The 144,179-nt window shown below is 44.7% G+C and overlaps 1 long non-coding RNA gene across 1 annotated transcript; it reads right to left on the bottom strand.

The window, feature by feature from the left end:
* Positions 1–74,302: 74,302 nt before the first annotated feature.
* Positions 74,303–135,799, bottom strand: LOC137341325 (uncharacterized). The gene is made up of 3 exons (XR_010967012.1): positions 135,752–135,799; positions 76,190–76,229; positions 74,303–74,591 (listed from the first exon to the last, which is right to left on the bottom strand). It is a non-coding gene; the product is annotated as an uncharacterized lncRNA (long non-coding RNA).
* Between the last annotated feature and the right edge of the window lie 8,380 nt (positions 135,800–144,179).

Raw genomic sequence — 144,179 nt, 5'->3', positions numbered from 1 at the left:
CGCTGTTTAGCATGCATGTAGTCCTGAGTTGTAGCTTCATCACGCTGGCACCTCATTTTTAGGTACGCCTGGTGCTAGCTCCTGGCATGCTCTTCTGCACTCCTCATTGAACCAGGGTTGATCCGCTGGCTTGTTGGTAATGGTAGAGTGAGGACTATGCCGGGCCATGAGGCTACAGATTGAGCTGGAATACAATTCTACTGCAGCTGATGGCCCACAGCCCCTCATGGATGCCCAGTTTTGAGCTGCCAGATCTGTTCTGAATCTATCCCATTTAGCACGGTGGATGGTATCCTCAGTGCAAAGACGGGATTGCGCGGTGGTCACTCCTACCAATACTGTCATGGACAAATGGATTGGTGAGGACGAGGTCAAGTAAGTTTTTCCCTCGTGTTGGTTCGCTCACCACCTGCCGCAGGCCCAGTCTGGCAGCTATGTCCTTCAGGACTCAGCCAGCTCGGTCAGTAGTGGTGCTACCGAGCCACTCTTGGTGATGGACATTGAAGTCCCCCACCCAGAGTACATTCTGTGCCCTTGCGACCCTCGGTGCTTCCTCCAAGTGATGTTCAACGTGGAGGAGGACTGATTCATCAGCTGAGGGAGGATGGTAGGTGGTAATCAGCAGGAGGTTTCCTTGACCATGTTTGAGCTGATGCCATGAGATTTCATGGGGTCTGGAGTCAATGTTGAGGACTCCCAGGGCCACTCCCTCCTGACTGTATATCACTGTACCGACACCTCTGGTAGGTCTGTCCTGCCGTTGGGACAGGACATACCCAGAGGATGGTGATGGAAGAGTCTGGGAAAAATGCTGAAAGATATGATCTTGTGAGTATGGCTATGTCAGGCTGTTGCTTGACTAGTCTGTGGGACAGCTCTCCCAATTTTGGCACAAGTCCCCAGATGTTAGTGAGGAGGACTTTGCAGGGTCGACTGGGCTTGGTTTGCCTTAGAGGTGTCCGGTGCCTCGTGGTCCGTCCAGTTATATTCTTATTATGACTTTTTTTTAGCAATTGCTGGGCCATTTTAGAATCAACCACATTGCTGTGGGTCTGAAGTCACATATCGGCCAGACCGCGTAAGGACGGCCGGTTTCCTTCCCTAAAGGACATTAGTGAACCGGATGAGTTTTTACGACAATCTGGTAGATTCATGGCCACCATTACTGATACTAGCATTTTAATTCTAGATTTTATTTAATTAATTGAATTTAATCCCCCAGCTGCTGTGGCAGGATTTGAACTCATCACTCCGGATAATTAGTCCAGGCCTCTGGATTATTAGTCCAGTAACATAACCACTATGCTGCCGTACCTCAATGTGCTGCTTACATCTCAACGACCTGGCGTGGGTTAATCGCACACCGCGACCCCCGCGCCCGGTTTTGGGGGTTGTCCAATATATCCCTCTCTATGTTTAGGGGTTGCTGCTCCAAAAACAGAGCAAAAAAAATCATGTGCTAAAGATGGAGACGAAGACTGATATTTACTTGTTGCCGGGAGGCGGCCTTCCAGGCACCCACAGGGAACTTCACAGGAGTCATGCACCCTGGCTGTTTTAGTATTATTTTCTGCACAGTGAAAGAATGACAGTCTGCAAGATATATTGGACTACTAATGAGCTTTACAGGATGCAGATGGTCCTTACCTGTATCTGTAACTATACTTCTGATGGACCTGCATTAATGCTCGGGGTTTCTTTGCTGTCAGAGCTTGCACATGGTGTTACTTCTGCAGCAACATGTGATGACACAGAAGAAAATACTGGCAATTAAATTAAGGAAAACCCAAAAATGTTTTATAAATACATAAAGAGCTGGATGATAGCTAAGGCAAGAGTAGGGCCTATTAGAGACCAAAAAGGTAACCTATGTGTGGAGGCAGAAGATGTGGGTATGGTTCTTAATGAATATTTTGCGTCTCTCCTCACAAAAGAGGGGGACTATGCAGAGATTGTAGTTAAGAATGAGTGTGAAATATTGGATGGGATAAACATTGTGAGAGAGGAAGTGTTAAGGGGTTTAGCATCTTTGAAAGTAGATAAATTGCCAGGCCCGGATGAAATGTATCCCAGGCTGCTAAGAGAAGCAAGGGAGGAAATAGTGGAGGCTCTGACCATCATTTTCCAATCCTTCCTGGCTACAGGCGTGGTGCCGGAGGATTGGAGGACTGCTAATGTTGTACCGTTGTTTAAAAAGGGAGAAAGGGATAGACTGAGTAATTACAGGCCAGTCAGTCTAACCTTGGTGGTGGGCAAATTATTGGAATCGATTCTGAGGGACAGCATAAATCGTTCTTTAGAAAGGCACGGGTTAATCAACGACAGTCAGCGTGGATTTGTAAAGGGAAGGCCGTGTCTGACTAACTTGATTAAATTTTTTGAGCAGGTAGCAAGGAGGGTCGATGAGGGTAACACGTTTGATATCGTATATATAGATTTTAGAAAAGCTTTTGACAAGGTCCTACACGGCAGACTGGTCTAAAAAGTAAAAGCTCATGGAATCCAAGGGACAGTGGCTAGTTGGAATCAAAATTGGCTCAGTGGCAGGAAGCGATGGGTGTTTTTGCGACTGGGAGGCTGTTTTCAGTGGGGTCCCGCAAGGCTCAGTACTAGGTCCCTTGCTTTTTGTGATATATATTCATGATTTGGACTTGAATGTGGGGAGCTTGATCAAGAAGATTTCAGATGATACAAAAATTGGCCGTGTGGTTGATAGTGAGGAGGAAAACGGTAGACTGCAGGAAGATATCAATGGATTGGTCAGGTGAGCAGAAAAGTGGCAAATGGAATTCAATCCAGAGAACTGTGAGGTAATATATTTGGGGAGGGCAAACTAGCCAATGGAGTACACAATAAATGGGAGGATATTGAGAGGTGTAGAGGAACAAAAGGACCTTGGAGTGCATGTCCACAGATCCCTGAAGATAGCAGGACAGGTAGACAAGGTTAAAAAGGCATACAGGATACTTTCCTTTATTAGCCGAGGCATAGAATATAAGAGCAGGGAGGTTATGCTCGAACTGTATAAAACATTGGTTAGGCTACAGCTTGAGTACTGCGTACAGTTCTGGTCACCACATTACATGAAAGATGTGATTGCACTAGAGAGGGTACAGAGGAGATTTACAAGGATGTTGACAGGTTTGGAGAGTTTTAGCTATGAGAAAAGATTGGATAGGCTGGAGTTGTTTTCTTTGGAACAAAGGAGGCTGAGGGGAGATTTAATTGAGGTATATAAAATTATGACAGGACTAGATAGAGTGGGTAGGGAGGACCTATTTCCCTTAGCAGAGGAGTCGGTGACCAGGGAGCACGAATTTAAAGTAATTGGTAGAAAGATTAGAGGAGAGCTGAGGAGAAATTTTTTCACCCAGATGGTGGTGGGGGTCTGGAACTCACTGCCTGAAAGGGTGGTAGAGGCAGAAACCCTCAACTCACTTAAAAAGTACTTGGATGTGCACTTGAAATGCCGCAACCTACAGGGCTACGGATCAAGTGCTGGAAAGTGGGTTTAAGCTGGATAGCTCTTTTTCGGTCAGCACAGACAAGGTGGGCCGAATGGCCTCCATCTGTGCCGTAACTTTCTATGATTCTATGATTCTAAGTGCCGCTGAAATGGATGGCAATTGGCTGCTCTTGTGTTACTCTAGAATTGCCACTACTGGAGGCATTATCTCACAATTCCCACTAATCTGTTATCTACAAGTTTTCGGAACCTTTTATTTCCAGTGAAGTAAACGGAAATAAAAATCGGGAGAGTTGTAAAACAGGCTGCCGATTCACTATTGCCCTTTTTACACTATCACACAAAGTCAAAATCTACCCCGTTGTGTGCTATGTAGTGTAATGTTCCTGTCCTTACAACACCAATTTGCATTTATATAGCACCTTTAATGTAGCAAAATGTCCCAAGGTGCTTCATAGGAGCGTTAACAAACAAAATTTGACACTAAGCCACATAAGGAGTTATTAGGACAGGTATTTGGTCACAGAGGTAGGTTTTAAGGAGCATCTTAAAGGAGGAGAGCAAGGTAGAGAGGTTTAGGAAAGGAATTCCAGGGCTTAGGGCTTAGGAGTTGAGGCATCACTGCCAATGGTGGAGCGATGAAAATCGGGGATGATCAAGAGGCCAGAATTGGAGGAGTGCAGAGATCTTGGGGGGGTTGTAGGGCTGGAGGAGGTTACAGTGATAGGGAGGGGCGAGGCAATGGAGGGATTTGAAAACAAAGCTGTGTGTCCTCAGACCTACCATGAGCAGTGCCATGGGAGATCCAATCGAATGGATGAATATTGAAAGGACAGTAGATTTTTAACATAAGAATGCTTTTTATATATATTTAGATCTAATATATACTACATTTGAAACTAAAGACACATGACAACTCCAATCAAGTTGTTTTAAAATGTTAGTATACATCCATTTTAGTTGGCAGACAAGCCTCATTCAACATAACATTTTATAGAGTGTAGTTATGGTTGTGGTTTACACACACACACATTTACTCTGTCAACGCCAATCATGCCTGTACTGTATGCATAAATCAAGAAATTACAAAGCACGCTGAAGCAATAACAGATGGCATTGTTCCAGAAAATTCTGCTGGGAAAGTAGAGTGGGTGAATTGGTATTCTATTGAATTCTTGTATGGTTGAGTGAGTAACCAATGCCCGGGTTTTAATGTCTCTGTAGCCACTATTTATTTATGGAACTAATTCTTCTTATAGGAAAAAGCAAAATAAATAATTGACATGCTTGGATTCCAGGAATCATGCCAAGAAATGAATGCTAAACATGAGTACCCTGTTAGGTAATTAAACAATATTTGAATATGTGCAAAAACATTAAAATCTTGACAGCTGTCACAAAGGTTCTAGTTGTGTTTATGCTAGTTACTTTCACTGGCTGTTACATATATCCAAATTTGTTTAGGTTAGTGGCCACAATCCTAAGCTATACTGCAAAAGCAAAGCACAAATTACAGCACAATATTATCTTGGTTGGAAGTTTGCTGCAGAGCCGTTATTCTGTCAGAACAATGCTTGATAATTTTATGAATGTCGTCTGAACCTCAACATTATATTAGAGCCCTTAGCTTCCTCAAACACAGTTGTTAGCTGTTAAATAATGGCCCAGAATTTGCTGGAGCGTGTCCCATTTGTTAGACTTTTTCCCTCACCCTTCAGCTCAAAATTTATTTGCGCCGCAAATTGCTGGAAGTGCGAGCTGATAACGGCACAGCGAGGGCAACGGGCATCTGGGACCTTGGTGAATGAAGGGAGCAACTGTATATCTCTTTAACCAATGCGATTTAAGGATTAAGAAAGAAGCAGGAATGATAGAGAAGGGAATAGGGTGAATTCGAGTCGTCAGGTACGGAAAGAGAAAAAAAGACAGCGAAAGAAAGATTTGATTAAGAGAGAGATAAAAAAGATACAGAAAGGAAAAGTAAAAAAAAAGTTAAAGTTTAAAATTTAAAAAATTAAAATCCTAGGAAAAATTTACTACCTGCAGGAGTGAGAATCCACGTTTTCAATTGTTCCTTTTCTGGGCCATTGTGGTTGAGTAGCAGTGTAGGAATATAAATCTCATCATTAAAAAGGTACTTACACTGTTAAGTACCAGCCCTAACTTTCTGCAGCGAGTTTAATTCATTTTAACAGTGCAAATGCAGGAATTTCTAGAAACTCATGGGGAGGTTGACAGCGAGCTCCTGTTTTCACAAGGCTAATGGCGGAGTGCCACAAATCGTCCAGCAATTTGTGACAATTTACAATTCACGGGGCATCTCTTCCTTGCTACAAGTTGCTGGACGATTTACACATTAATAACAGTGTGTGCATTAAAATCACCATTATTTTGCCAGCAAACTCTAGCCCAATATATCCTGCTTATGTTATTTTTGCAGTTCTAAGTACTAAGTATTCCAAAGGCTGTCAGAGCTGTGGGAGCTGCCATTGTCTTCCGTGGCAGGCTTCTACAGGATGCATGTGATACAGGAAGCATAAAGAGGTACAGCAGGACCTCTGATGCAGAACTTAAGGTATGTCATATCTGATGACAGGCAGAATCAGTGATATGAAACGTGTGATACTAGAAAACAATACAAATTAAAATGCACTTCTTATTCATCTATTGTAAGCGTATTCAATCTATCAGCTGCATGAAAGAATCATGCTCAGCCACTGCAAAAAATAACCCAATGCATTTTAATTTACTCAGATCGCAGGTAAATATTCAACAATAAATTGGCAGAGTGCGGAGAAATCAAATAAGTTAAAGTTTAATCTGAGCTGATTGTGAACTAGCTTCCAACCTGCAACTTTGGCTTAATATCACAAATTCATCATAATCAAAGAAGGTATTTCTGGGTGGTGATCTGTGAAATTGTGCATATATTACATTTTACTGGGAACAGTCCAAATGCAAGGGTTGGTTTCTTAATCGGGTGCTCCCAGAAAGGAGCAGCGCTTGAAGGGAGCGCTGGTCAGGAGAATGGTCCATAATGGATGGAAAATCAGGTCCCGTGGATCTACGATTTCTCAATCAAAGCTGCCTTGCCAGGAGTGCCCAATCAGAGAATCAGCCCTAAAGAGTGCCTAAATCCGAGAAAGTGAGAGAGAGCCAGAATCAAGAAGTAACAGCACCAGTGTCAGCTGATAAGATGGACTTAAACCACTAAAATAGGCACTGCGGGAACTCCCACACATATAAAAATATTGGGTGTACAGCACGACACATCAAGATGAAAGTAGCCAAAGAAATGTTTTTGGATAATTTGAGACAATTTAATGTAATCCACAGTGAAGTGAAAAAAAACCATTTATTTGTTTTTCTTATCTCGGAATCTCTTGTGATTTTTAAAATATATTTTAAAATATGATAATTAAAATTAAAATTTTGGTCATGTTTTCAATGATGGACACTTCATGCAATTGATCCACAAGAAAAGGAGGCTTAAAAATTAAGTATCATTTTGCCTCAGGGTTTTGCTCCAATAATTCCTGCTTAGGAATTGGTAAAAGAAAATAAAATGACATCCATAAAGCATCTTATCACATCCTCAGGATTTCCCCGAAGCACATTACATCCAATTAATTATTTTTGAAGTATAGTCATTGTTGTTATATAGGCAATTTCAGCCATCAATTTTCACACAGCAAATGTGATAAATGACCAGTGAGTCTGATTATTTGGTGATGTTGATTGCGGGAGAAATGGCCAGGACACCAGGAGAGCAGCCTGTCCCTCCTCAAATATTGCCATAGGATTTTTTTTTAATCCACCTAAACGGCCAGAAATAGTCTCAGTTTAACATCTCATCCCAAAGCCGACAGCTTCAGCAGTGAAGCACTCCCTTAGTACTACACTGAAGTGTCAACCTAGATTATGTGCTCAAGTCTCAGAGTGGTACTTAAACTGACAACCTGCTGTCTCAGAAACAAGAATGCTGCCACTAGGCCAAACTGATCCTGTATGAAAGTGAAAATCAATTTTCCCAGCAATATTTTGTACATTAGTTTTCACTTTTTCTGTACGAGATCATAAATACACAAATCTTTGAAGGTGGCAGGACAAGCTGAGAGGGCTGTTAAAAAATCGTATGGGATTCTTGGCTTTATAAATAGGGGCATAGAGTACAAAAGCAAGGAAGTTATGGTAAACCTTTATAAATCACAGTTTGGGCCTCAGCTTGAGTATTGTGTCTAATTCTAGATACCACACTTTAGGAAGGATGTCAAGGCCTTGGAGAGGGTGCAGAGAAGATTTACCAGAATGGTACCAGGGATGAGTGACTTCAGTTACGTGGAGAGACTGGAGAAACTGGAAATGTTCTCCTTGGAGCAGAGAAGGAGATTTACGCAGCGAGTCGTAATGATCTGGAATGCACTGCCTGAAAGGGTGGTGGAAGCAGATTCAAAAATAACTTTCAAAAGGAAATTGAATATATACTTGAAAAAGGAGAACTTTGCAGGGCTATGGAGAAACAGCAGGGCAGTGGGACTAATTGGATAGCTCTTCAAAGTGCCAGCACAGACACGATGGGCCGAATGGCCTCCTTCTATGCTGTATTATTCTATGAACGTGTGATATGATGAGCCCAATCCATTAGCATGTCGGTGTTCCAGGCACCACGTGAAGGAAGGCCAGGGTGCTGGTCTGGTGGCTATCTCACCTCAGGGCACCTGTGTGCAATGCTTAATAGACACAGTAACATAGTGAGGATTAGGAGCAGGTCAAATGTCTGCCGTTCTGGCTGAGGGACGTGCATTAGGAAACTAAAAGAGAGAAAATTAAAAAGGGGATTAAAATTGTGACAAACATGGATTGCATGAATTTAACCTACAAACAAATAAATACATAAATAGTGTTCCATATATTCCAAAGAAGAGCTAGTCATAGTCCCGGAAGTGATGCCGTGGGATACAAGTGCATGAGCATTTACCAAGTTTATCTGAAATTCCTCTCCGTACCGTTTTAACATGGATAATAATCCATTTAAATTAGATGAGTTAATGTCCCTGTTAAAATATTGGAGAGGGAAATGTCAGATGAATGTATTAAATGTTCTTACATTAGCATCTCACAGTGTAATTTCAGAACCATGATGTTTTATTGCAGAGTTAAAAGCATTTTTCAGTCTGTTATATTCAACAATGTTTTGACAAATAAACTATAGCTTGCTTCAGAGACCATGGAGGTAAATCTATCATTGTCCATTTAAACCAGTGATTTAATGACATGACAAAACCTGTGCTCTTGTCATCAGTGTACACTCATTGAAGCTATAGTGACAGATATCCTTCAAACACCTTTGTGTCACCATGAGATCATCACACATGATTGTGCTGGGACAATCTGCTGACAATGTTTCTGTTGACATCTGTCCTCAGACTGTTACAAGCTGTTAGCATAAAATATTAAAGGATTAAAAAAGGAAATTTGTTATATTTTTAACTACTATATTATCTTTAACTCTTTCCAGCCAAAGCAACATCAACACTTTTGCTGTAACTCTTTATTACCTGTCACTTCATATCTCCAAGTATTAAGAAACTCTGATAGTAGGTATTAATATCATTTCCACAGCTCTTCACATTAATACTTTGCAAAGATGAATACAAGAGTTATATAACGCATTTGTACCCATATACAATACTCATAGCTCCAGTGAGAGCACTGAGCGAGGGGTAACTCAGGGGAGTCTGCACCATCAGGCTCAGCATAGCTTCCTATCTCCATGATAAAAAAACTCAGCAGTGTTTTTAATCAGTTTTTATTAAAAAATACCTAGAATGAAAAAAACACTTGCATTTACATTGCACCTCATAATGTCTTTCGGAAACAATCCAAAGGTATTTCAGAAATATTTGCTTTGAAGGGCAGTCACTGTTGGTTTGTAGGCAAAACAGAATAAATAGAATTTTGTACTACTTTATGTTGCTTAAAGAAAGTAAGAACTCGCATTTACATAGCAGCTTATCACCTCCTCAGGACATCCCAACCAAAGAATTTATTTTGAAGCGTAGTCACTGTTATTATGTAGACAATTGCAATAGCCAGTTGCACACAGCAAGGTCACACAAACAGCAAATAAAATGAATGACCAGATAACCTGGTTTTGGTTGAGGGATGAATATTGCCAGAACACCAGAGAAGTCCCTGCTGTTCTTTGAATAGCGCCATGAGATCTTTTACATCCACCAGGGTAGGCCACCTTAGATTAACTTCTCATCTGAAAGACAGTGCTTCTGACAACACAGCACTCCCTCAGTACTGCACTGAAGTGTCAGTCTAGATTAGGTGCTCAATTTCTGAAGTGCGATTTGGACTCAAGGCCTTATGACTCAGAGGTAAGAGTCTCAGTTTGGCTTATGAGAAATTCAGGCCCCAATCTTAATGGGGTGGCGGGGAGGATGCAGGTGAGGCAGAAAACGACGGAAGAATCCGGGGATGTAGATGCTCTGCTGATCGTAACGGCAGAGCCTCATTAGCATATTTGCAGCACCCCCTCCCGCCCGGCAGCTGGCCAAATGGACAGCCTGGCCGGCGGGAGGGAGCACTCGTGACAGGATGCCGCAGCCTTGGGGACACCCCCCAGCACTGGGAAGGAGACTCCGGTCAGGAGGGGGTGAGATCGACAATTGGAAAGTGGGGAATGAAGCACTGGTCGGTAATCGAGAGGGGTGGGGAGGTCGACAATCAGGGAGGGGTGTATGCTGGGGGGGTGGAGGCTGGAGATCAGTGCTGGGGGAGGCGGAAGGCTTCCTTGAGAGATCTGGGGGGGGGGGGGCACTCATGCTGCTCCTGACCCACAAGGAATCCTGATAGAGCTACTTACCTTTTTTTTTTATTCGTTCATGGGATGTGGGCATCGCTGGCGAGGCCAGCATTTATTGCCCATCCCTAATTGCCCTTGAGAAGGTGGTAGTGAGCCGCCTTCTTGAACCGCTGCAGTCCGTGTGGTGAAGGGTCTCCCACAGTGCTGTCAGGAAGGGAGTTCCAGGATTTTGACCCAGTGACGATGAAGGAACGGCGATATATTTTCAGGTCGGGATGGTGTGTGACTTGGAGGGAACGTGCAGGTGGTGTTGTTCCCATGTACCTGCTGCTCTTGTCCTTCTAGGTGGTAGAGGTCGTGGGTTTGGGAGGTGCTGTCGAAGAAGCCTTGGCGAGTTGCTGCAGTGCATCCTGTGGATGGTACACACTGCAGCCACAGTGCGCCGGTGGTGAAGGGAGTGAATGTTTAGGGTGGTGGATGGGGTGCCAAACAAGCGGGCAGCTATGTCCTGGATGGTGTCGAGCTTCTTGAGTGTTGTTGGAGCTGCACTCATCCAGGCAAGTGGAGAGTATTCCATCACACTCCTGACTTGTGCCTTGTAGATGGTGGAAAGGCTTTGGGGAGTCAGGAGGTGAGTTACTCGCCGCAGAATACCCAGCCTCTGACCTGCTCTTGTAGCCACAGTATTTATACGGCTGGTCCAGTTAAGTTTCTGGTCAATGGTGACCCCCAGGATGTTGATGGTGGGGGATTCAGTGATGGTAATGCTGTTGAATGTCAAGGGGAGGTGGTTAGACTCTCTCTTGTTGGAGATGGTCATTGCCTGGCACTTGTCTGGCGCGAATGTTACTTGCCACTTATGAGCCCAGGTCTTGCTGTATGCGATCTCGGACTGCTTCATTATCTGAGGGGTTGCGAATGGAACTGAACACTGTGCAATCATCAGCGAACATCCCCATTTCTGACCTTATGATGGAGGGAAGGTCATTGATGAAGCAGCTGAAGATGGTTGGGCCTAGGACACTGCCCTGAGGAACTCCTGCAGCAATGTCCTGGGGCTGAGATGATTGGCCACCAACAACCACTACCATCTTCCTTTGTACTAACTTTTTATGATTCATGTACTAGGACACCCAGATCCCTCTGTACCTCAGAGTTCTGCAATCTCTCTCCATTTAAACAATATACTGCTTTTCTATTCCTCCTCCCAAAGTGGACAAATTTGCATTTTCCCACATTATACTCCATCTGCCAAATTTTTGCCCACTCACTTAACCTATCTCTATCCCTTTGCAGACTCCTTATTTCCTCTTCACCAATTTACTTTCCTACCTTTGTGTCATCAGCAAATTTAGCAACCATACATTCGATCCCTTCATCCAAGTCATTGATATAGATTGTAAATATTTGAGGCCCAAGCACTGATCCCTGGCACTCCACTCGTTACTTCTTGCCAACCTGAAAATGACCCATTTATGCCTACTCTCTGTTTCCTGTTCGCTAACCAATCCTTTATCCATGCTAATATGTTATCCCTACACCATGAGCTCTTATTTTGTGTAGTAGCCTTTGATGTGACACCTTGTCAATAGCCTTCTGGAAATCCAACTACACCACATCCACAGGATCCCCTTTATCCACGTTGATTGTTACTTCCTCAAAGAACTCTAATAAATTAGTCAAATCCGATTTCCCTTTCACAAAGCCGTGTTGACTCTGCCTGATTGCATTGAGATTTTCTAAGTGCTCTGCTATAACCTCCTTAATAATAGATTCTAGCATTTTCCCTATGATAGATGTTAAGCTAATTGGCCTGTAGTTTCCTGCTTTCTGTCTCCCTCCTTTCTTGAATAGAGGAGTTACATTCGCTATTTTCCAATCTGATAGGACCCTTCCAGAATCTAGGGAATTTTGGAAAATTAATACCAATGCATCTACTGTCTCTGCAGCCACTTCTTTTAAGACCCTAGGATGAAGTCCTTCAGGATCTGGGGACTCATCAGCTTTTAGTTCTAATATTTTTTTCAGAACCCTTTCCCTGGTGATTGTAATTGTTTTAAGTTCCTCCCTCCCTTTCACCTCTTGATTCACAATTATTTCTGGCATGTTATTTGTATCCTCTACTGTGAAGATGGATGTAAAATTTCTGTTCAATTCATCCACCATTTCATTATTCTCCATTATTAATTCCCCAGACTCACTCTCTAGAGGGCCAACGCTCACTTTACTTACTTTTTCCTTTTTAAATACCTGTAGAAACTCTTACTACCTGTTCTTATATTTCTAGCTAGCTTTTTCTCGTACTCTAATTTCTCCCTCCTTATTATTCTTTTAGTCGTTCTTTGTTGTTTTTTATATTCTGTCCAATCTTCTGACCTGCCACTAATCTTTGTGGAATTTTTTGGTTTTTCTTTCAATTTGATACTATCTTTAACTTCCTTAGTTAGCCACAGATGGTATGTCCTTCCCCTAGAATCTTTCTTTCTCACTGGAATGTACCTTTGCTGAGTGTTATGAAATATCTCATTAAATGTCTGCCACTGCATCTCTACTGATCGATCCCTTAACCTAATTTCCCAGTTCACTTTAGCCAGCTCTATCTTCATGCCCTCATAATTGCCCTTATTTAAATTTAAAACACTAGTCTTAGACTTACTCTTTTCTCCCTCAAACTGAATGTGAAATTCAATCATATTGTGATCACTGCTACCTAGATGCTCCTTTACAATGAGTTCATTAATTAATCCTGTCTCATTACACATTACCAGATCTAGAATAGCCTGCTCTCTGGTTGGCTCTAGAACGTGCTGCTCTAAGAAACTGTCCCGAAAGCACTCTATGAACTCATCTTCCAGGCTATCTTTGCCAATCAGATTCTTCCAATCTATATGTAGATTAAAATCACCCATGATTATCGCTGTTCCTTTCTCACAAGCCCCCATTATTTCTTCCTCCATACCCTGTTCTACAGTGTGGTTACTGTTAGGGGGTCTATAAACTACTCCCACAATTGACTTCTTGCCTTTAGTATTTCTTATCTCTACCCAAACTGATTCTACATCTTGGTCTTTAGAACTAAGGTCATTTCTCTCTATTATACTCATGTCATCTTTAATTGACAGAGCTACCCCCCCCCCCAACCTTTTCCTAGCTTCCTGACCTTCCAAAATATCAAATACCCTTGAATATTCAGGTTCCAGCCTTTGTCAACTTGCAGCCATGTCTCTGTAATGGCTATCAGATCATACATATTTATTTCTATTTGAGCTGTCAATTCATCCATTTTGTTATGAATGCTACATGCAGTGCTGTCTTTTTACTATTTTTGCAACCTCTAGCTTTATCTGCTGGCGCACTCTTACGTTTGCATGCTCTGTCCCTTCCTGTCACTCTCTGATTATCATTTCCCTTATTGCTACCTTGCTGTCTTGCTTGTCTTCTTTCTTTAATTTATCATATCTTCCCTTACTTGATCCCTCGCCCCACTATTTAGTTCAAATCCGTCTCTATCACCCTAGTTATACGATTCGCCAGAACACTGGCCCCAGCACAGTTCAGATGAAGCTCGTCCCAACGGTACAGCTCCCACTTTCCCCAATACTGGTGCTAGTGCCCCATGAATCGAAACCCAATTCTCCCACACCAATCTTTGAGCCACGAATTTAACTCTATTATAAATTTACCCTATGTCAATTTGCTCGTGGCTCAGGTGGATTATTATCTTTGAGGTTCTGCTTTTTAATTTAGTCCCTAGCTGCTCATACTCCCTAAGCAGACCCTCTTCCCTCGTCCTACCTTTGCCTTTGGAACCTACGCGGGCCACAACTGGATACCCCCCCTCCCACTGCAAGTTCCTCTCCAGCCCAGAGCAGATGTCCCGAATCCTGGCACCGGGCAGGCAACATAGCCTTCTGGACTCTCGTTCTCGGCTGCAGAGAACTGTGTCTACCCCCCTGACTATACTGTCCCCATACTACCACTACATTCCTACTAACTCTTCCCGCTTGAATGGTTTCCTGTACCATGGTGCCATGGTCAGTTTGCTCATCCACCCTGCAGCCCCTGCTTTCATCTATACAGGCTGCAAGCATCTCAAACCTGTTGGACAATTGCAAAGGCTGAGGCTCCTCCACTTCTACCTTCTCGATCCCCTTACCTGCCTCGCTCGCAGTCACACCCTCCTGTCCCTGACCACTGAACAATTTAGACAACCTTATCTTAACAGGTGTGACCACCTCCTGGAACCGAATGTCCAGGTATTTTTCCCCCTCCCTGATGCATCGCAATATCTGCAGCTCAGCCTCCAGCTCAATGACTCTGAGCCGAAACTCCTCAAGCCGCAGACACTTACTGCAGACGTGTTTGCCCTGGATCACACTGGCGTCCAGGATCTCCCATATTCTGCAGTCGCTACACATCACCTGCCCTGCCATCTTTATTATATGTTAATTAATTTATTATTCTTAATTAAATTTATAATTTATAAACCCTACTACTCCCAATAAGCTTTACAACTGCTAGTAAACCTTCTACTACTAAAACCTTACAATTACTAAGTTGCACTAGTTTTGAAAGTTAAATGAGTCAAGTACTCACCAATCAATCACTTACGTGTTTCCCTGTGACGTCTCACTTGGATTTTGCTCAGAACGTGGTGGGTGGGTTCAGACTGGCACCGACTGAACTCCCGCTTTCTCCGCGTGATCATATCCCCGCTCTGGTCTCATTCTTTTCCGCCGCTCACCGACTGAACTCCCGCTTTCTCTGCGCTGTTTATATCCCCGCTCTGGTCTCGCTCTTCCCCACCGCTCACTGACTGAATGATACATATCAGTTATATATTTAATACATCTATCTATATAAAAGTTTTGAGTGTGTCCATTGCACTTCAGATGCCACACATTAGAGCCTCAGGGGAGGGATTTTAACTCTCCCCGCTCAGCGGGATTGGAGTGGGTGAGCAGTTAAAATGGGTGGTTCCACTGCCCTCTCGGTTCCTATCAGGCCCTCTTCTTTGCCATCAGAATGACAAGGTACCACTCATAACATTCTGACCAGTGATTCAGGTTGGGCACCACTAAAGTGACCATGCAAATGCGGTGCACCCACCCGGCCGTGCAAATGACCTCATTGCTACAGTTTGGGAGGGGGTCTGAGCCTTTGGGCATGGGTGGATAAGGGTTCTGCTCTGCCGCACTTGTACCAGTGGAGTGGGACCCCAGGAATTTCAGGCCCTATGAGTTTGCCCACATACGACTTTAGACTAACTGGTATATGGTTACCTGGTTTAGCCTTCTCTCCATTCTTGAATGATGGTGTTACATTGGCTATTGTCTCGCTTCATGGCATAACGTGCATGTGTAAAGAGGGCTGAATGCTGAAACCTGGGTTTTTATGCATGTTACGGTAACTGAAGCATGTTTTCGCTTTTCAAGGACAAGACAGTCAGTCTATAGCACGAGAGAGAGAGTGCTGAGAGGTAGGAATCCTCCAAACCTCCAACCTGTCAAGCACCACCTTAGAGACATCCACCCCAGGGGAGTTAGAGAATGAGCCAGATGTGAGTGTATGGGGCGACACACAAATTGCAACTGAACAGGTGACACATGAAAAAGAAGATGTTGCTGGCTGGAGGATTAAGATATGTAGCCTCTTGGCTGAAGAGCCCGAGGATGTGGATTTTGTCGGTCCTGGTTTTAAAAGGTTGATGCTGACAGAGCAAGTCTTAATGCAGGCATTGGGAGCCATGCCAGATAATATGCAGCAGATGGCATTTTGGATGAAGGAGCCCACTAGTAGCATAATTCTTCATTCCACTCTGGAATATCTAGCAGCTTCAGAGAGATCTGCAGTGGGGGTCCTCATGACAGAACTTGTAAAGGCAGCCTGTACTTCTTCCATTGATGATCAAACTGTTGCTACAGAGGCCTGAAGTGCCAGACTGGAGAAGCCTGTCTCTTCCAGACCTCCAAAGGATTAAGGCTGAGATGCAGACAAATATCTCAAAGGACTTCACTGAATTTAATGAGACCATTAGTTATGTTTACTAAAGATTAATGCCCATGGCAGGAATGGACAAGGATGATGGTGTTGTCTGTCAGGAAATCAATAAGTGGGCCCTTCTACAGATGGGCATTCGGTGTAAAGGAACATAAAAACACTCAAATATCCACCCTGGACTTCCGCTGGGGACGTCAGACCTTACATTTTGTTGTTCTATTTTTCCAGTTTTCTCTCCTTTCCTGGGGATAGTGACTTACATTGGGGCACAGTTGCACAAGTGGTACCTCCCCCAAGTGACCATTCTTCATGTGCGAGCCTAGGTGAGCATGTCAGCCGGTTGGTTGATCACACTGCATCATCAAATCTACGAGGCTTTTTTTTAATAGAAGCAATCACATATGAAAAATATTTAGCTTTATAAAAAAGTGTGTGTATTAAATGTCACATCACACAATACCTAGCTTTTTTAAGATGTGGAGATGCTGGTGATGGACTGGGGTTGACAATTGTAAACAATTTTACAACACCAAGTTATAGTCCAGCAATTGCTGGACTATAACTTGATGTTGTAAAATTGTTTACAATTAGCTTTTTTAAATCATTGGACACTGTCACCTTAAGACTTTGTTATCACTAAAACATTAAAGATATCCTTAGTACTGTCTGACCGCAGAGTACTGTGCTGAAGCCTATCAATATTCCAGACTTCTTTATGAGAAGGATAATTCATTCTAGAAATGCTGTAAGTAATTGTCCAGCTCATAACTGCTGGCCCAGGATTAGAAAATTCATTAAAGTTTTCAATGATTGAACTTTATATAATTACCATAAGTCGAACTAAGAGGTGAAATCATTTCTGCAATATGGAATGCTATAATACTTTGATGTGACATTGAGCCTTCATTTTAAAACTGGTAAGAATCCTTCCTTCATTCCTATCTGAAAGGTTTCTTTTATATAAAGTTAAACATGCAGCTGCTACAGGGCTGGTGTTCACTCTTAAAGGGGAGTTGAAGAGTGCATTAGGTGGCTGGAGCAGTATATTGTCTGTAATGATGTCAATGGGGAAGTCATCAACATTTAGGTTAATGCCTTGAAGCACCTCAATAGAGCAGGTGCAGTGGAAAAGAGTGACCCTTTGCGGTATGGTAGGCCATCCACTTGCGGAAGGAGAGGTGTAAGCTGCCGGGGCTGAGGTGCAGACTGAGTAAATGTAGTCTCCGAGGTCTACTGAACCTAGGAGTAAATGCAGAAATTGCAAGATAAGTCAATGCTTACCCTTTCCTCCATAGAAGGCACCTATGTGAATGTTTCTGTTCTACACCCTCAGGGAGATAGTATGCAGAGATCCTTACACCTTCTTGCCACATTCTTTCAGGTGAAGAACACAATGGCAGAAGGGCATGGTAATACCTTGCACGACACAGTTCAAAGTTCAGCTTGTAAAGAGTACTGCCAAGTAGAAACACCATGCTATCTCAATTGCAAAGTACTGCCCTTGGGAGAGAGGGCGTCAGGCATCGGATGCTGTTGGAGTGCCCAGATGTTGCTATCATGTTCCTACATGTATTCTGCTTACAGGGCTAGGCTGTGCATGGCTAAAGTGAGAGAACCAGGACAGGTGGGGGACCAGCCACAATAAAGGAGCTCACCCAATTTGAGAAGATGGGCCTTGCGATCTGTGGAAGGACTGATAAGCTGGGGAAGGGATAATTGAGTGTCAGTTTGGATGCTGGTACCACCAAAGCCAGTATCCTCTATTTATTACCCACACTTACTGTTATCTTCCCCACTGGGGCTACACTTGCTAAGTGACTGCACAATGTTTAAAATGTCCGATGGTCTTACCTCTCTTTGAAGACATTATTTTGGAGATACTTTGTATTTCTTCTTCTTTCTTTCCCTATAGGTACTTCCCTAGATGATGTGGAAGTAGATGACACTGGAGAGCCTGGCCCTTCAGAGCATGCCGTGTCGAGCACTTTGCGTACTCCAAGCACCAACACAGGTACTAGTGCCGCAGAGGCTACTATTTTTAAGATCAAAGAATGGGCACTGGGTGAAGCACAACTTGTAGGTGAGGAGGAATTAGTGGAGGTGGCAGGAGAGGAAGCATAAAGATCTGGTGAGGCTGCAACTCCACACCATTTGTCAACAACACGAGTAAAGGATTGGTTCCTATGGAGCCCATCTCCAGATAGGAGTTAATTCAGAATCAAAATCAATTTACTATATCCTGTGAGTTCACCACGAGCCACCTGCAGCATCTGTCTGAAAATGCTCAGTAGTGCACCTCTGACATCACTGCAGTCCTACAGGAGGGATTTATTGATGTGCAGAGAACCATGGAGTAAGTGGCATCTTTACAGCCCTCTGCAAGGGAGCCGGAAAACAAAGTTCTCTCACAAATGCTGTGACTGGCATCGTTGAGACCTTGGGCACTCAGTTGAGGGGGGGTGGGGGGCGGTCACAGCCAGCTTTGATAGACTGGACGATCGTTTGAAAAGAATAGTGATAACAGCTTTCACCCACATCAGAGGCACCCTATGGACTGCTCTCGTGCAGACTGCAGAGCATCCAGCTTGGAAGCCCTGGGGGCTTGGCAGCTGAAGGGCCTGAGGAGGTGGTCTCCTCTCAAGGAGTCGGCACAACTTTCCATTCCAGCCAGGTGCTTGAAAGGAAAGAAGAACTTCAAGAAAGCGGCCAGGTGCTGGTAGCAATTGTGTCTTTGGATATTGCTCCAGCTGTGGTGGAGACATTGCAGGACCCTATACCTCCACATTCAAGGTCACGACTGTCCAACAGGGCCACAACACCCAACAGCAGTCTCCCACCATTGTTGCTCCTCCCAGTCGGGAAGCACTTCACCACAGTCGTAGGTTGAGGAGTAGGCCAGGCAAGAGGAAGCATGAGCATGGGGATTAGAGCACTTAACATAATGTAAATAGCACCAACTAAATAGAGATCTTTTTACTCATCTTTTGCCTGGGTACTGTTTGTTGGATAGGATGGAGAGAGGATTGTAAGTGCGGTTGCAAGCAGAAAGGGGGCAATGCAAGATGAATGGAGGAGTCACATCATGTTCATGGGGGTTACAACATGTTTGATTTCGTAGTACAGCCGGACAGTAGCAGGAGGTGTCTTTTACTGAAAGTTAATTGTTGAGCGATGCGTTTTGCTTTACTCCGCCTCCGTGGACATTCATTCCCAATGTGTAAGCCTCCTCCTCCTCCTCTTCCTAGAGGGCTGCAGGCCATTGATCCTCCTCAGCTCACTCACTTTTCTTCTGATCACAAAATTGTAAACCATGCAGCACACAGTGATAATCTTGCTCACCTTGGCTGGACTGTACAGCAGCACCACCTCTTGAGCAGGCCAAATGATGGAAGTGTTGCTTCAGCATGCCTACAGTGTGCTCTATAGTAACTGTAGTAGTGGCACAGGCCTCATTGTATTTGTGCTCTGGTTCTGTATGGAGATTCCTGAATAATGTTGTCAGTCAGGCAGTAAAGGGTAGCCCAGGTCTTCCAAAAAGCCATCCTTTCATTCCGTGGCATCTCTATTAGTTGCTGCAGGGTGGATGAGAACATGCATTGACATATAGGTTGATGTTGGGTGGTCACTAATCACCTGCACATTTGTGAAGTGAAGCCCCTTCCTGTTAATGTAAGTGTTGGAGTTCTGGTGTGGAGTGCTTTTGCCAACATGATTTCCATCTACGATGCCCAGCACTTTTGGAAACCCAACCTCACTGCCCTCTTCAGCTGCTGAGTCCTTTCCACTGGGAAAGCTATGAAGAGATTTCCCTTGGCAAACGTGGGGGTCGATTTTAGGATGGCCGAGCGGGTGCGTTCGTGGCGGGAGGGCTCCGAAAATTGGGAATTCCTGGGGCGGGTCCGGAGCCCGGCTCCAATCCGCCCACTTCTGGGTTCCCCAATAACGCGCTTAGATGCACACGCAGCCCCCGCATGCAGGACTCCCACCGGCAATTAAAGCTGGTGGGATCCCAATTAAACCAATTATTTTGATACTTCAGGTCGTTAGGAGACCTGGTTGACCTGATTTTTTAGGAGGGGTGGGATTTTAATCCAAACTGAGCGTGTTTCCCGTACTGGGGGAAACACTCCGAGTTGAAATGGACGTGTTGCAGCCACCAGCCTGTGGCAGCTGCAAAGGTCCATTTGACAGGTGGGGGGGGGGAGACCCTCACTCATTGCAGGAGGCCACTCTGTCACTTTGGACAAAGTTTGGCCTCCACCACCCTCCTCCTAACACAAAAAATCACCAACTTGCAACCTCAACCCCGGTGTGCAGACACATGTAACTACCTTGCGGACCCCCTCAAACGTATATCTTCCGGATGGGGGCCGCCATAGCTGCAGTCATGACCTCCTCGGAGGATGAACAGCATCACCAGCCTCGCCGGCCACACCGTCCACCTCTGACACGTGGAGCTCCACAACACAGTGCACATCCACCTGCACAGCAGGAGGGAGGGCAACTGCAGAGAGAGATGCGTGGCAGGGGGCACTACCCTCTCCACAGGGTCCACAGACCGAGGCTCAGCGGCCTGGACCTCTCTGAGGAGCAGTGCACACGGAGGCTCAGAGTCACTCGACATGTAGTCGTGGACATCTGCAGCCTCCTTCATGCCGAGCTGCTCCCGGCTGGCCCGAGCACCATCTTCTTACCTGTCGCTGTCAAAGTCACCACTGCCCTCAACAACATCTCCTCCGGATCCTTCCAGGGTGCCACCGGGGACATCGCCGGCGTCTCTCAATCATCTGCACAAAAGAGCCCTGTAAATACACCTGCATCCACTCTGCAGTGACGCAATGGGTGGCATCAGTTGTGGGTCTTCATGGTGATCCTCAGGAAAGGGAATTATTGCACAAACCAGACAAGATTTGCAAAGACGTGGCAGTAGTGGTGATAACAAATTTTTATGTATTTTTGCAAAACAAACGAAAGTAAATCAAAAACATGACATTTTGTGCATCCCCTTTGTGCTCACAAAATCTTCGCCTTACGTTTACGGGAACCCCTACGTGGTGCTTCCCTTGTGGCTTCAGCAGAGGTAGTGGCAGGTTGCTCTTGTCCATGCCCTGACCGATGAGATGCTTTGCGCGGACGCCCTCTGGGTTTCGGTGCCCGTGACGGCCCCTCCAAAGACTGCTCCACCTGCACCTGTGCAGGGACAGACTCAGCCACCTGGAGGGGGGGCAGCATTGCGGGTGAGACGTGGAAGCGCTTTGAATGGCGTCCCCACTTCCATGTCCCCTTTCACCATCATCCCTCTCCTGGCCCAGGCCCACATCACTCCTTCCACCCTGCTGGACGACAGTTTGGAGGACTTGCGTGAAGCCTTGGAAGGCCAGTTATAAGGTATCTGTCAGCCTGTTTAAGGCAGCAGAATGTTGCTCACCCTGAATCCGAACAGCCGTTGTCAGGGCCTGAATGGACTCATTGTTGAGCCGTGCTTGAAGCTTGATGGAGGCTAGCCTTTCCTCCAACGCAGACATTCCCAACCTACCCACGACACTATCTCAGAGATGCCTTCATGTCCCTGTGACAGTATTCCACTCATGCAGGAGTTGGACTCCTCCATCCTCTGTGCGATTGTGGAGAGTGCGTGTGGCAACTGTTCCAGTACCTCGGCAATGTGCTGCTGGCCCTCAATGACTCTCCTTTTCATGGCTGGCCCCCAGGGTTCAGCATCTGGGTCTAGTTGAGCAGAGCCTGGAGAAGAGTACTCCCATCGACATGGACTCTCCAAGGCAGCCCCTGCCACCAGGGTCTGCTCGTGCTCACATGTGCATGGTGACTCACCATGTGCAAGCCCAACTAAGTGAGGACGGGGACCCACCGAGGTATGTGTATCTGCGTTGGTGGATGGCTGGCTCAGATGTGATGATGCATCCTCAGAGGCTGGCAGGTCCTCTGAGGAATCACCCTCCACAGTCTCGGCGGTCGCAGATGGCCCTGCAAGACAACAGGAAGCAATATTAAGCATGTGGACAGATGTTGAGGTGCTGCAGATGCCAAGTGATGCTAAGATCATTCGCTATCATGAGTGCTGAGTGTTAGATTTCTGTCACCAGCCGCTTGTGCACTCTCAGTCTCGGCGTCCGCCACGGACAGGCACTCCAACGTCCAGCTTACTTCCATTGCCTGCTGCTCTGCGTCTGTTAAGACCACCTGGTGTGGTGGGCCCTCTCCTGGGCTTTCTGGCATCTCTTCTCCTAACAAGTCAAAACACAGCGGCATGATTGAGTGATGGTTGCATGGTGACCCACTGCATGCATTGGTGTGGGTGGGGGTGACCGTGATGGTGATGCATGGGAGGGTGGGTGTGAGACATAGCCATGAGATTGTATGAGGATTGGGTTGCGTGGTAGTGTTCGAATGGGAACTGGGGCGGTGAGTAAGTGCAGGCAAGGTGAGGATGATAGTTGAGTGGATGTGAGGAGTGATGCGAGAGCGTTATGGTGGCAGTGCAGAAGGAGTTGTGTGGTGGTGGAGGTGATGTGGAAGACGGAGTGTGGGAGAATGTGTAAGTATACTCACTTTGGCTGACCTGGTTAGGTCATTAAAGTGCTTCCTGCACTGGACCCAGGTTCTGCACACATTGCCGCTGCTGCTGACCTCCTCGGCCACCTCCAGCCAGGCCATCTTGGTGGCAGAGGGAGGCCACCTCTTCCCATCAGATGGGAACAGAATTTCCCCCCTCCTCCTCACCCTATCGAGCAGCACCTGGAGTGAGGAGTCAGAGAACCTTGGAGCAGCCTTGCCTCTGGCCTGCTCCATGCTCCAAAATTGGTTCTTTGCTGCAGGAGGAGCATTGGAGGACTGCCCCTTTAAATAGGGCTCCTCCTGCTGACAGCCTGTGATGCGGGTGTGCAGTGCGCCTGCAGCGCAGCTCTGGAATGGGAAACCCGGAAGCACACGTAAGTACCTTCAATTAGGCTGCGATCACGTGCGGAGCACCCCGAATTCACTGGGCACGTTACCCACGCGCCCAGTCGACCCCCCCACTGCCAACCCGCCTCCCTCCTAATATCGGGCCAGTGGTGTCTGTCACTTCCTTTACACATCTGCGGCCAGCAAACTGGCTGATGTCTGCCGCAGTGACCTGGAAGGAGTCGGTAGCATAAAAAGTTAAAACAGCCAAGATTGCAGGCAAATATCTGCTGGTAAAATACAGGCTACAGCAAAAACGATCAAAAATAGAGGTTACCAGAAACATGCAGAATGTACAATGCAACCAAACAGAAATGTTCTGAAACCAAAAGCTGCAATGAAATCATCAATCACAGCCCTACAACAACCGAGCCTTGAGGAAATCTATTAAGTAGGGCAGGCCCATTCCCCACAGATGCACCCATTTTATGTGAACAGGGAACCCGCTGTGGGAAGAATCTCGTCCGACCACAGGAAATTCTGCATGGGACCAAATTAAAATAATGTCTGTATGCGGACAGAGGTTTCACTGTGAGACCTGCTTATGTACGACAGAAGTGGCCAGCTGGTTAATAGGTGTGGGGTGAATGGGGTGACGTGTGAGTCAGAGGCCTGATTTTGTGATCTGTGAGCCTTGGAAAGTCAGCCAAACTGGACCTGTTGGAGAAGGCTTCTGACCGTCAGAAAAATGCAGCAGTATCATAAAATGTTTAGAAAATAGTTTGCGTTATGTATATTTTAACTGCAGCCATCAGAATTTTGACAAGAAATCATCTAGCTGTATTTCAATACAAATTATTATTAAGGAAAATATCACCAGGGCCAAGTGGAAGGTTTGCTGCACTTAATTATTAGGAGTAAAAAGGTCAGAGAGAGTAGGAGAGATGATTATGGTAACAGTCAAGCAATTGCGAGAAATGATCATGTTATTACTGTCTCGTTTAAGTTGACACTATCTTTATGCAAACCTCTTTTCTGTGCTGGCCAAATGCTGTAATATGATGTAAAATTACATCTAAATGTGATAAACACAACTGATATCATTATGCTGAAAACGTTTCACTGTTATCCCTTCCTAATGACCAATCCAATATTAAAATGTAAATACACAAAGAAAACACTAATGGTCTCATTAGAGTAAAAGTTTTATATAGCATATTAGCACAGTCCTGACATACAAATAAACTCAAATAAAAACTGCAAATATTGAAAATAAACAAAAGATTCTTCAGTATCTGCAAGCAGAAAAGACAGGTTAGCATTTCGTAATTCAATGGGGTAATTTTAACTTTTGGCGATAGTGGAAAACAGGTAATATCGGCTCGGCCGACTATTATACATCGAGTTACATCGAGTCTATAGAACAGAAATAAGCCATTCGGCCCAACTGGTCTATGCCGGCATTTATGCTCCACATAAGCCTCCTCCCTCCCTACTTCATCTAACCCTATCAGGATACCCTTCTATTCCTTTCTCCCTCATGTGTTTATCTAGCTTCCCCTTAAATGCATCTATGCTAGTCGCCTCAATTATTCCTTGTGGTAGCTAGTTCCTCATTCTTACCACTCTTTGGATAAAGAATTTTCTTCTGAATTCCCTATTGGATTTATTAGTGACTATTTTATATTTATGACCTCTAGTTTTGGTCTCCCCCACAAGTGGAAACATTTTCTCTACGCCTACCCTATCAAACCCTTTCATAATCTTAAAGACCTCTATCAGGTCACCCCTCAGTCTTCTCTTTTTCTCTAGAGAAAAGAGCTTCAGCCTGTTCAGCCTTTCTGATAGGTATACCCTCTCAATTCTGGTATCATCATTGTGAATCTTTTTTGCATCTTCTCCAATGCCTCTTTTTATAATATGGAGACCAGAACTGTTCACAGTACTACAAGTGTGGTTTCACAAAGGTTCTATACAAGTTTAACATAACTTCTCTGCTTTTCAATTCTATCCATCTAGAAATGAACTCCAGTGCATGGTTTGCCTTTTCTTATGGCTTTATTAACCTGCGTCGCTACATATAGTGATTTCTGTATCTGTACCGATAGTTTTGGTCTCCTTATCTGAGGAAGGATGTCCTTGCAGGGAGAGAGTGCATCGAAGGTTTACCAGACTGATTCCTGGGATGGCAGGACTGACACATGAGGAGAGATTGGGTCGACTAGGCCTATATTCACTAGAGTTTAGAAGAATGAGAGGTGATCTCATCGAAACATATAAAATTCTAACAGGACTAGACAGACGAGATGCAGGGAGGATGTTCCCGATGGATGGGGAATTCATAACCAGGGGTCACAGTCTTAGGATATTTAGAACCGAGATGAGGAGAAATTTCTTCACTCAGAGGGTGGTGAACCTGTGGAATTCTCTACCACAGAAGGCAGTGGAGGCTAAGCCATTAAATATATTCAAGAAGTAGATTTATTTCTTAATGCTAAAGGGATCAAGGGATATGGGGAAAAAGCAGGAACAGGGTACTGAGTTAGAAGATCAGCCATGATCATTTTGAATGGTGGAGCAGGCCCGAAGGGCCAAATGACCTACTGTTGCTCCTATTTTCTCTGATTCTATGGGCTCGATTTTACCACCCGCTATCGGGTGCGTTCTCGGCGGGGGGGGGGGCGCCGAAAATCGGGGAATCCCGGAGCGGGACCGGAGCTCGCCTCGATCCCGCCCACTTCCGGGTTCCCCACGGACACGCCGGCGTGCGCGCGCAGCCCCCGCTGGTGGGAATCCAGCAGGCAATTAAAGCCAGCGGGATGCCACTTGACAGTATTTATTTAGCTATTTCAGTTCATTAACTGACCTGATTGAGCTGTTTTATTAGGAAGGGTGGGATTTTACCTTGAACTGAGACTGTTTCCCGTACTGGGGGAAACACTCTCACTCCAAACGGACGTGTTGCAGCCAGCAGCCTGTGGCAGCTGGCAAGGTGCATTTCACAGGTGGGGGGGGGGGGGGGGGGGAGAGCCTTCACCATCGCAGGAGGCCACTCCGTCACATAGGGCAACGCCTGCCCTCCACCACCCTCCTCCAAGCAAGAAGATTCACCGACGTGGAACTGCGAGGACACACTTACCTACCGTGCACAACCCCTCAGACCTACACTTGCCAGATGGGGGCCGCCTTGACATCCTCGGAGGACGAACAGCATCACCAGCCCCAGCAGCCTCGCAGTCCACGCCGTCCGCCTCAGAGACGTGGAGCCCCACAACACGGTGCTGTGGCACATCCACCTGCACAGCAGGAGGGAGGGCAACCGCAGAGAGAGATGCTTCGCAGGAGGCACTACCCTCCGCACAGGGTCTACAGACCGAGGCTCAACTTCATGGACCTCTCTGAGGAGCAGTGCATACGGAGGCTCAGAGTCACTCGCCAGGTAGTCGCCGACATCTGCAGCCTCCATAATGACGAGCTGCTCCCGGATGGACCAAGCAGCATCTTCTTACCCGTCGCCGTCAAAGTCACCACTGCCCTCAACTTCTTCACCTCCGGATCCTTCCAGGGTGCCACCGGGGACATCACAGGGGTCTGTCAGTCGTCTGCACACAAGTGCATAAGGCAGGTCATCGATGGGTTGTTCCACAGGGCCTCGCACTACATCAACTTCGCCATGGACGAGCGCAGCCAGATGGAGAGGGCGGTTGGATTCCATGCTGTGGCTGGCTTCCCACGGGTGCAGGGTGTAATCGATTGCACCCACATAGCAATACGGGCACCTCCACATGAGCCAGGGCTGTTCATCAACAGGAAGGGGTATCACTCCATGAATGCCCAGCTCATCTGTGACCACCGCCAGAGATTCCTACACGTGTGCGCCAGATACCCTGGCAGCTGCCACGATGCCTTCGTCCTCAGGGAGTCCGCCGTCCCGCCCATCCTGCAGGCACCCAACACCGGCAACGGCTGGCTCCTCGGTGACAAGGGATATCCCCTGCACACGTGGCTTATGACACCTCTGAGGAACCCCATCACCGAGCCACAGCGTCAATATAATGACAGCCACATTGCTACCAGGTCTGCAATTGAGCAGGCCATAGGGCTGCTCAAGATGCGCTTCACGTGCCTTGATCGTTCTGAGGGAGCGTTCCAATACACGCCACTCAGAGTGGGACGAATTATAGTTGTCTGCTGTGCCCTGCACAACATGGCACAACAGAGAGGGGTGCCGCTGGAGGAGGCCCCATGCACACCCGCCACCCACATTGAGGACGACGATGAGGAGGAGGAGGAGGAGGACGAACGAGAGGAGGAGGAACGACCCATGGGCCGAACACCGGCTCACCTGGATGCTCGTCAGGCCAGGGAGGCACTCATATGTCAATGGTTCTCCTAACATCAGACAGTCTGAGGCGTTCACATCTCATCACGTGCACAGACGAGGGGCCATACTAGCCCCCTCCACAGAAGAGTGGTGCCAATACTCCTGCACCCACTGTATTATGCCCAATGGGTGGCAGCAGGTGTTCGTCGTCATGATGAGCCGCACGGAAGGGACCTATTGCACAAGCCGCAGAAGAATGGACAAGAGATGGCAGCAGTGGTGAGAACAATTGTGTTTATTGTGTATGTGCAGTCAACGACTATAAATAAAAACATAACAAATTGTCATACACCCTGGTGCATTCCCTTTGTGTTCATAACACCTTTGCCTTACGTTTGCGGGAACCCATACGTGGTGCTACCCCTGTGGCTCCAGCAGAGGTAGTGGCAGGTTGCTCTTGTTCGTGCCCTGACCGGGTAGATGCTTTGGGCCGACGCCCCCTGGGTTTCGGTGCCCGTGAGGGCACCTCCACAGACTGCTCCTCCTGCACCTGTGCAGGGACAGACTCGGCCACCTGGAGAGGAGGCACCATTGCGGGTACTGGTTGAGAGGGGGGCAACGGGTGAGACGTGGGGGCACCTTGAGTAGCGTCCCCACTTCCATGTCCCCGTTCACCATCTTTCCTCTCATGGCCTAGGCCCACATCACCCCTTCCACCCTGCTGGATGGCAGTTTGGATGACCTGTGTGAGACCTTGCAAGGCCACCTCTAATGTATCTGTCAGCCTGTTTATGGCGGCAGAATGTTGCTCACCCTGAATCCGAACAGCCGTTGTCAGGGCCTGCATGGACTCAATGTTGAGCTGTGCGTGACGCTCGAGGGAGGCCAGCCTGTCCTCCACCGCAGACGTTCCCGCACCTACCCGCGACACTATGTCGCCGGTACCCTCCTGTGCCTGTGCCACCAATGCCCGCATGCAGGAGTTGGACTCCTCCATCACCTGCGCGATTGTGGAGAGTGCGCGTGGCACCTCTCCCAGTACCTCGGCAATGTGCTGGTGCCCCTCGACGACTCTCCTTTTGACTGGTGGCCCCCTGGGTTCAGCATCTGGGTCCGGCTGAGCAGAGCCTGGAGAAGAGTGCTCCCACCGACGCGGACCCTCCGCGGCTGCCCCTGCCACCAGGGTCTGCTCATGCTCACTCGTGCGCAGTGACTCACCACGTGCAATCCCAACTAATTGAGGAGGAGGACCCACTGAGGTGTGTGTATCTGCGCTGGTGGATGCTTGGCTCATATGTGACGATGGACCCTCAGAGACCGGCATGTCCTCTGAGGAATCGCCCTCCTCACACACGGCGCTCGCAGACGGCCCTGCAAGAGAACAGAGGGCAATATCAGGCATGTGGACAAATGTTGCGGTGCGGCAGATGCCAGGTGATGCTAAGATCATTCGCGATCATGAGTGCTGAGTGTCAGCTTTCCCTTACCGGACGTTTCTGCAGCCCCAGCCTCGCCATCCGCCACGGACAGGCAATGTAGCGTGTGGCTGATCTCCAACGTGTCCACCTCTACGTCCGTCAGAACCACCTGGTGTGGCGGGCCCCCTCCGGTGCGTGCCCTTTCCCGAGCGTTCTTGCATCTCTTCTCCTGTCAAGGCAAAACACAGATGCGTGATTGAGTGATGATTGCATTATGAGATGCTTCAAGCATTGGTGTGGGTGGGTTGAGTGTGTGGCAGATGGATGGGAGGATGCGTGTGCCACATGCCCATCCCATTGTATGGGGATTGGGGTGTGTGGTAGTGTTCGAGTGGGGACAGGGATGGTGGGTACGTGCAGGCACGGTGAGGATGATAGTTGAGTGGCTGTGAGGATTGATGCGGGAGCGCTGTGGTGGCAGTGCAGAAGGAGTTGTGAGGTGTTTGAGGTGATGTGGAAGACGGAGTGTGGGAGAGTGCGTTAGTGTACTCAATTTGCCGGACCTAGTGAGGTCATTGAATCTCTTCCGACACTGGATCCATGTTCTGGTGGTGTTGCCCCTGCTGCTGACCTCCGCGGCCACCTCCGCCCATGCCTTCCTGGTGGCGGAGCCAGGGCACTTCCTTCCGTCGCAGGGGAACAACGTCTCCCTCCTCCTCCTTACCCCGTCCAGCAGCAGCTGGAGTGCGTGGTCAGAGAATCGTGGGGCAGCCTTACCCCTGGGGTGCTCCATGGTGCGCTACTTCTTGTTTGCAGCTGAAGGGGCATTGGTGGACTGCCCCTTTAAATAGAGCTCCACCATCGCTCAGACGTCACTGCGCATGCGCAGGCCGCCGGCGCGCAGCTGAGAAGCGGAGAACCCGTAAGCACAGCTTAATGACCTCAATTATCCTGTGATCGCGCGGGGGACGCACTCAATTCACCGGCCACGTTTTCCACGCGCCCGATAGACCACCCGCCGAGAACCCGCAGCCCTGCTAAAATCGGGCCCTATGATTCTATCCCTTTGCTCCTCTATCCCATTTAGACCTTTATTATCCAAGCAAGAAGTGGCCTCCTTATTCTGCCTACCAAAATGTACCACCTCACACTTATCTATATTGAAATTCATTTGCCAATTACACGCCCATTCTGCAAGTTTATTAATGTCTTCTTGCACTTTGACGCATTCTTCTTTTGTATTAACTATACCATGCAATTTGGTGTCGTCCGCAAATTTTAAAATTGTACTTCTGATACCGGAGTCCAAATCATTTATGTAAATTGTGAACAACAGTGGTCCCAGCACCGGTCCCTGTGGAACACAACTTCCCACTTTTTGTCAATCTGTGTAGCTACCCTCAACCCCTACTCTCTGTTTTCTATTTTGTAGCCAAACTGCTATCCATTCTGCTACCTGTCCCCTGACTCCAAATGCTCTGATCGAAGTCATGGGTCTACAATGTGGTACCTTATCGAAGGCCTTATGAAAATCCAAATATATTACATCTACTACATTACCCTTGTCTACTCTTTCTGTTATTTCTTCAAAGTATTCTAGCATGATCCATGCTAACTACTTTTTATTATATTTTTGTTTTCCAGATGTTTTCCTATTACATCTTTGTGTAAAGATTCCATTATCTTTCTTACTACCGACATTAAGCTAACTGGTCTATAGTTCTCTGGACTTGTTCTATCTTCCTTTTTAAATATGGAATAACATTAGCTGTCTGTCAGTCCTCTGGCACTATTCCCTTTTCTATTGAATTTTTATATATATATAATAGTGCCTCTGCTAGCTCCTCCCTAACTTCTTTTTATATTTGTGGATGCAAATTTGTGGGTCTTATCCTCCCTAAGTTAGATTAGTTTATCAATTATCTCCCCCCTTTCTATTTTAAATGTTTTAATATCTTTTTTGATCTCTTCTTGTGGTGTCCTGCCCACCTTGTTAGTCTCCCTGGTAAATACAGAGGCAAAGTAACTATTCAATATTTCTGCCATTTTGCTGTCATTACCTATGAGTTTATCTTGTGCATCCCTTAGTGGCCCTATATCTATTCTGATATTTATTTTTTAATTTATGTATCTATAGAATATTTTACTATTTATTTTTATATTCCTTGATAATTTAATTTTGTAATTCCTCTTTGCTTTCCTAATTGTTTTTTTGATTTCTTTCCTACCCCCTTTTGTCATCCTCTCCTTTATTGTGTGTAATCTTAGAGTATGCCTTTTTCTTTAGTTTCACTTTTACCCATAGCTCTTTATTCATCCATGGTGTTTCACCTCTTCCGATCTTCTTTTCCATTGAGATCTGGGAATTTTGGCAGATGGGTCAATAAAAATGTCAGTTCAGTGTTTGCAGGTGGTCAAGAAAGCAAATAAAATGATGGAACTTATAGCTAGGTGTGTGAGACGGTGAGTTTGAAGTTTTATCTGCCCTTGCTGAGACCACATCTGAAGTACTGTGCTCAGTTATGTCTCCATATTTCAGAACAGATATAAGGGCTGATTAAACAGATGTGTGCTACCACCGGGCGTGCATAAGAACATAAGAACATAAGAAATAGGAGCAGGAGTAGGCCAATCGGCCCCTCGAGCCTGCTCCGCCATTCAATAAGATCATGGCTGATCTGATCCCAACCACAAATCTAAAGAACACAAGAAGTAGGAGCAGGACCCGACCAATGGAGTCCATCACTCGCCCATTCAGAATGGCGTCATACAAAAATAACAAATATATGAAACATTTTTTCCATTAGGATGGTGATAGAAATGTGGAATAGATTACCAGCAGGGGTGGTGGAACAGAATATCATGGTTTCAAAAAGAGACTGGATGAATTCCTGTTAGTAAATAGGATACAGGGCCATTAGTTCTTGAATCACAGTAAGAAACCTGAGGGGAGGTTTGGAAGGTGGGCTGTATGGGCCAAAGCAGTTCTATGGCATTAACAAGGTAATAGCAAGGCAGTTTGCAACTCTATGACAGATCCAGTAACTAATGACTGATTTTGTATCCATCTGGCCTAACTCAGGTGTCAGTAAAACCTTACAGTCATCCTAAAAGGTGTAGGAGTGATTCTGTGATACTGCACTCCCAATGGGGAAGCCACGATTGTAGGAAGTGTGAGTTGGAGATAGAGATACAACATACAACCATAACTCTCTGATCCGTGCGCCTTGCAATAATGGGATCACAGAATTGTCCCTTTAACATCTTTTCTTACTGCAGTGCATGGCAGAGATAATGAGGGAGGGTGTTTCTTTCTAATTGTGTAATCAGAGCAATAAAAAAATCAACTTGTGGATGGATTTCAAGTATTGATGGAAAATGTATTGAAAGAAAATATGCTTTAGATAGCTAACCTATAAATTGTAGTAAACCTTAAGGATTTCTATATTGTGTCAGTAATCAGGCCATTGATATGTTCTAACCTCCATTTGTTACTGCAGTATAATGAAGGAGATGGCATGAGGCAGCAGGATAATGAAGATTAGTTCATAAAGTACAATATAGGAAACCACTAAAACTTTTATCTCACTGACACTAACTTACAACATAACGTACAACATAACTCAGCAGCAATAAATGATGTCTGCAAGCCAGTCATGTTGCTAAGCTTGCAATTACATTTGTGTTGTACACTGCTCAGTAATCAATTACATTTGCTCAAACTAAAATATACAATAGCAAGTAATGTACATCTTGTTATGTGTAACAACGTTAATGCTCTTTCCCCTGTGCATGTTCACAAATTCTTTTTATATCAAAACAAAGTGAAATGTTCATAGAAAGACGGATTGGTCATGATTTTAACATTGAAAAACAGATGGGTTGGGGCAGGGCGGCATTCAAAATCACAACTATTTCAGACCGGCCCCCAACCCACCTCCAACCCACTCATTTTGGGTTTTCACCGGGATGGGGCGAGGAGCAAGCGACCACCCCGCTCCCAAGAGGTGGGTTGGTCACTAAAACCTTTTGAGGAGGCTACGGGCCTTCTTTTTTGCAGATTTTGCAATTTCAACCCTTGGGGGCTGGGATTCCTGGGCCTTCTCCTTCTTGCCTCATGTAAGGAGGTGAGAAGACCCGAAACTGCAGGTAAATGCCTTTCTGGCACAGCTTGTGGGCCCGGAGGAGCAGGAGTGCTTTCCCCAGGCCCAACAAGCCTATCTGCAATGACCCCCCAACGATTGCGGACCCCACTCCAATCTCCAAACCCCCCCCCCCCGCAATGATCGCGTACCCCCACGATCTCCGAACCCCCCCCAACGATCACTGACCACCGTGAAGACTACCCGATCCCCCCAATCGATCACGGGCCCCCGTGATGACCCCGATCCCTCCTCAACGATTGCGGACCCCCACTATGACCTCCGATCCCCCCCATGACTGACTCCCCCCACCCCCATACCCACCGGTGCCCCCATGCCCACCATGCTCATCAATGCCCATCAGTGAGCCATACCCACCCACACCCCCGTCCCCGTGCCCACCCATGGTCCCGTGCCCACCCATGGTCCCGTACCCATCCATGCCCCCACCCCCCATCTATACAATCAAAGATTTACCTGATAGGAATGAGGCGGGCCAAGTGGAGCAAGTGTCAGTAGGGGGGCATTTAGGGAGCAGCGATCATAGTATCATGAAGTTTAGATTGGTTATGGAAAAGGATACAGACCACTCCCACTCTAAAGTAAAAATACTCACTAGGAGGAGGGCCAATTTCAGTGGGATGAGAACAGATCTGGCCCGGGTAAATTGGAATCAAAGATTGGCAGGCAAAACTGTAATTGAACAACAAGCGGCATTTAAAGAGGAGATGGTTTGGGTACAGTTTCACTACATTCCCACGAGAGAGAAAGGTAGGGCAATTAAAGCCAGAGCTCCCTGGATGACAAAAGAGATAGAAAGTAAGATGAAGCAGAAAAAAGGGGCTTATGACACATGTCAGGTTGATTACACAAGTGAGAACCAGGCAGAATATAGAAGTTCAGAGGCTAAGTGAAAAAGGAAATAAGAGGAGCAAAGAGGGAGTATGAGAATTGACTGGCAGCTAACAAAAAGGGAATCCAAAAGTCTTTTATAGGCCTATAAATAGTAAACGGGTAGTAAGAGGGGGGTTAGGGCCGATTAGGGACCATAAAGGAGATCAACTCATGGAGGCAAAGAGCATGGCCGACGTACTAAATGAGTACTTTGCATCTGTCTTTACCAAGGAAGAAGATGCTGCCAGAGTCTCAGTAAAGGAAGATATATTTGAGATACTGGATGGGCTAAAAATTGATAAAGAAGAGGTTTTTTTTTTTTTTATTCGTTCACGGGATGTGGGCGTCGCTGGCAAGGCCGGCATTTATTGCCCATCCCTAGTTGCCCTCGAGAAGGTGGTGGTGAGCCGCCTTCTTGAACCGCTGCAGTCCGTGTGGTGAAGGTTCTCCCACAGTGCTGTGAGGAAGGGAGTTCCAGGATTTTGACCCAGCGACAATGAAGGAACGGCGATATATTTCTAAGTCGGGATGGTGTGTGACTTGGAGGGGAACGTGCAGGTGGTGTTGTTCCCATGCGCCTGCTGCCCTTGTCCTTCTAGGTGGTAGAGGTCGCGGGTTTGGGAGGTGCTGTCGAAGAAGCCTTGGCGAGTTGCTGCAGTGCATCCTGTGGATGGTACACACTGCAGCCACAGTGCGCCGGTGGTGAAGGGAGTGAATGTTTAGGGTGGTGGATGGGGTGCCAATCAAGCGGGCTGCTTTATCTTGGATGGTGTCGAGCTTCTTGAGTGTTGTTGGAGCTGCACTCATCCAGGCAAGTGGAGAGTATTCCATCACACTCCTGACTTGTGCCTTGTAGATGGTGGAAAGGCTTTGGGGAGTCAGGAGGTGAGTCACTCGCCGCAGAATACCCAGCCTCTGACCTGCTCTCATAGCCACAGTATTTATATGGCTGGTCCAGTGAAGTTTCTGGTCAATGGTGACCCCCAGGATGTTGATGGTGGGGGATTCGGCGATGGTAATGCCGTTGAATGTCAAGGAGAGGTGGTTAGACTCTCTCTTGTTGGAGATGGTCATTGCCTGGCACTTATCTGGCGCGAATGTTACTTGCCACTTATCAGCCCAAGCCTGGATGTTGTCCAGGTCTTGCTGCATGCAGGCTCGGACTGCTTCATTATCTGAGGGGTTGCGAATGGAACTGAACACTGTGCAGTCATCAGCGAACATCCCCATTTCTGACCTTATGATGGAGGGAAGGTCATTGATGAAGCAGCTGAAGATGGTTGGGCCTAGGACACTGCCCTGAGGAACTCCTGCAGCAATGCCCTGGGGCTGAGATGATTGGCCTCCAACAACCACTACCATCTTCCTTTGTGCTAGGTATGACTCCAGCCACTGGAGAGTTTTCCCCCTGATTCCCATTGACTTCAATTTTACTAGGGCTCCTTGGTGCCACACTCGGTCAAATGCTGCCTTGATGTCAAGGGCAGTCACTCTCACCTCACCTCTGGAATTCAGCTCTTTTGTCCATGTTTGGACCAAGGCTGTAATGAGGTCTGGAGCCGAGTGGTCCTGGCGGAACCCAAACTGAGCATCGGTGAGCAGGTTATTGGTGAGTAAGTGCCGCTTGATAGCACTGTCGACGACACCTTCCATCACTTTGCTGATGATTGAGAGTAGACTGATGGGGCGGTAATTGGCCGGATTGGATTTGTCCTGCTTTTTGTGGACAGGACATAGCTGGGCAATTTTCCACATTGTCGGGTGGATGCCAGTGTTGTAGCTGTACTGGAACAGCTTGGCTGGAGGCGCAGCTAGTTCTGGAGCACAAGTCTTCAGCACTACAGCTGGGATGTTGTCAGGGCCCATAGTACTAGAAAGGATGGCTGTACTTAAAGTAGATGAGTCACCAGGTCCGGATGGGATGCATCCTAGGTTGCTGCGGGAAATAAGGGTGGAAATTGTGGAGGTACTGGCCATAATCTTCCAAACATCCATAGATATGGGGGTGGTGCCAGAGGACTCGAGAATTGCAAATGTTACACCCTTGTTCAAAATAGGTGTAAGGATAAACCAAGCAACTATAGGCCAGTCAGTTTAACCTCAATGGTGGGGAAGCTTTTTGAAACGATAATCCGGGACAGAATTAAAAGTCACTTGGATGAGCGTGGATTGATTTGGGAAAGCCAGCACGGATTTGTTAAAGGCAAATTGTGTTTAACTAACTTGATAGAGTTGATTGATGAGGGCAATGCAGTTGATGTGGTTTATGTGGACTTTAAGAAGTCATTTGATAAAGTGCTGCGTGGTAGGCTTGTCATCAAGATTGCGGCCCATGGAATAAAGGGGGCAGTAGCAACATGGATACAGAATTAGCTAAGTGACAGGAAACAAAGGGTAGTGGTGAACGGTGGTTTTTTGGACTGGAGGGAGGTGTACAGTGGTATTCCCCAGGGATCAGTGCTGGGGCCACTGCTTTTCTTGATATATATTCATGACTTGGACTTGGGTGCACAGGGCACAATTTCCAAATTTGCAGATGACACGAAACTTGGAAGGTCAGTGAACAGTGAGGAGGATAGTGATAGACTTCAAGAGGATATAGACAGGCTGGTGGCATGGATGGACACGTGGCAGATGAAATTTAACGCAGAAAAATGCGAAGTGATACATTTCGGTAGAAAGAACGAGGAGAGGCAATATAAACTAAAGGGCACAATTCTAAAAGTGGTACAGGAATAGAGAGATCTGAGGGTATATGTGTACAATCGTTGAAGGTGGCAGGGCAGGTTGAGAAAGTGGTTAAAAAAGCATACGGGATCCTGGGCTTTATAAATAGAGGCATAGAGTAAAAAAGTAAGGAAATCATGATGAACATTTATAAGACACTGGTTCGGCCACAGCTGGAGTATTGTTTCCAGTTCTGGCTACCGCACTTTAGGAAAGATGTGAAGGCCTTAGACAGGGTGCAGAAAAGATTTACTAGAATGATTCCAGGGATGAGGGATTTTAGTTATGTGGATAGACTGGAGAAGCTGGGGTTGTTCTCCTTGGAACAGAGAAGATTGCGAGGAGATTTGATAGAGGTATTCAAAATCATGAAGCGTCTAGACAAAGTAGACAGAGAGAAACTGTTCCCATTGGTGGAAGGATCAAGAACCAGAGGGCATAGATTTAAGGTGATTGGCAAAATAACCAAAGGTGACATGAGGAAAAACTTTTTAGCACAGAGAGTGGTTAGGATCTGGAATGCACTGTCCGAGGGGGTGGTGGAGGTAGATTTAATTATGGCCTTCAAAAGGGAACTGGATAAGTACTTGAAAGGAAAAAAATGGCAGGGTTGCGGGGATAGGGCAGGGAAATGGGACTGGCTGGATTGCTCTTGCATAGAGCTGGCGCGTCCTCGATGGGCCGAATGGCCTCCTTTCATGCTGCAATCTTTCTATGATTCTATGATTCTAAGACTTACCTGAACACGTCCTCTCCCTGGCTGCTCTCCCGTCCGACTGTCAATCAGGCCGGCCAGTCGGACGACAAACCAACAAAAAAAATAAAAGACGTCCTTATGTCAAAATCATAAGGATGTCTGGGAAACCCGGCTCGGGGTCAAAATCATGCCCATTATGTCTTTTAAAGTTCATCCAATATTGCCGTTTAGAAATAACAAACATTATTATTTAATTGTATTAAAAATGTGAATCAGAACAGTCTTTTCTTCTGTTTCCCGATCGTTCCTTCCATCCGTAGCCAGTGGAGAAATCTTTCTGCTCGTCTATTAATATTGCGTGTTTGAAATGAGTGTAGTTTTTTAAATAAGATACTAACCAATTTTACCAACAGAGATGAATGGAGTTAAAAATATAGGGGTAGATTTTGTGAGTTTGTATGCCCGTGCAGAACTTTGCGTGCCGAGAGTGCACATCTGGAGTCTGGGCATGGAGGTCAGCGGGCTCTGCAAGATTTTCCGCTCATTAATTTTAATAGGACTATCCAGCGGGCCCACTGATCTCCCCACCCATGGTCCTGATATTCACCCCCGACATGTGAGGCTCTGGGCTGGGAGCGAAAATGTGTAAAATCTACCCTTCGCTATCTAAAATCATACAAAGCATGGCCACTTGAGTGAGGTACTGGAGCACAGTTGATACCTATGGACTGACAGTCCCGCATAAGTCAATAGCTTAAAAATTCTGCGGACCTAATCAAGGGGGCAAAAGTGTGGTCAGGTCAGGACTTCTGCCCACCGATTTGGCCAACCACAACCCTATCCCAAATCCTGGGGATGGGGGGGTTCATTTAAATATTGAGGGTGGCGCTCAACCACTGATAAGGTGGAACAGGAAGTGACACCGTACTATTTGTTGGACCTTAATGTATGCAAAATGACTGCTGTATTTCCCTACATATTCAAGTAATTCATTGTATGTGAAGTGCATCCCAGCTGTATCTGAGAAATGTGATAAGATGCCATGTAGATGCAAGTTGTTGTGCTAATTATTGTTTTTTCCAACAGCTCCATCAACCTATTTATGACATTTGTAATAGCCACTGGAAACATGTAAACTCTGTTCTTGACGGTCGAGTATGCCAACCCACACTGGTTGGGAGGCATTCTAACAGAAAAAATGTCATATCTGGAAAGTCGTGCCTTCGGTATTGTATAGTTAAAATAAGTTGAATTAAAATAGTTGCGAGCCATAACACTTACTAACCTAATTAGTAGGACCAATATATGTTGAAAGCTTAGTAGGGAAAATATTTTAAAAATTTACATTGAAGTCATAAACACATATATGGACTGGCTAAAGGCATAAACCATGAAGCTAAAATAAGTTTTTGAGAATTCAATTCTGAATTAAGTTACTGGTTTCCTAAGTGTTTAAGAACTGTATTGAAATGTTTAGTTTTACTCAGGACTTCAAGCACATACACACTTAAAATGATTCAGACAGTTGGTGTGAATTAAGAATTTTTTGATAACACTCCATCCTGCCATTTCCCTTTTGTCACATAGTTATCTCTTATCTCTGCACCATGTTGTCCTTTTTCTGGTGGGAGAGCATGAAATGTATTGTGGTCTTCTCCATAGCTTTTCACACCGACACTGCCTCTACAAGTTGGAGCATTAGCATCCATGGGAAGAGGGAAATATTGAAATGTCATTATAATTTACATGAGATAGGGACATCTCCCAAGCTATCCTGTTAGGAACTGACAAGGTTCATCCTACATATTGTCAGAAGAATTAGCGGTGGTAGTCACTGGAGCCCATATTCACGACTTCTAAAGCTTATTTTATACTGGCTATGTTGTAGTTTGGATTCTGGAAAACCAACACCTCTATGCTGGCTCCCCTGAGTTCACACTACTAAATCTGCCTCTCTTATTCCAGTGCCAGTATTATAGATCCAGTTTTTACTCATGTGACCTCATCAAATCTGGCCTCCTGGAACTGAAATTAGAATGGTGACAATATAAAAGATAAGAGAAGGCTGTCTATCATGGAATCATGGCCCAGTTAGAGTAGCTGTCTTCAGTAGAGGAAAAGTAAAGGGAGAAAACTGGAAGAGGAAGAAAAAAAAAATTAAAATTAGCTCCTGTAGGCAATGTTGCTGGGCTGCCTACAGAGCTTCACTTTGACTTATTTGGAGTATAGTCTTATTGTTTGAGAGGTTTTAAAAATTCATAAAATGTCAGGTACTTCGCCAAACTCAGCCAGAACAGGAAGTTATGTTCATTTTGAACTGGGTTAAAATGATGATTACGTATAGCTAAAGCCAATTTAGGTTGAATGTAATCTGTTTGAAAATCTTCATGTTGTACACTGTGGTTGAAGTGCAAGCATACCCCTACCAAGACCATCTGCTGCTTCCTGCAGGATGATGGGTATAACTGCCACATAAGAACATAAGAAATAGGAACAGGAGTAGGCCATAAGGCCCCTCAAGTCTGCTCCGCCATTCAATAAGATCATGGCTGATCTTCTACCTCAACTCCACTTTCCCGCCCGATACCTGTATCTATAGATTCCACCTGCAGATACTTTTCAGGTCATTTAGACTCACATTTTCTCCTATGAATAAATGAGGGAAAGTATTTCAAAGGACTCCTGTAGACAAGTAACTGGTACCAAATGTTACTTTCCTCAGATGTGATGACCAGTCAGCAGGTCATATCCCAGACTATTTCAATGTCTGTGTAAAGGACATCTGGATATCTGTCTTCTGTCACAGTATGCAGTCAATGTTAGTTAAACAATCTCAATTAGATATTAAAGTGTAAACCCTACAAGGAAATCTTCAATATAAATACTTCAGCCCATATTGAATACAGCTGAAGGCAGACTTTGGAGACATATAAAGCACAAATTATCTTAAAATTTTAGAAAAATATCATTTGTAAATGTTAACAGTTTGGGCAATAAATTAAAAATGAATCTATTACATAACCTGATGTGTTCTGAGGCACAGTCAATTGTTGACTGAGAACATCTCAGACAAAGTGAAGAACAACTTTTCTTCTTTTTCCACCAATTTTCTCTCCTTCCTTCCTAAAGGTGGTGGTGTTTTGTTGGAGTGCAGCTCCATGGACATTGGTCACTCACCAGTATCTCGCTGAAATAGAAAAACTCATTGATTGCAAACTACTTTAAGTAAAAAAACACCCTTTGGCACCTTGTAACTGTGGCCCATCAATGAAAACACACACGTTGTAACCCGCATACATCCCATCCATGCAACCTGATTTTCTTTGGCTCTGCTTATACTATTACTTAGAACCTTTCAATACGCTCCCCAAAAAACACTCCATGTACTAGGGGAAATACAAAAACATGGATTTATTGTGGGCTTTTCACATACTGCTTTAAGCCCTAGGCCCATGCTTCCCTTTGGTGCTCCTGTTAGGTTAAGGAGTAGGACATGACCACCTAAGACTTGGCTAAGTGCTTCCTGAGTGGGAGGAACACCTGGGATGATGGGTTGGTGAGTGGATCTGCAGCCCTGTTGAGATGGTCGTGGCCTGGGTCCTCTGGGTCATTCAACGTCCCTCCAACAGTTGGAACTACATGCTCTGACACCAGCGCTTGCTCAATGTCTGACAATCCCTCAATCTCTTGAGGGGCCTGACTGGAGAGAGAACTTGTGTGGTCTCTTTGCAAGAAGGCTGCTTCATAAGACCTTTCCCTCGCCATGCCTATAAGCTGCGCCTTCCAGCTGGATGCACTGTGTTCTGCAAGGGAACAGTGAGGAAGGAAGCATGGGACCAGATGCTCACAAGAACACTGTAACTGGCACCATTGCCTCTGATATGTGAAGCCCTTTTTTGTTGCTTTTTCCAAAAGATCATCGTCTATTAAATCCGGCAGTGACAGACTCCTGAAGCCCATCGTGGGCACAGCGACATCTTGCACAAGGGTGCTGGCATTTTCTGACTTAAAGCTCTCCCCCTTATTAGAATGAGTTCCCTGCAGATGGAAAATGTGCTCAGAGAATGAGATCTCAGTTCTGGTGGCTGCCAAGGTCTCATTGGTGCCAGTTCCAGCACGCATGAGAGAACTCCGTCTTGTGCTTGCTTCCTGATTGCTTCGGGGCTCTGGGCCTACGATTTCCCCACCAGCACTTCCTGTGAGCTGTGTTCCTCTCTGGGAGCAGCCGGTCAGGGAATCAGCACTCGTGTTCATTTGCTAGACGATCTCTACCCAGACAACTTGAACCTCTGGTTTCAGAGGTGTACCCCCTCCACGAGGACCTCCAATGCATTGAACTGAAAGCTGGAGTCTTTCCCACATCCATTCAGCAGCTCCAACTTCAGTCAGCAGTTGTTCTGTGAACTCCCCCCTAAGCTGCTGGCTGAATCTATTTTCTGATTGGCAGCCAACTAAAAGTGAGGTCTCAGTCCCTGCGACTGGCCATGCCAGCACCCTTAGAGCAAATGTGGGTGAGTGCGCCATGGGCATGCACAACCCAAACTGTTACAAACTCAGAACATCAGGGCTTCATATAGTGAATATAAGGAACATCTGATTGTGTTTAATGTGCTTCCTTTTCCTTTACGTTTGCAACTTAGTGAACACCCTGTCAGTGTTTACTTATTTTAATATAAAGGAGACATCAGCCAAATGTTTTATTTGGCTGTCCAAACTTTGGACTGGAGAAGGTTTCACTGCCTAACTCTTGGAATGGCCTATGCTTTGAGCTTCAGTAATAATGCGCCTTATTCCAATCAAGATCAAGAGTCTGTGTGGCGGGAGGATGGGGGTGGTGGTGGTGGTGGTGGGTGGGTCCCTTTCTGCCTCAGACCAGCAATCCTCTGGGCACTCTGATCATTTAATGTCACTGTTATCAAAGAATGCCAGGCTCGAGAGATTTGTCCCAGCATCCATGTCTTGAAGGATGCTCTTATGATGCTCTTATGAAGAAGAAAAATCTCTTTCCTGCTTCCACTAATTCTACTCATTCAGGTACCACTGTCAAAATTATTTAAATATGTCCCCAGCAAAATGATCTTGGTGCCAGCTGCTTTTATTTCTGATTGCAGATTAGACTGGGCAAAACTATTGACTGTATTCCTTTCACAACCATGCTGTTTCAATGTTATCAGTAGTTGATTAAGTTGTGAACTGCATCTTATTTCCAGGGGCTCCTTAGCTAAGGATTTTTGGAGATTATCCTTATCTTGTCAGCCAGGAAGGAATTCGCTAACAGGTCAATTTCCTGGCTCTAAGATACACAAAAAAGATTCTTAAAATCTCTATTATAAACGCATACTTCAGTATACCTCATTCAAAAACCATGCTTTCCTGTGGTCCTCGTGACCTCCATGCTAACATGCTCATTCTAAATACTCTGACCCTTGGAGATTTGCTATTTTTCTTCCTGGTTTGGGCTTTACATTACTCAGGATTGCTTAGAAATTTAGTTGTGCATTGTCACACGTTCCGAGGGATATAATGAAAGCTCTCTTGTGTTACATAGTCATGGAGTATTTTGTCTGTCTGGGCTACTGGTCATCATACCACAGGTTCATTGGTGCTAGTAAATCATGAAGTCCAAATTGATATATTCAAAAATCATACGCTAATATCTTCTTAGATGATTAATGCAATCTGAAACCACAAATGATTTTTTTCTAACAAATCTGCCATCTTCATGTCTAAAGAGTAGAATGAAAGTGGGGAGGAGGAAATTGAGGAAGACAATAAGATAGTCACCAATGGCACGATGGAATGACATCTGGCATCACTGAGATATAATGCAGATGACAAATGAAAATACCTGGAGGATACCAATTTTGCAGAGTAATTCACATAGGAACCTGAATTAAGGAGGAAATTGCCCATGTGTGCCTCTAAAAACATGAAAGAAAGAACTTGCATCTATATAGCTCCTTTCATGACCTCAGGTAGTTCCAAAGCACTTTTCAAGTGAATTACTTTTGATGTGTAGTCACTGTTGTAATGTAGGGAAAAGCGGCAGCCAACTTGCACCCTGCAAGTTCCCCAAAACAGTAATGAGGTAAATGACCAATAAAATTGTTTTTAGTGATTTTGGTTGAGGGATAAAGATGAGGGTAAATCAAAAGGTAGTAGTTAGGTGTTTCCTAATTTGGGCTTAAAACCCTGTATATTGCAGGAAGGAGGTAAGACTGAGGGAGGTAGGGAGTTCCACAGTTATGAAAGAATGAGCTAGAGTGGTAGATAGTGTGATGAGTCTTCATTTCAACACAGTGAGGATGCAAAGAAAAGGAAGAGCAGGTAAGATCTTATATTTGGAGCTTGGGAAAAATAAGACAGGGAAGTTTAGAGACACAATAACTGTAGCAGTACTGACAAAACAGTGACAGCTCAGAACAGCTAGAAGAAATTATATCGCTTCTCTGTATTTTCTAAACAATCTCTACCTATGATGGATCGACATATTACTGGTGCAGAAATCTGCACTGAACCAGCTCAATCCTGGTTTCTCTGATCAACATGCAGATCATATCCCAACTGTAAGAAAGCAGTTTCTGCCCAAAATCCAGGACCTATTATGAAAAATCTGACATCTTGGACTCACCATTTTTTAGAAATCTTAGAAACTAAATCTGGTTATATTTACTTGGTTCTCCAACTCTGTTTCTTATATGCATACTCCTCTACATATCTTTTAACTTGTAGAATATAAAGGTGATGGAATAGCTATTTTGAGATGGTGTTAATATTTTTATACTGAGCAAAAGACATGGAAAGAGCTGGTGAACAAATTAATAATGAATCTCAAGTGTATTTTTTTGCTCCAAAGGCTACATCTAGTTTAATCACCGATATTAAAGTAAACCAGGAAGGGCCGTATACACTACAACTGTAGCGTTGGTGCACACCGATCTCACGGCATACATTGCTGCAGTTACATTATAAATGCAGCCGGAGTGGAAATATCTTTCATGACGACAAAACAATGCTTCCTGAAGCCTAACCTTCCACATGGCTTGAGACAGGGATGGTTCAGAGCACCAGATGCATTTTTATTACATAGAAATAGGACCTACTTGAATCACAGTAAGTATGTTGATTATGTATGGTAAAGTTTGGCTCCCTTGTCAGTCCTCCAATTGTATTTGCTTTTCACCTGTCCCTCTCCCACATAGCTTCGGTAAACCTTCTTTATGTTATGTCCTGGAATGCTGGAGAAGTAATGCTGTAGCTGAATCACAAGTTCTCTCAGAGGCTGGCTTGTGAAGGATTGTACCTCTGGTTTCTCTCATGGTTCTACCTCAAATAGTCTATAGTTTTGCTGCACAAAATCATGAGGGGTTTTGATAGAGTAAATGGGGAGGAACTGTTTCCACTGGCAGGAGGGTCGGTAATCAGAGGACACAGATTTAAGGTAATTGGCAAAAGAACCAGAGGGGGGGATGAGGAAATTTTTTTTCATGCTATGAGTTGTAATGATGCAGCATTTACATCCAGGGCATCTCAAAACTACAATACTTTAAAGAAACTACTTTCACTGGTTTGTTTGTTCAGTTTAATAACTATCTGGAAAGGCTGAGCAGGTTGGGGCTCTTTTCTCTGGAAAAGAGAAGGCTGAGGGGGCGACCTGATAGAGGTCTTTAAGATTATGAAAAGGTTTGATAGGGTAGACGTAGAGAAGGTGTTTTCACTTGTGGGGGAGTCCAATACTAGAGGCCATAAATATAAAATACTTACTAATAAATCCAATAGGGAATTCAGGAGAAACTTCTTTACTTAGAGAGTGGTTAGAATGTGGAACTTGCTACCACAAGGAGTATTTGAGGCAAATAGCATTTAACAGGAAGCTAGGTAAGTACATGAGGGAGAAAGGAATTGAAGGATATGCTGATAGAGTTATATGAAGAGGGGTGGGAGGAGGCTCGTGTGGAGCATAAACATCGGCATAGACCTGTTGGGCCGAATGGGCTGTTTCTGGGCTGTACGTTCTATGTAATCCATTTCTATGATTTGGAATGCACTGCCTGAAAGGGTGGTGGATGCAGATTCAAAAGTAACTTTCAAAAGGGAATTGGCTAAATACTTGAAAGTGAAAAAATTGCAGGGCTATGGAGAAAGAACAGGGGAGTGGGACTAATTGGATAGCTCTTTCAAAGAGCCGGCACAGGCATGATGGGCTGAATGGCTTCCTTCTGTGCTGAATGTTTCTATGATTCTATGACATACAAGCACGTTCAAAATACAAATAATAGTGCTTAATTACCTTTTTTGATGAATAAGTGTTAAATAAACAATAATCTTTCTTTGCTGCTCCTTGAAGATCTTTTTCTTCCACAATGGAAAAATTAAGTATTATTTTAAGAGAAGATTTAGGAAACAGTATGGATTGGACTTATGCCCTACACTTTCATTTTCTGTCCTACTGCATTTTTATGTTCATTTCATTATTATAAACATTAAGAAGGTTTTAGGTAATTCATCAATGAATGGAGTACCATTTCCAAACCTGTAATATTTGTTACAATCCTTTTAATATAATATAAATATATAAATTAATTATATATAATATAATATATAATTTAACTATAATATACTGTCCTTTAATCAATGTCACTCATTTGTAAAATTTATAGATTGCTCACATGTCCTAAACTCCCATACAGTAAAGCTACAATTATTTTAACAATCACATAATTTTTGTAATTGTAAACAATTTTACAACACCAAGTTATAGTCCAGCAATTTTATTTTAAATTCACAAGCTTTCGGAGGCTTCCTCCTTCGTCAGGTGAACGATGTGAAAATGCTGGACTATAACTTGGTGTTGTAAAATTGTTTACAATTGTCAACCCCAGTCCATCACCGGCATCTCCACATCATAATTTTTGTCGGTATACAGCAAATTTGTGACTAAGTATTCTGTTCACAGAAGCATGGAATTAAACTCAACTTCAAATTTGCCTTAATTATATATGCATTTTTCACTTTAAAAAAGATTACAAATCATTAACGGTATAATTTAATCAGTTAATTATTGGTTTAATGGCTGATTTTCTATTTGGGTGGTAATGCTTAATGCTGGCAATTAATTCACTGTAAAATGTGACTTTGCAGTAATAATGCACAATATACACCTCACGCCCCTGAAACGATTAACCGCTGTGTGCTCAAAGCACAAAAACACAATTACATACAGGAGGATTCCATGACTGGAGAGCTAACACAGCAACTTATCCATCAAAGAGAGAGAGAGAGAGTGAGAGACCCAAGTCAGTGAGGGAGGCTAGTCTGATATTTGGTCTGATGCTATCAACATTAGAAATTACTTTGGTGTGGTATAGTGCCTCTAGGTTTATAGCTCAGAAGCTGAAAAGGTTTTTACATTATAGAAGTTTAGAATCTAGGAGCTCCTTATTTCTTTCGGTCCTACAATACCTGAATGGTGTTTAAGGTGACTTTTTTTAAACGAAGAACAAGATAAAATATAAAAGGTATTGTTTTAAACTGGATACATTTAACCTAATTAAAAGCTTATCATCAATCAGACAATACAAATACGTCACAAATACTCCGTGCCTCTCATAAGGGTGCAGTGAAAAATAAATCTACGATGAGATGAGTGCGACTATAGTGATATCCTTCCACAGATGTTAGAGTTAACAGACTTCATCAATGCTGCATGCTTCCTTGGTAAATGAATATTGATCTCAATTTTACATTGAAAATATTTCAGTCCATATGTCCACCATTATTTTTGCAATTAATTATTAAACATCATTAATCATTAGTTTCTATCTAATTGGTTAATCCATTCTTCTATCAGTAATTCTTTTAACTTTGTCTTAATTGATTAAGGGGGGAAAAATAGAGTACGAGAGTAAACTTGCAAGGAACAGAAAAGTGGACTGTAAAAGCTTCGACAAGTATGTAAAAGGGAAAAGATTAATGAAGACAAATGTAGGTCCCTTACAATCAGAAACGAGAGATTTTATAATGGGGAACAAGGAAATGGCAGAGCAATTAAACAAATACTTTGGTTCTGTCTTCAGAGGACACAAATAACTTCCCAGAAATGCTAGGGAACCAAGGGTCTAGTGAGAAGGAGGAATTAAAGGAGATTAGTATTAGTAAAAAAATAGTGCTGGAAAAATTAATGGGACTGAAAGCTGATAAATCCCCAGGGCCTGATAATCTGCATCCCAGAGTACTAAAAGAGATAACCATGGAAATAATGGATGCAATGGTTATCATCTTCCAAAATTCTATAGATTATGGAACAGTTCCTGCAGATTGGAGGGTGGCAAATGTAACCCCACTATTTAAAAAAGGAGGGAGAGAGAAAACAGGGAACTACAGATCGGTTAGCCTAACATCAGTAGTAGGGAAAATGCTAGGATCTATTATAAAGAATGTGATAACAGGACATTTAGAAAACATCAATGGGATTAGACAAAGTCAACATGGATTTATGAAAGGGAAATCATGTTTGACAAACCTAATGGAGTTTTTTGAGGATGTAACTGGTAGAATAGATAAGGGAGAAACAGTGGATGTGGTTTATTTGGATTTTCAGAAGGTCTTTGATAAAGTCCCACATAAGAGGTTAGTGTGCAAAATTAAAGCACATGGGATTGGTGGTAATATACTGGTATGGATTGAAAATTGGTTAACAGACAGGAAACAGAGAGTAGGAATAAACGGGTCTTTTTCGAGGTGGCAGGCAGTGACTAGTGGGGTACCGCAGGGATCAGTGCTTGGGCTCCAGCTATTCACAATATATATCAATGATTTGGATGAGGGAACCAAATGTAATATTTCCAAGTTTGCTGATGACACAAAACTAGGTGGGATCGTGAGTTGTGAGGAGGATGCAAAGAGGCTTCAAGGCGATTTAGACAAGTTGAGTGACTGGGCAAATACATGGCAGATGCAGTATAATGTGGATAAATGTGAAGTTATCCACTTTGGAAGGAAAAACAGAAAGGTAGAGTATTATTTAAATGGTGATAGATTGGGAAATGTTAATGTACAAAGGGACCTGGGTGTCCTTGTATACCAGTCACTGAAAGCAAACATGCAGGTGCAGCAAGTAGTTAGGAAGGCAAATGGTATGTTGGCCTTCATTGCAAGAGGATTTGAGTACAGGAGCAAGGATGTCTTACTGCAGTTATACAGGGCCTTGGTGAGACCATACCTGGAGTATTGTGGGCAGTTTTGGTCTTCTTACCTAAGAAAGGATATACTTGCCATAGAGGGAGTGCAGCAAAGGTTCACCAGACTGATTCCTGGGATGACAGGACTGTCGTATGAGGAAAGATTGGATCGACTAGGCCTGTGTTCATTCGAGTTTAGAAGAATGAGAGGGGATCTCATTGAAACGTATAAAATTCTGACAGGGCTAGACAGACTGGATGCAGGGAGGATGTTTCCCCTGGCTGGGAACGAGGGGTCACAGTCTCAGGATACGGGGTAGAACATTTAGGATTGAGATGAGGAAAAATTTCTTCACTCAGAGGCTGGTGAACCTGTGGAATTCTTTACCACAGAAGGCTATGGAGGCCAGTCACTGAATATATTTAAGAAGGAGCTAGATAGATTTCTAGACACAAAAGGCATCAAGGGGTATGGGGAGAGCACGGGAATATGGTATTGAGATAGAGGATCAGCCATGATCATATTGAATGGTGGAGCAGGCTTGAAGGGCCGAATGGCCTACTCCTGCTTCTATTTTCTATGTTTCTATGTCCTCCTAATTGTGCCAGATGTCCGGTTTGCGGAAAATGCAATCGATAACATTGTGCAGCTTGAAGTTAGCAGCCGTGGCTGTGTGATTATATATATATTTGAGAATCTTTTTTCAAAGTCCTAACATCAGGCCTTCCACATGTTAAAGCCATCACCTGCTCTCTCTCAACAGCTGTTTAACAGCACTAACAGGCTCTTAAGTGATCAGTTAGCATCTCTAATCTCCTGGGAACTTATTATTGCAACTCTGTAGTTGTGAATGACTTTGTAACTCACAGCCTGTGATGTGGTAGAAAATAATGTTCGATTATTTTAGTTTCAGTGATCTGAAAAAGCAATACTTTCTGCAGCGATGGCAAGGCAATTGTCAAACAAATTAAATCCACATGAACCACAGACAATTGCTTGTTTGGATGACCAAGATTATACAAAGAAAAAAATAGACATCATAGACCTAACTGTAAAAACACTGACTTACTAACCAGATGGTCATGGATCTGAATTCCAGGCTGGTCTGTCACTCAGATCTGTCTGCCATAGCTATGCTGTTACAAGTGTTTCTCCCGTCAGTTAATCACAGGCAGAATTGGTGTTGTACACAGCTGAAGGAGGTCATGTGAAGGTGAGAGGACTTGTGGAAGTAAACATTGGGATGGGAAAAGAAATAAAAAAAGATTTTTTCAGAGATGTTGAGCTCAATTATATATTTTCTTATACTTAATGGGGCCGATTTTAACTTTAAATTGCGGGTGTGTTTTGGGCAGGGGGGCTGCGAAAATCGGGAAAATCCTGAGCGGGTTCGGAAGCCGGCTCCAACCCGCCGACTTCTGGAGTTGTTGCAGACCCACCTGTGTGCACGTTTCACGAATCTGGAAGTCCTGCCGGCAATTAAAGCCGGCGGGACGATAGTTAACCCACTTATTGACATCGTTGATCTTAGTAAAGTTGTTAATTTTGAAGAGATTGAGCCAGGGGTGCGATTTTAATTCAGCCTCAGCGTGTTTCCTGTGCTGTGAGAAACACTCCATGTTGTAGGAGACATGTTTCAGGCAGCAGCCAGTTGGGATATTTAAATTCCTGTTTGACAGATGGGATAAAAGGTAAGTTATTGCAGCAGGGCACTCAGGTGTCTCAGACAAACCTTTGGCTGGGAGATCTTTGTGTTCAGACTGAAAATCCTTGGTTTCCACTCAGAATTGTTCTGTTTACGCATATTTACCAACTTTTTGGACCCCCTCAAACTGACATCATCAAGATTGGGGGGGGGGGGGGCGGTGCGATGGCTGCATTCGCCACTACATCAGAGGACGAGCAACATCACCATCCTCACCAGGCACGGCGTGCACTTCCACTTCCGCCACTTGGAGCTCCACAACACAGTGCTGCACCACAGGGACCTGCACAAGAGCACAGAGGGCAACAACAGAGGGAGCGCCGTCGCAGGAGGCACTACCCTCGCCACAGGGTCTACAGACCGAGGCTCAGCTTCCTGGACCTTTCTGAGTAACAGTGCATATGGAGTCTCAGAGAGAGTCGCCAAGTGGTCGCAGACATCTGTAGCCTCCTTCATGTCGAGCTCTTCCCGGCTGGGCCTGGAGGCATCTCATTACCCGTCGCTGTTAAAGTGACCACTGCCCTCAACTTCTTCGTCTCCGGGTCATTCCGGGCTGCCACCGGTGATATCACTGGGATCTCTCAGTCGTCCGCACATAAGTGCATAAGGCAGGTCACCAGCGGCTTGTTTCGCAGGGCCTCACAATATGTCAACTTCCCCATGAACGACCTCAGCCAGATGGAGAGAGCAGTAGTATTCCAATCTGTGGCTGGCTTGTCACGGGTGCAGGATGTAATCGATTGCACCCATAAAGCAATCTGAGCACCTCCACACAAACCAGGACCGTTCATCAACAGAAAGGGCTATCACACCGTCAATGCTCAGCTCGTTTGTGACCACCGCAAAAGATTCCTTCATGTGTGCGCCAGATTCCCTGGCAGCTGCCATGATTCCTTCATTCTGAGGGAATCCAACATCTCGGGGCTCTTCCACACACCGAACACCCTTAAGAGCTGGCTCCTCGGGGACAAGGGATACCCCCTGTACACATGGCTCATGACACCTTTGAGGAACCCCACCACCGAGCAACAGCGTCGATATAACGACAGCCACATCGCCACCAGGTCTACAATTGAGCATGCTGTAGGGCTGCTCAATATGTGCTTCAGGTGCCTTGATCGTTCTGGGGGAGCGCTTGAATAAGACAGAGTGGGATGCATTATAGCAGTGTGTTATGTTCTGTACAACATGGCGCAACAGAGAGGGGTGCCACTTGAGGAGGCCCCATCCACATCTGCCATCCACATTGAGGATGAGGAGGAGGAGGAGGTGGAGGAGGAGGATGAACCCATGGCCAGAGCAGCAGCTCACCTGGCTGCTCATGAGGCCAGGGAGTCACTGATATGTGAACGGTTCTCCTAACATCAGAAAGTGTGGAGTCCAGTCCTCAGACCACCTGGAAAGAGCAGCGCCAACACTAACCCCCCTCCCCCCATCGCACAAAACAGTCCTCCAACTACACATACACCCACTGTAAAGTGACCTAATGGGTGGCATCAAATGTCGCAGTTCATGGTGAAGCTCATGAAAGGATGCTATCACAAAAGGCAGTCAAGAATGGGCAAGACGTGGCAGTAGTGGTGAGAATGATCTTAATGTGAATTTAATGTGAATATAACAAAAACCAAATATAACAAAAACCAAATATAAATGGAAAACATAACAGTCTCTCAGAGACCCTTGTGCATACTTTTTGTGATCACAAAACCTTAGCCTTCCTTTTCCTACTACTTCTACGTCTTGCATCCCCTGTGGCTGCAGCAGAGGTAGTGGCAGGTTGCTCGTGTTCATTCCCTGACTGATTAGATGCTTTCGGCCTACGTCCTCTGGGTTTTGGAGTCCGTGAGGGCCCCTCCAAAGACTGCTCCACCTACACCGGTGCAGGGGCAGACTCGACCACCTGTAGAGGAGGCAGCATTGTAGGTACTGGTTGAAAGGGGGGCAACGGATGAGATGTGGGAGCGCTTTGGGTGGCGTCACCACTTCCATGTCCCCTTTCGCTATCATCCCTCCCTTTGGCCAGGCCCACATCACTCCTACCACTCTGCTGGGCAACAGTTTGGAGGACATGTGTGAAGTCTTGTAAGGCCAGTGGTAGTGTATCCATCTGCCTGTTTAAGGCGGCAGAATGTTGTTCGCCCTGAGTCTGAACAACCGTTGTCAGGGACTCATTTGTGAGCCGTGCTTGAAGCTCAATGGAGGCTGCCAATCTCTCCATCGTAGACATTCCCACACTTACCTGTGCTGCCATTCCACTGATGCAGGAGTTGGACTCCTCTATCCTCTGTACTATTGTGGGGCGTGTGTGTGGCATCTGTTCCAGTACCTCGCAAATGTGCTGCTGTCCCTCGATCATTCTCTTTTTAAAGGATGGCCCCCGAGGTTCAGCATCTGCATCCAGCTGAGCAGAGCCTGGAGAGGAGTGCGCCCACCGACACAGACTCTCCACAGCTGCCCCTGCCACCAGTGTCTGCTCATGTTCACCAGGTTGAAGGGCCTGTAAGAAAACAGAAGGCAATATTAATCTTCATCACAGATGTGTCATGTTGCGATGAGCACACTGAGGTGTTCAACATGCCAAGCATTGTTAACATTAATTCGTGTTGTGTATGATGAATGTTAAAGTTGTGTCTCCAGATGTTTGTGGGGTGCCAGTCTCGGCCTCCCCAACGGACAGGCATTCGAGGGTGCGGCTGATCTCCAGGGCTTCCTCCTCCGCGTCTGTGAGGTCCACTATTTGTTGTGACCGCCTTCCAGTCCTCGCCCTCTCACATGTATTCTGAGCTCTCTTCTCCCAGAAGGGGAGAAAGTACAGATATGAGAGTGAGTGATGGTGAAGTGGTCAGCCGATGAATGCATTGCTTTGGGTGAGGCTGACCGTGAAAGAGATTCAACAGAGGGTGAGTATCAGACAGAGGCATCACATTGGATGAGAATTGGAGTGAGTGGTAGTGGTGGGGTCACAAATGAGGATATGAAGAAGTGCTCAGGCAGTGAAGGTAAGTTGAGGATGAGCCTTAAGTGGGTGTGAGGAGTGATATGACGGAGTAGTCTTGGCAGTACAGAATGAGTTGGTGGGGTGGGAGGAGGGTGATGTGGAACACGGAATATAGGAGAATCAGTAAGTGTACTCACTTTTGCTGTCCTAGTTAGGTCATTGAAACACTTCCTACACTGGAGCCAGGAGCGGGATATGTTGCTGCTGCTGGTGACCTCCTGCCACCTCGAGCCAGGCCTTCTTGGTGGCAGAGGCAGGGCACTTCCTTCCGTCCGCGGGATAAAAGATTTCCCTCCTCCTCCTTACCCCGGCCAGTAGCTGCTGCAGTGAGGCATCATTAAACCTTGGAGCAGCCTTGCTCCTGTGCTGCTCCATTCTGCCTTTTTGGTGTTTGCTGCAACAAAAGCCTTTGGAACAATGGCCCTTTAAATAGAGCCGCTCCAGCTGAAAGCCAGTCCCCCCCCAGCGCAGCTTTCGGATGGCAAACCCAGAAGCCACGTTAAGGGCCACCAATCAACTCACGATCGCGTGGGAAACGGTAGGATTTTATTAGTCGGGTTACCCACCCATTAACCCTTTGCTGCCATCCCCCAGTCCTTTGAAAATCGAGCCCATTGTCTTTTGCATCAGGTCTGAACCTGAGAAGGTAATGTAAATATTTAACTGATATTTTAATATGGTTCCCATATCTAAGTGCTATAAACCACATTACAATACTATACATAAAATTCTGCTGATACTTAGAGTTACGTCAAAACTACAGCAAAAAAACAAGCCATTCAGCCCAACTGGTCTATGCCAGCATTTATGCCCCACATGAGTGTCCTCCCTCCTTACTTCATCTAACCTTATCAGGATACCCTTCTATTCCTTTCTCCCTCATGTGCTTATCTAGCTTCCCCTTAAATGCATCTACGCTATTTGCCTCAACTATTCCTTGTGGTAGCACGTTCCACATTCTTACCACTCTTTGGGTAAAGAAGTTTCTCCTGAATTCCCTATTGGATTTATTAGTGACTATTTTATATTTATGGCCTCTAGTTTTGGACTCCCCCTCAAGTGGAAACGGTTTCTTTATGTCTGCCCTATCAAACCCTATCATTATCTTAAAGACCTCTATCAGGTCATCCCTCAGTCTTCTCTTTTCTAGAGAAATGAGCCCAGCCTGCTCAGCCTTTCCTGTTAAGGATATCCTCTCAGTTCTGGTATCATCCTTGTGACTCTTTTTTGCACCCTCTCCAATGCCTCTATATCCTTTTTATAATATGGAGACCAAAACTGTGCACAACACTCCAAGTGTGGTCTAACCAAGGTTTTATACAAGTTTAATATAACGTCGCTGCGTTTCAATTCTATCCCTCTAGAAATGAACCCTAGTGCTTGATTTGCCTTTTTTATGACCTTATTAACCTGCCTCACTACTTTTAGTGATTTGTGCATCAGTATCCCGAGATCCCTTTGCTCCTTTATCCCGTTTGGAGTCTTAGGGGCCGATTTTCGGATGGCGGAGTGGGTGCGTTGGGGGCGGGGGGGCTCGTAAAATGGCTGAAACCCGGAGTGGGTTCGGAGCCCGGCTCCAACCCACTGACTTCCAGGTTCCCCAGTGACGCGTTCGGGTGTGCAGTTAAAGCTGGCGGGATGATAATTTACATAGTTTGAGAGATAGTTGAGGTACTTGAGAGACCTCATTGAGTGGAGATTTTGGCAGGGGTGTAATTTTGAAGGATCCTCAGCGTGTTTCCCGTGCTGTGGGAAACACTCCCTGTTGGAGCAGACGTGTTTCAGCCAGCAGCCAGTGGGAGATGCAAAGGATTATTTGACAGGTGGGGGGAAAACCTCATTTATTGCAGCAGGGCACTCTGTCACTTCAGACAAAGTTTTGGCTGCAAGACCTTTGTGTTTCCACTCAAAATTCTTAATTTATACCCTAAACTCTGCTGTGCAAAATCATTTACCTACTTTACGGACCCCCTCAAACTCACACCGTCAGGATGGGGGGACACCATGGCTGCATTCATCACTTCATCTGAGGACGAGCAACATCACCAGCCTCGCCAGGCACGCCATCCACCTCCGCCACGTGGAGTTCCACAACACAGTGCTGCACCACAGGCACCTGCACAACAACACGGAGGGCAACAACAGAGAGAGTGGCGTCACAGAAGGCACTACCCTCGCCACAGGGTCTACAGACTGAGGCTCAGCTTCGTGGACCTCTCTGAGGAGCAGTGCACACGGAGGCTCAGACTCATTCGCCAGGTAGTCGCGGACATCTGCATCCTCCTTCATGCCGAGCTGCTCCCAGATGGCCCGAGCAACATCTCCTTATCTGTCGCTGTCAAAGTCACCAGGGTGCCACCGGGGACATCGCCAGGGTCTCTCAGTCTTCTGCACACAAGTGCATAGGGCAGGTCACCGACGGCTTGTTTCGCAGGGCCTCGCACTACCTCAACTTCCCCATGGGTGACCTCAGCCAGACGGAGAGGGCAGTGGGATTCCGAGCTGTGGCTGGCTTCCCACGGGTTGCACCCATATAGCAATACGAGCACCTCTACATGAGTCAGTACTGTTCATCAACAGGAAGGGCTATCACTCCATCGACATTCAGCTCAACTGTGACCACTGCTAGAGATTCCTTCATGTGTGCGCCAGATACCCTGGCAGCTGTCACGATTCCAACATCCCGCCCCAATTCCACGCACCGAACACCCGCAAGGGCTGAATCCTCGGGGACAAGGGATACCTCCTGCACACGTGGCTCATGACACGCCTGTGGACCCCCGCCACTGAGCAACAGCGTTGATATAACGACAGCCACATCGCTACCAGGTCTACAATTGAGCATGCTGTAGGGCTGCTGAAGATGCGCTTCAGGTGCCTTGATCATTCTGGGGGAGTGCTTCAATACGCACCAGACAGAGTGGGAGGCATTATAGTCGTCTGTTGTGCCCTGCACAACACGGCACAACAGAGAGGGGTGCCGCTGGAGGAGGCCCCATCCACATCTGCCACCCACATTGAGGAGGAGGAGGAGGAGGAGGAGGAAGCAGAGGAGGAGGAGCAACCCATGGGCAGAACAGCGCCTCACCTGGTTGCTTGTGAGGCCAGGGAGTCACTGATATGTGAACAGGTCTCCCAACATCAGACAATGTGAAGAGTCCAGTCCTCACCACCTGGATAGAGCAGTGGCCACACCAGCATTTCCCTCCCCCCCCCTTATCAAAGGCCTTTTGAAAATCCAAATATATTACATCTACCACATTGCTTTTGTCTACTCTTTCTGTTACTTCTTCAAAGAATTCAATAAGATTGGTCAAACATGACTTTCCCTTCTGAAATCTGTGCTGACTATTCTTTGTTATATTTTCATTCTCTAGCTACATCATTAAATAAATTTAAAACAGAAATAGACAGTTTCCTAGAAGTAAAGGGAATTAGGGGTTACGGGGAGCGGGCAGGAAATTGGACATGAATTCAGATTTGAGGTTAAGATCAGATCAGCCATGATCTTATTGAATGGAGCAGGCTCCTGAGGCCGATTAGAATCATAGAATCATAGAATCATAGAAGTTACAACATGGAAACAGGCCCTTCGGCCCAACATGTCCATGTCGCCCAGTTTATACCACTAAGCTAGTCCCAATTGCCTGCACTTGGCCCATATCCCTCGATACCCATCTTCCCCATGTAACTGTCCAAATGCTTTTTAAAAGACAAAATTGTACCCGCCTCTACTACTGCCTCTGGCAGCTCGTTCCAGACACTCACCACCCTTTGAGTGAAAAAATTGCCCCTCTGGATCCTTTTGTATCTCTCCCCTCTCACCTTAAATCTGTGCCCCCTCGTTATAGACTCCCCTACCTTTGGGAAAAGATTTTGACTATCGACCTTATCTATGCCCCTCATTATTTTATAGACTTCTATAAGATAACCCCTTAACCTCCTACTCTCCAGGGAATAAAGTCCCAGTCTGTCTAACCTCTCCCTGTAAGTCAAACCATCAAGTCCCGGTAGCATCCTAGTAAATCTTTTCTGCACTCTTTCTAGTTTAATAATATCCTTTCTATAATAGGGTGACCAGAACTGTACACAGTACTCCAAGTGTGGCCTCACCAATGCCCTGTACAACTTCAACAAGACATCCCAACTCCTGCATTCAATGTTCTGACCAATGAAACCAAGCATGCTGAATGCCTTCTTCACCACCCTATCCACCTGTGACTCCACTTTCAAGGAGCTATGAACCTGTACTCCTAGATCTCTTTGTTCGATAACTCTCCCCAACGCCCTACCATTAACGGAGTAGGTCCTGGCCCGATTCGATCTACCAAAATGCATCACCTCACATTTATCTAAATTAAACTCCATCTGCCATTCATCGGCCCACTGGCCCAATTTATCAAGATCCCGTTGCAATCCTAGATAACCTTCTTCACTGTCCACAATGCCACCAATCTTGGTGTCATCTGCAAACTTACTAACCATGCCTCCTAAATTCTCATCCAAATCATTAATATAAATAACAAATAACAGTGGACCCAGCACCGATCCCTGAGGCACACCGCTGGACACAGGCATCCAGTTTGAAAAACAACCCTCGACAACCACCCTCTGTCTTCTGTCGTCAAGCCAATTTTGTATCCAATTGGCTACCTCACCTTGGATCCCATGAGATTTAACCTTATGTAACAACCTACCATGCGGTACCTTGTCAAATGCTTTGCTGAAGTCCATGTAGACCACGTCTACTGCACAGCCCTCATCTATCTTCTTGGTTACCCCTTCAAAAAACTCAATCAAATTCGTGAGACATGATTTTCCTCTCACAAAACCATGCTGACTGTTCCTAATTAGTCCCTGCCTCTCCAAATGCCTGTAGATCCTGTCCCTCAGAATACCCTCTAACAACTTACCCACTACAGATGTCAGGCTCACTGGTCTGTAGTTCCCAGGCTTTTCCCTGCCGCCCTTCTTAAACAAAGGCACAACATTTGCTACCCTCCAATCTTCAGGCACCTCACCTGTAGCGGTGGATGATTCAAATATCTCTGCTAGGGGACCCGCAATTTCCTCCCTAACCTCCCATAACGTCCTGGGATACATTTCATCAGGTCCCGGAGATTTATCTACCTTGATGCGCGTTAAGACTTCCAGCACCTCCCTCTCTGTAATATGTACACTCCTCAAGACATCACTATTTATTTCCCCAAGTTCCCTAACATCCATGCCTTTCTCAACCGTAAATACCGATGTGAAATATTCATTCAGGATCTCACCCATCTCTTGTGGTTCCGCACATAGATGACCTTGTTGATCCTTAAGAGGCCCTACTCTCTCCCTAGTTACCCTTTTGCCCTTTATGTATTTGTAGAAGCTCTTTGGATTCACCTTTGCCTGATCTGCCAAAGCAATCTCATATCCCCTTTTTGCCCTCCTGATTTCTCTCTTAACTCTACTCCGGCAATCTCTATACTCTTCCCAGCTGCCTATGCATGTCATATGCCTCCTTCTTATTTTTGACTAGTGCCTCAATCTCCCGAGTCATCCAAGGTTCCCTACTTCTACCAGCCTTGCCCTTCACTTTATAAGGAATGTGCTTACCCTGAACCCTGGTTAACACACTTTTGAAAGCCTCCCACTTACCAGACGTCCCTTTGCCTGCCAACAGACTCTCCCAATCAACTTCTGAAAGTTCCTGTCTAATACCATCAAAATTGGCCTTTCCCCAATTTAGAATTTTAACTTTTGGGCCAGACCTATCCTTCTCCATAGCTATCTTAAAACTAATGGAATTATGATCACTGGTCCCAAAGTGATCCCTCACTAACACTTCTGTCACCTGCCCTTCCTTATTTCCCAAGAGGAGGTCAAGTTTTGCCCCCTCTCTAGTCGGGCCATCCACATACTGAATGAGAAATTCCTCCTGAATACACTCAACAAATTTCTCTCCATCCAAGCCCCTAATGCTATGGCTGTCCCAGTCAATGTTGGGAAAGTTAAAGTCCCCTACTATTACCACCCTATTTTTCTTGCAGCTGTCTGTAATCTCCTTACATATTTGCTCCTCAATTTCCCGTTGACTATTTGGGGGTCTGTAGTACAATCCTATCAAAGTGATCTCTCCCTTCTTATTTTTCAGTTCTACCCATATGGACTCAGTGGGCGAACCCTCGGATATATCCCCTCTCACTACTGCCGTGATGTTCTCCCTAATCAAGAACGCAACTCCCCCTCCTCTCTTACCTCCTGCTCTATCTTTCCTATAGCATCTGTACCCTGGAACATTGAGCTGCCAGTCCTGCCCCTCCCTTAGCCATGTTTCAGTAATAGCTATAACATCCCAGTCCCATGTACCCATCCATGCCCTGAGTTCATCTGCCTTGCCCATCAGACTTCTTGCATTGAAATAAATGCAGTTTAATCTAGACTTCCCTTGGTCTTTGCCCTGCTTTCTCAGACCATCTGTCCGGTCATGTTCTGTACACTCTCCCTTACTGCCTTTTGTTTCTGTCACCACTTTATTTCCCACTGACTTCCTGCATCGGTTCCCATCCCCCTGCCACATTAGTTTAAACCCTCCCCAACAGCACTGGCAAACACTCCCCCTAGGACATTGGTTCCAGTCCTGCCCAGATGCAGACCGTCCAATTTGTACTGGTCCCACCTCCCCCAGAACCGGTTCCAATGGCCCAGGAATTTGAATCCCTCCAGCTTGCACCATCTCTCAAGCCACGTATTCATCTTAGCTATCCTGTCATTCCTACTCTGACTAACCCGTGGCACTGGTAGCAATCCTGAGATTACTACCTTTGAGGTCCTACTCTTTAGTTTAACTCCTAACTCCCTGAATTCAGCTTGTAGGACCTCATCCTGTTTTTTACCTATATCGTTGGTGCCTATATGCACCACGACAACTGGCTGTTCACCCTCCCCCTCCAGAATGTCCTGCAGCCGCTCCGAGACATCCTTGACCCTTGCACCAGGGAGGCAACATACCATCCTGGAGTCTCGGTTGCGTCCGCAGAAACGCCTGTCTATTCCCCTTACAATCGAGTCCCCTATCACTATAGCTCTGCCACTCTTTTTCCTGCCCTCCTGTGCAGCAGAGCCAGCCACGGTGCCATGAACCTGGCCACTGCCACCTTCCCCTGGTGAGCCATCTCCGCCAACAGTATCCAAAACGGTATACCTGTTTTGGAGGGAGATGACCGCAGGGGACCCCTGCACTGCCTTCCTACTCTTCCTCTGTCTGTTGGTCACCCATTCACTATCTCCCTCAGTAATTTTTATCTGCGGTGTGACCAACTCACTGAACGTGCTATCCACGACTTTCTCAGCATCGCGGATGCTCCAAAGTGAGTCCATCCGCAGCTCCAGAGCCGTCAAGCGGTCAAACAATAGCTGCAGCTGGACACACTTCCCGCAGGTGAAGGAATCAGGGATACAGGAAGGAGCCCTGAATTCCCACATCCCACAAGAGGAACATGACACGGCGCTGGGATCTCCTGCCATGACTTAACCCTTAAATTAGCTTAAGAACAACTACAATGTCAAGAGAAAAAAAAAGGAAAGAAAAACTACTTACCACTCCCTTTAAGGAGTTTACTCCTTTAAATTGTTCTCAATTTAGAGAATGTTAACTACACTAGGGACCTTGATTCACTAAAAAATAAACGCTACTTCCTATAAGACCTGCAGACCTTCCCTTTCCTTTTACTTCAGTTACTGTAGATAAGGAGAAATACTCACCTGAACCTACTCACCAATCAGGTGCCTCCCCTGTGTCGCGTCCCGATCTGATTCCTGACGTCACTTCGAACTCGGTCGCAGCTCCGCTCGGCTCCTCTCAGCGCTCTGAAATCCCGCCTTTTATCGGACGCTCCCTCCGCTCGGCTCGGCTCCTCTCAGCTGTTCTCAGCGCTCTGAAATCCCGCCTTTTATCGGACGCTCCCTCCGCTCGGCTCGGCTCCTCTCAGCGCTCTGAAATCCCGCCTTTTATCGGACGCTCCCTCCGCTCGGCTCGGCTCCTCTCAGCGCTCTGAAATCCCGCCTTTTATCGGACGCTCCCTCCGCTCGGCTCGGCTCCTCTCAGCTGTTCTCAGCGCTCTGAAATCCCGCCTTTTATCGGACGCTCCCTCCGCTCGGCTCGGCTCCTCTCAGCGCTCTGAAATCCCGCCTTTTATCGGACGCTCCCTCCGCTCGGCTCGGCTCCTCTCAGCTGCACTCAGCGCTCTGAAATCCCGCCTTTTATCGGACGCTCCCTCCGCTCGGCTCGGCTCCTCTCAACGCTCTGAAATCCCGCCTTTTAACAGACGCTCCCTCCGCTCGGCTCGGCTCCTATCAGCTGTCCTATTGGCCTACTCCTGCTCCTATTTCTTATGTTCTTATGTCTTTCTGTCACATCTTTGAGTAAAGATTCTGCTATGCATTTCAGCATAAAAGTGTCATGACATGCAAGAATAATCTGCTTGGCATTGATTATTTTTGAGATTTGTGATTCTAGAATGGGTGCACACATAAGAGTGAGGAATAGTGAAAGTGAATGAGTCAGACAGAAAGACACATTATGAACAAATTAGATTTTATTTTACATTTAGCATATCTTGAAGTTTAGGCCAATTTTTCTCCTTTTGCACAACTGGCCAATACTATTTCCACATTTACAGATAATGGTTGCAGCAGATGCCAAGCACACATTGTAATGTTTTGCCAAGCGCAGGTGCAACGAAGTTTGCGCATGGATAAGGAGAGATAGTGTGCCAGCTGGAAATGGGGCTGGCATTTGCATCCTTTGCCTGAATTTGTCAAGTTCCACATCCCTCCATACACAAAATAGACCCACTTAAGTATACAGATGAGGCCCACTGAAAGCAGATATTAGTCATTTTTGTTAAAAAGCTCAACCCAAAAAAATATAAAAATTATATTTTAGAGAAAAACTCGAACCCCTATTGAGACAGGGAGTCAATAATTGCCTCCCTAGATGTCTTGTCTTTCTTTCCGAGACCTCTGCCAATATTGCTCTGTGACCAGCTGCCAGGGAGTTTGCAGGAAAAGCACAGTTTAACTCATTCTCAGAATTTCCCTTTCTCCTTCTGGGAAGATGCCTCCACTCCACCAGAATCCTCCTCAGTCGCCCAAGTGAGATCACTAATCAAGTCTATGGGGCACCTCTGCTGTGAACTTGCGTCCTTTCCCTTTGCAGTGCAGCAGGTCAATAACATGTATGAAAAGGCAGAATATACGCACACCAGATGCATTTAAATCTAAGCATCTACCCATAATCCTTTGTCATAATCATGGGAGAAAATGGTAGATTTTCAATATATGAAATTTTCCATAATGTCCCATACAGAATACAATGCACAAATAAAATCAGAATCTAAATGATCTTATGCAGAATGTCTTTCTTAACTTTGACACCCTTTGATTTATGGTTACCTATTCTTTTTGCCTTTCCACAGTGCAGAGACAGGTGGTAAGATTTAAATGTAATGGCTAACTTACGGATTGAAGTATCAACAATTTAGAATAAAACATTTGAAACAATGAAGATCACTTTCTGACTTTCAGAAATCTTCATGCCATTTGGAAAATGGCAGACTGAGCTTTGATGCTTTTCTTCAATAGTGTTAACAACAAGTAACATTTCCCAATATGTGTTTAACAGACCTGTAAACATAGCACAGTGGGATTAGCATGCATTGGTATGCTCTATCCATTTGTACATTAAACTATAATTTCCCATATTTGGTATCATCCTTGTGAATCTACACAATACGCTCCCTATGGATTTAATTTCCTTTCTATATCGAGTCACCCAAAACTGTACCCAGTACTCTAATACCAAAGCAAAATACTGCGGATGCTGGAAATCTGAAATAAAAACAAAAAATGCTGGAAATACTCAGCAGGTCAGGCAGCATCTGTAGAGAGAGAAACAGAGTTAACGTTTCAGGTCAATATTGACCTGAAACATTACCTTTGTTTTTCTCTCTCCCCAGTACTCTAACCATTGCCTTGTACAAATTTATTATTATTTATTATTATTTCTTTACTATAATACTCTATGCTCCTATATGTAAATCCCAAAACTACATTGGCCTTAGTTTATAGCTTTAGCTACCTGTACTCCTATTTACAGTGAATGATGTATTTGAATCCCTAGGTCTCTCTGTTCCTCTACACCTTTCAGTGTCTTTTCTTTAAGTGTATGTTCTATTTGTTTTTCCTCCCACAATGTATTAATTCACACTCCTCCACATTAAAGTGCATCTGCTACCTCACTGCCTGTTTATTACAGTAATATGGTGCTTGTTTCTCCATCAAGTTCTATGAGCTGAAAACTAAAAGAAAATATCTTTTGGAATTGTTTGGAGCTGCCAGCATTCTAAGATTTGATTTATAATGCATTAATTACAATTAATATTGTGTTATTAATTTTTTTGACATTATGGTTTTTTTTTGCAATTTTCTCTAATGCAGCGACAGTAAGACAATCTCATTAGGACATGCTTGTTTTTTCAGGCTTACACACAATTATCGTGTCATGACATTGGGGCCGTAAATCCGCTGCAGCTACATCCCGGCATAAGCGCAGGATGTGTCTGCCTCAGACTTCCACCGCTGACCCCGTCAAAGAATACAGGGTCAGGGAGAGGTTCCTTAATTGCCATGTATCTATGACACCCACATACTCCCAGAGACCACACACTAAGGCACCAGTTGTTAGGGTTGGGGGAGGATGCAGGTTTCTCCCTGGAAAGAGGACACAAGCGCCCTCTCAGTCCCCTTTGTAAGGGGGCTGCATTTTAAAAATCGCTCCTTCATCTTAAGGATCCAGGCCTGAACCCCAGATGGTCCTCACTACTGGCAGACGGCTGGCCGGTCTGTCTGATTTCACATGGCGTACTAGCCACCGATGTTTCACCGGGCCTTTGAGAATTGGGGGATGTGGAAACTCACAGTCTTGGGACTCCCTGCCCCTAATCCCACCCTTTTTACACCACTACCTGTGGTCTTGTTTTGGATGGACAGAGGCTCTGAAACATCCTGCAGGTAGGCAAGGGTTCTTGCAGGCAGTGCAAAATCTGAAAAGTTCCTCTAATGTATTTAAGTGCCTGGTTTCTGTTACCTTAATATTAACCTTCTGAACTGCTTATTTTTTTTAGTTGACCGATCTTTTTTGCATGTGCAAGATTCAGTTTTCCCCACTCAGTATATTTAACCAATTATTATACTTGCTTAACTTTCGACTTATTTCTCAGTATTTGGATTGTGCATAAAACACCAGGGCTGAATCCACACTCCCGCCCTCCTAGCAGGCAGCAACGCACACAGCCCATGATTTGACATAAAATGACAGACTGTGGGTCCACAATGCGTTCCGTGAGAGCTGCTCCTCGCTGGAAAGGCAGAAATGTGGAAATGATCCTTTACCCACAGTCAAGGTTCTAGTTATACTTTGAAAAGTCAAGAAAAATGAACCAATGCTGGATAGCAGGATGTTAAAAGTAGTAACCCACCCACAAGATTTCTCCGGATAATATATAATAAACTGTTCAAGCTTCTCTTTACACCATCCTCCCACCTATCTGTTATTTAGCATATTGCTGTTAGCAATAGATTGTATGGGTTAACTTCATACAGTCCAAAAATTGTCAGGTTTTTGAATAGGTGTGACCTAATTTTACCAAAATGACATTAGTAATGTGATTTTCTCTGCATAGGATGTATGTTTGCAATTGTTTAAGTAACACCATCAGAGAATGCTTTACAACAATGAGCTCAGTATATAACCTTTAGCTTCACTATGAGAGTGAAGTGCAGTTACTTCTCCTTTCCATCATATTATGGCTGATAACTGTTCAGCAAATGACTGTTTCATATCAAAATGCAAATATCAGGTCTGTTTTCATTCAAAAGTGAGGGGCACTATTTGTCAAAATTGCTGTTTTAGACAGGTTAGACTTTAGGCTGGCTGGAGTGACACTTAACTTAGACCTGAAAAACCATTAATTAGCTATTGTATTAAACAATACCTGGGATTAGGAGGGAAGGTATTTAGGTGTGTGTTTTTGTACAACATAAGTATTGTATTGTTGTATTAAAAACAAATCAGTATTATTAATAATAATTAATAATATTTTATACTATTTCTGTTTAGAGTAGATTGAGTCAATAGCAGGTAGAGCTTATACACTCAATGCCCATGAGTCCAATCACAAGGTTATGGCTTTTTAAATTTGAAACAATAAAACTACAGCATATTTTCTACCTGAGGAAATTCACATAATCATATCTGATTATTATATGTGTTCTGTTCTGTCCTCCTTCATTGAAGTCTCAACAGCCATACACACCTTTTATGTACAGCATGTGGTGTGAAAGTGCAGCCTTATTTCTGGCAGCTTTATCTGTCAAAAATTTATAGCTCAGAATAGTCAAATAATTGTGACTGAATAACTCTTCGTTTTCATGGTAGCTAAGTCGATTGAATAGATAAGCAGCAATCACACGCATAGATCTGTCAAAGATGATGAACAGAGAAAAATATGTGCAATTAGCAGAAAGAAAGGATTGCTTAAAAGCAAATGTATATCACGTCATAACTTTATTTTTCTCTTCAGAATTTCCTTTTGTTTCCATTTTAATGATGAACTGTATGGCTAGCGCACAGGATAATGAACTATATTGCATGCCAAACACAGAGTCCAGCCAGCGAATGTAATTTCCTCGTGTGAGAATAAATCATTTTTTGAAGGTTTTACTGGAAACTCTCCTGGATATTCAAATCTGCTGTTTTGATTGAAGCAATCAGAATGGCTGGTGGAGCTGTAATTCGACAGAAGGTTAAGGCAGGTGACCTACAGAGATATGATCTTGTTTACTGGGGATATTGCTAGAAGATTACTCTCAGGGGTCTTATTAGTCCACATGATTAAAAACAAAGCTTGATATCCAACACTGGTATGGTTGCTGAATAATTTCTTGACAGAGAGGATTGTTTAATTTAGCATTTAGACTTATACTTTAAGGATAATGTCTTACAGTAATTCAAGCAATAGATTCTTACCAGTTTATGGTTTTATTGTAAGTATTAAACAATATCAAAATCATAATAAAAGCATCAGAAATCATGCAGAGACAGCTATATATGGATTAGGATCATACTGATCCTTCTAAACTCTGATTTACTTCTATCATCACTATAGGATTAATGCATAAAAAAATGTGGGCTCTCTGCCTGTTATCAGCAGGTATTATTGAACACTCACTGGAGGCCTGCAGAAATAATATGGCCTACTTTCACTCGCCTATGATTGCCATAAGCCACTTGCTGATATGGTACGGTTAATCTGATAGGGACATTTTAACTGTAGGGAAATTAAATGAAATACTGTATTCCAAAGATATCAGACTGAGAGACGGAGAGATCCATTTTATTAAAAATCTGCAACTTTCAAAATTTTATAGGTTGACGCTGGAGAAAAAACATTATGGCTATCACTTAAAAAAAAGCACAGAAACTTATGGAAGGAGATGCCAATCTGAAACCTTCTAAGGGGAAACCATACGTAAATGCAGAACTCTCTTCATTTATCGTTCAGATAAAATGGGATCAAGGTTGCTTTACACCGTTTCATACTGTAAACTTACAAGAAAATATGATTTAATAACAATAAATCCCATTAATGTTCATACACTAGAAACTTTCTTGATGGCTTTGAGGGTAAAGGCACTACCCAATGTGGTGCTGAGCCATGCAGAGCAGGAGGTCGATTCCTGGTCTGTGTTGTTCTCAACTGGGGCAGCATTTGGGGCATTTAATAGGCTTCAGTACCTCTGGTTAAAATGAGGGGCGGGGGGGGGCGGGAAATCATCTAATGCTCCTGCTTCTGATCATTATCCAGTGTTTCTGCTGTCAGGTAACAAGGTCAGGCCTAATTATGATGACCTCCACAGCTGAATAGTCTCAGCTGATACATGGGGCACGATTTTAAAAACAAAGTGCAGGTGCATTGGGGCGAGCTGGAAGGCTCCAACCGGCCGATAAACGTGCACGACCCAGAGTCATTTGGGTGCGCGCGCTGTTCCTGTACCCAAAAGTCCCGCCGGCTTTACGATATTTAAACCAGCAATTCAAGCACTTAAAGTACTTGAAATGTGCATAAATGTAATTAACAATGATGGTAAGCGATTTCAATGCTGCCTCAACGTGTTTCTCGTGCTGTGTGAAACAAGCCATGAGAAACTCGGCGGGTTGCAGCCGACAGCCATTTGGACATTTAAATCCCTGTTTGACAGATGGGGATAGAAGGTGAGTTATTGCAGCAGGACACTCAGTTCTCTCAGACAAACCTTTGGCTGGGAGATCTTTGTGTTTAGACTGAAAATTCTTGGTTTACACTCATTTACCTACTTTTTGGACCCCCTCAAACTGATGACGTCAGGATGGGGGGGGCGCGCAATGGCTGCATTCACCAGTGCATCTGAGTAGGAGGAACATCACCATCCTCGCCAGGCATCAAAGGAACCTGCACAAGAGCAGAGAGGGCAAAAACAGATGGACCGACGTCGCAGGAGGCACTACCCCCGTGAGAGGGTCTACAGACCGAGGCTCAGCTTCCTGGACCTTTCTGAGGAGCAGTGCATACGGACGCTCGGAGTGAGTCACCAGTTGGTCGCAGAAATCTGCAGCCTCCTTCATACCGAGCTGTTCCCGGCTGGGCCTGGTGGCTTCACATTGCCCGTCGCAGTTAAAGTGACCACTGCCCTCAACTTCTTCGCCTCTGGATCATCCCAGGGCACCACCGGTGACATCACCAGGGTCTCTCAGTCGTCTGCCCACAAGTGCATAAGACAGATCACCGATGGATTGTTTTGCAGAACCTCGCAGTATGTCAACTTCCCCATGGACGACCTCAGCCAGACGGAGAGGGCAGTGGGACTCACCTCTGTGGCTGGCTTCCCACGGGTATAGGGTGCAATCCATTGCATGCATATAGCAATCCGAGCACCTCCACACAAGCCAGATCTATTCATCAACAGAAAGGCCTATCACTCCATCAACACGCAGCTCGTTTGCGACCACAAGAAAATATTTCTTCACGTGTGTGCCAGATTCCCTGGCAGCTGCCATGATTCATTCATTCTGAGGGAATTCAACATCCCGCCGTTTTTCCACGCACCGAGCAATCTTAAGAGCTGGCTCCTCGGAGACAATGGATACCCCTGCACGCCTCCAAGGAACCCCATCAGCGAGGAACAGCTTCGATACAACGACAGTCACATTGCCACCAGGTCTGTCATTGAACATATGATAGGACTGCTGAAGATTTGATTTGGGTGCCTCGATCGGCCAGGGGGAGCACTTCAATACGCACCAGCAAGAGTGGATCGAATTATAGTCATCGGTTGTGTCCTGCACAACATGGCACAACAAAGAGTGTTACCGGTTGATGAGGCCCCATGACCTCATCCAGCATCCACATCTGCCATCAACATTGAGGAGGAGGAGGAGGATGAGGAAGAGGAGGAGGGGGAGGAACCCATCGGCAGAGCAGCGGCTCACCTGGCTGCTCATGAGGCCAGGGAGTCACTGATATGTGAACGATTCTCATAAGGACATATGGAAAGTGAGGATAGTCCAGTCCTCACACCACCTGGAAAGAGCAGGGCCAACACCAGCCCCCACCCCCCCAACCCCATACAAATCAGTCCTACAAATAAACATATACCCACTGTGAACGCACCCACTGGGTGGCATCAAGTCTCGCCAATCATGCTGAAGCACATGAAAGGACGTTATCACAAAAGGCAGTCAAGAATGGGCAAGACATGGCAGTAGTGGTGAGAATGATAACATTTAATGTGGCTTTAACAAAACCAAATATAAATGAAAGACATGACAGTCTGTCAGACACCCTTGTGCATACCCTTCGTGATCACAAATCCTTAGCCTTTCTCTTCCTACCGCTTCTATGTGGTGCATCCCCTGTGGCTGCAGCAGAGGTAGTGGCAGGTTGCTCATATTCATGCCCTGACTGCTTAGATGCTTTCGGCCTACGACCTCTGGGTTTTGGAGCCTGTGAGGGCCCCGTCAAAGGCTGCTCCACCTGCACCTGTGCAGGGGCAGACTCGGCCACCTGGAGAGGAGGCAGCATTGCGAGTAATGGTTGAGAGGGGGGCAACGGGTGAGAAGTGGGAGCGCTTTGAGTGGCGTCCCCACTTCCATGTCCCCTTTCACCATCATCCCTTTCCTGGACCAGGTCTGCATCACTCCTACCACTCTGCTGGAGAACAGTTTGAGGACATGTGTGATGCCTTGGAAGCCTTGTTGTAAAGTTTCTGTCTGCCTGTTTAAGGCGGCAGAATATTGTTCACCGTGAGTCCGAATGGCCATTTTCAGGGCCTGAATGGACTCATTTGTGAGCCGCGCTTGAGCTTCAAGCAGAGTGGTAGGAGTGATGCAGACCTGGTCCAGGAAAGGGATGATGGCCTTTTCTCCATCGCAGGCATTCCCGCATTTACCTGTGACACTATCTCAGAGAGTTGCCCACGTCCCTGTGACAGTATCTCAGACATTCCCGCACGTACCTGTACCACCATTCCACTCATGCAGGAGGTGGACTCCGCCATCCTCTCGCTATTTTGGATAGTGTGTGTGGCACCTGTTCCAGTACCTCGCAAATGTGCTGCTGTCCCTCGATCATTCTCTTTTTAAAGGATAGCCCTCTGGATTCAGCATCTGCATCCAGCTGAGCAGAGCCTGGAGAGGAGTGTGCCCCCCTACATGGACTCTCCACAGCTGGCTCTGCCACCAGTGTCTGCTCGTGCTCACTTGTGTGTGGTGACTCACCAGCTGCCAACCCAACTAACTGATGACTAGGACCCACCGTGGTGTGAGTATCTGCTCTGGTGGATGGCTCGCTAAGATGTGATGGTGCACCCTCAGAGGCCGGGAGCTCCACTGAGGAATCGCCCTCTTCTGTCACTCCGGCCGTTGAAGGGCCTGGAAGAGAACAGAAGACAATATTAAGCATCATCACACATGTGTCATGTTGCGATGAGCATACTGAGGTGTTCAACATGCCAATCATTGTTAACATCAATTCATGTTGTATGTGATGAATGTTAAAGACCATAAGGCCATAAGAGATAGGAGCAGGAGCCTGCTCCACCATTTAATGAGATCGTGGCTGATCTGATTTTTACCTCAACACCACTTTTCCGCCCTTTCCCCATATCCTTTGACTCCCTTCCTGATCAAAAATGTGTCTAACTCAGCCTTGAATGTATTCAATGACTCAGCCTCCACAGCTTTTTGGAGTAAAGAATTCCAAAGATTCACGACCCTCTGGGAGAAGAAATTCCTCCTCATTTCCGTCTTAAACGGGCGACCCCTTGTTCTGAGACTATGCCCTTTAGTTTTAGATTCCCCCATGAGGGGTAACATCCTCTCAGCATCTACCCTATCGAGTCCCCTCAGAATCTTGTATGTTTCTATAAGATCTCCTCTCATTCTTCTAAACTCCAATGAGTATAGACCCAACCTGTTCAATCTTTCCTCATAAGACAACCCTTCCATACCCAGAATCAACCTAGTGAACCTTCTCTGAACTGCCTCCAATGCAAGTATGTCCTTCCTTAAATAAGGGTACCAGAACTGTATGCAGAACTGTAAAGTTCTGTCACCAGATGTTCATGGGGTGCCAGTCTCAGCGTCCCCGATGGACAGGCATTCGAGGGTGCGGCTGATCTGCAGGGCCTCCTCCTCCACATCTGTGAGGACCACTATCTTTTGTGGCACCCTCCAGTCCCCGCCCTCTCGCTTGCATTTTGCGCTCTCCTCCAGAAGGGGAGAAAGTACAGACGTGTGAGTGAGTGATGGTGAAGTGGTCAGCTGATGAATGCATTGCTTTAGGTGAGGCTGACCGTGAAAGAGATACATCAGAGGGTGAGTATCAGACAGAGACATCACATTGGATTAGGATTGGGGTGAGTGGCAGTCGTGGGGTCACAAATGGGGAGGTGAGGAAGTGCACAGGAAGTGAAGGTAAGTTGAGGATGAGCCTTAAGTGGGTGTGAGGAGTGATGTGATGGAGTAGTCTGCATGATGTGAGGACTGGGGGATGCAGGTGGTGATGTGCAACATGGAATGCAGGAGTATCAGTAAGTGTACTCACTTTTGCTGACCTAATTAGGTCATTGAAGCGCTTCCTGCACTGGACCCAACTGCGGGATATGTTACTCCTGCTGGTGACCTCCTCTGCCACCTCGAGCCAGGCCTTCTTGGTGGCCGAGGCAGGGTGCTTCCTCCTGTCGGCAGGGTAAAATAGTTACCTCTTCCTCCTCACCCCGGCCAGCAGCACCTCAGTTGAGGCGTCGCTGAATCTTGGGGCTGCCTTGCCCCTGTACTGGTGCATTCTGCCTCCTTGCTCCTTGCTTCAGCAAAAGCCATTGGTGCAATGGCCCTTTAAATTCAGACACCCCTGCTGACAGCCTGTTATGCGGGTGCACAGCCCGCCCACTGCGTAGCTTTCAGATGGCAAACCCGGAAACAAGGTTAATGGCCCCCAATTAAATCACGATCGCGTGGGGAACGGTAAGGTTTTAGTATTCGGGTTACCCGCGCGCCCATTGACCCTCCCGCTGCCATCCCGCCGGCATTTTAAAATCATGCCCATGACGAATGGCCACCTGTATCAAATACTGAAGGTTGGCTGACACCCGTGGAACTGTGTCCCTGGAATGGAGGGAAGTTACTTAGAGGAAAAGTTAATTGGAGGTAGATTTCAACTTGGGCAGAGGCCGTAAACTGGCAGCATCAGGTCAACTGCCCGTTATATACCCAGCCCACTTTCCCTTTTCATTGAAGTCATATCGATCCTGTGCCACCAGTTTTCTGCCCTCTTCACAGTTGAAAGTTCCTCCCCATATCTTTCTAATTGCAATACTTGGCACCGTTCCTTAGTTTTAAGCCTTCCTGCTTGGGGGAGGGGGAAGATGTTGCATTTTTTTAGTTTTAAAAGTCTTACTACTAAATTGCTCACATTGTTTATGCTGCAGTGATGAGTAATATTAAGCCAAGGACAAGAGATATTGTGAGCGATTTTTGATTATAGCGTAAATCTGGTGGGCAATGGGCAGGCCCACTTGATGCCGTTGCCACTACATGCTAACCCTTGTCCTTCTCATCTCTTTCTAGGCCCATCTGAAATCTTGAGCCTTGCTGCAGCAGAAACTGAGGAGAAGAACCCTCCTTCAGATGCACCCTCATCTGCTTTAAAGCGCCAGCACAGAACCTGACACCCTGCATGCTATAGATAGTGAGTAAGAGGGGTCAACACTGGTTGAATCACCAAGCATATGTGAGCAGGACCAGGCACAGATGAACAGGACAGCCCAGGAAACAGCACACTAGAGGGCAAATTTGCGTTGTAGCTCTGCTGAAGAGGACAGAGATGCAGACTATAGGGGTCCAGCCTTTGAAAGGAAAATGCTTTGGGATAGAATCATAGAAAGGTTACTTCACGGAAGGAGGCCATTCGGCCCATTGAGTCCACACCAGCTCTATGCAAGATCAATCCAGCTAGTCCCACTCCTCCACCCTATCTCTGTAGCCCTGCAAATATTTTCCTTTCATGTACTTATCCAGTTCCCTTTTGTCTTTGGGATTGCTGAGTGCATTGGTCTACCTGCCAGGGAGCTTCTGCAGCATGTTGGATAGTGTGGAGGAATCCACTACCAACTTGTGTGGGGTTCTGGAACATCACATCGACACTCTGCAACCATGTAGTCACCTCAATGGACACTGCAGCACTTGTGCCAGCTCTGTGAAAGAGCAAGTCACTTAGCGCCATTCCTTTGCACCATCCCCATACCCTTTTAAATTTTCCATTTTCAAATATCTATCCCCTTCTCTTTTAAAACTGTTATGGATTCTGCTTCCACAATTGTTTCTGGTAGGACATTCTATGTCCTGACAAGCCTCTGAAAAAATTCTCCTAACCTCTCCCTTCATTCTTTTGGTGATGACCTTAAATTTTAGTCCTTGAGTTATTGGCTCACTGCCCAGTGGAGAAAAATATTCCCTATTCCCATTATCATTTTGAACACCTATCAGATCTCCTCTTAAATTTCTTTATTCTAATAGAAAAGAGCCACAGTTTCTCTCTTCTCTCGGCATAACTAAAGTTTCTCAAGGCTGGTATCATCTTAATAAATCTCTTCTGCACCCTCTCAATGGCCTTAACATCCTTCCTTAAGTAGGGCAACCAAAACAGGACGTAACATTCTACTGCAACCGAACTAATAATTTATAGTTTCACCATTACCTTTTTGCTTTTGTACTGATGTCCTTATTTATAAAACTTACGATCCCATGTGCTTCTTTTTAACAGGTTTATCAACTTGTTCTCCACCTTTTAAAGATTTGTGTATCTGCTCCTTTACTTCTTTTAAAGTTTTATCATTGAGTGTATATTTCCTCTCCTTATTCTTCCTGTCAAAGTGTATCAACTCATATGGAGTATCCCAAAACTGTGAGAACAATGCGTTCTCATGGAAAGATATGTATGTTCATGAATAAAAATGGGAGAGTCAGCAAGAAGGGTTTTTTGCAAGTACAGTGACCTTCAAGTATGATACTTCAACCTACATAGCTTAGGAAGCAAGTGTGGTTGTCATGTAGTAACCGCGTTGAGATTTGACCTGATCAATCAAAGCATTAACTGGTGTCTCCTACCATTTTACCATTGAACAGTATGAATTGAATGCTAATCGTTTTGCCAAAGAAAGCACAAAACTTTCTATAATTTTGGTTATTTAATTTGTGATTTTCCAATTTGAGAAATATCTCAGCAGACCCTGATTATACATCCCCTTTTTGTGTTTGCTAGTTGGTATCAGTATATGACTGATTGTCTTTCTTCCCAATTAAATAGTTTTTGAAAAGCAAGCCATCAATACAAGGATTGTAAAATGTTCAAAATAAAAGACTTTATTGGTATTTTAAAAATGTGCAGGAAATGTTAAGCTCATGTTTCTATAGAGAATGTAACAACTGTTTGGAGGGTGGAAAGCAGGAGCTCAGCAGGTGATGACCGGAAGGCATTACGTGGCTTGCTTCACTGACTTGAGGTTAAGGTCTCTGTAGTCCTGAAGGTCACCTGTCATGTGATTGCCAAACCTTTGGTTGATGAGAAAAAAATCACTCCCATGATCTGATTATAGCCGAACTCTTAGTTTCACTCGCTTCCAGTCAGATGGCTGTTCTCTCCATGCAGTCCACCTCTTTGTCCTTCTTTGTCATTTCCTACTGGAAATCATCAGACGCTACGTCAATGTTAATGTATTCCAGCTTATTTGACTTTTTAATAAGTTCTTTCTAATTATCATTACACAACCATGAACATCGGAGCTCTGAGTGAACTTGGTAAAGGAGCACAAGGAGGTCAAAATTCTTGAGCTGGCACAAGGCCTGAGCTGTTTCAATACCCTCTCAACAGTTTTATATGTAGTAAAATTTCCCCTTGAACACGATGTCAATATGTTGACATGTCTTCCTTTATTAAGACACCATCCAACTGATAACAAGTCCTGCTGTGTTTCACTAACATAAATAATTAGAATGGAGACTATAGAACGGCAGGAGGCTTTGGCATCGGGCAGGAACTGCACTTGATATGGAAGCTCAAGTAAAAGGGGCCATCTGTTCACTGCAAGGGGTTACAAAAAATCAAGTTAACATATTGTTAGTAACATTATACAATATAAAGTAAATAATTCAGCTTCACTTTTAGAGACTTTTCAACCAAAAACAAAGACAAACAAATAAGATTTATATATCTTTATTTCAAAATGTCCTCCCATTTTCCCTCATGGCCTCTGTCTTCATACATCATCCTCAACATCATCATCAACAAGCCATAACCATATGCATTTCAAATCCTCGTGACGATCCATATAGGACAATGATTATTAAACCATGCAAACATGGAGTCACGCTCCTCCAAAAATCTACTGTTTCCACAAACATCTTTTGTAACTTCTATGACTATATAATCTTCTTCAACAAGAGGTCAAGTGAGACAGCCTAACATATTATTGCGATTTTTTTTTCTGAGCAAATTTGATTTAATATTCCAGCCAAATGAAATGCTCTTGCTTTAGGGTGGGATGTATTACATCAGTATTTGCTCCTCTTGGAAAAGATGTTGCAGCAAGTGTTTCTACTTAGTGATACAGCCAAGAAATTACAAAATTCATCAGAAATGCAGCTGGTGGATTCACATATTCAGCAGTGTTTCAACCCAGGCATTTTCTGGCACGTTGAAACTCTTGCGTCTTTTATTCCTTTTGCTCAGACGTGCATTTACGACAATAACAACTTGCATTTCTTAACCACTCCTCGTGTTCCAAGAGATGGCTCAAATCATTGTACAGGGCAGTGGACAAAGACTAGGCAGTAAGAAAGAGAGGGATGGAGAAAAAAAAAAGAAGAATCTTAAGGAGGATTTTGAAGGCAGATTGGTAGGTGACAAAGTGGAGGTGCTAGGAAAAAGAGTGGGAAACAAGGAGCAGGCCAGTTTGGAGGAGTGGAGGGTGTTGAGGTATGATGGGGTGAAATTATGGAGGAATCTGACAGCAAGGGTGAGGATCTTAAAGTGAAATCACTAGGGTGCACAAAGCTAGTGGAGCATTGGATGAAAGCAGAGGAAAAAGACTATGGTACATGTGAGCCACCGGTGTCCTTGCAGTAGATGGCAAAGCTGTGCATCTGTCTCTCTGCTGACCCAGAGCCTATGTAACTAGTTCTGTACGGTCACTGATAGGTAGGTGCTCCTCTGCCTGTAAGTATGAGTGTGAAAGTACTGGAGGATGAACAAAGTATGTCTGTGGTACAGCCTGACCTACCTAGCATCCTCTTCTTCCTCCAAAGGCAGTGCCAGAATACCTGACAAAAAGGAAAAAAAACAATAAAAAAAGTTGTCATTACTATAAGGGTCTTTAAATGCACTTCAATAAACAACCATTTTATGATTGAGTAGATAACTGAGCATTATATTGATGTATACACCGGGAAATTGTGAGGACATCGAAATAACATCAACAGGGCATGATTTTAATATAATTAACAGCACATTGGTGGGCGCTTCTGACGTCAGTACAGAACCCAAGCAGAACATTGGATGGGACACTAAATAGGCAGAAATCTGGCATAATGGGTCTCAGCCTAATCTTCCATTCAGTTTTGCCAACTTAATGCATGCTAATTGGGTGTAACTATTGGAAAATCTACCTTTCAGCGTATAAAATTGGACAAGTTAGCACGCTGTAGTGATTTCGGAAAATGGCTGAAGGTATATAGTCACATGTGAGATAGGAGTTGCCCGGTCGAGAATTCAACTTTATTTAAGTTAGTTTGATACTGCTCTCAATCAATAACTTTAGTATGCCTCAGAATTTAGGAGTATGCTGTTTACCTTGTTGGGTCATACAACATATTTCTACAATACTTACTGCACTCTGCAACAACATGGCCCAGAATTTTCAGAAACCAGTTATGAGGCCTAATTTGCCCAATTTTTTCAGTCATGTTTTGGACCTCATAATGAATCCTAGAATCTTACAGCACAAAAGGAGGCCATTTGGCCCGTCGTGCATGTGCTAGCTCTTTGAAGAGCAATCCAATTAGTCCCACTCCCCCGATCTTTTCCCATAGTCCTGCAACGATAAGTTTACTTTTCAAGAATTTGAACCAACAGTATAGACAGATCTATACTTTCACATGCTTTCAAATTTATCTTTTTGTGGGGTGCGGGACATGCAGATTTTTCAGGCAAAATGATTAGCTTTAGGCTGAACACAATGAAAAGACTCTGAACTGGGAGCTGTTGTGAACCAGTTTCAAGATTGTGAGCTGGCAGTATTCCCTAATTATCAGCTTGGTATGCCGTTGTGGAAAATCTGCATGCTCAGTGGATGATCTCTCTCTTTCTGTGGTTACATAATTGTTCTCGGGTGAATTTTGGCATGCTACAACGAGGTCAGGGCAGAATTAACAGAAAGTGTGGCCTAAATCTGAGACAACACATCAACATGGCTCAATCAGCCACATGCTTGCTCAGTTCTGTCAGTTCACATTACATTGAGCTTTGAAAGTCTTTACATTTGGTCTGGATTCTTGCAGAAGTCAAATCCAATCTGGGAGTAAACCTAAGACCTCTGTAATCTAGACAGGATTTTCTTTCCCCTGCTCCACTGAATTGTAATGTAAATGACTAAACCTTTCTTTTAGCCTTCCAAGAACCTGAAAAAGAAGTAATCGACCACATTGTTGCCAGAATGTTGAGGTGGTCTTGTCCTTATAGAACAAATGCAAAATACTGCAGAGGCTGGGAATCTGAAATAAAAACAGAAATTGTTGGAACCACTCAGCAGGTCAGGCAGCATCTGTGGAGGGAAAAACAGAGTTAACATTTCAGGTCGATGGCCATTCATCAGAATTTTTTCTTATGGAAGCATTCTAAATGTTCCCCTGGTGAGTTTTGAAGGAAGCTCAGAAGCAATGTCCTGTAGGCAAAACCCTGCAGAGAGGCAAGGTGGCGCACAACAGCAGGCAGCAGGAAAGACCTGGAGGAGGACAGGTGCGCCTACACATCCTCACCCCCATGGAGTAGACAGTGCTGGCGATAATTGGACGGGCTGTCATTGAGGCCGTGGCCACTGGCGGTGCTGGAGGTATCGAAGATGAGGGTCTCTACATACAGAATCCTCCTTTGCACTTCCTGCTTCTCCCTCATCCCACAATCTTTTCTGACTCTTGTGCTACAGATGATGTAAACACGCACGTTTTACTTTCTCCTCTACCTGCACCACAACTCAACCCGTGTCCCTTTGTCATTCCAGATACCCAAGAACTGGAACTGGCACAGTCAGAGGAGGCAGAGGAAGAAGGCAGTGATGATGCAGACACACCATCACTCGATCTTACACTCGCAGCCACCAGCTCAGATACTGACACTGCGTGTCCTTTGGAGGCTAGGATAGAGGAGGGATCTGCACGTGGTGAAACACCAGGCATAAGTGAGCAGAAGCCGGGGCAGGGGGAACAGATACCACAGGTGCCAGCTTGCTAGAGGGCAAGTCGCACACTGGTTCTACTGCAGAGGAGTCAAATGATGACTTCGATGGGCCAGGCTACAGAAGACGGCTGATGAGCGTACACAACCAAATTCTTGGTGTACTGGAAATCCTGCCAGAAAGCCTGAGCACAATGGGCGTGGAGGAGTCCAGCTCCAGCTCCAACTTGGCACAAGGCTTTGTGCAGAACTTGGAGCCCATCTTTTCCTACATGGAATGGGTGGTCACCTCCATCAGCGCACTTGTGGAACCCACCATGACATAGCGTCTGATGACCAATGTCACGACTTCCATTGCAGCACAAACATCCGCCACCCAAGGTCTGACTGCTGTGTTTGCAGCTCAGGCTGCTGCTATCGTGGCTCAGGGGACCACTGTGGAAAGGGGCTTCCAGGGCATCACAGCACTCCAGCGATCTGTTCTCCAGTAGATCACCAGGATTGCTGAGGTGCTGCCCCGGGAGAGTGGCAGTGGCACTATGGAAGTCGAACCTACTGTCCTCTTTCAGGACGACAGCATTCCTGCTCCCACCCCTGCTACTCTGCCAGTGCCCTTGCTGTTGCCTGTCAGCCAGCCAGGCCAGACGGCTGCAGCTCAGGCCGAGATGGTGCAGTCTGAGGCCGGGCCCTCCCATCCCAGAGCTGCTCGAGGTCGTCCTCCAAGGCGATCTGCACTCTCCTCAATTGAAGGTCAGCAGCCTTCCACCAACCATGCTCCGGCCACTGGGGAACCACCTCAAAGGAGCACTAGGAAAGGTAAAGGCACTAAGGGGCTGCACAAGGGTGAATAGTATCAGTTTGTTTGAATTATTTCATGTGTAAATCTATAAATATGGTTATGAATTTGTATTTGGTAATGGTTTTCATTTCTGTGATGAGCTGAGGGAGGAAGCTATATGTAATCATAAGGAGGACGGTTTGATGGTCATGTGGGACAGGAAAGGTAAGGAGTGTGGGACTGTGGGTGAATGGGCAGTTGTCGTTGAGGTTACTGGTATCGCTCATTTATCATCTGATCACGCAGAACCCTGGCAGAAAGAGCCTGTCTACATAACAACATAAGAAATATATTCTTATGTAGACAGGCCTTGTCTGCCAGGGTCCTGCATGATCAGATGATAAATGAGCGACACCAGTAACCACAACGACACCTCCCCATTCACGAACAGTCCCCTGGCAGACAGGGCCTGTCTACCTTGTAGCCTCCCTGCCTCTTCCTCCACATCCTCCTCCTCCTCCTCCTCCACTTCCTCCTCCATCTCTTCCTCCTCCTCCTCCCTCTTCTGGCAGCTTGTCGTGCTCTGCGTGGCCTCTCTGTATGCTCCCAGTCATGTTCAATTCCCAGAAGAAGCCCTAGCAGGCCACCCAGGTCTGGAAGCAACTTTGTTCAGCACACTATTTTAAATACCACTAACAGTACTGCAAGACCAGCCAGACCACTCTCTATATAATATTGCAACTTTCTCCAAGTATAGGAAACTTTCACAAACATGTACAATTGTACCAGCAGCCAGAATAACTAATCCAGCAACTAACCTGTAACTCCTGCATGATCCCTTTAAATAGCACTGGTGGGGGTCCTTCATGCCATTTAACTCCTGTTTAGCTGTGCGAGGTTAAGACAGGGCGTTGGCTGGAGTGTGGAGTTCCAAAATGCCACCAGCTGCTTCAGATCAGCGTTGCACACTGATTTACGTCATAATCTCCCTACTTTACATGCCGCTGGCGTTCGTTAGGTGCACGTGTGCAAAACCCTTTACCAAGATGGCATCCTGGTATTCTTCATGTCGGAAGTGTGCATGTGCATCTCGGATGCCATTTTTGGGGCTTAGGAGTCCGCGTAGTGCCTATAGAACGGGTGCTATATGATCCAATTTCACCCCCACAGCACGCATTAGTGTAACCAAAATAATAGCTATTCCAAATAATCTTGCATTGCTTTTTCAATATAAGACTAAAGACCTTTGCATGGATGTTTCTGTCCTGAGTTGATGTGATAAGCTAGAGGTGAACGGCAATAAGATATAGAAACCCTGCACACTTTTTAGTCAAAATGTCTGAGTTAACACCATTTGTAAATACTGTTAGTGTTTGTCCACATCATCAATGACATACACATTGTACTCTCTCTAAATAATTACACTCTAACTTTGTCTCTTACCTGTCAGCTGCAAACTGAAAAGTGATGCAATCTGTTGGCTGTTACTTGCAGCTGTAAATTCACCAGATGTTTTAGCTTTTTCTAAAATCCTAGCAGCAATTTAGCAATATTAATATTTAACCACTAAACATAGTAATTCTTCAGGTAATTGTCGCTCATATCACGCTCTTTTGTAAAACTTCATTATCTTACAATTAGAATTCAATGGGCATGAAATTTGAGGGGCCAGAGAGGGCATAGCATGGACAGGGGCGGAAAACGGCGACCAGGTCATAACTTCATCATCTGATCTCGATTTGCATATACGCATGCACCTCCCTCCTGTTTCTGAGGACTGGTAAGGGGTAAGTCGCGCCATTAACTTAGTCAAGCATATAATAGAACAAAAATATTTTAGAAAATATGACTAGGCCCAACCACTTTCCCTCTAAGACCTGAAAATGAGAACTTAATTATTTTTTGGAACAGGAAATGCTATCAGGCCCAACCAGTCCATCCCTTCTTCAAAAATCAAACTCAGCTACCTCTTTCCGCACCATTCCCTGATTCCCTTCTCTCTCCAGCAATGCTTCTGAATGTCTCTTGAAGATTTATACTCTTTTCTTCAATGTCCTTTCAGGTATCTTATTCCACAACTCTAATACCCCTTGGTGGGAAAGATCCTGCCTGACTTCCCTCCCAATTTTCCAATTTTTAACAGGCATGAATCTTTGCCATTATGAATAATTTGCTTGGATCAGTGTTGTTAGTTCTCTCTATTATCAGAATAATTTCAGTTAGGTCTCCTTCAAATCATCTCATTTTCCAAAAAAAGTCCAACTTCTTTAATCTTTGTTCCTTGGCTTCCTATGATTAGAGCCTCATTTATCACTGGGCTTTTGGCTGAGCACAACTACCATAGGTGCTAAGCCCTGGGGACGATATCAAAAGTTGAAATGGCAGCAATTGCTGCTGCGGGCTACTGGAGCTTGATTTCTCTATCAGTTCCAAACTCCAGCTAAAGAGCAGGTTTTCCTCTTTTTTTTTGTTTTGCCCGGATAGAGCACATGGAGGAAAACTGGACAGAGAGAATTGCACATCCATAATGAAAAATCAGGAGGGCTCCGTTACTGGTGCAAGATTTTCCCTACCTGGCAATTATTCACGCCCAAGCAAAAAAGAGGAAAATTTACCCCAAAATCTTTTAAAGGTTTTTTTTTTCACTCGTTTGATGAGGCCAAATAGGTCCTGATGGTTGCATTACTAACTCCACTGGTGCTATCCCGTGCTGAATTCTATTTAAATACTCCCGTTAACGTTTCACTTTGAACTGGAGTAAAAATAATGGGAGTACAGCAAATACAGCATTGCTTACATAATGAGCAACATTGCTGGGGTTTGTTTGTATTTGTTGAATAGTCACAGAAAGCAGAGCATGAAAGGCAGCACAGACTGCATAGAACCCTCATAGGCCCTGGCATCAGTCGCCTATGGGATTGCATCTTTTTTTAAATTCATTCATGGGATGTGGGCGTCGCTGGTGAGGCCGGCATTTATTGCCCATCCCTAATTGCCCTTGAGAAGGTGGTGGTGAGCCGCCTTCCGGAACTGCTGCAGTCCTTGTGGTGAAGGTTCTCCCACAGTGCTGTCAGGAAGGGAGTTCCAGGATTTTGACCCAGCGACGATGAAGGAACGGCGATATATTTCCAAGTTGGGATGGTGTGTGACTTGGAGGGGAACATGCAGGTGGTGTTGTTCCCACGTGCCTGCTGCTCTTGTCCTTCTAGGTGGTAGAGGTCGTGGGTTTGGGAGGTGCTGTCGAAGAAGCCTTGGTGAGTTGCTGCAGTGCATCCTACGGATGGTATACACTGCAGCCACAGGGAGTGAATGTTTAGGGGATGGTGTGCCAATCAAGTGGGCTGCTTTGTCTTGGATGGTGTCGAGCTTCTTGAGTGTTGTTGGAGCTGCACTCATCCAGGCAAGTGGAGAGTATTCCAGCACACTCCTGACTTGTGCCTTGTAGATGGTAGAAAGGCTTTGAGGAGTCAGGAGGTGAGTCACTCGCCGCAGAATACCCAGCCTCTGACCTGCTCTTGTAGCCACAGTATTTATATGGCTGGTCCAGTTAAGTTTCTGGTCAATGGTGACCCCCAGGATGTTGATGGTGGGGGATTCGGCGATGGTAATGCCGTTGAATGTCAAGGAGAGATGGTTAGACTCTCTCTTGTTGGAGATGTTCATTGCCTGGCACTTGTGTGGCGTGAATGTTACTTGCCACTTATCAGCCCAAGCCTGGATGTTGTCCAGGTCTTGCTGCATGCAGGCTCGGACTGCTTCATTATTTGAGGGGTTGCGAATGGAACTGAACACTGTGCAATCATCAGCGAACATCCCCATTTCTGACCTTATGATGGAGGGAAGGTCATTGATGAAGCAGCTGAAGATGGTTGGGCCGAGGACACTGCCCTGAGGAACTCCTGCATCTACTGCCTTAGGAGCAACAACCTGAGTATGAATACAAGGTGGTGCATGCAATGCCTGCAGTTTCCGAGATAGATGGTAGCTGATTTATTAATAATTAAATTTGCATTCTTCAGCTGAGCTCCAATGCTGTCACTGTTGTTGAAATACCATGGGAGCAATGATGTCTGTCCGTTCTGCTTGTCCTTCACAGTGCTGATGCTACTTTGCAGATTACAGGAAAGGTACAGTCCCTTGCTGATGATGATGGCCGCCAGATGTTTCCCAGCAATCAAAGACATTTCCGTGGGTTGGCACCAGTCTTGCTGTCTCTTGCTTGCTTGTCTCCTGCTGTCTATGAGGGTCAACATGTGCCTGTTGATCTTGCCTATGAAACTGTAGTGAAAGTGCAGTTGCCTGTGTGTCTTTTAAGTGGGGACACCAGGTGCTTGAGGTATGATGCATTTAATGTGAAGAGTCATTCCCCCATTTTTAGACACAGCACAATGGTGTAAGTTTTTGGAATTCTCTGTCTTTTCTTGGAAGAAGAGGAGGAGCAACAGAGGGAAGCCTTTACTGTAGAGTGGCTTTACTGTAAGCACATGGGACCCCCACACCAGAATATATGGGCAGAGTTGCTTCTACTTGCATCTGATTGAGCAGAAATAGCTGCAGAGGTTTTGCTTTCTAAAGGAACCTATCACTGATTTATGGCACATGCTGAAAGTGGAACCACAGTTCATCTCCATTACAGGCACCACTCTGCCAGTGACTGTTAAGGTCCACAACTGCACTTAACTTCTATGTCACAGGGTCATTTCAGGCTGCCACTGGCGCATTAATAGCATTAGCCAAGCAGATGTACACAGATGTATCAAGCAAGTTCCATTGTTCTCTCTAGAGCTAGCGATTTTATCAGCTTTCTTCTCGACAACCAGTGACAGCAGCATGATAGAGCATTGTGATTTTTAAAATTCGTTTATGGGATGTGGGCGTCACTGGCGAGGCTGGCATTTATTGCCCATTCCTAATTGCCCTTGAGAAGGTGGTGGTGAGCCGCCTTCTTGAACCTAGAGTGGCAAGATTCTGCAAGGTCCAAGGAGTCATCGGTTGCACCATGAAAGTGAATACTTACTTCTTATGGGCCTACCACAATGCAAGAACAGCCTGGCCTTGTCATATGCTCTGGCTCTGGAAGGAACTGGCAGGAGGGTATGCATATGCTGCCATCCTGAGAGATGGTACTAGTACTTGGCACTGTCGCTGTGTGGTCATTCATATACGGGATAGCAGATCTAATGGCAGTACTGAGATCAGCGTGCAACCCATAATTGAGGGAAGGGGAATGTCAGGTGCATGCACCAAACAATTAGATTTCATTTAATAGGGTCCATGCATGTAAGGCAGTGAGTGAAGGAACACTTCCAGGTGAAGGCTACGGGTGATAAAGACTCCATGTTGCCTCCTGGGCATTGATGATAAGCAATTCAAGCACTTAACAGCTTGTGAGAGGAGATCACTCTAAGTGGCTGACATGCTTTGTGCAGTGCATCCCTGGAAGGTGTAGCTGCCTCGTTTGAACCTGTCTGCTCTGGTAAGATCATTAAACCCTTTCCTTTTGTTGCTGCACATGGAATTGCCACTTTGTTAGTCACTGCCCTGGCCATCTCCTCTCACTGCTGCTCAACTAATCTGTTTGTGGCCAGGGACGCTTTATGTCAATCAGTGCCTCTTCTGAGAATCTTGGGGCTCTCTGCCCTCGTTCAGACCTTGCAGACATTCTTTAAGTCAAAAACTTCTTTTCTGCTTCCCAAACAATTTTTGATGTGGCACGTCCTCTAAACATTAATTCCTGCAGCAGCATGCTAGTTACTTCCCCCCGAATGGAGAGCTCCCAATTAGTGATGGTCATAATGCTGGGAGCTTGCCTGCTCTATAAAATTAGGCTGATTCTGAAAACTGCAGTGGGGTCAGCCTACCTCTTGTAATGGCCTGTTCTGCCATATTTCCATTCAGGATTTCATCCAAGTAGAAAATCCAGGACATTAAGTACAAGTGAAGAAGTTAAGCTTTTTGTTGAGCTGAATATGGGTCAATTAAATGACCAGCTTGAGTGCTGTACCCTATCCTGATTACATTTCAGTGAACAACCATGAGATGTTTTTCTACATTAAAGGTGCTACATAGATGTGAGTTACGGTTCTTGTAAACACAGACCAAGCCAAATGGACAATTCAACTGTCCTGTTCTTTTTTTGTAGAATTGATGAGTGAGATAAAACATTTGTTCAAGGTTCCTTATTATGATTAATGCCTAACCATCCTCCGATATTAATAAACCATAAAAATTTGTTTTGTTAATGCAGTGATGTCAAAGACTTATTTTTGAGTGAATTTTTTTTGTACAAAAGTTGGAACAAATTACAATTGGTTTTTTGCACCAAAATGCAATGTTAATAGTTTCAGTGCATTAACACTGTGGGAAGTTGAAAAGCATGCATTGTTAATATTTAACTTTTTTATGACATGAATTGCTAACAGTTATATTTCTCTAGCCACCATTGGCGCTATTTGAAGTCATTACATCTAAAAGTGCTCTTTTGTTTTTATTATTATTCCTACTTTGAACACTTGACCCCATGGAAATCAAATTAATAGATAATTATGCTTAACCTCTTCTGCTTACCTTAGTTAATATTTTTCTTCTCCTAAGAAAAATGCTATTTTGTGGCCCTGAAATAATAAAAATAAAAAAAGACACCATCACTTGTTTTTGTCTCTGTTCACTCCCCCTCGATATCCATTCATATTGAGATGCACAAAACTGCAAAAATAATGTATCCGTGCATTGAAACATTTTAATATTTTAAATGTTTGCTTTTTAATTTGTAAAATTTGCCTTCTGCTTGCAGGTTTGCAATTTAAAATACTGGCCATAAACATACAAGCCATTAAAATCACCCTTTAGACAACACAATCTGATTTATTTTTTAGGTTTGTGCAGCACTGTTTACTGCCGCTAGATGTCTCTGTCATACTTGATCAATATGATATTATCAGAAAGTGCACTGCACCATTTTGTGGCAGAAAACCAACACTGTACTTCAGCTCTCGCTTCAGTGAGCTTGTCGTGTCTTTAAGTGATACATTCTGCAGTTTTTTTTTGTTTTCCTCATCAAAAGCTTGAGTTTTTCTTGGTTTGTCCACTGGGTTTAGCCGCACTTATCATTAAGCAACAAAGACACACGGGGGGTAAAATTGGGCCGTGTAGCACCCATTTTGTAGGCACTAAATAGCACCCAAGTCCTGAAAATGGCGTCCGAGATGCGCGCGCACACTTCCGACGTGAAGTGCGCAGGGCATCATCTTGGTAAAGGGGCTTGCGCAGGTGCACCCAATGAACGCCGGCAGCATGTAGAGAGATTATAATGTGAATCAGTGTGCAACGCTGATTTAAAGGGACTGCTGCTATTTTGGAACTCCACACTCCAACCAACACACTGCCTTAACCTCGCACAGCTGAACATGACTTAAAGGGCATGAAGGACCCCCCACCAGCAGTATTGATGGGGATCATGCAGGAGCTATAGGTTAGTTGCTGGAATATTTATTCTGGCTGCTGATGCATTTGTATGTGCTTTTGGAGGCTTCCTATACTTGGATCAAGTTTCAGTACAAGCAGGAATGCTGTCATCCTGAGAGAGGACAGCAGGTTCATGTTCCATTGAGCCACTGCCACATGCTGCCTCCTGTTACATGTCACCTTCTCCTGCAAGAAAGCAGGACATGAGTCAGTGAGTGTCCTGCAAGATGTTTAGGTGATGTGGCTGTCATGGTTGTATAGCTGCCAGTGCGTGTGACCTGTAAGTTGTGGGTGTGCGGCTTGCAACAGTGGTAATGTGTGAGGCATGAGATGAAGCATCTGATTGGAAGAATTGAACACTGATTGAAAGAGTATGTTGGTATGTGAGTGATGGGGGGTGTAGTGCATGGAGCAGTGGATGAGGCAAGTGGTGCAGTTGGTAGGAGACGCCACTTGACAGTTGAACTCACGCACCTTGACCACTTGTGCCAAATCATTGAACTTCTTCCTACACTGCATCCATGTTCTTGGCACTATGCTCCTGGCATTGACCTCATCTGCCAATTCCTCCCACTGCCTCTTGAGCATATGTCTGCAGGGCCTTGCCCCCTCCCTGCGGATATAGGATGCCCCTGTTTCATAGAATCATAGAAAGTTACAGCACAGAAGGAGGCCATTCGGCTGATCGTGTCCATGCCGGCTGAAAAAGAACTATCCAGCTTAATCCCACTTTCCAACACTTGGTTCGTAGCCCTGTAGGTTGCGGCATTTCAAGTGCACATCCAAGTACTTTTTAAATGAGTTGAGGGTTTCTGCCTCTACCACCCTTTCAGGCTGTGGGTTCCAGACCCCACCATCGTCTGGGTGAAAAAATTTCTCCTCACCTCTTGTCTAATCCTTCTACGAATTACTTTAAATCGATGCCCCCTGGTCACTGACCCCTCTGCTAAGAGAAATAGGTCCTCCCTATCCACTCTATCTAGTCCTGTCATAATTTTATATACCTCAGTTAGATCTCCCCTCAGCCTACTTTGTTCCAAAGAAAACAACCCCAGCCTATCCAATCTTTTCTCATAGTTAAAATTCTCCAGCCCTGGCAACATCCTCGTAAATCTCCTCTGTACCCTTTCTAGTGTAATCATATATTTCCTGTAATGTGGTGACCAGAACTGTACGCAGTACTCAAGCTGCGGCCTAACCGATGTTTTATACAGTTCTAGCATAACCTCCCTGCTCTTATATTCTATGCCTCGGCTAATAAAGGAAAGTATCCCATAAGCCTTTTTAACCACCTTATCTACCTGTCCTGCTTTCTTCAGGGATCTGTGGATATGCATTCCAAGGTCCCTTTGTTCCTCTACACCTCTCAGTATCCTCCCATTTATTGTGTATTCCCTTGCCTTGTTTGCCCTCCCTAAATCCATTACCTCACACTTCTCTGGATTGAATTCCATTTGCCACTTTTCTGCCCATCTAACCAGTCCATTGATATCTTCCTGCAGTCTACAGTTTTCCTCCTCACTATCAACCACACGGCCAATTTTTGTATCATCTGAAATCTTCTTGATCAAGCTCCCCACATTCAAGTCCAAATCATCAACATATACCACAAAAAGCAAGGGACCTAGTACGGACAAGGGCAGCAGATACATGGGAACAACACCACCTGCAGGTTCTCCTCCAAGTCACACACCATCCCAACTTGGAAATATATCGCCGTTCCTTCATCATCGCTGGGTCAAAATCCTGGAACTCCCTTCCTAACAGCACTGTGGACTGCAGCGGTTCACCACACGGACTGCAGCGGTTCAAGAAGGTGGCTCACCACCATCTTCTCAAGGGCAATTAGGGATTGGCAATAAATACTGGCCTTGCCAGTGACGCCCACATCCCATGAACGAATAAAAAAAAAGCTGAGCCTTGCGGAACCCCACTGGAAACAGCCTTCCAGCCGCAAAAACACCCGTTAACCATTACCCTTTGCTTCCTGCTATTGAGCCAATTTTGGATCCAACCAGCCATTTTCCCTTGGATCCCATGGGCTTTTACTTTTTTAACCAGTCTGCCATGTGGGATCTTGTCAAAAGTTTCTGTCCACCCCTTGCACCAAGGCCTCTAGTACATCGTCAGAGAACCTTGGTGCATGCTCTCTCGCAGGCTCGGTCATTCTTCCAAGTATCGCAGCCTAGGAATTACTTCCCACACCACTTCCTGCAGCCATAGAGCACCTCCCCTTTAAGAGGTGTAGGCCGCCTTTAAGTAGCGCTAGCCACTCCCATGCACGAATGTTACGTGCTGCCTGCATCGCAACGAATGGGCGAGGGTTAATCACGCACCTTGATCCCAGCGCCCGTTTTCAGGGGTTAGCCAATATTACCCCCATGATCTATTATTATGGTTTTGACTATTTCACAATGGGTATCCAATCCAAATAGTCCTAAAATTTAACAAGCAAATTAATATTTTGAAAATGGGAAAGGTTGCATGTCTACGTTTGAACTTCCGGTGTAGGCTAGCTGCTGGATGATTGAAGTGAGTCTGTGTAAAAAAGGAACCTTACAACACCAGGTTATAGTCCAACAGTTGACGAAGGAGGTAAGCTCCGAAAGCTTGTGATTTTCAAATAAAACTGTTGGACTATAACCTGGTGTTGTAAGATTCCTTACATTTGTCCACCCCAGTCCATCACCAGCATCTCCACATCATAAAAAAGGAACGGCAGAAGAGCCAGAATAAAAGTGCCGACTGTTCTGAAGACTTTTTTGTATGAAATTACACTTCGCGACCTCATAAATTTTATGGGATTGTTAAAAATACTTCAAAAGCCTTGACTATACATTGACATTTGCTTTAATCCTTTTTGTTTGTGTTTCCTGTAATATTATCCATGCTGATATTACCTGTAAGAAACAGCAATGCATTTTCTGAACAAGAAATCCATGAGGCACAGATTACATGAATAACACAAAGAATAAAGAAGTCTTGTTTCCGTGTCTTTGTCTTTTTTCTTCTGTTTTTTTTTCTGGGAAATTGGCTGATTTGATGGTCCTTTACTGGCCTTCTGCTCTGCTCCCCAGTCTAAACTCCCCAGTGGCTCCCAGGGCTTTACATAGAGACAACAGCCACTAGCAGGCCAGAATCACTATGGGACCATGACTAGGAATCACCTTTAACTCCTTGTCACATAATATCCAGGACAGGAATAATCTATCAAAGAATCTTGGCTTCCAAGGGCATAAATTTAGGCCACAAGGCTAGTTTACTGGTTTGGGCTATTCTTTTCCCAGAAAATGACACAGATGAAAGATTACTAAGGTATTCACTTACTTCTAACATTTTGATAATTTAATATATTGAATTCCATCCTAAACATTTTTTATGCAAGTATTTTAATAGTATCACAAGCATAATCTGTAAAATGTCTTTGCAGTTCTCAGAACCATAAAGTCACGTACTGTACGTATCAGCTGTAGTATTATTAGTGTGCACACCTTATTTAAAGCAAAGGGGATCTTCTGTATGATACTACAGAGCCCAGTTAACATGCATTCAGTTTGCCAAAGAAAAGGTTGGCTTTAAAGCATTTTATCGTAAGGTGCTGAAGGAGATCAGGGAGGAACTTTGTGGGCCACTGACTATCAACATGGGAGAATTGCACAACATTTATTTGGGTTTGGCAGGACTGAAAGCAGGCAAACAAAGTATTATATTTAACAACAACTTGCATTTATATAGCACCTTTAATGTAGTAAAACATTATCCCTAAAGCTTGGTCAAAAAGGTAGGTTTTAAGGTGCATCTCAAAGGAGGAGAGAGAGGTAGAGAGGCGGAGAGGTTTAGGGAGGGAATTCCAGAGCTTAAGGCCTAAGCAGCTGAAGGCATGACCGCCAATGGTGGAGCGATTAAAATTGGGGGTGCACTAGAGGCCAGAATTGGAGGAGCGCAGAGATCTCAGAGAGTTGTAGGGCTGGAGGAGGTTATAGAAATAGGGAGGGGCGAGGCCATGGAGAGATTTGAAAACAAGGATGAGAATTTTAAAATTGAGGCATTGCCAGACCGGGAGCCAATGTAGTTCAGCCAGCACAGGGTGAAAAAACTTTCACAGAAAACTAAAGTTTGGTTGTGCAGTTGAGCAGACATATCGCAAATGAATAGGGATATATCTTCTGATCAGCACTGTTCCCATATGAATGCTTAATGTCCTTCTGTGCTTTTTTATTACAGCCATGGGTTAACCTTTGTGTTAAAAAAAGGTATGCAGAGGAACTTAATGCGAGCATATTAAGCATTTGTACAGAAACAGTGCTGATCAGAAAATATATCCCTGAGACTGATAAGTGTAAACTATGAAATGTAATTGTAAATAGGTTGAAAAAATGTGGGACATAAATATACAATAAATTGACTGGAATTAGCACAGGGAAACTTAGATAGGTATCTGGCAGTAAGAGTAGACTTACTGGGCTACATATTAGCACCCGTTATCGGGTGCATTCCTGGCGGGGGGCTCCGGAAATCGGGGAATCCCGGAGTGGGTCGGGAGCCCGGCTCCAACCTGCCCACTTCCGGGTTCCCCACAGACGCGCCGCATGTGGGACTCCCGCAGGCAATTAAAGCCGGTGGGGTGCCACTTAAAAGTATTTATTCGGGTATTTCAGGTCGTTAACAGACCTGATTAAGGGAATAATTCAGGAGGGGTGGGATTTTAGAAACAACTGGGACTGTTTCCCGTACTGGGGGAAACACTCCCAGTTGAAATGGACGTGTTGCAGCCATCAGCCTGTGGCAGCTGCAAAGGTCCATTTGACAGGTCGGGGTGGGGGGGTGGGGGGAGACTCTCACTCATTGCAGGAGGCCACTCTGTTACTTTGGACAAAGTTTGGCCTCCACCACCCTCCTCCGAACAATAAAATTCACCAACTTTCACACTTACCCCGGTGTCCAGAGACATGTACCTACCTTGCGGACTCCCTCAGATGTACATCTTCCGGATGGGGGCCGCCGTAGCTGCAGTCATGACCTCCTCGGAGGGCGAACAGCATCACCAGCCTCGCCGGCCACGCCGTCAACCTCTGACACATGGAGCTCCACAACACAGTGCTGTGACACATCCACCTGTACAGCAGGAGGGAGGGCAATCGCAGAGAGAGATGCGTCGCAGAGGGTACTACCCTCGCCACAGGGTCTACAGACCGAGGCTCAGCTTCCTGGACCTCTCTGAGCAGCAGTGCACACGGAGGCTCAGAATCACTCGACATGAAGTCGTGGACATCTGCAGCCTCCTTCATGCCAACCTGCTCCCGGCTGGCCTGAGCACCATCTTCTTACCTGTCGCTGTCAAAGTCCCACTGCCCTCAACAACTTCTCCTCCGCATCCTTCCAGGGTGCCACCGGGGACATTGCCGACATCTCTCAGTCGTCTGCACAAAAGAGCCCTACAAATACACCTCCACCCACTCTGCAGTGACACAATGGGTGGCATCAGGTGTGGGTCTTCATTGTGATCCTCAGGAAAGGGCATTATTGCACAAACCAGACAAGATTCACAAAGACGTGGCAGTAGTGGTGACAATATAATATGTGATGTGAGTTGGTCAGAAATTAAATATAAGTAAAAATCATGACAAACCCACAAACACCCTTGTGCATCCCCTTCATGCTCACAACACGTTTGCCTTACGCTGCCTACTGCACATATGTGATGCATGCCCTGTGGCTGCAGCACAGGTAGTGGCAGGTTGAGTGAGGCTGACTGTGAAAGAGATGCACGAGAGGGTGAGTATGAGATAGATCCATGAGATTGTATGAGGATTGGGTTGAATGGTAGTGGTGGGATGAGTACTGGCGAGGTGAGTAAGTGCAGGTAAGATGAGGATGAGGTTTGAGTGGGTGTGAGGGGTGATGTGACAGAGTAGTGTTGGCAGTGCAGAAGGAGATGTGGGGTGGGAGCAGTGATGTGGCAGACGGAGTGTAGGGGAATGAGTAAGTGTACTCACTTTGGCTGACCTACTTAGGTCATTGAAGCACCTCCTGCACTGTATGCAGGTGGGCGATATCTTGGTGGTGCAGGTGACCTTCTCTGCCACCTCGAGCCAGGCCTTCTTGGTGGCAGAGGCAGGCCGCTTCCTCCCGCCCGCCAGGGGGAAGATCTCTGTCCTCCCCCTCCTCCTCACCCCATCCAATGATACCTGGAGTGAGGCATCATTAAACTTGGGAGCAGCCTTCCCCCTGGGCTGCTCCATGCTGTATTTTTTCCTATTTGTTGCAGCATCAGTCAGTGGAGGACTGTCCCTTTAAATAGAGCTCCTCCAGCTGACAGACCTTACTGTGCATGCGCAGTCCACCCGATGCGCAGCTCAGCAGCGGGGAACACGGAAGACCAGGTAAGTGGATCCAATTAGCCTGCGATCACGCGCGGGGCAGACTGATTTCACTGGGCGCGTTACCCACGTGCCCAATAGACCCCCCCGCCGCGAACCCGCCGCCATGGTAATATCAAGCCCACTATTTTCGATGTCCAAACAATATGGTTAGTTATTAGAAAAATAGTAGAACGAAAGGATATGTAAGCAGAACAAAGAATACAGGTCTACAGAAGTTGTGTTGAGGATTTACAACACGCAGTCAGACAACACTTTGAAATCAGTCCATTCCAGTAGGGTGAAACGGTCTGATAGTAAATCAGCAGCATTTTTTATATTGCACTCGATCTTAATCTCCATTGACTTCATCAATGTAACATTGATTTAACAAAACTGCTTTAGGAACCTAGTACATTGATAAAAATAAATGAGGTAATCTGATCCATTTTCAGTTTTATATAATATGTGTGGACACAAAATTAATAGTTTACGTCAAATGGTTCACACTTCTAATGAGTGATCACTGGGATTACGTTGGGCCAGAATTTGCTGGAGCAGGGCATCGCATGGCTTGCCCATTTAGTTAGACTTGTTCCTGCACCATTCAGCTCAAAAATGTTTTACCCTATGATTTGCTGGAAGTGTGAGCTGATAATGGAGCAGTGAGGGAACCAGGCTCTCTGGGACCTTGGTGAACAATGGGACCAACGGGGTATCTCCTTAACCAATGAGATTTAAGGATTCAGAAATGAACAGAGGACGACCTGAGAAGGAGGGTGAATTAAAGGGGGTGAATTCAATGTCAAATCAGATACTGAAAGAGAAATAAAGAGAGGGAAAGAAAGATTTGATTGAGAGAGAGAAAAAAAAGAGACAGAAAAGAAAAGTAAGAAAAAAATGTAAAATTTAAAAATTTGTCATTTTTAAAATCTCCAACAACAATTTACTACCTGAAGGAATGAAGTGCCACACTTTTAATTGTTCACTTTCTGGGCTAGAGAGGTAGATTGGCAATAATTAACAATTATCATAGTGTTAAAAGGATATTTATGTATTTAATTACTAGACTTAACTTTCTGAGGTGAGTTTAATGGGCAATTAATGTGCAAATGCAGCAACTCCAGGACATCATTGCAGGAGTTCCTCAGGGAGCGTTCTAGGCCCAAATATCATCAGCTCTTTCATCAATGACCTTCCCTCCATCATAAGATAAAGTGGGGCTGTTCACTGATGATTGCCAGTGTTCAGTTCCATTCACAATTCCTCACATTATGAAGCAATCCATGCCCACATGCAGCATGACCTGAACAATATCTGTGCCACTTGGGCTGATAAGTGGCAAGTAACATTTGCGCCATATATCTTCCAGGTAATAACCACCTCCGCTTGACAGTCAATAGAATAACCATTACCGGGTCCCCCACCATCAACATCAATAGGGAGGGGTCACCATTGATCAGAAATTCAACTGGACCAGCCACATTAATGCTGTAGCTGCTACAGCAAGTCAGAGCTGGCTACTCTGTGGCCAGTGGCTCACCTCCTGACTCCCCTAAGCCTCTCCACCACTTGCAAGACACAAGTCAAGCGTAAAATGAAATACTCTCCACTTGCCTGGATGGATGCAGCTGCAACAACATCGAAGAAGCTCGATACCGTCCAGGACAAAGCAATCCACTTAATCGATACCCAATCCACTAGCCTAAATACGCACATCCTCCATCACCGGTGTACCATATGTACTATGTACAGGATGCACTACATCAAGTCGCTAACGCTTCTTCAGCAGCACCTCCCAAACCTGCGACCTTCTCCACCTAGAAGGACAAGGGCAGCAGTGCATGGAAATATCATCACCTTCAAGTTTCCTTCCAAGTCATCCACCATCCTGACTCAACATATATCACCATTCCTTCATCGTCGCTGAGTCAAAATTCTGCAACTCCCTACCTAACAGCATTGTGGGAATACTTTCACCACACCGACTGCAGCCGTTCAAGATGAAGGCTTACCACAATCTTCCCAAGGGCAACTAGGGATGGGCAATAAACGCGGGCCTTGCCAGTGACACCCACATCCCGAGAATGAAAAAAAAGGCTACATGTGCCTAAAGAAGCTGCCGGCAGGACCACGACAAATTGGTCTGTTGGTCTCAAGTGTATGTTATTGGTGAGCAGCGGGCACAAGTCATGGCTACAGAGGCAGCTTGCTGGTCACAAGGGAAAGAAGAGAAATCAGCTGGTTGAGATGCCGACTGAAGTCCTAAGGTAAGACCAAGGAGGACAGGCAGTCAGGAGGGGGTACAAGTAAGGGAATCTGTTTCTGTACACACTTCCCTCATTTAACTACAAAGTTCTTGGTCCAATCCCTCATCCTGGTCTGGTGCTTAGTTTCCTTCAACTCGTGGGTTCTGCAGGGTTTCCACCTTAGCTGCACCAGATAGGTCATTCTTCAAAATAATTAAGTTCTTTCAGGTAACAGGTTACACCCCTTCCAGTTCATCTTTTCTACCAGCATGAAGTAATCATACTCTTGTATATTTAATCAACCTGTGTCATTGTGAACCAGAGTCTGTGAAGCCAATGATGTCATAGTTTTCTTCTCCAGCAAGGACCTTCAGATCTGCCATTTTATTCCTAAGGCTCCAAATTTTTATGCATAGAACTATAAGGAATCCATTTCCCCACCCCTTAGACTGATATATTTATTGATCTTGTTTTTTTCTTCCCATTGTGATCATACACTTACACTCACTTGGCTAAAGTTTCATCTTCACTGTATGGGCAGTAACCCGGCCATGTCATTAGGTTATAACCACCAATGGTTGTAGCCACCAATGGGTCCAAGTGGTTCTGCCAATTCCAAATTTTATGAATGGGAATAGGTGAGAGATAAAAGAGTAATCTGTAGTTCCTAAAAGTTTCACCAACATATATATGGTTATTAGCACTGTATACTACCTACCTATTCATTGAATGGTGCCCTTACAAATTGGGAAAAACAATCCCAATTTGTAAACATAAGAAATAGGAGCAGGAGTAGGCCATACAGCCCCTCGAGTCTGCTCCGCCATTCAATCAGATCATGGCTGATCTTCGACCTCAACTCCACTTTCCTGCCCAATGCCAATATCCCTTGATTCCACTAGAGTCCAAAAATCTATCCATCTCAGCCTTGAATATATTCAACGACTCAGCATCTACAACCCTCTGGGGTAGAAAATTCCAAAGATGCACAACTCTCTGAGTGAAGAAATTCCTCCTCATTTCAGTCTTAAATGGCCGACCCCTTATCCTGCAACCATAATCCTCTAGTTTTAGACTCTCCAGCCATGGGAAACAATCTCTCAGCATCTACCCTGTCAAGTCCCCTCAGAATCTTATATGTTTCAATGAGATCACCTCTCATTCTTCTAAACTCCAGAGAGTATAGGCCCATTCTACTCAACCTCTCCTCATAGGACAACCCTCTCATCCCAGGAATTAATCTAGTGAACCTTCATTGCACCACCTCTATGGCAAGTATATCCTTCCTTAGATAAGGAGACCAAAACTGTAGCCAGTATTCCAGGTGAGGTCTCACCAAAGCCCTGTACAATTGTAGTAATACTTCCTTACTCTTGTACTCCATCCCCCTTGCAATAAAGTCCAACATGCCATTTGCTTTCCTAATTGCTTGCTGTACATGCATGCTAACTTCTTGTGTAACTTATATGAGGACACCCAGTCTCTCTGAACACCAACGTTTACTAGTTTCTTACCATTTAAAAAATATTCTGTTTTTCTATTCTTCCTACCAAAGTGAATAATCTCAAATTTCTCCACATTATACTCCGTCTGCCACCTTCTTGCCCACTCACTTACCCTGTCTATATCACTTTGCAGAGACTTTGTATCCTCCTCAGAGCTTACTTTCCCACCTAGCTTTGTATTGTCAACAATCTTGGATACATTACACTCGGTCCCTTTATCCAAGTCATCAATACAGATTGTAAATAGCTGAGGCCCAAGCATCGATCCTTGCACCACCCCACTAGTTACAGCCTGTCAGCCTGAAAATGACCGTCTATCCCTACTCTCTGGTTTCTCTCCATTAACTAATCCTCTCTCCATACTAATATGTTACCCCCAACCCCATGAGCCCTTATCTTGAGTAACAACCTTTTATGTGGCACCTTATCGAATGCCTTTTGAAAATCCAAATGTACTACATCCACTATTTCCCCTTTACCTATCCTGCTAGTTAGTAAAGCTACAAATATGTGCAGATTTGACCAGTCAATATCCTGTCGAACCTCTGGAGATCCAGCAATGCTGTGGAACTATCGTTGTGTTTACTCTCACTCCTGGTGGTTAAAAGGAAAGAAAAAGAAAGCAGATGTGTCTGTCTGCTCACTTGACCAATCAAGCTGTAACCAGTCACACATGGTGGACTGACTGATGACAATGAAAACTCTAGGGAAGGGATTGGAAATTGTCTATCCTGCAGAAAATGTGCACTGTCACCACTTTTACAGCAAGAAGCAAAGCTGTAAAAACAACTGACCCAAATACTAACTCTTCCTGCAACTCTCATAACACAAAGACCTCTCTACTGAGCCTAAATCTAAGGCACTGTTTATCGTTGAGGTGGGAGGGATCACACGGTTACTATGGGGTTTATAGATCCATTCATTGGGGCAGCATCTCTTTTTTTCTCTCATTCCTCTCCCTGCCTAAATACTCCAATAGCTGGAATGCATACAATGCACACTGTTGCCTTTGCCGACAAATGACTTAAGTTATTTAATTGACTGTACATTTAAGAGGGCAAACACATCTTACTAGGGTGTGAAAATGCTGACCTAAATTAGAATGAAAATTAAACAGGTTAACTGGGAGACAATTACATCCACTTTTGCATGTGGTTACAACATATATCCTGTTGGGGCAGCAAATATGTAAAGTAAAATGTGATAGAAGTAATTTGGCTGAAAAATGAATTATCAGCTCAAAATTACCAGGGAAAATTGTGCCTTGGTTTCTCTAAACTGTATAAACTGCACTTTAATTCCAGACAAGCTAAGGCTTTAATATTTATGTCATATTAATAAGGGGAAAAGGTATCAGTTAAACTACAGCCACTGAAAATAATACTTTTGACATCATTGTGCATTAATCAAGATCTTTTGATTGCTAGATTTCACTTGTTCAGGATAGAAAATGTCAAAAAAATGATAATCAGTTCAAAAGAGAGGGGAAAGATAAAAATGGGTTTTAGCAATTAATTGGATAAATCTATTTTTCAAGTGAATTAAAATCTATAATCCCCACAACCATGAAATGGTCTTCGCTTTGACCTCGCTTTGTGCAACTTAGCATAAAAATGGATATTGCTTAGATGTTTTATTGTGTTTCCTGATGTGAAAACAAATCTTGTTGATGCATTTCACTATGACAATTACATATATTCTCAAAGCTTAACTGAGAAAATGGAACAAATAAAGCAGTTGACCTTCTCCTATACAGAACAGACTTGAGTGATTTTTCACCCATAGTGAGGCAACCTTCACAATAAATGAAACTTTATATAATACACGTGGTACATGATGATTCTTGAGTTGCTGGGGCCATGGAAGTGTCATGCCAAGGAAGGCAACAGAACAAGGACATGTGATGTGGAATTTAAAATTAGGTATGTATTGTGGCATTTACAGAGTTATTTCTATGAGGCCCCGCACTGCTGGCAAGGCATGCCGCCAGAACATATTGTAAGATTGTGGGCACCGCACCCATGGTGCAGGGATTTGAAGAGTTTATTCTCACAGGTCATTTTCACATCAGACATAGAGCAGCATCGATGAGTCAGGGAGGAAGTCCCAACCCATTCATTTGGCTAGAGAAAGTAATGGATCTGACACTTTGCAAATATACTGTGGCATCATTGGTGCTGAAATTCAGTTCCAAGTGCATTAGTTTGTGCAAGACCAGCCCACTGATAAAATGCAGAATGTGGCCTAATCAGCGCCCTATAAAGGGATCATTGGAGGCTGCTCACAAAATGGATGAAGGATGGTTTTTGGAACCATTGCTCTTTCTGCACCTCCACAAAAATGCTCCCAACCATTGACTCACCTTCCGCCACCCTACCCCCGATCAGCCTGGCCCTGCCCTTTAAGGATCCTCTGCCAGCTTGGCTCCATGAATGGGCTACTGGATTTCACGCTGACCACTCCCTCCCACCCTTCCTCTGATCAGCGAGATGCTCATCGGTGGTCTCATTGTGCTGGCAGCTTGACGCTTTCATTTAAATGAGGTCCGAATGTGAAAATGGTTTGGGCCTCCAATGTAGCAAGCTACATCATCAAGTGTTGGGCTCGTTCCATCCACTGCCCACTGGTTGCACTCTCCTATGTCAGGTGAAGTGTTTTGATTGGTACCAGTGCCGCGATGAAGCTGATCCGAAACAATTGATCCAATCCAAAGAAACAAGTAACAGTGCAATACAAAGAAACAAAAAGTAGCCCAGAATCAGGAATTAACCCACCAAAACTGCTTCCAGTGACTGTACGCTTGTCGGAATGTGCGTTGCTGCAGCTTTTGAAGGTGTTGGTCTCCTGCCAATGGTCAAACGTTTTGGAATTCCCTGGCCAGTAAGGATGTGTCCCCCACACGTCCCACAATAAATGCACTATTGATGCTAATGCCATGGAGCAGTGCATGGCTCCAGTGCCTTAGCTTATTCCCATCTGGATGATCCAGGGTGAGTGTAAATCAAGTGCACGGAGTCTGACCACAGTTTTCCAATCCCTTTGCACCCAGTGTGCATGTTTGCTGCCAAACTACAGGAGTGGAATTTCAGTCCCATTACTTACAGAGGGCTAAACAATGCAAAGAAGCTTATAAACATATGGCAAAACCATTCAACCATGCTTGCAAAAAGGTTTGAGCCATTTAAATTGAAAATAAGTTAATTCTCAAACAGGTAACTACAAAAAGCATTATCCTTTTTTGAGATGGGTGCTAAATTATACATGTGCCACTGAATATGCATGTGTTCATGTTCTAATGAATAAGTTCAGCCTCCTTAACTAAAAAAAGTTTCAAGATAATTCAAATGACGTTTTTGGCTTTGCCCTTGGGGGATGGGGAGTTATGGGTCAGAAACAATATTCAGCATAAATTAGGCTGTTTGAATGATGCAGCACTAATATATGGCATAAGATAATATAAAGTGCACATTTTATGTTTTAACATAAAGTGGAGGTAAGTGACCTCATGGTAACAGTAGCATTTAAAAAGAGCAATAAAACAATCTGACCCATTATTGATTAATTTAAACTGTGATACTAAATTTCTCTACTGTGTTTTAATTTCAGATATAGGTAATGCAGTCTCATATACAGCATAAACTTTTTATTTTCTATTTTTACTGTAAGAGTTATTGACCTAGATTTCTTTTTATCATATAAGAAGTTTTAGTAGGTTGTTTCAGACTTTCATTTTCAAAGTAATTTAAGAAGTGTTACCTTTGAAGTGTGTCGAAGTTGCACTTTTCGGATGAATTGAATTAATATTATTTTGCAAGTTGGTTAATTTTTGAAAACTACTGGTGTCTGTGTGTAAATAAATCAATATCTCTCTAGTCATTACTCAAATTTAATAGGGCAATAAATGTTGTAAAAATAGTGCAATAAAAATCTGTAGCAGCTGATTAGTCTTAAGCACTCATTATGCTAATTCATTATTAAAACCCTGGCTGCATTACTAATTTTAAAATTAAATACAAGTGAATGATGAAGTCAATACCCAATCAGCTTCCACAATTATACCTTTTTTTGATACATTTATTCTTATTAATATTTCAAAATAAAAAAATAAATGTGTAGAATTAAAAACTATACAAACAGGATCTCGCTTTATAAATATTTTACTGACTATATTTCATTGCTTTCATGTCCTTCGATTAATAAAACAAACATCCTGTTTTCATGCTGCCCTTTTTTGGAGCTGTTAATTAATGCCTATCTGTAAATTTCTGTAGGTCGCATAGGAGAAATTAGCACATAACACATCAGAGGATATGGAGGCTAAAAGGGTTAAATTATGAGGACAGGTTGCATAGACTAGGCTTGTATTCCCTTGAGTATAGAAGGTTAAGGGGTGATCTAATTGAGGTGTTTAAGATGATTAAAGGAGTAAATATGGTAGAGAGAAACTATTTCCTCTGGTGGGGGAGTCTAGAACAAGGGAGCATAACCTTAAGATTAGAGCTAGGCCATTCAGCGGTGATGTCAGGAAGCACTCCTTCATGCAAAGGGTAGCGGAAATTTGGAACTCTCTCCCCCAAAAAGCTGTTGAGGTTAGGTCAATTGAAAATTTAAGAACTGAGATTGATAGATTTTTGTTAGGCAAGGGTATTAAGGGTTACGGAACCAAGGCAGGTAGATGGAGTCAAGATACAGATCAGCCATGATCTAATTGAATGGCAGAACAGGCTCAAGGGGTTGAATGTCCTACTCCTGTTCCTATGTTCCTAGGAGACATCCCTGACATTAAGAAGCTCACTTCCTACAAGGAGTCATGTTGCTACTGGGGAAGGGACTCTGCTCTAGATGTGGGAGAGGTTGGTAGGACAATGCAGACAGTAGTTGGAGGTTAATAGTTGCACACCTACGTAGTCTCTGCAGCATTCCTGTGAAGCAGCACACAGCTGCAAGCTTCTACCCCCTTCTCTGACTCCCTAATCCCAAGGGGGTTATGCTCACCCAATCCTAACTCTAAATCTAGCATAGCAACAGGGGGCAGACAATGAAGAAAAGGAGGAAGATGATAATGATGAAGAGGAGGAGCAAGAAAGAAGGCAAATTGTCCTCATGGACTATGTGGATGATGATGCAAAGAAGGTTGATGATGATGAGGGAGAGGATATGAAGGTCAAGCCCACCCATAAGTCTTCGGAGAAAAATCTTGTCCCGTGTTCCTCTGCCACAGTTCCCTTGATCTCACTCCTACGTCAACTGCTTTCTTACTCCCACACAGCAGCTTAGATAGGTTCACCTGAGGCAATTAATATTAGTGAAGATGTGGCACTATGTAATTCATAGATTTCAAGGGAGTCGGAGGAGTGGGTGAGGATATGCCATCTTTCCAGTGGAAGAAAAGGAGAAGGCTTCCCATGGCTTTGGAGTAGTGGAACCCAGAACTCAGATACTCGCCTGAAAAGAAGGTTGTTCAAGGAATATCATATCTATGTGCAGGCTCTGAGGTTAGACTCTGAGGATATGCAGCAACTGACAGGTATGACTCTACAGTTTTCCCCATTTGCTTTCATTTACAGGAACATCAAAGAAGCTTTTTCTTCACTGCAGCCATCAATGGAATGTGTGGCAGCGTCATTGGAATCTGCAGCAGCCCCCACCTCAGAAGTGGCTGATATTACAGAAATCCCCCAAGGCTGTCTGAAATGACCCAGTGTCATGAAAGTTGAATGCGGTCATGGCAGTCCTAGCAATAGACAGATGAGCATGGGAAGATCTCAGTGGCTGCAGGTCGTCATGCAGTAAATGGCACAGCTCCTCTGTTGCCTCTTTGACGTATAGTATTGATTGTATAAGACATCTCCTCATTAAGCTTCTAATATCTCTTTCTTTGGGTTAATGCCATTTCTTTTTTGATTTTGCCTCTGTGAAGTGCCTTAGGATGTATAGGCTCAAAGCAAAAAAATTCACTTCAAGAAGATATTCTCAGCTGCAGTAATCACTACTCAAACTTTTCAGCAGTCTTGAGACTCAAAAACGCTTCACGTCTCAGCTGATCCTGGTAACAGTGGAGCCTTATAGTTCCCATTCCAGCTTACTCCTAGTGCATTGTGAGCATACATACAGGAAATTCAAGGCTGTAGCAACACTGACCCTCTTTTACATATATTTTCAAATCAGCTTCCTGAGAACTCAGCGGGCAGATCGCGCAAAGGGTCAAATCATATTTGGAAATGAGGGCACTTTGTTTTTAGAATGAAAAAATGCTGGATGTAGTTTCCACCCCAATTTTCTGGCCAGTAAAGTGAGTTGCCCTGATTTTAGCCCCCAAAAGGACTGAAAATGGCATGGAATTTCAGGGCCTTAATGATTGTCTATTAGTGTTTTTACCTTCTCCCCCACCTCTGCTACATTAGGGTCCATTGCTTCAGTTCCTTTTCCTCCCTACACATATGCTATTTGTTGGATTGTATCTTGTACTTTGTTTTGAATATCCTAACTTACTGTACACTATGCCAATATGGCTGATATGAACTTAATTTTGCCTATGATTCTGGAGTTAATATATGTGTTTAACAGATTCCTCTGTAAAGTTCTGCAGGCATATATAATCAATGTCTGTATATTTAAAAGCTCAGTGTCTTAGGCTATATTGGATTATAACTGGCTAATTTGAGGAATTTTTGAGCCAGCTTTGTTCCTCAAACAGGGGCAAACATTGGTGCTGTAGCTGAGGACATGTTTCAATACATCTATTTTGATTATATTTACATAAAGATTGCAAAATCTGTACCAGCAGCCAATGATTAGAGATGCAATAGTTAATGGGTCACTGATTGCATCATTGTGCTATCCTTTGTTTATGAACTTGGCCAAAACTATCTGTCAAGTTTACCTCAGGGCAATGCACCATTTAAAATGTTAAAAATAATTAGCAGTTGAATAAGTCTAGACACAAATCTAGATCGTATTAACATTAAGGAATGGGGATAAGAGTTGTCAGCAAGAGTGACACAGATTGCAAACCTAATGGAGCTGTGTTTATTTTTCAGGGTGATGAGTATCAAAATAGATGTTACAAATTTTGAGTCTGCCATAAATATTCTTTTGCGTTCAGCACCATCAGTCTCTCCCATAAACGATCCCAGGTTCCTTACAATCAGGAGCTTTCATTTACTGCCCAATATTTAGTCATACAATAGCGTCGACCAGGGCCATAACAACGAAAGCCCTTTGTCAGATGAATTGGATACTGTAATCTTTCACGTACCTCTGTGCGCTCCTGCAAATTTCCGAAAGGTGGACTGATCCACGCTTTATTAAGATGAGGCTTAATGCAAATCAGCAAACTATTTTTTTTTGCAATTATTAAGTGAATGAACAGGGAAACACTTGTAATAAATCTCACCACACTTTGACTTGATTCTGTATCATGCCTCGTAAGAAACAAAATAGTAAAAAATGTCACATTGTCCCTGTTAGTGGGCTAAATTTTTGATCAAGGTTTGCTCTGGACCTGGTCGGCTCTATTCTTAAGGAAGATTTGCCTCCTCTCTCTCTTCCTCAGCAGACCTTCTAGAATTCAACCCCAGTCATGTGTTCACTTGTCCTTTTGTTCATCAGTTGATCAAGATGTCAGCAGTGTGACCTTTGACCCTCTCCTTTTTCCATGACCAGGCATTATCCAGTAGGGTTGCCAATTAAATTGGCTACTGCCCCACCTCCCAGGTGGATCTCCATCTGGAAATTATCTCCTACTGTTCCTCTAATGACTAGGATCCTCCTGACATACAGAAAAGATCACGCAATCTCTTGTCTAGGATGAGTTAATTACTTTCATTGTCTCAGGTTGGAGTGGAATGCAAGTAGCGCCATTACAGAAATTGGTTGGTCTAGCTGTAAATACATATCTACCCTCCACCCCAGGTTCTAGCTGCAGTGGGGATTTTAATCCCTTGTTAGCTAAATTTAACTTAATAGTAATATTTTAACATAAATCATACCAAGATCGTTTTATGGCAAAATAGTCATAAATCCCAAAATGTGACAGTAGGTAATAATTTTAAAACATGTCTTAAGGTCCCAATACAGAATCAAATTGTGGTTTTAGAAGATGTGAACTTCTCACCTGTCACCTTATGTTGTTGGCCCTGAAATTTTGCGAGGGTTCTTCCAGTCTCCCGTAACTCACGGAGAACAGGTACAAACGGTGTTTTTTCCCGTGGTTCCGTCAGTCTTCCGCTGGAGTTATGGTGGAGAATGGAAGAACCCCCATGGAATTTCAGGCTGTGCTCCAGACATGAACCTTCAAGTGGCCTCCAGTTCCGCCGGCTGGCAGGTTAGTACGCCTCTTCTCACTCTGCGTACAAGGACAATCCTGGCCTGGGAGTGCCTTCCTCTGGCCATGCCTTCCCTTCCCCCATCCCCCTAACCCCACCCCCCCCCCAATATGGCTGACCATATTATCATAGAATCATAAAAAGGTTACAGCACGGAAGGAGGCCATTCAGTTCATCGAGCCTGTGCTGGCTCTGTGCAACAGCAATCCAGCTAGTCCCACTCCCCCATCCTATCCCCGTAGCCCTGCAATTTTTTTCCTTAATGACTTACCCAGTTCCCTTTTGAAGGCCATGATTGAATCTGCCTCTGTCAGTGCATTCCAGGTCCTAACCACTCGCTGTGTAAAAAAGTTTTTCCTCATGTCACCTTTGGTTCTTTTGTCAATTATCTTAAATTTATGTCCTTTGGTTCTTGACCCTTCTGCCAATGGGAACAGTTTCTCTCTATCTATTCTGACTAGCCCCATCATGATTTTGAATACATCAATCAAATCTCCTCTCAACCTTCTCTGTTCCAAGGAAAACAACCCCAGCTTCTCCAGTTTATCCACGTAACTAAAGTCCCTCATCCCTGGAACCATTCTAGTAAATCTCTTCTGCACCCTCTCTAAGGCCTTCACATCTTTCCTAAAATGCGGTGCCCAGAATCGGACACAATACTCCAGCTGTGGCCAAACCAATGTTTTATAAAGGTTCATTATGACTTCCTTGCTTTTGTACTCTATGCCTCTATTTATAAAGGCCAGGATCCCATATGCTTTTTTAACTGCTTCCTCAACCTGCCCTGCCAACTTCAATAATTTGTGTACATATACCCCCAGATCCCTTTGTTCCTGTACCTCTTTTAGAATTGTGCCCTTTAGTTTATATTGCCTCTCCTCATTCTTCCTACCAAAATGTATCACTTCGCATTTTTCTACTTTAGATTTCATCTGCCACATGTCCGCCCATGCCACCTGCCTGTCTATGTCCTCTTGAAGTCTATCACTATCGTCCTCACTGTTCACTCTCTTCCAAGTTTTGTGCCATCTGCAAATTTTGTAAATTGTGCCCTGTACACCCAAGTTCAAGTCATTATTATATATCGAGAAAAGCAGTGGTCCTAGTACTGACCCCTGGGGAACATCACTGTACACCTCCCTCCAGTCTGATAAACAACCATCCTCCACTACCCTCTGTTTCCTGTTACTTAGCCAATTCTGCATCAATGCTGCTACTGCCCCTTTTATTCCAATCTTAATGACAAACCTATTATGCGGCACTTTATCAAACGCCTTTTGAAAGTCCATATACACCACATCAACTGCATTGCCCTCATCTACCCTCTCTGTTACCTCATCAAAAAACTCAATCAAGTTAGTTAAACACAATGTGCCTTTAACAAATCCATGCTGGCTTTCCCTAATCAGTCCATACTTGTCCAAGTGACTGCAAATTCTAACCCGGATTATTCTTTCTAAAAGTTTCCCCACCACCGAGGTTAAACTGACTGGTCTATAGTTGCCGGGTTTGTCCTTACACCCTTTTTTGAACAAGGGTGTAACATTTGCAATTCTCCAGTCCTCTGGCACCACCTCCTTTTCCAAAGATGATTGTAAAATTATGACCAGTATCTCCGCAATTTCCACCCTTACCTAGGGTGCATCCTATCTGGACCAGGTGACTTATCTACTTTACGTGCAGCTAGCCTTTCTAGTACCTCTTCTTTATCAATTTCTATCCCATTCAGTATCTCGGCTTTATCTTCCCTTACTGAGACTCTAGCAGCATCTGCTTCCTTGCCCTCTGCCTCCAGGAGTAGATTTCCTTTTTAGTCCATAATTGGTCCCAACCCTCCTCTTACTACCCATTTACTGTTTACATGCCAATAGAAGACTTTTGGTTTCCCTTTTATGTTGGCCACCAGTCTATTCTATGATTCTCATACTCTCTCTTTGCCCCTCTTATTTCCTTTTTCACTTCCCCTCTGAACTTTTTATATTCAGCCTGGTTCTCAGTTGCGTTATCAACCTGACATCCATCATATGACCCTTTTTTCTGCTTCATCTTACTCTCTATCTCTTTTGTCATCCAGAGAGCTCTGGCTTTAGTTGCCCTACCTTTAACCCTTGTTGGGAATGTACCTAGACTGTACCCGAACTATCTCCTCTTTAAAGGCCGCCCATTGTTCAATTACAGTTTTGCCTGCCAATCTTTGATTCCAATTTACCTGGGTCAGGTCCGTTCTCAACCCACTGAAATTGGCCCTCCTCCAATTGAGAATTTTTACTTTAGAGTGGTCCATGTCCTTTTCCATAGCCATTCTAATCCTTACGACACTATGATCGCTGTTCCCTAAATGTTCACTCACTGACACTTGCTCCACTTGGCTCAGCTCATTCCCCAGAACCGAATCCATCAAGGCCTCCTTCCTCGTTGGGCTGGAAACATACTGGTCAAGAAAGTTCTCCTCAACACACTTCAAAAATTCCTCCCCCTCTTTGCCCCTTATGTTATGACTATTCCAGTCTACATTAGGATAGTTGAAGTCCCCCGTTATCAATACTCTATGGCCTTTGCACCTCTCTGTAATTTCGCTGCAAATTTGCTCCTCTATATCCTTCCCGCTAGTTGGTGGCCTATAGAATACACCCAGTAGTGTAATGGCACCTCTATTGTTTCTTAACTCTAACCAAATAGATTCTGTCCTTGACCGCTCCAGGACATCCTCTCTCTCCAGCACTGCAATATTCTCCTTAATCAATACTGCCAACGCCCCCCGACCCTGCTCCTTTCTTTCCGGTGTTTGAACAGAGGTTCCACCCCAAATAATGTCCCCAAAAACTGTTGGGGATGGCTGGGGCCTGGCAAAAAAGTGCTAGCACTATTACCTCTGAGTAGGAAGTTATTAATTGGCTGTCAAGTGATCAGAATATCCTGGGGATGTGAAAAGCATTATATTTAATGTAAGTTCTTTCTTTCCACCACACTTCTGCTGGCCTTATGGTGGGGTTGCACCAGAAAGTCTACAGATTTTGGCCACCATAACTTTCCCAATGCATGGGAAGGTGCTAAATCAGAAAGCCTGGCCTCCTTTGCCTCTAACTGCAAGACTATTACTGTTTATGTTACTGTCGTGGGAGGTGCTGCCCAAACAGGTGCCTGGAAAAAAAATATCTCTATTGGTGGTGCGCACAGCCTCCAGATGCAGCAGTGCTGACTTTGTCCACTGCGTTATATTCAAAATTTTGTCAATGGCCAAAAAAAGTAGCGTATATTGTCCTGCCCACCTCCTCTCTAGAGGACAACTGAAACATCTTCGGCAGGTAGGACTTGTGCAAGTGCTCACAGAGAGCAAAAAAAAACGTTTTAAAAAAATGTTTACTGTTTCACCGGCAGCTCAAGGCTGCTGGCATCCTCTGGAGGAATGCCACTGGAATTTTCCACCAAGCTCCTGGTGGGACCCTCCAGCAGAGGGAAGCCCACTTCAGTACGTAATTGATCCCAGGGCCTTAAATTCGGTGGAGACTAAGGGCATATCTGCACGGCGGGTGGAAGTCACGGCCCGCTGGGGTTATGCCCCAATCAAGGGCAATCAGAAAATGTGGGTTGAGATAGTTTAACATGCAAATTAATGCTGAAAATAGTACGAGTGACATTTTCAAGTATTATGTAATTGAATGTTCAACTTATTTATAAAACAAAATCACAGGTTGCAAGAATTGCTACGTCCATTTTCACTCACTTATGGAGATAATTCATGGTCCCAAAACTTTGGTGACTGTGTTGCATGAGAGTCACTTCTAATTTTCCACAGGCGGGTGCCCCATTTTGTCTATAAAGAGCAACATTTCAGCAATGTGTTTCTCACAGTATAAACTTATTAACAAATTACCAGTGAAGAAAGTAGAGCTCCAAGCACAGAACTGTTTATTCCTTTTCCCATCCACCTGTGGCAATGTATTTTAGCAGTCACAATCCCAGCCATCTTGCTGTATTCAAGCAAAGGAAACAGCCTGGAAATTTAAATTGGCAGCTGACAACTATTGTAGCCTCAGTCTTCCCCTTTGGATGTAAAAACTGAGCAGTGGCACAGTTCAAACCAATAGGGATCATTGTTTATTAGAACAAGGACAATTTTATTCATTTCTTTGAGATGAAAATGCCTGAAGGGGAAACTAAAGCTCAACTTCTCACTCTATTTTCCAACTGAAGGAGAACAAATAATAATTGAAAGAATTTCAGTGAATATCTTTAGAAACCTATGGGGGGAGGGGGGAGGGAGACTTTCAGTGGTTAAGATTTAACAGGGGGCAAAGCAATTATTCTGCAGCAAAAGCAAAAAAGAAATGCAAAAAGCTTTGCCTGCAATTAATTGACTGTCAAGGAGTTAATTCCTTGAGGTTTCTTCTGCCCCGCTGCCATGACTTTGGCGGAAGTTCAGCGGAAACCCCATTTGCGCGTGTTCACAGGGTTGCCGCTGAAGTTATGGCGGCAGAAAGGGAGAAGCCCCGAGGAAATTCAGCCCTATTGATATTTATTTGCATAGGAGATGTTAGACAATGTGCGCCAGATTTCAACAACTGTCCAAAAATCTGTGACACCATCCCGACTCTCGCCTACATAGGATCAGATAGTTACATTTAACAGCAATAGTATGTTTAACACATTGTAAAATGTTAATGTTCCTGTCCAAGGTAGCCACATTAGTGTTTGGCAAGTTGAGGCTATTTATAATCTAATGACCTGGGAATCTGGACCTATTGAAAAGGCCGTTCGGGCCATCTTAATTCATTCAACCAGAGAAATCCCAACATCCTTCCCATTGTGGAATCCAATTGTTTCTTAAATGATTCTAGCGTCTTTGCTTCCAGTACTCTCTCTGGAAGCCTATTTCAAATCTTCATTAATTTGAAGTAATATTCTGAGTTATCTTCCTCTATACCCTAAACAATCCTATTTAGTTGATAGGATCACCTCTCAGACACCTTGGGCAGCATTTTAGCACCCGCCAGCGGGTGCGTTCCTGGCGGGGGGGCCCCAAAAATTGGGAAATCCCAGAGTGGGACCGGAGCCCGCCTCGAACCCACGCACTTCCGGGTTCCCCGCTGATGCGCAGGCGTGCGCGCGCAGCCCCCGCTGGTGGGAATCCCGCAGGTAATTAAAGCCAGCGGGGTTCCACTTGACGCTATTTATTTTGCTTGTTCAGGTCATTAACTGACCTGATTAAGGGATTATGCGAGGAGGGGTGGGATTTTAGAACATACTGGGACTGTTTCCCACACTGGGGGAAACACTCCCAGTTCAAATGGACCTGTTGCAGCTGTCAGCCTGTGGCAGCTGCAAAGGTCCATTTGACAGGTGGGGGGGGGGAGAGACCCTCACCCATTGCAGGAGGCCACTCTGTCACTTGGGACAAAGTTTGGCCTCCACCACCCTCCTCCTGACAATCAAAGTCACCAACTTGCACACTTACCCCGGGGTCCAGAGACATGTACCAACCTTGCGGACCCCCTCAGATGTACATCTTCCGGATGGGGGCCGCCGTAGCTGCAGTCATGACCTCCTCGGAGGGCGAACAGCATCACCAGCCTTACCAGCCTCGCCATCCACGCCGTCCACCTCTGACACGTGGAGCTCCACAACAGAGTGCTGTGACACATCCACCTGCACAGCAGGAGGGAGGGCAACCGCAGAGAGAGATGTGTCGCAGAGGGCACTACCCTCGCCACAGGGTCCACAGACCGAGGCTCAGCTTCCTGGACCTCTCTGAGCAGCAGTGCACACGGAGGCTCAGAGTCACTCGACATGTAGTCGTGGACATCTGCAGCCTCCTTCATGCCAAGCTGCTCCTGGCTGGCCCGAGCACCATCTTCTTACCTGTCGCTGTCAAAGTCACCACTGCCCTCAACAACTTCTCCTCCGCATCCTTCCAGGGTGCAACCGGGGACGTCGTCGACGTCTCTCAGCCGTCTGCACAAAAGAGCCCTGCAAATACACCTACACCCACTCTGCAGTGACACAATGGGTGGCATCAGGTGTGGGTCTTCATACTGATCCTCAGCAGAGGGCATTAATGCACAGACCAGACAAGATTCGCGAAGACGTGGCAGTAGTGGTGCCAATATAATATGTAATGTGAGTTGGTCAGAAATTCAATATAAGTAAAAACCATGACAAACCCTCAAACACCCTTGTGCAACCCCTTCATGCTCATGACACGTTTGCCTTACACTGCCTACTGCACATATGTGATGCATGCCCTGTGGCTGCAGCACAGGTTGTGGCAGGTTGAGTGAGGCTGGCCGTGAAAGAGATGCATGAGAAGGTGAGTATGAGATAGAGCCATGAGATTGTATGAGGATTGGGTTGCGTGGTAGTGGCGGGATGAGTACTGGTGAGGTGAGTAGGTGCAGGTCAGATGAGGATGAGCTTTGAGTGGGTATGAGGGGTGATGTGACAGAGTAGTGTTGGCAGTGCTGAAGGAGATGTGGGGTGGGGGCGGTGATGTGGCAGACGGAGTGTAGGAGAAAGAGTAAGTGTACTCACTTTGGCTGACCTACTGAGGTCATTGGAGCGCCTCCTGCACAGTATGCAGGTGGGCGATATGTTGCTGGTGCTGGTGGCCTTCTCTGCCACCTCGAGCCAGGCCTTCCTGGTGGCAGAGGCAGGCCACTTCCTCCCGCCCGCCGGGGGGAAGATCTCTGTCCTCCCCCTCCTCCTCACCCCGTGTATTGATACCTGGAGTGAGGCATCATTAGACTGGGAACAGCCTTCCCCCTGGGCTGCTCCTTGCTGTAATTTTTTCTTTTTGTTGCAGCATCTGTCAGTGGAGGACTGCCCCTTTAAATAGAGCTCCTCCAGCTGACAGATCTTACTGCGCATGCGCAGCCCGCCCGACGCGCAGATCAGCAGTGGGGAACCCGGAGGAGAAGATAAGTGGATCTAATTATGCTATGATCGCGCGGGTGGCTGACTCATTTCGCCACGCGCCTAAGAAACAGGCGCTACACGGCCCAATTCATAGCCCACGATCTCCATCTGAACTCAGCAGGAGCTATTGCCAGGTTAGGTTGGTGGACTCCATTCTTGGTTGGGTTGGTTAGGTTAGGTTGGCGGACATCATCCGAAAACACGTCAGGTTCCACATGTACGCTGACGACACCCAGCTCTGCCTCACCACCACCTCTCTCAGCCCCTCCACTGTCTCTCATTTGTCACACTGCTTGTCTGACATCCAGTACTGGATGAGCAAAAATTTCCTCCAACTAAATATTGGGAAGACCGAAGCAATTGGGGTAAATTTTAACATAATGGCAGGAACTCAACGGGGAGGTCAATGCGCATGTGGGAAACCCAGAAAATCTTTTCATGCATTTTCTCGAGTGATTGTGACTCAATTGAAGGCCCTTAATGTGACTTCCGGGTTTTGAGTCTCCAAGCTGTGCAGTGGGTGCACTGCGCACCCGTTTGATGTGCTAGGAGCTGGATTATTTAAAGGGCCATGGCAGCCGTGGATTTTGAGGGAGAAAGGAGGAATTGAGCCAAATGGAGCAACAAAGGACGAGACCAGCTCCCCGATTCAGTGACTCTTCTCTTGAGTTGCTACTAGCCGGTGTGAGGAGCAGGAGGGATATATTGCGCCTGGATGACCGGAGGAAGTGCCCTGCCTCTGCCACCAAGAAGGTCTGGCTTGAGGTGGCAGAGGAGCTGAGCAGCAGGACCACCATCTCAAGGACTTGGGTACAGTGCAGGAAGTGCTTCGATGACCTAACCACGTCAGGAAAAGTGAGCACAGTTACTGATTCACCTACATCCTGTGGTGTACATCACCCCACTCTCACTCTGTTCTGCCAAGCCTACTCCATCACATCACTCCTCACACCCACTTAAGGCTCGCTATCAACTTACCTTCACTTTCTGTGCACTTCCTCACCTCCCCATTTGTGAACCCACCTCTCCCACTCATCCCAATCCTGATGCAATGTCATGAATCTGTCTAATACTCACTCTCTGATGCATCTTTTTCATTGGCAGCCTCACCCAGAGCAATGCATCCATCGAGTGAACACGTCACCTTCAGTTACTTCTCCTCTTGTAGAAGAGAACTCAAAATGCAATGGAGAGGACGAGGATTGGAGGGGAGCCTCCACAAATAGTGTCCCTGACAGAGGTTTTGGAGCTTAGCTAAATGCTCCAATGCCTGGCTGTTGGAGATGCCAGGACTGTCACCCTGCAAACATCTGGTGACAGAACTTTAACATCCTTGACACATCATGAATTGATGTTATCAATGATTGACCTGTTGCACACCTCAGTATGTTGATCGCAACATCACTTCTGTGATGAATCTTAATATTGCTGTATGTTCTCTGCCAGGGCCTTCAGGGATTGTTGACGCAGCAGATGACCTGGATGAGGGCGATTCCTCAGAGGAGCTCCATGCCTCTGAGGGCTCACCGTCACATCATAACGAGTCATGCACCAGTGCAGATACTCACACCTCGGTGGGTCCTATTACACAGTTAGTTGGGTTGTCACCTGGTGATTCATCACTCACAAGTGAGCACGAGCAGATACTGGTGGCAGGGGCAGCTGTGTAGAGTCCGCATCAGTGGACGCACTTGTCTTCAAGCTCTGCTCAGTTAGATGCAGATGTTGAACCCCAGGGCCATCTATGAGAAGGAGATTGATAGAGGTAGAGATGCACCTTTGCGAGGTACTGGAAGACATGCCACGCACACTCTCCACATTAGCACAGAACATGGAGGAGTCCACCTCCTGCTTTGGTGGATTGGTGGCGCAGGTAAGTGCAGGAAAGTCTGCGATGGAGAGAATGGCAGCCTCCATTAAGATTCAAGCACAGCTCACAAATTAGTTCTAGTATTGAAGTATAGGAGACCTCCAAAAACAGGTACAAATGCATCAAAAGCCAGAAGCAATAGTCCAGCAACTAACCTGTAAATCTTGCATGGTCCCTTTGGATAGTGCTGGTAGGGGGTCCTCCAGGTCATCTACGACATGTTCAGCTGTTTGTGGTTAAGGCAGTGCGTTGCCTGGAGCGTTGAGTGCCAAAATGCATCTATTCCTTTAAATCAGCACTGCACACTGATCTAACGCATATTCTCCTTACTTTACATGGTGCCAGCGTTCATTATCTGCGCGTGCGTAAACGCCTTTACCAAAATGGTGTCCGGCTCACGTCACACTAGAAGCGTGCACGCGCATTCTGGATGCCATTTTGGGACCTTAGGAGGTCGCATAGCGTCTAAAAAACGGGCATTACACGGCCCAATTTATAGCCCAAGAATTCTAAGCGTGAACAAAGAAATCTCAGTCTAAACACAAATAATTCCCAGCCAAAGGTTTGTCTGAGAGAACTGACTGCCCTGCTGCAAAAACTCACCTTTTCTTCACACATGTCGATCACAGGTTTAACGTCCAAATGAGGACCGGCTGCAACTCGCCCCCATTTCCAGGGCATGTTTCAGATGCCAAGGGAGACACGTTCATAAACAGTTCAAATGGCCTGTGTAGGTCAATACACAAACAGTTTACAGCTTTAAGGACTTTAAATACCTAATTTGGCCTTTAAATATCGTCCCGCCGGCTTTAAGTGCCAGCGGTACTTCTGGGTTTCACGTCTGGATCAAATCTAAAAGTCGGTGCGTTGGAGCCGGGAGGCGGTCCTGCTCCGAAATCATAGAATTTTGACTGCCCACCTGCCCCGAACCCACCTGTTCTTGGGGGTTAAAATTTACCCCCTTTTCTTCGATCCCCGCCACAAATTCTGTTCCTAGCCTTCGATTCCATCCCTTTCCCTGGCCACTGTCTGAGGCACCTTGGCATCCTAGTTGACCATGAGATGAGCTTCCAACCACATATCCGCCCAATCACCAAGACCGCTTACTTCCAACTCCGTAACATTGCCCATCTCTGTCCCTGCCTTAGCTCATCTGCTGCTGAAACCCTCAACTATAACTTTGTTACCTCTAGACTTGACTATTCCAATGCTTTCCTGGTCGGAATTCCATCTTCCAACTTCCATAAACTTGAGGTCATCCAAAACTCTGCTGCCCGTATCCTAACTTGCACCAAGTCCTATTCTCCCATCACCCCTGTGCTCGCTGACCTACACTGGCTCTCGGTCCGGGAACGCCTCGATTTTAAAATTCTCATCCTTGTTTTCAAATCCCTACATGTCCTCACCCCTCCCTATCTCTGTAACCTCCTTCAGCCCTACTGGAGATCTCTGCACTCCTCCAATTCTTGCCTCTTGTGCATCCCCGATTTTAATCGCTCCACTATTGGCGGCCATGGCTTCAGCTGCCTCGGCCCTAATCTCTGGAATTCCCTCTCCGCCTCTCTACCTCTCTATCCTCCTTTAAGATGTTCCTTAAAACCTACCTCTTTGACCAAGCTTTTGGTCACCTGTCCTAATATCTCCTTATGTGGCTCGGTGTCAAACTTTGTTTGATAACGCTCCTGTGAAGCACCTTAGGACGTTTTACTCTGTTAAAGGCCCTATATAAATGCAAGTTGTTGTTATTTTTGTGAGGGGGGCTGTTTTGACCAACAGCTGATACTGGAATCAGGCTTTTAATAAAAAGAGACCAAAAAAATCAGCAAGCGGCAACGTGCTGTGAAAAGTTTGAAAAGACGGGAGAGCAGGTGCTGCCCTGCGCTGTAGGTCAGGATGTAGTGGATCTGTTTAAGTAAGACGAGCCACCATAGTGGGATGGCTTAACGCAATCATTATTTTTATATTATTATGTGAAGCCAAGTTGCATCCACTGAACTAAGCAACTCTGCTCATCCCTGATCCTATGAATGTCTCAACTTACTGTGGAATAAAGCAGTTTATGATTTCAATCAAACTTTGCCTCATCTAGGAGTGAATTTCTGCAGATCTTCTCCTGCTCTATCATCGTAACTTCAGCGGAGGCCCCGTTAACGTGTGTAAATGGGGTTCCAGCCGAACTTCCATCTGAGTTATGATGGCAGAACAGAAGAAGCCCCGAGGAAATTTATCCCCCTAGCATTTACTCGGTCCACCTTCAGAGAGATTGAAGAAACTTGCACATTTAAGACACATAATTCTGATTCAGGGCACAGAGGGGTTCTATTGTCACTCTCCCAAAGTTACCTATTGTACAAATAAATATAGGGAAGGGTGAGTCAATGCCCAGAAAATTAAGATGCACAGACTGCTTACAGGAGCTACTGACACACTGAACTCAAGAGGACAACTAAGGTAGGCCTGAATTTGTAACAACCGATATAAGCAGTTTCTGAGTGAAGTTTTTCTATTTCGTACACCAGCCATCCTTGTGGTTTCTTTGACTGAATCAAGTTTTAGTGCCAATTATGGGTTACCTTGTTTTGTGGAGTCATGCCTAATGGAAAGTATACTCAGGGGGGTGAATTTTCTTAGGGCTTTTCCCACTGCGCCACTATAACCTTGGTGGAAGTTTAGTGGAAACCTTGTTTACACATGTAAAGAAAGAAAGCACGTGCATTTATATAGCACCTCTCATGTCCTCAGGATGTCCCAAAGCTCCTCACAGCCAATTAAGTATTTTTGAAGTGTCTTCGCTTTTGTAATAAACGAAAAACGTGATTTCCGCTGAACCTTTGCCGAAATTGTGGCAGCACAGTGGGAGAAGCCCAGAGGACATCCACCCCCTGAGACTTCCTAAGTCAAGCCATAAAAGAACATTTCCTGACCAATGCTGTTTCCATATTAAGTATTAATTCCACATTACGAGGTCCTCCTGTTTTCAGAGTTGCCACCTGTTTGATTTTTGAGTGAACAATCAGTGGTTCTGCCTCCGTTCATGTTGCTCAATTGGGACCTCAGTCTTTTGGGTCATTTTAAATTGCTCCACTCTGAATTGTGTGTTCTCTCTTCCACACATGTGTGATTTTTCAGCACACATACAGCAATAGAGTTTGATTAGGTAGAGCTGGTGTCTCCAGTTATCAGGTTACTGGGGTGATGGCTCGAGCCCCACTGCTCTGCCAGTGCCAAGGAAGCACAGAGTTAACATTGTTGGTCTGCAATGGCTATCAGAATGGATAATGACATGACTGGCAAGGAGCAGAAGAACTAGAATGAAGAGACAGCGAACTATCCTGAATTAGGTTTTAAAATAACTCAAATGCTGCATTCCATGAGACTATCCCTGCAGCAATATTCACTTCTATTAAATGGCAAACAGTTGATTTCCTTGGTAAAGAATTAGTGGTGACGGGAAAGAGCTGTGTCTGAAACAACTGATGTGGTACACACAAGGGGATAAGGACTTTACATTACAAGTACTTCTGCTCCTTTAACACTCACTTTCAGTAGAATATTCTGGCACAGTATACAGTGTATAGCTAAATATGTCTGATATATACTATACATGTACTGTATCTGTCCATTCAGTCTATCGAAAAGGTGACCAGAAATGTTGCAATGGGTGCTAGATATTCAAGCCTTATTAATCTTGTCTGAAACATATCTGGTAGAACTTTCCATCTGTGATAACTGTGACTGTAACTGTGACTTTTTTCTCTTTGCATCATATTATCATCATAAATGTTAATGAAATATATTATAATATTATTAATAAATTATTATGTTATTATTTGACTATATTATTATTGATTAATTATTACTAATAATTACTATTGTTAATAATAATATTACTGTTACATCATTTATTTTTATTTAATATATATTGTATTAAATATTAAATATAGCTCTTTATATATATTATATTTTATATAATTTTATTTTATATTATATTTTATTATCCATTAGATCAAATTAAATAATTTTATTTATTTTATTATCATAAATTAAATACTTCAACAATCTAGTATTGCATCTGTTCGCATTCACTTAATTTGTTGTTTGCATAAAGTATATTACTAAATGCATTAGTCTTGCTTGAATGCAAAAGCAATGCCATTTCTGTAGTTAAATTATTACTAGATAATATCAGGGATCATATATTAACTAAGTAGGTTGTTAGAATTAGCTACTGAACTTAAAATACACTGGCATAGTTCAATATTAGCTGAATAGAACACGTGTGTATAAAGACTTTCATTTTTTAAATTAACTTTTTAATATTCAACTTAAGAACTGTATTTCCTTCACTTCTATTGATTCTCAATGGAAAATAATACCCATGCTCCCTATCAGTTATCATTATTGTTGCCATGATGTTCTTCATGTATGTCAGCAATAGTTATGTGAGCTATTCCAGAAGAAAGATAAACTACTGCATTCCCATTTTTGCTTCATAAAATGGACTATGTATGACTTTATTGCTACATTTCGAAGTCTCAAATTCCTGCTCAGCTCAGCTCACTAAGAATAAAAATGCCTTATTCACATTACAGCCAAGATACTACACATTCTAATTTTATCACTGAGCTTACATTTAAGGGGTAATTTTTCAACTTTGCACTCCCAGCAGCGAACCTTGCCCACTGGGAGGGCATAACAGAAATTTGGGTGCACACAGCACATGATTTTCTGATCATTTAAATTAAGGGTTGGAAAACCGTGAGCTACTGCGCCCAACTTTCTTGGCAGGCCAGCTCCCGCTGAAAGCATAAAATCAGAAAATTGCTCCCTTGAGTCTCTTTTTCATGTCTTTTTAGAAACTTCTTAGAGAGAAATTGAAGGGTAGCAATTCCTCTCTATGCTTTTATTAACAAATCAATTAACTTGTTCAGATGAAATTTATTGACTTGCTATTACAACAAAGCCATCAACCCACTTATTCCTAAATATCTCAGCAAATTACTTATGAATTGATGAAACTTCAACCAAATATAAATGGAAGAAATTCACACTATAAAATGTATCAAAGTTACCACTATCTTGTTTTAATACTTCACATCATTGTATTTTAAAATTCAAACAAACTGACTTCCCAAACCGTCTTAATCTAAACAGTTGCCCCAACTTCAATTAATTTTTAAATCAAATGGCCAACTTCCGTACATCTCGTACCCTGACATGTACAAATTAATGATTCCATAAAACTTAATAGATAATAAAAATGTGTCATAATATGAAGCCAACAATCTTTCTTACCATCACATTTTATGCGACAGAAAACAGCCTCTCTGTGTTCAATTATAAGCAAGTGGTAAAACATGAAAGAACCAAATAAAAATGGTCAGGAATGTAACATTAATTATACGCAGTTCTATGTATGCACGTACTTCTTTAAGGAACCAACAATTTACCTATTAAAACCATAACATGTACTGCTGATCCATGGGGAACTCTGCACACCCTCACAACCACACTTTTCTGCCCAGGAGCAAGGAAGTCATTACAGCATGTACTGGAAGATTTAATAGGTATCATAATTTATCATGTAAACCGAAAAGTGTTTCTTAATTAAGCGCACACATTAATGAATTTTTTAATTTGATCCCTGTTAAGTACCTTGCTATGCAAATTGCAATATTCTGCACATTAGTTATCTGCTATTGCCCTTGGCTATTTACAACCCCTTACAAGAGAAATTTCAAGGTAAGATTCTTTCAACCCTTTCCAGCCCACGGCCTCATTCAGTGCAAGTTGGTTCAGTCTTTCCAGCCTACATCTAATCTGCTTAACATACTCTTTTACCATCTTTTTCTAAAATTCAAAGCATTTTAATTAAATATAACCCAATAATACTATGAATGCTGTGCAACATTCAATCACCATCCTTTTAAGTCGCTAGTTTTCAAACTGAATGTTTACAGTGGATGCAAAAATTCTTAATGCTTACAGAAGATAACCTATACCAAGTGTTTGATCATATTGTTTACTTAGGAAGTATGGAAACAGAAGATGGATAGACAGATGAAGTAGCACAAACTGTGAAGTAATAGTAATAGCGGCTTGTAAAGGATCTGAGAACAGACTTGATGCACTTATAATGCATCGTGGGTGGGATCACACAGGTGGTGAGTTGTCATATTGTGCTCAACCAACTTTGTGTAACAATCATTTCTGGATTCCATCCCAGTCATTAAGGTTGGGCTAGACTTCCTCACTGGTGGTTGGGCAAAGCTTTTTGGTGATAAATTTACTGAAAATCCACATAGTTACTATCAAAAGAACAATATCCAATTTTTCATTGTTTTTATGAGTAGGGCAAGTGATTTATTGCAGCAAGTGATTTGTTCAAAAACTGGCATTTTCACTGCCTCTGGTACTTTTTATGCAAAATTGTTATACTCAGGCAGCAAATAGTACTATATGAGGTAAGTGTAGAAACTTGTAGGATTTGTCACAGAGTATCAAACCAAAACAAATCACTTGTCCTGGTTATGACAATTTTTGACTAAACAATTGATATAGAAGTTACAGAGGCAAGTCTGGGATTGTATCCACTGTTCATTAACATTAGAAATGTGAGTTAAAAAAAAACAACAGGAAAACATGGGCTAGATTTTGCTCGGTGGTAGGTTCACTGCCACTGCCGTTACAAGGCCAAGAACTAGCCCAATTTTCCTCTGTGCACCTTCACTAAATATTCATGGTGGGCTCCTAGTGCTATTAGTGCCCTGTATAGGGAGCGTACCTCTGGAGGGAAGAAAATCCAGTGTTGCAGCACCTGCAAGTGTCAAGGTAGCCATTTTGTGTCTGTAATAATGTGGTTCATTGCATTGTCTGAGGCGATGCTTCTTCAGGGCAACATGCGCACAAATTAAAAGGAACTTCAGTTGGAGTGTTACTGTCTATAATCTGGCAAAAGGAGGACTCAGATTTTTGGCACCAAAGGAAGGAGGCCCATGAAGGGCATGGTTCAGGCCCTGTTGGGGCCATAGATGAATAAAGTTGAAACTAAAGAAAAAGGCATAAGTACATAGACAATAAAGGAGAGGATGACAAAAGGGAATATGGAGAGGTGAGGAAAGAAGTAAAAAAAACAATTAGGAAAGCAAAGAAGAACTGCGAGATTAAATTATCAAGGAATAGTAAAGTATTCTACAAACACATAAATAACAAAAGAAAACTCAGGATAGGGTTAGCGCCACCAAGGGATGCACACGATAAACTCATAGGTAACAACAGCGAAATGGCAGGAATATTAAATAGTTACTTTGCCATCGTATTCACTAGGGAGACTAATAGGGTGGACATAACATTAGAAGAAGAGATCAGAAAAGATATAACGACATTTAAGATAGAAAGCGGGGAGATAATTGATAAACTAATCAAACTTAGGGAGGATAAAACCCCTGGTCCGGATAGATTGCATCCGTGCATATTAAAAGAAGTTAGGGAGAAGATAGCAGAGGCACTAATACATATAGATAAAAATTCATTAGAAAAGGGAATAGTGCCAGAGGACTGTGGACTGCTATTGTTATTCCTATATTTAAAAAGGGAGATAAAACAGGTCCAGAGAACTATTGACCAATTAGCTTAACATCGGAGATAGGAAAGATAGGATCATAGGAACAGGAGTAGGCCATTCAGCCCCTCAAGCCTGTTCCACCATTCAAGGGATATGAGGATTGGGCAGGAAAGTGGAGTTGAGGTGGAGAAGGCTCGAGGGGCTGTATGGTTTACTCCTGCTCCTATTTCTTATGTTCTTATGTTCAATGAGATCATGGCTGATCTGTATCCTAACACCATCCACCCACCTTGGCTCTATATCCCTTAATTCCCTTGGCTAGCATAAATCTATCGCTCTCAGATTTATAATTATTAATTGAGTTGGCATCTACTGATTTTTGTGGGAGTGTTCCACACTTCAAACATCCTTTGCGTGAAGGAGTGTTTCCTAACTTCTCTCCTGAATGGCCTGGCTCTGATTTTAGGGTTATGCACCTTTGTCCTAGACTCCCCCACCCACAGAAAAAGTTTCTCTCTATCTACCCTATCAATTCCTTTCAAAATCCTAAAAACCTCAATCAAATCACCCCTTAACCATCTATATTCCAGGGAATACAAGCCTAGTTTATGTAATCTCTCCTCATAATCTAACACTTGGAGCCCTGGTAACATTCTGGTGAATCTGCGCTGCACTACTTCCAAGGCCAATATATCCTTTCTAAGGTGCGGTGCCCAGAACTGTACACAGTGCTCCAGATGTGGTCTAACCAGAGCTTTGTATAACTGTAGAAAAACTTCTTCCCCTTTATATTCTAGTCCTCTAGTTATAAAGGCTAACATTCCATTAGACTTTTTGATTTTTTTTTGTACCTGACTACTACATTTTAGTGATCTGTGTACATGGACCCCTAAATCTCTTTGGACCTCCACTCTGCCTTGCTTTTCACCATTTAAAAAATACTCAGAACTATCCTTTTTTGGTCCAAAATGGATGACCTCACACTTATCTGCGTTGCAATCTCTCTGCCACAGTTTTGCCCACCAAGATAATGAAATCTTTACTCAAAGATGTAATAGAAAAACATCTAGAAACCAAAAATATGATAAAGAATAGTCAGCATGGGTTTCAAAAGGGAAGGTCATGCTTGACCAACCTGATTGAATTCTTTGAAGAAGTAAGAGGAAGAGAAGGCAAGGGTAATGTAGTAGATGTAATATATTTAGAATTTCATGTGGAGTCAGGGGACAAGTAGCAGAATGGATAGCAAGCTGGCTACAAAACAGAAAACAGTGCGTAAGGGTTAAGGGTAGCTTTTCAGACTGGCAAAAGGTGGGAAGAGGTGTTCCACAGGGATCGGTGCTGCACCACCGTTGTTTACAATTTACATTAACGATTTGGACTCGGGAATTGGAAGTACAATTTCAAAATTTGCGGATGACACCAAATTGAACGGTATAGTTAATAGTGAGGAGGAATGCGACAAATTACAAGAAGACATTAATAAACTTGCAGAATGGGCGTGTAATTGGCGAATAAATTTAAATATAGCTAAGTGTGAGGTGGTGCATTTTGGTAGGAAGAATAAGAAGGCCACATACTGCTTGGATAATAGGAGTCGAAATGGGGTAGAGGAGCATAGGGATCTGGGGTACCGATACACAAATCACTGAAAGTAGCGACGCAAGTTAATAAGACGATAAAAAAAAAGCAAACCAAGCACTTGGGTCATTGCTAGAGTGATAGAATCGAAAAGCAGAGAAGTTATGTTAAACTTGTATAGAACCGTGGTTAGACCACACTTGGAGTACTGTGCACAGTTCCAGTCTCCATTTTATAAAAAGGATATAGAGGCACTGAGAAGGTGCAAAAAAGGTTCACAAGGATATACCAGAATTGAGAGGATATACTTATCAGGAAAGGTTGAACAGACTGGGGCTCTTTTCTCTAGAAAAGAAAAGGCTGAGGGACGACCTGATAAAGTAGACGTAGAGAAAATGTTTCCAACTGTGGGAGAGTCCAAAACTAGAGGTCACAAATATAAGATAGTCACTAATAAATCCAATAGGGAATTCAGGAGAAAATTCTTTACCCAAAGAGTGGTAAGAATGTGGACCACAGTAGCACAAGGAGAAGTTGAGGCGACTAGCATAGATGCATTTAAGGGGAAGCTAGACCTACACATGAGGGAGAAAGAAATAGAAGGATATGCTGATAGAGTTAGACGAAGAGGGCTAGGAGGAGGTGCATGTGCACATAAATGCTGGCATTGACCAGTTGGGCCCAATGGCCTGTTTTTGTGCCATAGACTCTATGGGCTCCATTTTAGCACCCGCTATCGGGTGCGTTCCTGGCGGGGGGGGCTCCGAAAATCAGGGAATCCCGGACCAGATCGGGAGCCCGGCTCCATCCCGCCCACTTCCGGGATCCCCACAGACGCGCCGACGTGCGCGCGCAGCCCCCGCATGTGGGACTTCCGCAGGCAATTAAAGCCGGCGGGGTGCCACTTGACAGTTAACAGTATTTATCTTGCTATTTCAGGTCATTAACAGACCTGATTAAGGGAATATGTCAGGAGGGGTGGGATTTTCTAAACAACTGGGACTGTTTCCCGTACTGGGGGAAACACTCCGAGTTGAAATGGACGTGTTGCAGCTATCAGCCTGTGGCAGCTGCAAAGGTCCATTTGACAGGTGGGGGGAGAGACCCTCACTCATTGCAGGAGGCCACTCTGTCACTTGGGACAAAGTTTGGCCTCCATCACCCTCCTCCTGACAATCAAATTCACCAACTTGCACACTTATCCCGGGGTCCAGACACATGTACCTACCTTGCGGACCCCCTCAAACGTACATCTTCTGGATGGGGGCCGCCGTAGCTGCAGTCATGACCTCCTCGGAGGGCGAACAGCATCACCAGCCTCGCCGGCCATGCTGTCCACCTCTGACACGTGGAGCTCCACAACATAGTGCTGTGACACATCCACCTGCACAGCAGGAGGGAGAGGGAGAGCAACCGCAGAGAGAGATGCGTCGCAGGGGGCACTACCCTCGCCACAGGGTCCACAGACCGAGGCTCAGCTTCCTGGACCTCTCTGAGCAGCAGTGCACACGAAGGGTCAGAGTCACTCGACATGTAGTCGTGGTCACCTGCAGCCTCCTTCATGCCGAGCTGGCCCGAGCACCATCTTGTTCCCTGTCGCTGTCAAAGTCACCACTGCCCTCAACAACTTCTCCTCTGCAACCTTCCAGGGTGCCACCGGGGACATCGCCGAAGTCTCTCAGTCGTCTGCACAAAAGAGCCCTGCAAATACACCTACACCCACTTTGCAGAGACACAATAGGTGGCATCAGGTGTGGGTCTTCATTGTGATCCTCAGGAAAGGGCATTATTGCACAAACCAGACAAGATTCGCAAAGACGTGGCAGTAGTGGTGCCAATATAATATGTGATGTGAGTTGGTCAGAAATTAAATAGAAGTAAAAACCATGACAAACCGTCAAACACCCTTGTGCATCCCCTTCATGCTCACAACACGTTTGCCTTACGCTGCCTACTGCACATATGTGATGCATGCCCTGTGGCTGCAGCACAGGTAGTGGCAGGTTGAGTGAGGCTGACCGTGAAAGAGATGCACGAGAGGGTGAGTATGAGATAGAGCCATGAGATTGTATGAAGATTGGGTTGAGTGGTAGTGGCGGGATGAGTACTGGCGAGGTGACTAAGTGCAGGTAAGTTGAGGATGAGGTTTGAGTGGGTGTGAGGGGTGATGTGACAGAGTAGTGTTGGCAGTGCAGAAGGAGATGTGGGGTGGGGGCGGTGATGTGGCAGACAGAGTGTAGGGGAATGAGTAAGTGTACTCACTTTGGCTGAACTACTTAGGTCATTGCAGCGCCTCCTGCACTGTATGCAGGTGGGCGATATGTTGGTGGTGCAGGTGACCTCCTCTGCCACCTCGAGCCAGGTCTTCTTGGTGGCAGAGGCAGGCCGCTTCCTCCCGCCCGTCGGGGGGAAGATCTCTGTTCCCCCCACCTCCTCCTCACCCCATCTAATGATACCTGGAGTGAAGCATCATTAAACTGGAAGCAGCCTTCCCCCTGGGATGCTCCATGCTGTAATTTTTCCTATTTCTTGCAGCATCTGTCAGTGGAGGACTGCCCCTTTAAATAGAGCTCCTCCAGCTGACAGAGCTTACTGCGCATGCTCAGTCCGCCCGACGCGCAGCTCAGCAGCGGGGAACCCGGAAGACCAGGTAAGTGGATCCAATTAGCCTGCGATTGCACGCGGGGCAGACTGATTTCACCGGGCGCGTTACCCACGCGCCCAATAGACCCCCCGCTGCGAACCCGCAGCCCTGGTAATATCGAGCCCAATGTGACTATGTGTCTCTATATGAAGGCACCTCCGGGAGCACCCACCCCCCAATCAATGCTGGAAGAAGTTAACTTTCCAGAGTAACCAAGGTAACAGGAGGTAATCATACCTTGTAATAATGTCCTGTGATAAGTATTTTTTCCAGTTGTAACCATCTTTTCCTCCATCTCCTGCAAGTTACCCTTTAATTAGTAGACTGTCAGAATCCTCCTAAAATAATGAGGACTGGGGGTTGTACAAAAAGTCATCTGAAGATAACTAAAATAAGCATTAAAATAATGGATAAGAGGACAGTTCAATATGCAATTGTAGGTAATTTTTAGCTGTGTAAGAAGACAGAGTGTTAAAGACTGCATCGGCCCTTTAAAAGATCAATTGGGTAGAAAATATTATGGAGAGGATTCAGAATTTTACAAAATTTTTTCAATTCAGTCTTTATAAATAAATGCTGTAGACAACTTCCAGATTCAGGCAAATTGACTTGGGAATTTATAACATGTTAGGAAGAAAGAAATGCAGGACCTTGCCTTTATATAGAAGTCAGTAGAGTATGCATTATAAAGAAATTCAAAGAGTTAAGGGACCATTTTGGATTATTGGATATGGAGCTTTAGACATACAGGCCCCTGAATTTGTTTCACTGTTTCTTTGGGGCTAGAAATTTGTTTTTTAATATATTTGTTTTTGGGATGTGAGCGACACTGACAAGGCAATATTCACTGCCCATCCCTAATTGCCCTGAGACCATTGAGAGTCAGCCATGTAGTGTGGAACAGAATTCACATGTAGGCCAGATCAGATAGGGGTGGGCAAGCCTTCCCAAAGGACATTGAAAGTTCTGTCCACCCCATAGAAGTCCCATAACATGACAAGGAAGTGGGGAAGGTGGGAAGACTCCCCCAAAAATTTCATGCAAGTCCCATCTCCTTTGCTGTCAGTGATTTGAAACTGCCATCCAGAAACTAGTAGGGCAGTAGTGGGGCCCACTAGAGTCTCCAGGTCGAGGTCATGGGCTGAAAGATCCTGGAACTGACTCTAACATTTTTTTTATATTAGCCCTATTTACAAAGGGGCTGATCACTGAAAAAGATGCACCTATAGAGGGGGGCCACCGGCATCAACCCAATGTGGCCATCCGTGCCTCATTTTCCTGTCCCCCCATTGGGTACCCAAGCTGTGCCCAGACTGATCCACTGAAAATATTTAAAACAGATGACCCTGCCCTGACCCCAAATACACCAGTGGGACCAGGAGCAGAGGTCAGCGGCTGAGTGAGATTCCTGCTCTGCCACACTAGTGGATCCCAGGATTTTTGAGCCCATTGTTAGAGGAAGGTTAGACTGTGAAGGCGACTGTACCATACCTTACCTGGGAATGTCTCATGCTCACACTAACTGACAAAAGTGTTCTATTACTAGTTTGTATGTTGTTAATCAAGCAAAATTAAAACAAGTTTCCTTTAAGACAAACGTTAAGCACGCCAGAATCGAGATGTTTAAACACATGGCTGATATAAGCATTATGTAAGAGTTCCCTCTCCTTGATTCACTTGATTCTTTAGCTATCACTTTACTTAGTCTGTGTGATAATTCAACTTTAGGCCTAATGTATTCCACTTTATAGCCTTCCAGAAATAACTGCTTTTAGCCAGAGTCCCTCTATGTAAATCTCGAGGGATTTCATCTTTTGTGCTAAATTTTCACTCCATTGATCGATGGGTATCTAAAATACTTCTAAATATAACATATTTATGTAGGTTACCCTGTCAAAGAAAAATATTAATAAGAACAGGTCCTGATTAAATGCAAGCTTGTTCCATGTATGTATTTTTCTCTTGTTTATTTAGGTAAGATGAGTAGGTATTTTTCCCATAACAATTTGATTTACTTTAGCTCCAATATAACAGCAAAGAAATTGGGCATATCTTAGTTTTATATATGATGTGGAGATGCCGGTGATGGACTGGGTTTAACAATTGTAAACAATTTTACAACACCAAGTTATAGTCCAAAAAATAAAATCGTTGGACTATAACTTGGTGTTGTAAAATTGTTTACAATAGTTTTATATAAGCATATGAAAAAAAAGGACAGGAAAAGACCAATTGGTCCCTCCAGCCTGTCCCATACAGACAATCCCCCCTGCAACCGCCCCCCTGCCCTTCCCCAGTTACACAATCTCTTGGGGAAGGCATCAAAACCTATAGAAGAATTCTCAGGTCAATTTAGGAAAAATATTCTGGGAAATTCCCTTCCAACTCCTGAAAGCAATCAAGCAAGCCCCAGGAGACTGCAGTAACTGGTACCATTAGTCACAGCCAGCTCACCTACCATCTGTAACTCGAGGAATTTTTCACTTGCAGGAACTTGTCCAATTCTCTTTTCAATACTTGCAATGAATCCAGACTCACTGCATGTGCCAGCAGTTCTCAAAAAGTACTTCCTCCAGCCCTACAACCCTCCAATATCTCTGAGCTCCTTCAATTCTGACCTCTTGCGCATCCTCCATTTTCATCGCTCCACCATTGGTGGCTGTGGCTTCAGCTGCCTAGGCGCTAAACTCTGGAATTCCCTCCCTAAACCTCTCCACCTCTCTATCTCTCCTCCTTTGAGATGCTCCTTAAAACCTAACTCTTTGACCAAGCTTTTGGTCACCTGTCCTAATATCTCCTTATGTGATTCGGTGTCAAATTTTGTTTGATAATGCTCCTGTGAAGTGCCTTGGGACGGTTTACTATGTTAAAGGCACTAATTAAATGCATGCTGTTGTTGTTCCTGGCATCTAACCTAATTCTGTGCTTTCATACTTTATACTGATGCCTCCTAGTCCTCCCTTCTCTATCTAGCTCAAATAACCTGTCCACCTGAATAGAATCCATTCCCTTCATCATTTTCAAGACGTCAACCATATCCTCTCAAAGTCTATGCTTCTCCAGTGAAAAAAACATAGTTACCTGAGTCTATCCTGATAACTAAGTGCTCTAAGAGTAAGTACTATTCTGATAGCCCACCTCTGGATTTTCTCCAGGGCCACAATATCCTCCACCATGTGAGGGGACAAAACTGGGCACAGTATTCTAGAGGTAGGCACACCAAGATAGCTATCATATTTCTAGTTTTGTATTTAACTGTTTTGGCCATACCCTTGAACACCCTAATCGATTTTCCTATGGCCTTCCAATACTTGTTATGGACCTTCAATATTTTGTGAACTATGACCCCAATGTCCGTCTGCAATTCCGCAGCCTTAAATAAGTAACCTTGCATGGTATACATGTGACTGGAATTACCCTGGCCCATATGAATCACGCTGCATTTATCCACATTGAAGAACAACTGCCACACACAGGCCCCCCATGTATCCAGATCAATCTGCACTCTGTGGGGGATAATCTTAACCCCCAAGAATGGGTAGGTTGGGGGCAGGTGGGCAGTAAAAATTGTTGATTTTTAGAGCGGGACTGCATCCCGACTCCAACGTGCCCATGTCTGGGTTTAACCTAAGCGCGTTAGGATGCGCGCACAACCAATAGTTAAATGGGCAATTTAGGTACTTTAAACACTTGAGGTACTTAACGTTTTGTGGATTATGCAACGGAAATGGATTTAACTTCTTCTGAACGTTTTTCCCATGGCATCTGAAACATGCCATTGAAACTGAGGCAGCTGCAGCTCATTTGGCCCTTTAAACCAGTGATTGACACATCTCAATAAAAGGTGAAGTATTGCAGCTGGTCACATTGGGGGAAAAATTGGATAAGGGTCCGTTTTGGGCGATGGTAGCGCTACCACCCCGCGCCCAACGGACCCTACGCAGGCAGGATGCAAGTTTGGACCCAAGGGAGCACTTACCTGCAATCGGCGTTCCTTTCCAGGCCTTGCACGTGAAATCAATGCAATTTGCACTTTCCACCACCAGAGTGAGCTCAATCTCTTAAAGGGAGGATGTTTCTTTGAAATCTCTTAAAGGTAGCTGGTACCTGTTATTTGCTGAAAGTAACAGTCTACTGTTTGCATGGAGTTTGAACAGAGATCAGACGTCGCACACGTAAAACACAGATGCAGATCCCATCCCTATGTTTACACACTGATGAGTTATGTTAAAACATTGAATAATGATGGCACACTACTAAATCCCACATCCTCCAATCTGCACACCAGACCTCTGCCAATCTAAGTTGGTACCAGGCCTGTGAAAGTGCGTGCACCAAGGTTCTCCGCTGATGCACTAGAGACCTTGGGTGCAAGAGGAGGACAGAAGGAGGGACATCCTATATCCGTGGGGGGTGGGGGGGGGGCAAGAGGCCCTCCAGACATATATACTCAAAAGGCAGTGGGAGGCAGCAGGTGACGAAGTCAATGCCAGGCGCACAGCATCATCAACATGGATGCAGTGCAGGAAGAAGTCCAATGCTTTAACATGAGTGGTCGAGGTGAGTGAGGTCAACTGTCAAGTGGCGTCTCCTACCAACTGCACCATGCACTACAACCCCCTTCCCCACATACCAATAAACTCTTTCCACCAGTACTCAACTCTTCCAATCAGATGCTTCCTCTCACCCTTACACATTACCACTGTTTCAAGCCGCCCACCCACAACTCACAGGCCACTCACACTGGCAGCTATTCAACCATGACAGGCACATTACCCAGACACACGTCCCGCTTTCTTGAAGAAGAAGGTGGCGCATATGAAGAGGCAGCAAGTGGCTGTGGCATTTAGCCCTTCGAGACTGTTCCACCATTCAATAAGATCACGGTTGATCTGTGACCTAACTCCATATACCCGCCTTAGCCCCATATCCCTTAATACCCTTGGGTCACAGAAATCTATCAATCTCAGATTTAACATTCACAAGTGAGCTAGCATCAACTGCCGTCTGTAGAAGAGCGTTCCAAACGTCTCCCACCCTTGCGTGTAGAAGCATTTCCTAACTTCACTCCTGCACGTCCTGGCTCTAAATGTTAGGCTATTTCCCTGCGTCCTAGTATTGAAGTCTAGGAGACCTCCAAAAACAGTTACAAATGGCAGCCACTAACCTGTAAATCTTGCATGGTCCCTTTAAGTAGCACCAGTTGGGGGTCCTCCAGGCACTCTAAGACACGTTCAGATGGTTGGGGTTAAGACTGTGCTTTGAGGTGAGCGTTAAGTCCCAAAATGGTGTCTATCACTTTAAATCAGCGTTGTACACTGATTGAAGCCATTTTCTCCCTACTTTACATGATTCCAGCGTTCGTTATCTGCGCCTGCGCAAACTCCTATACCAAGATGGCGTCTGGAGCACATCACGCAGGAAACGTGTGTGCGCATCCAAGACGCCATCTTGGATGTCAGAGAGGCCATGTAGCGCCGAAACAACGGGAGCTACATGGCCCAATTTAGCGCCCTTCGTTCTCCAGGTCCTTGTGGCGCACCTCTGTCTTGTGCACCTGCAGCTCCCAGAACTGCACGCCATGCCCACTGCGGATGGTAATGTGCCTCCTCCTCTGATGTACTGTGGAATAAATCCATTGTGGCCCCCTCCTGATGTTGTCAGTTTGAGGGACTCAGATTGAGTTGACAGGTGATCGCAGACATCTGCATCTCCCTTCAGGAAGAGCCGTTCCCGACTGGACCAGGCGGCCATGCATTGCCCATGCAGCTAAAGTCATAACTGCCTTCTATTTCTCTACCTCCAGATCCCTCCAGGTCGCCACGGTGACATCTCCAGGGGGTCTCAGTCGTCAGTACATAAGTGTGATAGGTGACGGATGGCTTGTTTGCCAGGTCATCTGACTACGTGAACTTCCCCCTCAAAGACACCAGCCAGACTGAGTGGCCAATGGCTTCAAACTCTATTGCTGGCTTCCCACAGGTGCAGGACGCAATCGATTGCACACATGTAGCAATCCAGGCTCCTCTATGTGAGCCAGGACTGCTCATAAACCAAAAGGGATATCACTCCATCAATGCACAGCTGGTGAGCGACCACCGGAAGAGATTTCTGCAGGTTTGTGCCAGATTCCCTGACAGCTGTCATGATTCCTTCATTTTGCGTGAGTCCAACATTCCGTACCTCTTCCAGTCAGGAGACAGACTTAACGGCTGGCTCCTTGGAGACAAGGGATACCCCCTGCAGACGTGCTCACAATATCTATGAGAAACCCCACCAACGAGGCACTGCAGTAGTACAACCAGAGCCACATCACCACCAGGACTTCACACGAAGTCCCATCTTCCCACTGAGGAAACCGTCCATTGTGTTGTGTGGCACTATCACTGTGCTAAATGGGATAGATTCAGAAGAGATCGAGCATTTCAAACTGGGCATCCATGAGACTCTGTGGGCCATCAGCAGCAGCAGAATTGTATTCCACCACAATCTGTAACCTCATCACCTGGCATATTCCAAGCTCTACCATTATCAACAAGCCAGGGGATCAACCTTCGTTCAATGAGGAGTGTAGAAGGGCATGCCAGGAGCAGCACCAGCCGTACCTAAAAATGAGGTGCCAACTTGGTGAAGCTACAACACAGGACTACATGCATGCTAAACAGCGGAAGCAACATGCTATAGACAGAGCTAAGCGATTCCACAACCAACGGATCAGATCAAAGCTTTGCAGGCCTGCCTCATCCAGTCGTGAATGGTGGTGGACAATTAAATAACCAACGGGAGGAGGAAGCTCCATGAACATCCCCATCCTCAATGATGGCAGAGCCCAGCACATGAGTGCAAAAGACAAGGTTGAAGCATTTGCAACCATCTTTAGCCAGAAGTGCAGAGTGGATGATCCACCTTGGCCTCCTCCCGTGATTCTCACCATCACAGAAGCCGGTCTTCAGCCAACTCAATTCACTCCACGAAATATCAAGAAATGACTGAGTGCACTGGATACAGCAAAGGCTAAGGGCCCCGACAATATCCCAGCTGTAGTACTGAAGACTCATGCTCCAGAACTAGCTGCGCCTCTAGCCAAGCTGTTCCAGTACAGCTACAACACTGGCATCTACCTGATAAAGTGGAAAATTGCCCAGGTATGTCCTGTCCACAAAAAGCAGGACAAATCCAATCCGGCCAATTACCGCCCCATCAGTCTACTCTCAATCATCAGCAAAGTGATGGAAGGTGTCGTCGACAGTGCTATCAAGCGGCACTTACTCACCAATAACCTGCTCACTGATACTCAGTTTAGATTCCACCAGGACCACTCAGCTCCAACTTCATTAAAGCCTTGGTCCAAACATGGACAAAAGAGCTGAATTCCAGAGGTGAGGTGAGAGTCACTGCCCTTGACATCAAGGCAGCATTTGACCGAGTGTGGCACCAAGGAGCACTAGTAAAATTGAAGTCATAGAAAAAATAGAAAATAGGAGCAAGAGTAGGCCATTGGCCCTTAGATTGTCAATGGGAATCAGGGGGAAAACTCTCTAGTGGCTGGAGTCATACCTAGCACAAAGGAAGATGGTAGTGGTTGTTGGAGGCCAATCACCTCAGACCCAGGACATTGCTGCAGGAGTTCCTCAGGGCAGTGTCTTAGGCCCAACCATCTTCAGCTGTTTCATCAATGACCTTCCCTCCATCATAAGGTCAGAAGTGGGGATGCTCACTGATGATTGCACAGTGTTCAGTTCCATTCACAACCCCTCAGAAAATGAAGCAGTCTGTGCTCGCATGTAGCAAGACCTGGATAACACCCAGGCTTGGGCTAATAAGTGGCAGGTAACAATCGTGCTAGACAAGTGCCAGGCAATGACCATCTCCAACAAGAAAGAGTTTAACCACCTCCCATTGCCGAATCCCCCACCATCAACATCCTGAGGGTCACCATTGACCAGAAATTTAACTGGACCAGCCACATAAATACTGTGGCTACAAGAGCAGGTCGGAGGCTGGGTATCCTGTGGCGAGTGACTCACCTCCTGACTCCCCAAAGCCTTTCCACCATCTACAGGGCACAAGTCAGGAGTGTGATGGAATACTCTCCACTTGCCTGGATGAGTGCAGCTCCAACAACATTCATGAAGCTCGACACCATCCAGGACAAAACAGCCCACTTGATTGGCACCTCATCCACCGCCTTAAACATTCACTCCCTCCACCGACGCACCGTGGCTACAGTGTGTACCATCTACAAGACGCACTGCAGCAACTTGCCAAGGCTTCTTCGACAGGACCTCCCAAATCCGCGACTTCTACCACCTAGAAGGACAAGGGCAGTAGGCACATGGGAACAACACCACCTCCAAGTCACACACCATCCCGACTTGGAAATATATCCTTCATTGTTGCTGGGTCAAAATTCTGGAACTCCCTCCCTAACAGCACTGTGGGAGGACCTTCACCATATTGACTGCAGCGATTCAAGAAGGCAGCTCACCACTACCTTCTCAAGGTCAGTTAGTGATGGGCAATAAATGCTGGCCTCGCCAGCGATGCCCACATCCCATGAATGAATTAAAAAAAAACATGCTTCATTGAGCAAGCCATAGGTATGTTGAAGATGCGCTTCAGTTGCCTGGATAGATCTGGGGGAGTCCTTCTATACTTGCCAAAATAATTGCTGTGCGCTATGGTCCTGCACAACATAGCACAGCAGAGAGGGTTACAGGTGGAGGAGGTCGAAGGCGTTGATCAAGCATCCTAATCTGGCATCAACAGTGAAGAGGAGGAAGAGCAGGAGAAAAAGGAGGAGGACGGGATGAGGAGGAGGAAAATGATGATGGGGAACCCATTGCCAGAGCAGCCGCGCACATTGCTGCCTGTGATGCCAGGGATGGCCTCATGTCTAACAGGTTCTCATAATGAGATGTGCAAATGTGAAGAATTTGACATACTCAGGCCGTCTGGAACAATCACCGCCAGCACCACCACCACCCACTCCCCTCCCTTTACACTAAACAGTCCTTCAACGATGCATACACCCATTGCACACCTGCCATGTCATGTCTTGGATTCATGATGAAGCAAATGAAAGGGCGACTTCGCCGATGGGACGCAAAATTGCCAAGACGTTGTAATGATGATAGTGATTAAATTTAATGTGGCATCGGACAATCCGGCAGCATCGGACAATCCGGCGCCCTCGAGTTACTTCCTGGTTTCCCACACTATTATTTACTCGCCCGCTGAGTTCCCACTTCCATGTTAAAATCACATCCTACATGTAACTATTAACAGTGTGTTGGAGTTTTCCAGTTTTTAGAAAGTTTCCTGTGCTTGTAGAATTTCTGGGGGGGTTCTCCTGATCTCCTATGGTAATTTTGGTGGAAACCATTTCTCCAGGATTTCCGCCGATCTTCTGCCGAAGTTACGGCGGGAGATCAGAAGAAACCCCTGATAAGTGGCTGTTCACATCAGTTCTCTGGGGTTTCAGCCGACCTTCCACCAAAGTCATGGTGGGAGATGGGAGAACCCTTCTGTTTAGGATCACCTTTTGGATGAGATACTATAGGGCAGTTACCACCTGCTAGATCGTATTCCAGAAAAGGTCAGTGACTTCATGAGAAGAAGGTAGAAAATTGAAGACATTAGAATATTAGCTTGCACTCTAGTCATTTAGATTAGATAATTTTCTTAATGTTCTTGGCAGTTGAGTATAATATCAATTCTCCTGTGTCGGTGTGAGCTAACACTTTACGTGATACCTGCTATGTTTTCAGGCTTGCTTTCAATGTTTTTTACTCATTCTCACCACAGAAGGCAGCTTCCATAACAAGCCTGTGCTCCTTATGATCTGAAAACTTACCATATGCATTTAGCAGATGGAATAATGTGCTGTCTTACAAACAATTCCTTTGTTGTAAACTTGCTACAGGATAATTACATAGAATTCATGTCAGAATGATATGTATTATCCAGTAGCAGGTTTACCAGACACTTGATAACAGGATAAGCTATTAAACAGGTTTCTAGTAGATAGGATTATTTACCAAAACAAGTGGAATAGAAGAGATATTGAACAATGCAATACAGTATTAGAAGTCTGAAAACAGTTCAGAAGAGGTTAATCAGATAAGCCAGTCAACAATACCTTTTGAATTGTCCTCATGGAACTTGTGATGAAGTACTTCTGAGCAAGAAATAAGCAATTTTGCTCCTCAGCAAAATCAGAATGCAGTCTTTGCTTGAATTGTGTAAGCACAAGCTGATAGAGCCTAGTTCATTCCCATCCTTCATTGCCAACACAAAAGTACTTTTTTTATAATCGAAATTCCTGTAAAGAACAGAAACTTGCTTTGAAGGTAGGCCGATCAGATAAAAGTGACTGGCTGAACTAAACCAACAACCTTTACAGCCTATAGCTATAAAGACATGGGACTGTTGATGGGACCGCAAATACATATAGTCTTGGTTTGACTATTTAACACAACTTCAACCCATAATAGCTGCAAAGCATAATCCATTCACATAAGTGGTACAAAACATCTTTCACTTAATTAACTTTTCTAATCAGAAGCAATCAGTCTTCTTCCTACTTCTGATAGGATTACAGGAAGTGTGCTTGTAGTACAATAGCCCTGAACAACGCTGCAATCAAAATAATAACATGCCAAAATACTTTGTGTCATTAAAAGAAGTACTGCGGCAATACATCAGACATCTTGTCCTCCAATAAACATACTAGGGCTGATAATATGACCCCATCTAGCGGCTGCGGTGCCCTTGCTGTTGAGGCACTGGGTATGCCTGCGTACAAATGAATTGACTTCGCCCAATAACGCAAGGCTAGTTCAATAACATATTTGTTGTGCTCCAGGCACATCACTCATGATAATGAATTACACTCCCTCTAACTGATTTTTAAAAAATTAATAAAATACATTTTCTTCAGCTACTCAGCGGAGCCTGGCTATGCTGCTGCAGACTTCCAAGATATGCAGTGGCAATTTCCTCTGCTCCCTTGAAGCGGGCTCCCTGGCACAGGCAGGAATCCTGCTGGAATTATTACAATGAGACTGACTCCAAGAAATTGGGCTGGGTCAGGGGCACAGGCACGGGGAGGGCAGATATCCTGGTGTAGCCTGGCAAGAAAATCAGCCCGTTCATTTCTCAACTAATTCTGATAATCCTTTTGTTGCTGCTGACAACTGCTTTACCATTGTATCTTCTGCTGTGGGATTCTCAGTCCCCCCTCCCCATTCTAAAGAGACCACAATGGTCTTTCCATTGGGAATACCCTTGTATCTTTGTTTGGAGGAGGAGAAATTGGAGGAGTACTAGGGTGATTAGGCAGCACAGAAGTCCCAGTTCCGGCAGTGATCAGCCAAAGAGGAAGATCCAGGCTCCACTGTCAGCACTAAATATTTCCAGGTCATGTTCAGGTACTACAGTCAGATGCAGAGTAAAATTGCTTCTGCCATACCCCAACAATGTGCCTCATCCCCAACATCAGAAGGACATCCTACTACTCTACTAGTGTGACCTCTGTTCCCATATCAGTCTTTCTGAATGAAACTACCAATTAGTGGCAAATCTCCATTTTGTGCTGTAGGCCCATGCCCATTAGAAACTATCCAATTTCATTTTACATGGGACCCTTACAGCCAGCAGAGGCTGGATTTGATCAAAGTCCCAGAGGTGAAAGGCCTAATCCACTGCTCCACCAGCTCATTTTAAACTACTATGCCCAAAATGGATGAGCCTTTGTCGCCTCCAGACTCAACTATTCCAATGCTCTCCTGTCCGACCTCCCATGCTCCACCTTCCATAAACTTCAGCTCATCCAAAACTCTGCTGCCCATATCCTATCCTGCACTAAGTTTTGCTCGCCCATCACTTCAGCCCTGACCTACATTGGCTCTCAGTCCTCCAATTCTCATCCTCATGTTTAAATCCCGTCATGGCCTCACCTCTCCCTTTCTATGTAACCTCTTCCAGCTCTACAATCCCCCAGAACTTCCTGTTCTTCTGACTCTTGCCTCTTGTGGACCCCTCCATTCTTCACCCTATCATTGATGGCAATGTCTTCAGCTACCTAAGCCCCACACTCTGAAATTTCCTCCACTTCCCTTTACTCCTTTAAGACCCTCCTTAAAACCCATTGCTTTGACCAAGCTCCTTCTCTGCCTTGGTGTCCATTTTTCTCTGATTATGCCTCTATGAAGCATGTTGGAACATTTTTCTATGCTAAAAGCACCATAGAATGCAAGTTGTTGTTGTTGATCTTGTTGTTGAGTTGTTTTTTTTTTCTAACCACACTGAGCTCGAATTTCCGAGATATTTTGGGGGCAAAATAGAGCAGTTCTGGTGTAAGGGATCTAAATTTGGGTACAAATCAGATACACCAAAGTTACACCTGTTCTAAAACACTCAATAAGTTCCAGTAGAATTGGTTGCTTGGAGAAGATGTGTCTGCACAAAGTTTTTGCATGTTTGTAAATAGCAGGATATTGAGCGTCAAAGCTGCTGTCCCAGAAATTGAGCCATTTACATCAGAAATGCACCTGCCTTAAATTAGGCTTGTAGAAAAGAAATAAATTACTTCTATAGGGTTGCCAACTCTGGTTGGACTTATTCCTGGAGATTTCATCACATGATCTCCTGCCTCCAATCGCCATGCCCACTCAAACAGCCTTTCTTCCCATCTCCAATATTTTTTATAACTAATAAACAAAAGCATTCAAAGAAAATGAAAAAACCCACATTTTTTAATGCCCCAATGATTTTTCTCCAGGGTTGCTCGCAGCAGTGTCCAGAGATTAATCTTAAATTCCTGGAGACTCCGGACAATCCTGGAGGGTTAGCAATGCAGCATTACTTGTCAAATCAAGACGTGGTTGAGTTCACAGGCTTTGAATGTACACAAATTCAAAAACTTCAGCTTTAACTGAAGCAATTCTCTTCTTAGCTGTGTAACTAAGATAGAATTCTGCAAGCTGCCTTTCAGCAGTTTCAGTCTTTTCCTTTCGACACAAAGCTGGGGTGGAATGTGAGCTGTGAGGAGGATGCAAAGAGGCTCCAATGTGATTTAGACAAGTTGGGTGAGTGGGCAAGAACATGGCAGATGCAGTATAACGTGGATAAATGTGAGCTTATCAACTTTAGTTGTAAAAACAGAAAGGCAGATTATTATCTGAATGGTGATAGATTGGGAAAAGGGGGAGGTGCAACGAGACCTGGGTGGCCTTGTACACCAGTCGCTGAAAGCGAGCATTCAGGTGCAGCAAGCAGTTAGGAAGGCGAATGGTATGTTGGCGTTCATTGCAAGAGGATTTGAGTACAGGAACAGGGATGTCTTACTGCAGTTATACAGGGCCTTGGTAAGACCACATCTGGAGTATTGTGTGCAGTTTTGGTCTCCTTATCTGAGGAAGGATGTCCTTGCCATGGAGGGAGTGCAACGAAGGTTTACCAGACTGATTCCTGGGATGGCAAGACTGACAAATGAGGAGAGATTGGGTCGACTAGGTCTATATTCACTAGAGTTTAGAAGAATGAGAGGTGATCGCATCGAAACATATAAAATTCTAACAGGACTAGACAGAATAGATGCAGGGAGGATGTTCCCAATGGATGGGGAATCCATAACCAGGGATCACAGTCTCAGGATACGGGGTATGTCATTTAGAACCGAGATGAGGAGAAATTTCTTCACTCAGAGGGTAGTGAGTCTGTGGAATTCTCTATTACAGAAGGCAGTGGAGGCCAAGTCATTAGATGTATTCAAGAAGGAGATAGATATATTTCTTAATGCTGAAGGGATCAAGGGATATAGGGAAAAAGTGGGAACAGGGTACTGAGTTAGATGATCAGCAATGATCATTTTGAATGGCGGAGCAGGCCTGAAGGGCCGAATGGCCTACTCTTGCTCCTATTTTCTATGATTCTATGATTCCACCTTCTGCCCTGAAACCCTTACCATGGGGTTCACTATGGACATTCCCATCAATATCCTTATGATGGAAACAGAAAGGATCTCTCTGGATGAATTAATTAAGATGGGTTGAATGACCTTCCTCACCTGTAATTATCTTCTGATCTTGTGAACAGGAGTAGGAGGAAGAAGAAATGAGAAAGGCTTGCTGGATAAGGTTACACCAAAGGAGGAGAAAATCAACTGGGAGGTGCCCTCCCACCAGAGGCTGCAGACCATGCCGCTCCCTCAGTGACATTTCAGAAGAAGCCTGCTTAAGGAGGCAATGGTTCAGTAAGGAGGCATAGAAGGAATGTTGTGTCCTCTTGCAAACTGACCTCCAAACATCCTCTCGAAGACAAAAAACAAAGAACAGACTTATTTCAGAACAGTGGACTTTATTGCACTAAGTGGTTTTACTGTGCTTCTTATTGTTAATTGTATCCACATGATTTATATCATTTAGTGTTAATTGTATTCAGGTGGTGCATATCAATTGGGGACTGCAGGTCAGAGGCTGGGTATTCTGTGGCGAGTGACTCACCTCCTGACTCCCCAAAGCCTTTCCACCATCTTCAAGGCACAAGTCAGGAGTGTGATGGAATACTCTCCAATTGCCTGGATGAGTGCAGCTCCATCAACACTCAAGAAGCTCGACACCATCCAGGACAAAGCAGCCCACTTGATTGGCATCCCATCCACCACCCTAAACATTCACTCCCGTCACCACCGGTGCACTGTGGCTGCAGTGTGTACCATCCACAGGATGCACTGCAGCAACTCGCCAAGGCTTCTTCTACAGCACCTCCCAAACCCACGACCTCTACCACCTAGAAGGACAAGAGCAGCAGGCACATGGGAACAACACCATCTGCACATTCCCCTCCAAGTCACACACCATCCCGACTTGGAAATATATCGCCGTTCCTTCATCGTCGCTGGGTCAAAATCCTGGAACTCCCTTCCTAAAAGCACTGTGGGAGAACCTGCACCACACGGACTGCAGCGGTTCAAGAAGGCGGCTCAACCACCACCTTCTCAAGGGCAATTAAGGATGGGCAATAAATGCTGACCTCGCCAGCGACGCCCACATCCCATGAATGAATTTTTAAAAAATGAGGGGCCTAATGCCTGTATTAGGCGGCCAGCTGGAACGCCTGAAAATGGCCCGACCCAAATTCGGATCAGACTTTTTCAGGCGTTCTTGGGACATAGGACATTGGTCCCCAAAATTGGTTCTAGTTGCACCCGTTTTACACCCGTGAAACCGGTGCAACCAGGACCAATTTCTACCCCTTTTTCTCCCGTTTCTTTTTCCTCAAAGCATATACTTTGATTTATTTAAATATCAGTAGCTCCTACATAATGGATAGGCAGTGTATGTTTCTGACAGTCGCTCAGTTATAAATTCTGCAAATTTATTTATCTAAATAAGTGCAGTTTCCCCTGTACATAATAACAATGATTTGGCCAAGGTTTTGAACACTATCCAATGATAATGATGGTGTGAACAAGAAAGTTAATGAGAGCAACTAGGCTGAAATGATCCAATTAACCTTTTAAAAAAGGGTTACAGAATTTCTGCTAGCAGTAGAGATAACGTGGTTACTGAGAAAAAAAAACAGCAATTTTTCGTTGTGAGATTGAACTGCTTTTAGAATAATGGGGTAAGTTTACAAAATCACACTCTTGGTGCACAGAATCACTCGCCAGGAGCATATATCAGAAAGCAAGGCACGTGCTACCCATAATTTTCTCTTCAATAAAATGAATGGGCACGTTTTTGTAAAATTACCCTTTATGACGTAAAACAAATCAACAGAGAAATTCTTAAAGCTCCATTGTACAATAAAAACTGGAGTGGGCAAGTGAAGTACGGATAACTTTCTGAGTATGTGCTGGTGTCGGACAAATTCCATGCTACCCGTTCACACTTGGAGAATTACCCCCATGGGAATGGATTGAATCAAAAAGTTTGTGATTGCAGAAGTTTCCTGCAACAGCCAATAGAGGAGCACCACATCAGAAGGACATCAGAAAACCACAAGATAGGTTCTGATGAAAAAGGCTCTTCAGCCCATTTAGTCTCATCCTACCAGAATACCGACCTTACCATGTTCCCTTTACAGCATGCAGTTGTTTCTGAAGTTAGTCCAGTATCTTGCCTCAACCACCACTTTTGACAATCCATTCCAGTCGTTGATCACTCTCTGTGTAAACAAGTACTTCCTGACGTCTTTTTAAGTTTTCCCTTCCCAACCCTAAACCTGCCCCAAATTCTCCAGTTGCCCCAGCATATCTGGAAGTATATGTATAGTTTTATGTGAAGTTAAATGTTTTGTAGACCTCTATAAGATATCTCTTTCTGAGGTTGAACAGCCCTTGTTTATCATGTTGTTCCTCATTGCTCTCCTCTGTACTGTTTCGGGGCTTGGAAGAACTCCTTATACTGTGATGACCAGAAATAGGCACAATTTTCTCAGAGGCAGCCTGACCAGGGCACGACACAGCTTCAGCATGAACTCTGGCAATTTCAATTCAACTAATTTGACAATATGAATCAAAATCTATTTGATTTGCATCTTGCTGCCTCTTACCATTTAGACACCAGAGGATTGTTTGGAATGTGGTGGAGCATGTGGCTAAAACCCAACAGGTGCATCTCTTGAATTTCAAGAATTTCATTACTGCCATAGATCACAAGCTTATCTTACAAATGAAAATATATTAAATGCTGTAACATGAAAATATTGAAATAAATATTATTTGTGATTTGAGCTCAAAATAGATGGACAGCAGCAAAACCAGAGTTCGGTCAGTGAAGTTCACGCGTAAATGCTTAATGCACTTGTGCTACATTTCCATGTATGCTAAGAACATAAGAACATAAAAATTAGCAGCAAGGGTAGAACATACAGTCCCTCGAGCCTGCTCTACCATTCAATAAGATCATGGCTTATTAGGGGTTATGGGGAGCGGGCAGGAAATTGGACATGAAGCTGAGTTCGGATCGGTCAATGCCCTGTGGGTGGCGGAGAGGGCCCAGGGGCTATGTGGCCGGGTCCTGCTCCGACTTCTTGTGTTCTTTAGATTTGTGGTTGGGATCAGATCAGCCATGATCTTATTGAATGGCGGAGCAGGCTCGAGGGGCCGATTGGCCTACTCCTGCTCCAATTTCTTATGTTCTTATGTTCTTATGTTCTTATGGCTGATCTTCAAACTTAACTCCACTTTTCCACCCAATCCCCATATCCCTTGATTCCCCTAGAGTCCAAAAATCTATCGATCTCAGCCTTGAATATACTCAACACCTGAGCATCCACAGCCCTTTGGGGAAGAGAATTCCAAAGATTCACAACCCTCTGAGTGAAGAAATTCTTCCTCATCTTAGTCTTAAATGGCCGACCCCTTATCCTGAGACTATACCCCCTAGTTCTAGACACTCCAGCTAGGGGAAACAATCTCTCAGCATTTACCGTCAAGCTCCCTCAGAATCTTATATGTTTCAATGAGATCACATCTCATTCTTCTAAACTCTAGAGAGTATAGGCCCATTCTACTCAATCTCTCCTCATAGGACAGCCCTCTCATCCCAGCAATTAATATAGTGAACCTTCGTTGCACCACCTCTAAGGCAAGTATATTCTTCCTTAGGTAAGGAGACCAAAACTGTACACAGTACTCCAGGTGTGGTCTCACCAAAGCCCTATACAATTGTAGCAAGACTTCCTTACTCTTGTACTCCAACCCTTTGCAATAAAGGCCAACATTCCATTTCCTTTGCTAATTGCTTGCTGTGTCTGCTTGCCAACCTTTTGTGTTTCTTGTATGAGGACACCCAGATCTCTCTGAACACCAACATTTACTAGTTTCTCACCGTTTAAAAAAATTCTGCTTTTCTATTCTTCCTACCAAAGTGAATAACCTCACATTTCCCCACATTATACTCCATCTACCATCTTCTTGCCCACTCACTTAACCTGTCCAAATCCCTTTGCAAATTCTTTGTGTCCTCCTCACAGCTTACTTTCCCACCTACCTTTGTATCATCAGCAAACTTGGATACATTGCACTCGGTCCCTTCATCTAAGTCATTAGTATAGAATGTAAACAGCTGAGGCCCAAGCATTGATCCTTACCCCTAACCCCATGAGCCCCTATCTTGTGTAACAACCTTTTATGTGGCACCTTATCCAATGTCTTTTGAAAATCCAAATATACTACATCCACTGGTTCTCCCTTATCTACCCTGCCAGTTACATCCTCAAAAAACTCTAATAAATTTGTTAAACACGATTTCCTTTTCATAAAACCATGTTGACTCTACCTAATTATATTATGATTTCTAAGTGTCCTGTTACCACTTCCTTAATAATGGATTCCAGCATTTTCCCGACTACTGATTTCAGGCTAACTGGCCTGTTGTTCCTTGTTTTCTCTCTCCCTCCTTTCTTGAATAGCGGGGTCATATTTTCTACCTTTCAATCCACTGGGACCGTTCTAGAATCTAGGGAATATTGGAAGATCACAACCAATGCGTCCACTATCTCTGCAGCCACCTCTTTTACAGCCCTAGGATGTAAGCCATCTGGTCCAGGGGATTTGT

This window comes from Heptranchias perlo, chromosome 1, assembly GCF_035084215.1.
Source record: "Heptranchias perlo isolate sHepPer1 chromosome 1, sHepPer1.hap1, whole genome shotgun sequence".
Classification (NCBI taxonomy): domain Eukaryota; kingdom Metazoa; phylum Chordata; class Chondrichthyes; order Hexanchiformes; family Hexanchidae; genus Heptranchias; species Heptranchias perlo.
This window is presented reverse-complemented; position numbering and strand designations above follow the sequence as displayed.